Source organism: Syzygium oleosum, unplaced genomic scaffold (genome assembly GCF_021117445.2).
Source record: "Syzygium oleosum isolate NSW1041296 unplaced genomic scaffold, Sole_v2.1 Sole_v2.26, whole genome shotgun sequence".
In the NCBI taxonomy this organism is placed as follows: Eukaryota; Viridiplantae; Streptophyta; class Magnoliopsida; order Myrtales; family Myrtaceae; genus Syzygium; species Syzygium oleosum.
Window position 1 is genome coordinate 3,642,036 of NW_026607510.1, and position 127,668 is coordinate 3,769,703.

At 39.3% G+C, this 127,668-nt stretch overlaps 11 protein-coding genes and 2 pseudogenes across 15 annotated transcripts; 6 read left to right on the top strand and 7 right to left on the bottom strand.

Moving 5' to 3' along the window:
- The first annotated feature begins 2,442 nt into the window (after positions 1-2,442).
- LOC115665343 (actin-7) lies at positions 2,443-5,010 on the top strand. Of its 2 annotated transcripts, none has more exons than XM_056303187.1 (5): positions 2,443-2,599; positions 3,356-3,432; positions 3,531-3,924; positions 4,037-4,650; positions 4,780-5,010. In XM_056303187.1, the coding sequence occupies exons 2-5, from the start codon at positions 3,373-3,375 to the stop codon at positions 4,843-4,845; spliced, it is 1,134 nt and encodes a 377-aa protein (XP_056159162.1). In that variant the 5' UTR covers positions 2,443-2,599; positions 3,356-3,372; the 3' UTR covers positions 4,846-5,010. The 2 variants fall into 2 exon arrangements, with proteins under 2 accessions (XP_056159162.1, XP_056159163.1); XM_056303188.1 differs by having other exon boundaries at positions 2,456-2,599; positions 3,346-3,432.
- Positions 5,011-9,439: 4,429 nt separating this feature from the next.
- LOC115667148 (actin-7) lies at positions 9,440-12,709 on the top strand. Of its 2 annotated transcripts, none has more exons than XM_056303189.1 (5): positions 9,440-9,608; positions 10,776-10,862; positions 10,960-11,353; positions 11,461-12,074; positions 12,209-12,709. In XM_056303189.1, the coding sequence occupies exons 2-5, from the start codon at positions 10,803-10,805 to the stop codon at positions 12,272-12,274; spliced, it is 1,134 nt and encodes a 377-aa protein (XP_056159164.1). In that variant the 5' UTR covers positions 9,440-9,608; positions 10,776-10,802; the 3' UTR covers positions 12,275-12,709. The 2 variants fall into 2 exon arrangements, with proteins under 2 accessions (XP_056159164.1, XP_056159165.1); XM_056303190.1 differs by having other exon boundaries at positions 9,449-9,608; positions 10,786-10,862.
- A 1,852-nt stretch (positions 12,710-14,561) lies between these two features.
- LOC115681943 (carbamoyl-phosphate synthase small chain, chloroplastic) lies at positions 14,562-19,810 on the bottom strand. Its single transcript, XM_030606055.2, has 10 exons — positions 19,633-19,810; positions 19,321-19,453; positions 16,692-16,780; positions 16,559-16,619; positions 16,410-16,477; positions 16,170-16,298; positions 15,982-16,091; positions 15,541-15,888; positions 15,186-15,351; positions 14,562-14,952 (listed from the first exon to the last, which is right to left on the bottom strand). Exons 1-10 carry the CDS (start codon positions 19,757-19,759, stop codon positions 14,903-14,905), a joined length of 1,281 nt encoding a protein of 426 aa, XP_030461915.1. The 5' UTR covers positions 19,760-19,810; the 3' UTR covers positions 14,562-14,902.
- A 3,934-nt stretch (positions 19,811-23,744) lies between these two features.
- LOC115682008 (54S ribosomal protein L10, mitochondrial) lies at positions 23,745-27,605 on the top strand. Its single transcript, XM_030606133.2, has 4 exons — positions 23,745-24,306; positions 25,001-25,084; positions 25,168-25,257; positions 27,094-27,605. The coding sequence occupies exons 1-4, from the start codon at positions 23,806-23,808 to the stop codon at positions 27,352-27,354; spliced, it is 936 nt and encodes a 311-aa protein (XP_030461993.1). The 5' UTR covers positions 23,745-23,805; the 3' UTR covers positions 27,355-27,605.
- A 674-nt stretch (positions 27,606-28,279) lies between these two features.
- On the top strand, positions 28,280-32,562 carry LOC115682009 (fibrillin-5, chloroplastic). 2 transcript variants are annotated; one of them, XM_030606134.2, is made up of 9 exons: positions 28,282-28,555; positions 28,699-28,741; positions 30,624-30,802; positions 30,898-31,013; positions 31,104-31,226; positions 31,787-31,885; positions 31,984-32,028; positions 32,186-32,259; positions 32,359-32,562. In XM_030606134.2, exons 1-9 carry the CDS (start codon positions 28,363-28,365, stop codon positions 32,438-32,440), a joined length of 954 nt encoding a protein of 317 aa, XP_030461994.2. In that variant the 5' UTR covers positions 28,282-28,362; the 3' UTR covers positions 32,441-32,562. The 2 variants fall into 2 exon arrangements, with proteins under 2 accessions (XP_056159144.1, XP_030461994.2); XM_056303169.1 differs by lacking the exon at positions 32,359-32,562 and having other exon boundaries at positions 28,280-28,555; positions 31,965-32,028.
- Positions 32,563-34,223: 1,661 nt separating this feature from the next.
- LOC115682020 (protein BOLA2) lies at positions 34,224-36,593 on the bottom strand. The gene is made up of 3 exons (XM_030606148.2): positions 36,377-36,593; positions 34,650-34,672; positions 34,224-34,538 (listed from the first exon to the last, which is right to left on the bottom strand). The coding sequence occupies exons 1-3, from the start codon at positions 36,437-36,439 to the stop codon at positions 34,343-34,345; spliced, it is 282 nt and encodes a 93-aa protein (XP_030462008.1). The 5' UTR covers positions 36,440-36,593; the 3' UTR covers positions 34,224-34,342.
- A 1,592-nt stretch (positions 36,594-38,185) lies between these two features.
- On the top strand, positions 38,186-39,171 carry LOC130135010 (uncharacterized). Its single transcript, XM_056303240.1, has one exon. It carries the CDS (start codon positions 38,354-38,356, stop codon positions 38,975-38,977), a length of 624 nt encoding a protein of 207 aa, XP_056159215.1. The 5' UTR covers positions 38,186-38,353; the 3' UTR covers positions 38,978-39,171.
- Positions 39,172-40,347: 1,176 nt separating this feature from the next.
- Positions 40,348-42,793, bottom strand: LOC115681997 (uncharacterized; annotated as a pseudogene).
- A 3,557-nt stretch (positions 42,794-46,350) lies between these two features.
- LOC115681979 (WAT1-related protein At5g64700-like) lies at positions 46,351-55,093 on the bottom strand (annotated as a pseudogene).
- Positions 55,094-60,551: 5,458 nt separating this feature from the next.
- On the bottom strand, positions 60,552-65,178 carry LOC115681996 (uncharacterized). The gene is made up of 7 exons (XM_030606112.2): positions 64,798-65,178; positions 63,843-63,875; positions 62,759-62,857; positions 62,382-62,502; positions 61,360-61,669; positions 61,205-61,259; positions 60,552-60,896 (listed from the first exon to the last, which is right to left on the bottom strand). Exons 1-7 carry the CDS (start codon positions 64,930-64,932, stop codon positions 60,822-60,824), a joined length of 828 nt encoding a protein of 275 aa, XP_030461972.1. The 5' UTR covers positions 64,933-65,178; the 3' UTR covers positions 60,552-60,821.
- A 3,297-nt stretch (positions 65,179-68,475) lies between these two features.
- LOC115681995 (uncharacterized) lies at positions 68,476-76,402 on the top strand. Of its 2 annotated transcripts, XM_056303252.1 has the most exons (3): positions 68,476-68,863; positions 69,014-69,220; positions 75,986-76,402. In XM_056303252.1, exons 1-3 carry the CDS (start codon positions 68,549-68,551, stop codon positions 76,265-76,267), a joined length of 804 nt encoding a protein of 267 aa, XP_056159227.1. In that variant the 5' UTR covers positions 68,476-68,548; the 3' UTR covers positions 76,268-76,402. The 2 variants fall into 2 exon arrangements, with proteins under 2 accessions (XP_056159227.1, XP_030461967.1); XM_030606107.2 differs by having other exon boundaries at positions 68,476-69,220.
- Positions 76,403-80,956: 4,554 nt separating this feature from the next.
- LOC115681994 (WAT1-related protein At5g64700-like) lies at positions 80,957-85,746 on the bottom strand. Its single transcript, XM_030606106.2, has 7 exons — positions 85,559-85,746; positions 85,386-85,448; positions 85,127-85,243; positions 81,860-82,112; positions 81,550-81,708; positions 81,303-81,454; positions 80,957-81,197 (listed from the first exon to the last, which is right to left on the bottom strand). Exons 1-7 carry the CDS (start codon positions 85,744-85,746, stop codon positions 81,029-81,031), a joined length of 1,101 nt encoding a protein of 366 aa, XP_030461966.1. The 3' UTR covers positions 80,957-81,028.
- A 12,025-nt stretch (positions 85,747-97,771) lies between these two features.
- Positions 97,772-100,168, bottom strand: LOC115681992 (WAT1-related protein At5g64700-like). Its single transcript, XM_030606104.2, has 7 exons — positions 99,898-100,168; positions 99,689-99,751; positions 99,428-99,544; positions 98,697-98,949; positions 98,382-98,540; positions 98,135-98,286; positions 97,772-98,035 (listed from the first exon to the last, which is right to left on the bottom strand). Exons 1-7 carry the CDS (start codon positions 100,083-100,085, stop codon positions 97,867-97,869), a joined length of 1,101 nt encoding a protein of 366 aa, XP_030461964.1. The 5' UTR covers positions 100,086-100,168; the 3' UTR covers positions 97,772-97,866.
- Positions 100,169-127,668: the final 27,500 nt, after the last annotated feature.

The window sequence follows — 127,668 nt, forward strand, 5'->3', positions numbered from 1 at the left end:
TTTAGAACTAAATTGATTGTATTTAGAATTTTTCTAACACTTTTTCGTTTAAATGATTCTGTTCATATTTCGACTTTGATTTTCTACGGTCGTCTCATGGGGATTCGAATTTCAATCACCTGAAAAATCGAAATTACATTCATAACCTGTTGTTTAACATTTCTTCCCGTATTAGGCAGACTATACTCTTGACGATCAAATGAACTTTCAAGGCTGTATATAAGCCCGTGCAATAACTATATGTACATCAAATTCAACGAGTCCGAAAAAATTTCCCATCTGACATTATTATTTTTGGATCCTCTTTGAACCTAAGTTAATTTTTTCAGCACTAATCTTTTGACGAGTACGAAAGATACGTTTGTAACAAACTTTAGTTTATCAATATAATCATATAAAATTATTAGTCTATATCATCATTATAATGTTGAAGGCATAATTGCCCGACGGCCGGATTTTGCTTCATGTGATAGAAGACAAAAATTGCCGTCCCAAATAATTGAAACCCTAGCTTAGCTTGGAATCTACTTTTTCCCTTTACTGCGTTTTGTTTTTATTTTATTTTATTTTTACGTAATCATTACTATTTAGTTATTAAATGTATTCTTACAAAAATCATGCACAAAATAAATGATTTGAAAAATATTTTCCTAAAAATGATCAATTGTATCACTCGAAATAACTAATTTAAAAAAAATATGTTCATTATTGACAATAATTTTTCTTTAAATATTTTTGTAAACGATGAAAAAAATTTCGTTTATTTATTTTTGTAAGTGATATGAGCGATCATTTTCAAGAAAATATTTTTCAAATTATTTATTTTATACGAAACAAACAAAGCCATAGCATAGAAATTGACTCGATGGCAAACATGTGATTTAAGTGAAGAAAGGCATCCACGTTGTTGGACTCAAAACATAGTCGGACTAGTCAGCATTTTCATAATAACATAATCCTAGAAAAATATCGATACTATCGATTAATTATATTAAAAGGAAGAGAATCCGCTGTATATTCATTTTTCTATTGTCGATTTGACCGTGGTTTTCCCCATACAAAAGTGCGCATGGAACTTTTATATTAATTACATTTTCAATTCTGAAATTAGTGTTGATGTCTTATATAATTATACCACATCGACGTGCGCGCAACGAATATTGATTGTTATTTGAGAGGGTATTTCACGCCCGTTTAGAAGTGAAAAAAAAACTTCATTTATATCAAACTCACTCTTTGGAAAAAGGGAAAAATAAATTTGTTTTAAGTATCGAATATTATGAAATATTTAGGGTCAATATCGTTAAAATCTCAAACGGGCACTCGCGGCATATTTACTCCAAATTGATTTTTATCTCACGAGAAATTCCAAACCGGTATCTACACGACGTATTTACTTCGATTAATTTTCATCACGTGAAAAGTCCCAAACTGGTACCCCTGACCAAAATCTATCCCTCCACATCATATCCTAATTTGGATTAGGAGTACCAATTTGGAAATTTTTTTTCGGAAGTACCAATTTGGGATTTTTTTCCGAGACCAAAATTATCAAGGTAAATGTATCACGAGGTACCAATTCCGAAATTACAATGACATTAATTCAAAAAAATTGATATTTTAATACTGAGATGGGTTTTAGATGTTTTTTGAAGTTAACATGCACAAGTCACAAAATTCACGAAAATCATATTCTGCTCATGATTTTTTTTTTGGTCGGATTCTGCTCATGATTTTGGATTGTAATAGATTCGATGATTCTGGCCAATACTGCCTTTTTCGATTCACGGAACGTACTCATAATATTTAGATATTCTGATCTCCATTTTTTTTCTGTTAGGCTTTAATTATGGTGGATGTTGAACCATATAACATCGAGCAGCTCTAATTAATTTTAAAAAAGAACTAATTTACGAAAATCCGGTGGCATTAACTCAAAAGATTTGATATTCTAATATTTGGCTAGGTTTTAGATGTTTTGTGAAGTCAAACATGCGCAAGTCACAAAATCCACGAAAATTATATTGAGCACCTGATTCTGGTTATAAAATATTCAATAATTCCGGCCGATATTACTCTTTTCGATTCTCAGAACGTACTCGCAATTTTTTTGATTTTCGTGATCTCCAACTTTTTTTTTGTGCTAGGCTTTAATTTTTGTGGATGTGCAACTCCAATTAATTTAAAAAAAAAAACTGATTTCCGAATTTTCCGAATTAATTTTTTTTTTTTGGGTCGAATAAAAAAAATGGTTTTTTAGAATGCACAAATGCTGAGTGTGTGAGGGTGAGGGAAAGGCTGTCATCCAGGTCACCCTATCATTTCTCCTCAAATTTCAGCGGCTCTCTCTCTCTCTCTCTCTCTCTCGTTTCATTTCATTTGCATTTCGAATTCATTCCGAGCCCCTCTCTCTCTCTCTCTCCCTCTATATATATACGCACGCTCGCTTGCCACCTCCGTCTCTCTCTCTCTCCATCTCGATCGATTCTTGAAGCTCTCCGTCGCGTCGGGCCGTTGGACCAAGAGGGAAGCCGGAGCGCCGCCGTGTTCCGGAGGTGGGTCTTGGTCCTTCTCCGTCTCTCGGGCCTCCCCGATCCAGGTGAAGCCCCCGATCCCGGCGTTAAAAGTTCTCATCTTTTTTGTTGGGTTTGGCCTTAGATCTAGATGCCTGCGACCGTGGTTTGGTCCGTCCTTCTTCTGGTTTTTGTCTTTTCGTTGGTCGCCGGCGAGTTTTCCGTAGATCGGATCGGTTGTGGGAATGTTGCTGGGTTTCTGTTGGATTCCCAGACTTTGTTCGGCTGGTTTCTTGCTGTTTGCGGGCGTGGGTGTTGCCGATCTGTGCTCTGTAGCAATTTGTTTGAGTGAATCGAGGCTCAGCTCTATGGTTGACGGCAGATCTTGCTTCCCATTGAATATGTCTGGCTAATTGTCTCGTGCATGATTGGGTGCGTTGATCTGCCGGGTGTCGTTTTTACGTTTCTTGATCCGTGTGTGGTTTGATTGAGTGATCTGTTTGATTGTAGATAGATTCCATTCTTTCGGTTTAGAGAATTGTATTTTACTTGGAACTGTTGTTTGAATTTGTAAAGATGAACGGCGTCATCTTGAAGATACAGGACAATGAAAAAGAATTCTCCTTTTGGACCGGAAAGGAAAACGGATTCTTGATGCTTGCATTGTAAAAACGTTAATTTACTAAAGTGTCTGGAAGAAACCGAAAAATTATTGCTTTTGAATTCAGATCTTAGCAGTCAAGAGAAACATGTTGGAAATGTCGAGATGCTCTTGTTCATTTAGAGTGGCAAGTAATCTTTTGTGACTTGGTTGATCTCATTATTTGTGTAGCTATTTGCAGGTTAATATTTCTTAAAGATGGCCGATGCTGAAGATATTCAGCCCCTTGTTTGCGACAATGGGACTGGAATGGTGAAGGTTGGTCACTGCCATTATCTGCAAAAGCACATTAAGTTGATATTCCTGAATCTTGAAATATGGAGAGATAAATCGAGCTTGTTGTCGTATCTTTACAGGCTGGATTCGCTGGTGATGATGCACCTAGGGCAGTCTTCCCCAGTATTGTCGGTAGGCCCCGGCACACTGGTGTTATGGTTGGAATGGGTCAGAAGGATGCCTATGTTGGTGATGAAGCCCAATCTAAAAGAGGTATTCTTACCTTGAAATATCCGATTGAGCATGGTATTGTTAGCAACTGGGATGACATGGAGAAAATATGGCATCACACCTTCTACAATGAGCTCCGTGTTGCTCCGGAAGAGCATCCTGTCCTTTTAACTGAAGCACCTCTTAATCCGAAGGCAAACAGAGAGAAGATGACCCAAATCATGTTCGAAACTTTCAATGTGCCGGCCATGTATGTTGCCATTCAGGCTGTTCTGTCTCTTTATGCCAGTGGTCGTACAACTGGTGGGTAATTTTTCTCTTTTCCTCAATTTTGAGCCAGTTAGTCCTGCCTTTTTTTTTTATTTACTGAAGTCAAGTTTCCTATTTTTAAATATTCTTTATTTTATTGGAACAGGTATTGTGCTCGATTCTGGTGATGGTGTGAGTCACACTGTCCCAATCTATGAAGGTTATGCTCTTCCCCATGCCATTCTCCGTCTTGATCTTGCTGGTCGTGATCTCACCGATTCCTTGATGAAGATTCTCACTGAGAGAGGTTACATGTTCACCACCACTGCTGAACGGGAAATTGTCCGTGACATGAAGGAAAAACTGGCATATGTTGCCCTTGACTATGAGCAAGAGCTTGAAACAGCTAAGAGCAGCTCATCTGTCGAGAAAAACTATGAGCTGCCCGACGGACAAGTCATCACAATCGGGGCCGAGAGGTTCCGTTGTCCAGAAGTCCTCTTCCAGCCATCATTGATTGGAATGGAAGCTGCTGGAATTCATGAAACCACCTACAACTCCATCATGAAGTGTGATGTGGATATCAGGAAGGATCTGTATGGCAATATTGTTCTTAGTGGTGGTTCCACAATGTTCCCTGGTATTGCAGACAGGATGAGCAAGGAGATTACTGCTCTCGCACCAAGCAGCATGAAGATTAAGGTGGTGGCACCGCCAGAGAGGAAATACAGTGTCTGGATTGGAGGGTCAATCCTTGCATCTCTCAGTACCTTCCAGCAGGTAAATATTCGAATCTGTTCTAGTTCTTTTTACTTCATTCTTCTATGGTTCCTCGTTTAATTTATAATCATGTTGGCTTTTTGCTTGGCAATGAGTAATGACCAACTTGCTTTATGTTTAAATTTTCAGATGTGGATTTCCAAGGGCGAGTACGATGAATCTGGTCCTTCAATTGTCCACAGGAAGTGTTTCTAAATTCAATAAAGTCAAAGTCTTGGTGAGTCATTATGTTGGAGTTTCCTGTCGTTTCATGCGAACTCAAGCTTCATTACATAGAGATGGAATTGGTGGAGAGCATGTTGGGAGTTTTTTATGTACCATAGCTTTTCGAGAAGTATGATTCAGATTGTTATCGCCATGTCTGAGAAGCAAGGTTGTTGTAGTCCTCTCTGTATGTGGCGAGCAGAACATCGGTTTTGAAGTTGTTGCTAGTCGGCCAGTCTCTTTCTAGGATGTGTTAAGAGCTGGGAGTGTTGTTTTTTCTTTCTTACTTTGTTTGCTCATTTTGGTGATATATAAGTTTTTTTCCCCTGGAACAGTAATGTTAATATTGTGTGAGGAATATTGTATGCGGTTTGAGGTTGGGTACTCATCAAAGTTTCTCAGTAGAAATCTGTTTCTTTCTGTTATAATCTCCTCTCTTGTTTCAAATATTGCTGGCATTTTGGCCGAGACTTGCAGCGGATGTGTACTCAACATCTGCATGGAGATTCTTGATGTGATTTTCGCTCGAACTTGCTTTGTCTACATTGTCCATTAGAACCGAGAATTAAAAGAGTGCATCAGCCCGTCTGGGAAACGGAAGGAAATTTGATCGATTTGAGTTTGCTGTTATGCCTATGGTCATGTTAGGTCCCTCGTATGCATTGCCAGTGTCACAAGAGTATTGTGATGATGAATCAAAGCTCTCTCTTGGACTTATTTCTTACTAAATTTCCTGCTTCCCTTTCTTCTGCATTCTACAGATGTATTGTGAGGGTCATGGCAGGTTTGTAGAAAATTGTCCTTCAATTATGTGCATTAGAGATGCTATCATACAAGGAAAGTGTGTATGATCATGTACCTATTAGGGGTGAGCATGGTTTAGGTGGACAATTTCCATCTCAAAATCGGGAATCGCTCATTAAGGACTGATCCTGAAAAATTGAAACCGAGAACCGTCCGTTGGTTTCATGGATTCACCGGGAATCAGATCCCAAGTGGGTTCATGGAATCGATTCTAAATCCATACAAAATTGCATTCATTAATCAATACCATAATGAACCTAATTTCTATATGGGTATTTTTGCGGTTTCATCACGTAATTAATCAAGAAAGTACTGATTCTACACGAATACATTGAGACAAAGTTATTTTCAAGGGAAGCAAATCAGAAGCTATTCTCCAAAAAAACACATTTCATTACCCCATCTAATAATAGTTTGTCTTCTTAGCTTTCAAAATCATTGGAATTTGTGTAGGCATGTTACTTCCTGTGAAATCAAATAAGCAGATTTCACAATATAATTACAGTATGGAATTTTTAAAATATATATATACCGGTACGGTTCGAATGGCCTGGAACTAAGAATCGGACTGGTACTCACCAGTTCTTGTAAGTTGGAATTAAGAACCGTTGGTTTCGGGCCAGTCTAGTCCGATTCCAAGCGGTTCTCAATTCCCGGTTCTTTTGCACACCCTTAATACCTAATTTTAGCAAAAGCGAAAAAAATAAAAAAGTCACGGGTGCAAGCCGGCTGGCGAGCTCAGAACATTACTTGAGACTAAATTTCTTGTTTTGAAATTTTCAAAGTCACACACACACCACCCCCCCCCCCCCCCCCCCCCCAATTGCACAATTTTCAAGACAATCTTAAAAAGAATTCAATAACTCCCCCAAGAGATCCCACCGAATATTCAATTTGAATCCACAAATTTGAAAACCCTTGGCGCTTCGTGGTCTCTTGGACCACGTGGCGTTGCCCCTCGTTAGTGGCGCTCATATATTTGTTGATGTGGATGCGACTCCTCCTCATATATTTTTTTCCTTTCCTTCTTCTTTTTTAATATCTCTGTCTATTTTTCTCGTGCTATTTTGGTACAACTTTAAAAAAAAAAGGACAAAGTTACTAAAACAACTTTTAGAAAATCACGTATCCTTTGATTAACCACTAATTTAATTCGAATTTTAAAGTCTGAAGAATGTGTGCTTGCTCTTTTCTTTTTCTTCCAAGCTTGACCAAAAGAATTGGTTTTTTTTTAAAATATTTTTCGGTGTATTTTGTTATCCCCTCATGAGGAAAAGTTTCAAATAAAAATCCGAAGTGTTCTCATTTTATTAAAAGATGGCCCAAAGATGAACCTTGTGAAATCCCTTCATCGAGCATCATTACTTTTTGCAATTGCAATCTCGAATGGCGGGTTCCGAACACCGCCGCCTCACTTCGGGCAATCCCCCAAAGCCGTCGATGAGGTGGCCAACGTGCCATCTCTCTAGCATCCTGCTGCTTACGCTCTTCGCCATCACCCTCACGTTTCAGGCTGTGCTCCAACGCGGCTTCATCGGTTCATTTGAGCTCGAATATGTATGGGCCCACGTGACGACAGGTGCCGATCTTCAACTCCTCCATGCTCTGCTATGCGAAGATATATGGCGCAGGAGATGATGAACGATCGGTGAGCTGAGCTCTTATTTAAGAGTAAGTAGGTCACTTTAGAAACATTGGACCCTTTTGACAAAATAAGAGCACTTTGGGCTTCTATTTGAAATTTTTCTCCTTGGTATAAGTGTGGGAAATTCTAATGTTTTCTACAAAGAAAAATGGCTTTTTATTCGAATAGAAGATAATCGATTTTACTGTGAATCGGTTAATGATTATGAATAAACGAAAGTGCACATCGTTACCTTTGTCTTAATTTTGTTTTATCAAACTTAAGAATTTAGATTTTATTTAATTCCATTAGCCCCACACACATGCCTACGAAAGAGAATGTAAATGTAAATGAGGGTATTTTAATGGCCCTTTTCTCCAAGTGGGTTATAGAATTGATAGGCTATAGCTGTCGAGTGTTAAAAGGCTTCATCTCGTTGATAATCTTCTAAATACATGAAAGTGGGTTATATTGATTGAGTTGTTGACCGAGTATAAGGGAGAGTCCGTAGCTTTCAATGCTAATCTCATCTTCATTAGGGGCTTTTCCTTGGATCATCGGTATTTGGTTAATAGATAACCTCATCAAAGGAAAAGAATTTTCATTCCTACTAGGACCTCCGAGGCCTGTCCCCTATTTGTGGAGCCCGCTTCATAAGTGCGTTCCTTATTTTAATATGTCGGCATTTGCACGCTTCGCATTTCCAATTACCCTCGAATCTTTTTCTTTTCCGGAAAGAGGGAATACCTTCTTGAAGTTTTACATTCCGGTGATCCCGAGATCCAAACGAGAACCGAGATGAAACTTTTTAGGAATATGCTTAGATCCTACCTATGAAAGAGAAGGTAATTGTAAAGGAGGGTATTTCAATCGTCCTTTTCCATATAAGTTTACATAGAATTGATAGGCTATAGCTATGAAGTGTTAAAAGGCTTCATCTCATAGATAATCTTGGGTTATATTGATTGAGTTGCTGATCATATAAAAGGGAGAGTAGCTTTCAATGCTAATCTCACCTTCACCTACTTCCACTTGTTATTCCCTCTTTCATTTTTATTACTTATGTAGTTTTTCCCCTTAATTATATATTATGCGATTATTAAAAATATTTATTACTATGTTCTTGGCAATAATTTGACATAACAAAACATCTTATAGTGCACCATATGAGAATACAAGTTGATTTAAATGTAAAAGCAAATTTTGCATGCGCATACATTTAATTTAACTTTCATTTGATATGCATGAATTGTTGATTCATAACATGGAATGAAACAAGTGTCCTTCATGTAACATTATTGGTTACACTTAAAAATCGACAAAAAGGCCAATACCAATTTCCAGCCAAAACGGAAAAAACTATTTTAATATCCAAATTTTGTAAAATAATTTGAAATAAATTTTTAAAAAATTACATTTACAATTTTTTAAGATTTATAATAGTTGGATTTCAAAGCTTAAAACTCAATAAGATCAAAGTTCAATTCGCATGAGCATCTACTTAAAATTTTTTAAGGCGAAATTAATGAGATTTTAAGTTTTCCCGAGTAATATTTTAACATCGAAAGCATATACAAGATTTTAAAGAATCGAAGTGTTCGATCTAAGTATAAGTCAACTCGGTTAAAAAAGGTGATGAATATTATAAAGATTAATCATATTTGGCATACCGCAATTGATCCGGGTGGATAGGCGAGATATCGAGCAGGCTTCACTCGAAGCGGCTTTCAAAACCCTTTACTCGATCAGTCGATCCCGTTCCTAATCAGGTCAGAGGAAGGAATTGTAAGGATTGGAAAAAAATGGGAAAATAGCACAACATCCCTATCATGGTGTCACCAATCAATTTGGAAAAAGGGTGTTTCATTCCATCTTGTGTGTGATCTTTGGCCAATGGAATTAGTGCCTTATACATGTGAACTTGCCAAATCTTTTCCTTCTTTTCCTTATTACCTAATCAATGAGAAAAAGGTATTAACAAAATAAAATAAATAAATAAATAAAATAAGGGAAAAGAAAAGGGAAAAGGAAAGAAAAGGGTGTGTGTGTGTGTGTTGGTGAGGAGGTGGGGGTGAGGGTGAGCCAGGTCACGCTATCATTTCTCGTGGTGGGAATGATTCCTTCCGCTCTTAAATTCCCAAATTTGGCCCCCCCTCGTCCCCCTGTCTGCCCTCAGTTCATCTGCATTTCAAATCTCTCTCTCTCTCTTCCTCTCTCTCGGTCGCCGTCTCGCTCGCCTCGCTAGCTCCGGCCGAGAGGAAGCCAGGGCCGCCGTGATCGGGGTGGTCGTCGTCGGCTTCGGTTCTCCTCCGTCTCCCGCTCCCGCGTAAGCCCCCGATCCCCGCGCTGCGTTTCCCCGCTTCTCGATTCGGTTCCAGATCTGGAAAGTCGCGATCTTTTTTCGGGTTTCGACGCGGCGTTCTCTTTGGTTCGCGTTGTTTCTCGGGTAGATCTGTGTCGGTCCGATGCGGTTCGGAACGTTGTGTGTGTCCCTTCTGGGTGTTGGAAAGTTGCGGGCTTTTTGTCCGGTTTTGGGTTCTCTAGCTCCGTGCGGGGTGCGCTTGTGTTGCCGATCTACGGGCTTTTGTCCGTCTGCTGGAGCGAATTGAGGCTCAGCTGCGTGGTGGATGACGGATCCTTTGCTTGTCGTTGGAAATGGCTTGTTGAGTGTCTCATGCATGATTCGAGTGCGTGGATCGGTTGGGTCTGGTTGCTGTGTTTCTCGATCTGTATGTGTGGTTTGATTCTCTGATTTGGTTTAGTTCTGGGTTTCTTATCTCGTGGTGGGTTTGCCTTGGCTGGAGTTTTTGGGTAGTTTCCAACTTTTTTGACAGTTGGCTGTGCGTTGCGTTTTAATTTCTGCTCAGAGACTTTGATCTTTCCTTTCGTAAGACATGGTCTGCGTCAAAAGCTTCTCTTTTTCGTTTGATGATATGGGATGATTAACAGAAAGTGGTATGGATTTTGCTGGAATTGATTGTGGGCATGCGGCAACTCTAGCTTGTTCTTCTTTTATTTCTCATGATCCCCTCACTTGCGGTAAATTGCAATGTCATAGACACCCAATCCATCGTCCCCAATATTAGTTGTCCAACCCAACAATGCAAACGCTTGGATGTCTGCTTCATTATGTGGAAATAGAGGCTCTGCATGATTTGTAGTGATCTAGATGGGGTGAAATCCTGAGATGCTTCTTTTCAAATGCTGGCTGGTTTTGAAGTTTAAAGGTTTTGGTGTTACATATTGTTGTTTGCATTTGTGAAGATGGAATAGAAGTAGCTTGAAGCTGCAAGACAAGGAAAATGATTTCTTGAAGTTTGAATTGTTGGACTTATGGTTCTAGATTTGTTGAAAGGAGAAAAAACAGAAAAATCGATTTACAATTTACAGCTTCTTGCAATTGAGAAGAATAATTAGGAATGTTGAAGTATTTGTTCTGCACATTTGAAGTGGCGAGTAGTCTTGTGCCTTGATTAAGCTCCTTATTTTGTAGCTACTTGCAGATTAATACTTTTTGAAAATGGCCGATGCTGAGGATATTCAGCCCCTTGTCTGTGACAATGGGACCGGAATGGTCAAGGTTGGTTGCTGCCATTATCTGTGAAAATTTAGCGAGTTGATTTTCCTGGTTTTCGAAATATGACTAGCTAAATGGTCTCTTTATTATTTGTTTACAGGCTGGATTCGCCGGTGATGATGCACCTAGGGCAGTGTTTCCCAGTATTGTTGGTAGGCCCCGGCACACTGGTGTCATGGTTGGAATGGGTCAGAAGGATGCCTATGTTGGTGATGAAGCCCAATCTAAAAGAGGTATTCTTACCTTGAAATATCCCATTGAGCACGGTATTGTCAGCAACTGGGACGACATGGAGAAAATATGGCATCACACCTTCTACAACGAGCTCCGTGTTGCTCCGGAAGAGCATCCCGTCCTTCTAACTGAAGCGCCTCTCAATCCGAAGGCAAACAGAGAGAAGATGACTCAAATCATGTTCGAGACTTTCAACGTGCCGGCCATGTATGTTGCTATCCAGGCTGTTCTGTCTCTGTATGCCAGTGGTCGTACAACTGGTACGGAATATTTTCTTTTCCCTCATATTTCATATTTCTAATCTTGCCCTTTTTCGTTTCAAGTCAAGTTTTCCCTTGTTAAATATATATATTTTTCATTGAAACAGGTATTGTGCTTGATTCTGGTGATGGTGTGAGCCACACTGTCCCAATCTATGAAGGTTATGCTCTTCCCCATGCCATTCTCCGTCTTGATCTCGCTGGTCGTGATCTTACTGACTCACTAATGAAGATTCTCACCGAGAGGGGTTACATGTTCACCACCACTGCTGAACGGGAAATTGTCCGTGACATGAAGGAAAAGCTTGCATACGTTGCCCTTGACTACGAGCAAGAGCTGGAAACTGCTAAGAGCAGCTCCTCGGTCGAGAAGAACTATGAGCTTCCTGATGGACAAGTAATCACAATTGGGGCCGAGAGATTCCGCTGTCCAGAAGTCCTCTTCCAGCCATCATTGATTGGAATGGAAGCTGCCGGCATTCACGAGACAACCTATAACTCCATAATGAAGTGCGATGTTGATATCAGGAAGGATCTTTATGGAAATATTGTGCTCAGTGGTGGTTCTACTATGTTCCCGGGTATTGCAGACAGGATGAGCAAGGAGATTACTGCTCTTGCTCCGAGCAGCATGAAGATTAAGGTGGTGGCGCCGCCAGAGAGAAAGTATAGTGTCTGGATTGGAGGGTCAATCCTTGCATCTCTCAGTACCTTCCAGCAGGTAGAGATTGTTTCTCGCAATTTGCTTTGCTTTAGTTTTTTAAACTACGTAGCTATTTGGTCTTTGTGGTGGTTACAATCATGTTTGCTTTTTGGCTTGGTACTAACCCACTTGCTTTACTTTCAAATTACCAGATGTGGATTTCCAAGGGTGAGTATGATGAATCTGGTCCATCCATCGTCCACAGGAAGTGCTTCTAATCCCAGCAAGGTCTTTGTTGGTGAGCTATTTGTTGGCTTTTTTCTGTCATGTCTTGCGAACTCAAGTTTTATGAAGTAGCGATGGAGTTGGTGAAGGAGGGCATGGTGGGAGTTTCAATGTACTAAGCTGCTTCAAGTATATGATTCCTCATTGTGATCACCCATCTCTGAGAAGCTACTTTGCAACAGTCCTCTCTGTATGGAGCGAGCCAAAAGTTGGTATTGAAGTTCTTGCCAGTCATAGTCAGATTTTGTCTCTAGTATGTCTTTTAGAGGGATTGGGATTGTGGTGCATCTTCTTAATTGCTCATTTTGGTCGTATATTAAGGTGTTTTTTACCCTGGATATTAATGTCGATATTGTATGAGGATTATATTCGGTTTGAGGTTTGTTACTCTCCTATGAACTTTCTGATTGGAGATGTTTTTTCTTTTCCTTTTCTACTTCTCTACCATAAATCTACTTATCTTGTCCTAAACGTGCTGTGCCATGCTGCAAATACACTCTAGCTGTTACTCTGCAGAAGGTTGTTGATCTTTCTTTCTCCTGGAAGTACTTTGCTGAGTATTGTCTGTTGGAATTGAGAGAATCGAGAAAATGAGAGCAAGATCAAGGGCCGACGACATCCGAGCTAAGTTTCACAGGAAATTATCTTTGTGCAATTTTCCGCCCAAATACTGATGATTGTTTGCGATTAGCAATCGTTATCATCATTTATGTTTTCATGCTTCGATGAGTGGTGTCAGGTCGGTTCAGGTTTCATTTGGAAGTTGCCCGTCGTAGCCGTAACTAGTTCTCAAATTTTTAAAATCTAAAATAGACATTACATATTCTAAAATTTAGAATCTACCACGTCACAGATTTCAGGGTTGGTTTTAGGGTCTTTTCAAGTTTACTTGTATTCTTAATTGAATGATTGTAATGAACTATCACCTCTATTGACCATCATTTGCTGGTATAATTAATTAATCACAATTTATATTTAGACACATGAAGAATATGATACGTTAACAAAATGGAAGTCTCAGTCATGGATATTAAAATAGTGGTTTTAGATTACGCATTTATCATTGGACGCTATGGAATACCGTAGGGTTGCGTGAAAACAAATAACAAGAAAAACAGAGACTTGTTCCAAGTGCTTGTCAGAATCGATTTCCCAATTTTCAGAACCTAAAATCTATTTTGCATACTTTAGAATTTGGAACCCGGAACTGGAACCAGTTTCCTTCAGTCCGGTTCTCTGGTTCTATTATGAAACAATGCTCATCCTCACATTTAAAGAAAAAGCAAAGGAAGAGATGAGGGGATGCCTTAGCGAGCGCTATCCTTCTGTTACAGGGGCAAAGCGGAAGCGGCTCAGCTGCCATAGATTGTGGTTTCATGAAGTCCTTTCATAATCCGAGTAACCAATAATTGTCTCCAAGATTGCTTGCGGAATTTGAGTAACATAAGGCTGTGCCCTCCCCCGCGAATACCATCTTCTTAGCGAGCTTTGCACCACATGTTTTGATGGGATCGCTCAAAACCGTAACATGGCACTGAACATAAACGTTTGGTAATTCAATGATTGCTGTTTCGCTTGGAGTGTCAAATACGAATGGGCTGCTCTGACAACAAAGCTGAACCAACTCCGCCCAGATTTTTGAGTATTCCCTAAGCATAATTCAACCAGTCAGAACGAAGTTACCATACTCATACAGTGAACCCACTTGGAATTATGAGCAGCAGTGCCCTCCCAATTTCGATTGACGATCTTTGAAGCAAAGTTAAATCTAGGAAAGAAGCAAATACAGTTCCTTCAGGCTTCAACCATCCATAAATGTTAGTAGTAATTCTCAAAACAAAAGTACTCGGGATTTCGCCCGTATAATATGTGTACGTTTATGGGAAACACACTGTGGGTACGATTGATAGTAAATATCTGTTTTTCTGTATGTTCTGACTTGATGAATAAAGTGAGTTAAGACTCGTATCAAACGCATAATGGAGTGTACTCAGCTAAAAGTGCCTTAATTCTGCACTCATTACACACGTATTTTCCATTCACATGATCAACTACAGTGTCGATTAGCATTTATACAAAGAAAATCTGGTCGTATCAAATCAAATACGCATACATCATGATGACAGACCAGTCGAGAGATTGAGGGAGAGAGAGAGAGAGAGAGGAATCAGACATCTGAATGAAATAAAGAAGGAAATGGGTCCTAGCAGCACTTTCTGTTAGTCTGGGAGCGGAACACAATCGACAATGATGCAAAGCTTGGTAAAAAGTAGTAAGATATGCAACACTGAAGAACAGCACATTCCATTACATTAGATGAAGAGTGAGTACAGCAGACAACTGGCTATATAGACACCTCAGATCAGATGCAGACACAACTGGATTACTTAATAGCTCCGTCCACATGGTGACTAGCCTGATACTCGAGGGATCCGGAGGACTCCTACGAAAATCCTTCATTTTTATCTAATAGCTAAGAAAAGTAAATGGCAGATAGATAATTTCTAGTGACTAATCCTTTCAAAAATTGGACAGAAATTTATTGAGAATTCCCAAACCATCTTCATCAATCAGCACCAGATGCGTGCCATCACCCCAAAGTGAGATAAGGATGATATCACTCAAGCAGCCTGTTTGGGTTGTTTCATGAGCTGTATAAATTCCCCAAAAGCTGTGGCAACAACGATAACTTCTATTAACAAGCAGTAAGAGTTCCTACTAACTACCATATTGAGACCTTTTTGAGATAGTTATAGAACATGGACCATTATTTGTATAATAATTTTCCTCAGTACAAAATTAATAAAACTGTTACAAATTTTATTCTGTGCTTTGGCCAAGATTTAGATGACCAATTGACATGAAACATGAAAGCAAAAGTATCACAATCAGCGAGACACTTACAGGTATCAGAATCATGTGGTCCTGGGGATGCTTCAGGGTGGTACTGAAGAGACATTAGCTTTAATGCAGGAAAGGCCAGGCCAGCACAGCTCCCGTCATTAAGATTTATGTGAGTCACTTCCACACCCTCTGGCAGTGTAGCAGGGTCAACTGCATAATTGTGATTCTGCAATAATACAAGAAAAGAAATCAGTACTCTTTCTGCAACAGATGTGCTGGGCTCTTTCGCTCTCTACGCTTCTTCATCTATGTTCCTCAAATCTATGAACTAGTCTCGCCACTTCTCTGGGGCACATATGTCCATATATCACAAAGTACATAAACGAGATCACAAAGTTCGATGAGAAGCACACACCTGAGAACTAATCTCCACTCGGCTATTGCGAAGGTTCCGGACTGGATGATTCCCTCCATGATGACCAAATTTCATTTTAAATGTTTTGCCACCTAGGGCTTGGCCAAGCAACTGATGACCCATGCAAATTCCAAAAACAGGGACTTTGCCAATTATTTCTTTGACACTTTCAACAGCATAAGGAACAGCAGAAGGGTCTCCTGGGCCATTGCTGAATAGAACTCCATCGGGGTTCATTTTCAGAGTTTCTGATGCTGGCCATGTCGAGGGGACTACGGTAATTTTACAGCCGTAGGATGCTAACCGCCTCAATATGTTCTGCTTGATCCCGAAGTCATACGCAACGACCTTCAATTGATTAAGAAACATAACGATACATTTCAAATTTCAATCAAATTGTACAAAGAATCACTGGTTTAAGAGTTTGGATATGGCACTGACTCGAAGTTTATCTCCACCCCTGCCACCCGAGTTGAACTCCCAGTCTGAGTTTGTTTTATCAACCCATTCATAAGGAGCATCACATGTAACCCCACTGATCAAATCGACACCTAAAGACAAGATAAAACTCAGTATTTCAAACTTACGAAATTCACAAGCCATTTTTATCCATTTAACCAAATTCTCACCAACGATGTCCCATGAACGTGACATTTCCAAAAGTTCCTCATCTGTCTTTGATTGTTCTGTGCTCAATACACCAATAAGGCTTCCATCTTGCCTTAATCTGCGGGTGATTGCACGTGTGTCGACGTCATCTGCAACAGAAATAAAGGCAACAACATGAGTTCAATGAACTAGTACAAAGTAAACGACTATTGGTAATTTATCTTGATAATTTTCAAAGCATTACGCCAGCTATGACTCACATATTCCCATGATATTCCTTTCTGCCAAATAATCACCCAATGTTTTCGTGCATCTCCAATTTGATGTGCTGCACAATCCAGGGAACTAAATCATGTAAAGTTTGGAGTCTTATTTTCACAACACCACAGGAAATGGAGGAGAAACTTGCCTGATACTTAAACTTCGAATGACAAGGCCGGCAAGGAAGCATTGCCTCGATTCTTCATCATCTGACAAGGAGTCAAAGGCTCAGATATTAAGCTACCACCAGAACGAGAATGCTTGGAAATATCTTCACTTACCGAAATTAACCCCAGTATTGCCAATATGTGGGTTTGTCATCAGGACAAACTGTCCAGCATAACTTGGGTCTGTAAGAATTTCTTGATACCTGAAATTCAAGGAATGACAGATGTTGGACTTCACAAACAAAATGGGGCAGAAGAACATCTCCATCTTGTCTGATGACACAGGATGGGAAAACTTAATTTGAAGAACGCTGTTAACTCATGCATGAGATCTCCAGCTATAAGCACGAGAAACTACCTAAAAACCAAGTTGGCTTGCTGAACAACACTTTCCAAATACTACGAAAAGAGTATAATCAAGAAAAGTGTTCTCCAACCATTAGAAAGCAATCTTACCATCTTGATATGATGAATAACTACAGTAAAAAAATAACAACTGAACAAAAACAACAACAAAGAGTCCTCTCATCTCCTATAAATCACTCATTCTGCAAACAAATTGCTTGAGAAATGATAAACACGCCAACAGTGAAGTTGAAACAGAACCACCTAAAACTAATTTATGAAGGTGAGATGGCTATCCAACTTGACAGATCACATGTAAGTCATATTGTTTTTTGCCAAATTTTATTAGGTTCTCTTTTATCTCGTCTTTTAAAAGTGTCTCCTGACTTTTCAGGAAACATCATTTCACCTTGAATGCATAAGTTTTTTTAATTGGGTCAGTTTCCTTTGGAGATTGTCAACTCTTATTGATAAACCAAAATGATTTTGCTACAGACAATTGTTTATACTCATTCTGAGCAATCTTTATCTGTCTGACTTTTTCTTTTGTGTACTTCTGCAAGGTTGTCACTTCCTCGTTTCCTTAAATAAAGAAATTTTGACTTTAGCAGGCTAACAATTTATGTTTTGAAGTAAAGAAGAAGCATGCACAATGGCCACTCAACTGGTTTAAGAGAGGAAAAACACTAGTACGCAGGTCATCGGCAAGAGAAAGAATACAAACATTAATTTCTTGGGCTTTTGACACCTATATGAGGAGACAAATCTTTTTCTCCTTCTCTCATGAAAGTTAGATCAACATCAATTTGAATGTAAGTCACTCCACTAACTCCTAATTTCTGCTTAGGGTCTCCCTCATTGTTTAAATGTCCTTCTCTGATCTTCTTTCAGATTACTAGAAACTAACTTTCATAGCCTAGAAAAGAAGTATGTAGCTGAAGAAGTGAATTCTGACACCTTACCAAGCCCAAGTGGACACACATGAAGTTTGTTTTTGACATATGAAGAGGAGAGCCCCCTTGAATTAGCATCGATATCAGAGATTAATTAGTTTCGATCTTAGTTATTTATATTAATCTGGCTATTACAGAAAGTCAATGCCGAAGCAGAGAAGAGAGATCTCCAGTATTGTGCCAATGAACACATGCAAAATGATCTCCTTTTACACTTACATAGTCAAATCAAAGATAACATACTTCATCATGACTTTTCTCTAGAAGATACTAAAGCTCTCTCATTATCTTTGCAGTTTAAAATAATTTATATTATTGAATTGGGGTAGATGTACATATTTAGTCCTTTAAGTTTCACCATTTGTTGGCTATCTAGCTTTTATTTTGTTCAAAAAAATCCTCTGATTTTCTAGGTTTGTGCGATTTAGTCCTTTAAGTTTTATTTTGTGCAATCAAGTCCTCTAACTTTCTCAATTTGTGCAATCAACTCCTTAGGTCAACCACTCTACCAAACTGTCAAATTCATTAATGACGAGACATTGCTTATGTGACAAAAAATGATACATAATGCTAATTTGGTGCCGAAAGAGCAACAAAACAGACGGGAAAAACAAGTAAAATGAGATCCTAATTTGATAGTATTAGTTACAGTGGGTAAATAAAGTACTTGATTGCACAAATCAAGAAAGTTAAGGGGATTGATTGCAGAAAGGAAACTTAGAGGACCAACTCGCCCAAATCCAAAAATGTTAGACTTCCATCAAAGCTTTCATGTATCTTGATTTGTGCGCATGTCTAATTAAGTTATGTTATGAGATCTATTTGCGAACAATGACGACGACAACAAATCAAATGTTGTCCCACTTATTGGCTATGTGAATCTTTTTACACCATTGTGCTTGATTGCGAATAAAGATTTTTGAAATATGCACAATCCAAATCCTTCCTTGACATCTCTTCCACGTGTTTTTAGATGTTTCCATGCTCTTTTATATCTATTATCCATCGCTGAACATGTCTCCTCATTAGACCACCATAGTTCCATTTCAATGCGATTAAATCATCCCAGCCAAGCTTCTCTCATCTTATCCTTGAATGAGGTGGCACCTACTCTCCCTCTAATAAGGTCCTCTTCCATCACATTTTTTTCTCAAGTACCCACACATCCGAAGAAGCATTCTCATTTCACTACGCTAATTTTTTTGCACATGTTGATGTTTAACTGCCATAAAGCATCGCTACGTTATTTATACTGGGAAATGCGTACAACCAATATCATATACCGAGAATTTCAAGTAGAAAATAAAAATGTATAAGAGGAATCCTCTTGTCTTGTACGAGCAAAAACAAAACCATGCATCCAGACATTCTTTAACAAATGTGAGGAAATTCATGTAACACTTACATATGACTAAGGAAACAACTTATTAAAAACATCTTAGTACCCGGTCAAGGAGGTGTTGAAAACAACTTCACCAACTTGTGTTCCGGAAGCCCCAAACGACTTGGCCCTCCAAACAGAACCATCCGCCAGGACCAGCCTCGCATCAGCCAGCTTCCAGGGCCTTTCTTGAACAGCTGGGGCTCAAAAAAGAAAAACCGGTCATATCATATATTACAGAACGGCGCAGGCATATAAACAAACACGTTGTGGGCAATCCGAAACACCTTGGAAACAGAACAATTCAAAGAACAACCACCACCCACAAGAATCACCCAGATGAAGTCAATCAAGAAAAAGGGATTGGAGTGGATACCAGCGAAGGCGTCGTGAGAAGAGGAGAGAGGAACTGAACATCTGACGACGAAAGGCCTGGACTTTGATGGGTTTTTCGTAGATGGGTTCGTGACGAAGCACCTCACCGCATAGTTTACTGTCGCCATTGCTCAAGCTCTCTCTCTCTCTCTCTTTCTATCTCTCTCCCTCTGTCTGAAGTTCGTTCTACGTAGTTGCCGAAACAAGTAGGACAGAAACCCTAACGAGATTTATAAAAAAAAATTATTAACTACCAAACAAATCTTTTGGCTGTAAAAAAATGCTTTTGTTTTTTACAAATAAAGATCAGTCCGAACCTTTTTTTTTTTGTCTCTTATAAAAATTACAAACTTTAACTTAAATCTCAAATTTAACTCAAATAATTTAAAAATTTATATCAGGAGGGGCAAATTTAAGTGTGACATCCGGAAATTTCGTAATTATATGTTTGTGACGTTAGAAATTTCTATGTTTGAAAATGATACTTAGATTTAAAGCTAAGTATTATTTTCGAGTTAGTATTCGTGTGGACGCGTAGGAATTTTCGTTGGATCGTATTTCGCGAAGCGCGGATTCGGATACGTAATCGTACCGAGTCCGACGTGTTTCATATTTAGACGTTGTCGTGTGCGTTAATCGTAGTGCGGTATTAATTAGATTACCGTCGTCTTGGTAATTAGTGGGCATTATTATTATTATTATTGTTTTATCTTAGTTAAGTAAGGTTATTGCCGTAAGAAAAAGAGGGAAGAAATCTGCTCAAAAATATCCTCTGGACTCTTATTTCCCTCACGTGGCTGTTGAAGAAGAGTTGACCGAATGCCATTTGTCCCCTTGGGCTAGACACCTAAGCCTTGGGTAATCATTTCCCTTGGCCAATACTCCTACGATTAAGCTGCTGATTTCTTCCACCTGGCCTTGATGAAGAGATAAGATGCCACCTGTGAATACAATGAATTTACCCACCCCTTCGAATACCTCTCCGTTTTCACTTTCGCCTGGGTAATTACCGAAGATCATTTTCACCCAAACCCATACTCTCTCCTTCACTTTCTACTCTCGCCATCACCGATCCAAAATTTCCGGAAGAGTTTTAACCTTTGGGGTGTTCAGATTCTGTTCAAGGTAAGTGAAAATTCTAGGTTTAAGCTAAGTAAATCTACTTGGCACTTGCAACTTGGTTGCTTGAGAAAGGTTATTTTGAGGTGCAATAGTGAGGTTGTGATGATGGTTGAATCTGTTTTGCTGGTTCTGTGCAAGTTCAAATGGATGTGATTTGTTTCCTTAAAGTATGGCGATAATATCGGCAAGCGGAACGATTAAATCGGAATGAGTAAGTGTAAATTTTGAGGTGATTGTTGGATTCTTACTATTGGTTTATGTATGTTTAAAAAGGGTAGAAAATCGTTTTACTCAAAGTGATGATTATGTTTATTGTGATACTCAAAGTGCTGATGATGTTTATTTGATTCTCCAAGGGATGTTTTTTTGTTTATTTTTTAAACTGGGCAGATTTTTAATCCTCAAAATTTGGTTTTGTGTACCTTGAAACTGCTAAGACTTTGTTATCAAAATCTGGTTCTGTGTACTTTTGAACCTGCTCAGACTTTGCTATCAAAATCTGGTTCTGTCCACTTTTGAAAAATATTCAGATTTTACTTTCAGACTTTAACTTCATACTTTACCTTCAGACTTTACTTTCAGACTTTACCTTCAGATTTAACATCCAGATTTTGCAGTTCAGACTCTACTTTTAAAATTGCTTAGACTTTCTTTGCTCAGATTTTACCGTTCATACTTACTATTCAGATTTTCTTGTTCATCAGATTTTCTTGTTCGATTTACTATTCAGATTTTCTTGTTCATAATTCTTGTTTAGGTTCTTGTTCGGACTTACTTATAAAACTGATTCAGACTTTATTGTTCAGAACCTACTTTTGAGTCTGAATTAGGTTCTGAGTCTGAATTTACTTCTGAGTCTGAACCCGCCTCTGAGTTTGAATTTACTTTTGAGTCTGAATTAGGTTCTGAGTCTGAATTTACTTCTGAGTCTGAATCCGCTTCTGAGTCTGAATCTGTTCCTGAGTCTGAACTTGCTTCTGATGACTCGAATTTGCTTCTGAACCCCAAATTGCTTATGAGCTGAGTTGCTACTGAGTTTGAAATGTATTGTTTCATGTTTAAATTGCTCGGATGATGCATTTCATGGCTTTAAAGTACAAAAACCGTGATGGCTCGGTATGGGACGGGCCAAAGCGGACTTTTGCATACAAATACTTGGTTGTCATGACTTGCATGGGAATAATATTAATTCCGTCGCCCATTTAGTGGTGTGTGATGATGCCCCGTGTGTCGGGATGCCCCGTTGGTCGGGATGCCCCGGGGAGTGTTTCGGGATGCCTCGGGAGTCGAGATGCCTCGTTGGTCGGGATGCCCCGGGTGTGTGCCGGGATGCCTCGGAGTTGGGATGCCCCGTTGGTCGAGATGCCCCGGGAGTGTTCGGGAGGATGAAGTAATGAATCTAATCGAATGAGCATAAATGTTTTACATCATGCTTGCGGTAAGTGAAAATATCATGGTATGTTGCATTATTCAGATTTTGCGGCACATCCAGACGGAAAAGGTATAACTTGCATTCAAGTTCTATGCGTATCGTTTGCTATGCATGCGTATGTGTTCAGGCCAGGGGTAGTGGTAAGCTGATTTTCCTAACTTAAAACTAGAGATTTCATTTGCTGGGCTTCGGCTCATTCCATCATTTTTTCAGATATGTAGGATGGATGTTCCACAGCCCCTACGTTTTGGAGTTCCTGTTCATTTTGATGCTGTTTATGAGGATGTGTTTGCGCCGGAGCTTGACGCTGTATATACTAAGTGTAGTTCTACGATATGGGTTGATGTGGGGCTTCCGGAATGGGTTTCTTATCTTTTTGTTGCTTGGTATTTCAACTTGGAGGGCGAGTTGATTGGCCCGTTGAGGGGCTTTGACCTAGACGATGGTGGTTCCGCAGCGGAGGGTGAAGTGATCGACCCGTGACAGCTTCGGACTTTAGGCAGACTTTTGGATGAAGGTTCTAGTTGGAGATAGGCAACCCTGACCTACCCAGTTTTTGTTTTTTGTACTTGTTTAATGCTTTGTCTGAGTTGTAAATCTGACAAGGGTTTATTAATGAGAAGAAAAAAATATTTTGACTAAATTTATGTGATATTCATGTCTAGGCTTTGTTTTCTGCTGGTCAATTTATTAATAATACTAATTGGTACGTGTCGCGCGTGACGTTCTGGGGCGTCACATTAAGACTCGAGTAAAAGTTAGTTCTTTTTATTGAGAAAAAAAAAGTTCGGACCACGATTGTCGCTCGAGATAAAATTTGTATTTTTTTTTTAATTAGCCCAAGTCTACTTTTAATTTTATTTTATAAATATCATGATTAAGACTTGCTTTAGTGAATAAATAAATAGACATATTTGAATATGTTTTTGTATGATGATGTCTTGTGACCACAGAATTAAAACCGATATTTTTCAATACCCGATTCTTTAATAGATTAACATGCGATGAACAAGACTATAACCGATTAAATTATCAAAAACCATTACTGTGAAAAATTAAAAAAAAAACGCTAACAAATTTAAAAAAATAAATTCAACAGAGAAAGAAAACGTAAAGAGTCGCGTGGCGAATATATGTATAATCTGGAATACAAAATTATCTCATAAAAAGTCTTGAACAATTTCCCTCCGAAACATCGATACACACAACCCAAAAACACCTTCCTTTAAACTTTTGAGCATAATGTCCTCGAAAAATAAATATGATGCAATGACATCCATAGAGAACAACATGTAAACGAAACCGACATAATAATGGACACACAAGTTCGGGGATGCACATTTCCCAAACCCGATCTTTGCCACCGGCCACATGGACGGAAAGGTACTTTGGGGCTATCGGTACAAATTCCGGGTATCGATGAGATGAAAAAAAAAAAAAATCAATCTATTGGTGTCGAAATGGGGAAAAATTAGGATATATTTTTTTTGTTTACCTTGTATAATTATTTCACCAAAACAAAAAAAGAAAAGAAGAAGAAATTTTCTTTTTTCCATTTTTGACTTGCCAAAACCCTAACCATGGCCACTCTCAAAAGCCCCTCGCCATTTCTTGAACTCCATGACAGAGAAGAAGAAGAAGAAGAAGAAGCAAGAAGCAGCAGCGATGATCCGCAGAAGGCTCTCTTCTCTGCTCTCCTCTTCCCTCTCCAGACCCTCCTCCCTCCCTTCAAGACCTCCGCCGCCGCGACCCCCTCGGCCGCCGCCGCCGCCGCTCCCGTCCCCGCCGTCGCTCCGGTTTCGGTCCCCGCGGCATTTTCACCTGCTCCCGAGCCCTGCGCTCGCCGGCCCCGGGCAATGCGGCGGCGGCGGCGGCGGCGGCGGCGGCGTCAGGGCCTATAGCTTGCTGAGCTTGAACGACCTGAGGGACAAGCAGCCCAAGAAGCAGAAGAAGCGGAAGGGGCGCGGGATCGGGTCCGGGCTGGGGAAGACCGCGGGGAGGGGCCACAAGGGGCAGAAGGCGAGGGGGACCATGAAGTTCGGCTTCGAGGGCGGGCAGACCCCGCTCCGCCGCCGCGTGCCGAAGCGGGGTTTCAAGAACCCCTTCAGCCTCACTTTCCAGGTGCGAGCTTCGTGGGTCGATTTCAGCGCCTTCTGTTTTGTTCTCGTGGAGCGATTGGAGATGTGGTCATTGCTGTGTCGTGGGTCTGATCGTCGGCTCGAGTTGCTTGTGGATTGTGGGTGATGGCGCTGACATTTTGAGAGTGGAAATCGTTGTGACGATTATGGAGTGTGCTGCTTCTGCTTTTGGATGTTGTGCATTTGAATGTCGCACCATATGATTGGGCGGAAGTTTAATCCGACAATATCAATATGAATTGCTAGCATTTTTCTGGGACAGCTCACTGGTAGTGGTAGTAGTAGTGCTCTCAGAGGTAGTGAGCACAAGGTGTTAGCTTGACCATTGGGTTGTCACTGTTGGTCTGGGACAGCAAAAGCTGGGTAGATGTTGCTCATATAATGTCTGGCGGCAAAGAAACGTTGATTTAGTTGATCCTTCTAATGATTTTTTCCCCTAGATTACGGTTTACAGATATTACTAGATCGAATATCATAGCCATCTCTTTTACTTTCTACTGTTGTGATTGTGCTAGATGATGAGACTAATTAAGAATGCTTTATCTGCGCTATTTTTGACTGATTTTACTTCAGACAGTTATATCTATTTTCAGCCTTTTCGAAGGAGCAATTGTATTTTGTTTTTCCTGACTCCCTGCCCTCTTTGCTTGGTTGTTTACTCCTACCTGCTATGGCAGCCTGTTGGATTGGGAAAAATTGCAAAGCTCATAAATGCTGGGAAAATTGATTCCTCTGAGTTAATTACGATGAAAACTCTCAAGGTATTGCCATTACATATACTTGAATTTCAGCTATGTATATTATGAACATCGCTTCAAATTGGTTACTATTGTTCTTGTGATAGGATGTAGGGGCTATAGGGAAGCAGATTAAGGATGGAGTTAGATTGATGGGACGAGGTGCTGAGCAAATACAGTGGCCAATTCACCTGGAGGTAACTATGTTTCTAAAACTCTTGCTTTCTTACTGACCCTGGTTTTTGTGCTATGCAATCAACGAAAATGTCCTCATTTACTTTCGGTTCCTTTTTGTTAGACGCGATGAAATGTACTAATGGGGTCACAAACTCTTCTGGAAGTGAACTTAAGGTGTCGAACCTTGGGAAATGAGTCATACTAGGGGAAAACGATGACTCTTAGATTGAATACAATTCATTTTTACTCCGCTAAAAGTTCATGAGGTATAAGGAATTAATTCAGCAACAAAGTAGGTCTTCATTGTCCTTGAAGAAAATAAAAAATAAATTTTAAATCGAGGTCCTGTGGTTTCTCCTCCTCCACATATTCAAAAAGCATGAGTGGTATCAGTTTGTTCTTTTGTGTTCGCATGGGGTGCCCGACTCAGAGCCAGTCGACATGTATAGTTAGATCCATTTGTTCATCCAAAAACTTAAGTCAATGGGCTAGTTAGGATATATTAAGTATACTATATCCCCAATGTGGCGCTTCTTTTGCCTAACACTCTTACACGTGCACCTTAAAAAACTTCCCCCCTCATGTGTGTGCGCCTCTCGCGTTAGGCCTGCTCCCTGTTAATCTAGGTATCCTTCCACACCAACATTATCATCATTTGAGAATCTCCACTTTGGCCCATACCATTTTGGCAAGATATTCGTGAGCACAAAGTCTACCCTTCATACTCCGCCTCAATTGGCTTGGCCTAGCCTAGCTTAGCAAGAAGCCGGGGACACCATTCACCACCTCGATTAGGGAGTCATGTCCGAGATTTCCCTCTCTTGAGATATATACCAGACATCGATACCTTTTGTTGGTCGATGTAGTAGAGGCCTGACCTTTATAGGGGGAGATCACGAAAGCGGGAGCCCAATTCCGAGTCTGTCAATATATCTAGTTGGACCTTCACTCAAAAGCTTAACCTAATGAGTTATGAGCCAACAATGATATCTTAACTACGTCACATTACAACACATCCCCTATGTGGGATTTCTTTCACTTAATATGCACCTTAAGAAATGGATCCTCCAGGCAATTTAAAGGAAGAATTCAGCTTATTTACCTTCTCTAACAATGACGGCAACTGCCAGGGCCTCTTCAGATTTCTTTAACTTCTCCAAGACAAGTTCCTTGGCCATTTAAATAATTCCTGGGTGATAGAAGGCCTTACGACTCGTGATCTCTGATTTAGGATAGGTAAAGGATGCCTTATCATTGGCTTGAAAAGTTTTTAGTTTTAAAAATTCGCTTAAGTAAACTCATCATAATTGTTTGGTTATTTGAATTCCTTTTTCATAGGTGACAAATATAAGTTCTTTCTTCGTCTGACATTTGTTTACCTGCTTCTCAAGGTTCTTGATTGACTTTGTTGTGCTGGTGCGAGTCACCTTTCTTGGACGAACTTATTTTCTAATTGATGTTGACTATGTTTATTTCCTCTTGTATATTTGTGGTATTTATATGGTTAAATTATCTTTCTTGTTAAGTGCTTAATTTAGCAACATGTACTTGATTACCTTGTACATTTAAGTGCATAGCCCATATGTTATGTTGCCAAAGAGTAAGCTCAAAGCTCGCCTTTTCTCAAGGATTGTTCTACTGCAATTTATTTGTGGGTCCACAGGCCAAAAGCAACATGCTAACTGATGTTTCCTTAGTATGATAACGCCAATCGTTTTGACACTTTGAATAATCAAAAGCTCATAGCGCATGCTTAATGCTACACTTTGAATAATTACACTTTGAATAATTAAATGCTCATAGGGCATGCTTCATGCTCGTGAAAGAAAACTGACAATTTTTGATTGAGTTCCCAGGTGACAAGGGTTACTGTACGGGCGAAAGCAGCAGTAGAAGCTGCCGGCGGTTCCATAAGAAGAGTGTACTACAACAAGTTGGGCTTGCGGGCATTGGTTAAGCCAGAGTGGTTTGAGAAGAAAGGCAGGTTGCTGCCGAAACCAGCCAGGCCTCCTCCGAAACAGATGGACAAGGTCGATAGCATAGGCCGGTTGCCTGCCCCGACAAAACCCATTCCGTTCTTAACCGAGGAAAATGAGGCCGTGGCTACTCTGTCATGATGGTTGAACGAACGAATTGATGGCGATTCAAAGCGTCCTCAGTTTTTGTTTAATAAATTTGCAGGCTAGATTATGTAAGCTTTCTAGATATTTCTTCTTTTGGTGATTGTACGCAGATGGATGAAGGAAAAAAATGCTGGAACTCGGGTTCTACTCATCTTCATCTGCTTCCTCTTATGAGGACTGTAATTTCTCTCTACATGTTTCTGTTCATTCTTTTGAAGACTCTCGGAGTAGTTGTCCCGTGTTTTCACCCGATAGCGCGAATTTTTTCCTCCGGAAATCAATGGTTAATCGGGAGTAGAGCTTCGATTATTTCACAAAAAATAAATGATTTGTTCCTAAAAATGGTTGTTTATATTTCTTTAAATAATTAGTTGATTTTGACCAAAAAAAATAATTAGTTGATAAAAAATATTTTAATTATTGATAACAATCTATGTGAATATTTTTGCGGAAGATGAAAATATTTGTTCTCCATACATTTTTGTAAGTAATTTGAACGATTATCTTTTGAAAAGCGTTTTTCAAATTATTTATTTTTTGCGAAACAAATGCACTTTAAATTTTATGTCGCAATTATAACTTCTTGGCAATTGCATTTTTCGATTGGTAGGTATTTCGCGTTACGTGGTCAATTTATTAGTTGCATCACCAAATCCTAAAATTTGGGAGGATAAAACTTTCAATCACAAAAAACTTTCACAATTTTTTTTTGCCCCGAAATGTCATTGCACTCCCAACTTTTCTTATGTTTATTAAATTTTTTCTTTACTTTTACTTCTTTTCAAGAGAGAAAAAAGAAAACATTGATCCCCCAAAAAACAAGGAGAGAAAATAGGAAAACAAGAAAAGAAAGTGAATTGTGGAAAAATTTCAAGTGTAAATGGAACTTTACAATTTAAAACAGAGCATAAGTCCATGAAAGAAGAAGAAGGAAAGAAGAAGGAGACGAGACTTAAGAGTGAGCCGGTTTCAACCACAAAAGCAAAAAGCCACCGTAGCCCCATGCCCCATGAGATACCCGGCTCTTCTCTCCCTCTCCTGAAGCGTGTTCTAAAGAGAGAGATGACTGCAGGAGTCGTGGGTCTTGGACTGGGTGGGTTCGCCATCAAGAACTCTGCGTCGGGCAGCTCAAAGTCGAGGCCTTTCGCCGCCGCAAGTTCGGTCCCTCTCTCTCGCACCCACGTCGCTTCCGCAGGTGAAAGCCACTTCTTTTTCTTGTTTTTCCTGTTTCCATCTCATCCCCATCTCGTTTCTTGCCTGTTGATTTGAAATGGGTGCTTCTTGAATGGGTTTGGTTTAATGCTGGATGGATCTTTTTTGTGTTTTTTGGTGCTTCAGGAGCACAGGTTGGCGAAGGTGTTCTCAGCAGTCCCTTGCTTGGGTAAGAAGAGCTTATTTTGTGTTGTATGCGTTGCTTTTGTCGGTTATTTGCTCATCCTATCTTAGTTTATTTGATGCTGGTGTTAGTTCATGGTGTGTTATCTAGTTTGCGTTTGCCTGCCTTGAGTTGGAATACATAAAGAGCATCGACCCACATAGCAATGACAAGGTGTTACCCCATTAAGCGGGTTACTTTTTCGTCATTGCTCTGCTTTCTTCTACTCCCTCTTAGTTCTTCCCTACTCCTTTCAAGTTTCAATACGTGTATCCATCCTAGAGTTGCATACTTGGATTGGAGCATCCATTCGCTGGATGTGCATACTATATTGGGGCAACACCGCTTTTTCTATTAACATCATCATATCTTTTCCTGAAATGCCCGCACGTCCAATGAAGCATGCGCATCTTCGCTACGCTCATTTTGTGCACATATCAATGTTTGACCGCAAGTATTTTGTGGAGAGTCAGGCATCGTTGCATGTATCATCTAATCAAATCTGTGCTCAAGCTAATTCTTTCGACACTATATGTGTCTCTCCACCTCGTCCATGCTGCTTATGTTGGAGATTCACTGGTGATTTCTCTGTCGTTTTTCTAAATGGTTCCTAAATATCTCTCTCTGGAATCAAGAGAAGATAGAAGACCGAAATTTAGAATTGAAAAATACATCTTCTTGGAAGAGCACTAAAAGAAATTGATGCGTTAATGAAATGAATCAGACAGATTTTGGTCCATCTTCACCACAAATCTTAGTAAAAAAAAAGTTCAGATTCTACAAAAATCGACTTGTTTGATTTCTGCGGGCTGCATCATTGATGAATGTGGAGTATACTGAAACTGTCTTGAGAGCAGTTGCCAGCAAGGCAAAAGCTGCAGGAGCACTCATATGTTGTTTAGGATGTCCTAGAATAATTAATCTATACACCCCAGATGTAGAAAGACTTGGGAGGAGGTGATAATTGAGACAATATCTGCTCCTTAATGCAATATATGGTTTGTAGGCGCATAAAAGTATTTAGCATGCCATTTTGGAGGGTTGCAAGGGCAAGTCTAGAAATTGAGTATCCCGGCTCTTTTAATACAGGGTCACTAGCAAGGTATTTAAGGAAAATATTTGCTTGGTGGTGTTGTTTCTGTTTCCGGCAGTTCTTTTCCTTATTTCTTTGGGAGCTTTTAGGTTGATGGGTGCTGATTGTAAGTTATCAAACGAAATTTTGTGGAGATGAACGCAAAATGGAAAGCACGCTGGTTAAGGTGGAGCAAGTTTTGAGAGAAAGGAAGTAGTTCGCAAATTATAGTTGTTGAAGTAAGTACGATTTGATGATTAAAAAGTTGAACCTTATGAATTTTGAAACTGTGCACCGTGTGAGGATCTCAATTTTTTTCAGTCAGGATTTTGATACCGAGCCTTTGTGGTTTTCCGTTTTGCTATATGTCCTACTTCTATTGTTAAGGGGCATGTTTTGCTTCTTTACCTTTAGTACAAAGAGATGCTCTAATGTATGGTTATGATATTTATGCTTTCTCCCAAATGTGCATATTTTTACTGGCAAAATATTTGAGCTGGTGTCTTCATCTGAGGGTTAGTGTCTCAAGCCAATCAAAAGCTAGTCAGGGAGACAGGCTCACTGAATAGTTATTGGTTCTAATGGAGTTTGAATCACTCTTCAGAAATCAAGTTCATGTCTGCAAATGCTCGCTTGTTTTATGCACCGGCATCATGGGATAATAAGTCGAAATTTCTTGTGTACGGATACGAGATAGAATTGAACCAAGTCTGCAATTATACTGGTTATGCTGAACTAGTGCTTGGAGTTTGAAGTGCTTGCTGGATTGACATGATGGTAATTGACTTGAACCGACCCAATTTTCACAATGTGTAGCACAAGAAATGGAGCAAATCCTGAATATAGGTGGTTACGACCCACTTACATGGCCAAAGTTGCAAAAGGAAGTTCTGGCCTAGTTGGGGACAATGAGGGTGTAGCCAATGAGTTGGATTATGCAACAGAGTACAGTACAGTAGACCAAATCAAAGCTTGCCTTTACCAGGCTCTCAATGGTACGAGCCCACTGGCATTTTGTCCGGTTTATGCTATTCTGCTTCACTTATAATGTTTGCACTTAAAATTACTCTGTTGACCTACGAAAATATAGGATTAAATAGAGGAATTTTTGGTGTACCATCTGCAAAGAGGTCTGAGATTGAAGGTCTTGTTAGGCAGCTTGAGTCTCAAAATCCAACTCCAAATCCAACAGCGAATTTAGACAAGGTAAAGCCTTTTGAGGTAATTTATCTTAGTTTTTGCACAGCTTATTTCCTCAAGTATTTATGGCACTATCCCTTTGTCTGCAATTTCAAGGTGGGTGGATGCTGGAAGCTTGTATTCAGTACGATTACTATTCTCGGTTCGAAGAGAACAAAGCTAGGACTGCGAGATTTCATAAATTTAGGAGACTTTCTTCAGATTATATCTGTTGCTCAGGTAAAGAGACTATCAATACTACACTGACATAGCAAACTTATAGTGTTTTTTCCTTTTGAATTAGTTTGCGTAGAAATGACAGAAGTCAATGTATATGAAGCTTAAGCTATCTCCTTGTAGAAATTCTTTTCCCCTGATCAGTGAAAGGAAATACCATCAATAACTAATTCATACAAGAGGAGCTCTTGAAAACTAATGAAATAAAGTTGGTCATGGCACTTCATGGAAGCAATTGCTGCTAAAATCTAACTCCAGAAGGGAAACAAAATGATTCGGCTTTCTTAGACTGAATGAATCGGAAAAATCAGCTTTTTGCACAATCCCTGTAGCTTGGATTACTTTAAAGTAGAAGCAAATTGACTGTACTGTGAAAAATAAAAAATATTGAGGTATGGTCTTTTGATGGAACTTCAGATAGTCTATTCTTCATTGAGGAATGTTGCTCAATGTCCATTTTCATTTCACTAGCAGTAAAGTACTACCTCACAATTAGTTCATGATGTTTTGGTGATTTTGTTTGCTTTCACTAAGTTTCGACATTTGGTGATCCGAAATTGGAGGGCAAAGCAGTCAACGTGATCAAGTTCAACGCAAGGGGCTTGAACATGTTGAATGGGCAGTTGACGATTGATGCATTCTTCAGGGTTGCATCTGAATCAGTTAAACCTCTGTCACTTCTCTCGTTATTTTGTCCTTTGCTTCATGATTTGCTGCTAATCTATCATTCTGAGATATTAGACAATTTTTACTTTTACAGAGAGTTGACATTAGTTATGATAAATCAACTATCACTCCTGATCAGGTTTGTCAATATCCGCCCCTCTTTTTTCTCCCAGTGTAGGAAACCAGAACCATGAAACATTTTTTAATCTAAATGTCTCTTTTCTGGACATTTAGCCAGCTATTCTGCAGTTGAAATCTGATTTTTTTTTATGCGACCTTTTTTTGATTAACAACAGTTGATGAATGTATTTCGACAAAACTACGATCTCCTCCTACGCATCTTCAATCCTGAGGGGTGGCTTGAGATTACGTATCCTTTTGAGATGAGTTTTTTGTATAGAATATATTTGCTTGATGTAGTAAACTCTGAGCTCAAGGAGGCTTTAGTTCCTTGACTGAAGCGCCACAGATATGTTGATGACACCATGAGGATAGGAAGGGATGATAAAGGCAATGTCTTCATACTGGAAAGATCAGAAGAGGAGACATGAATATCATCAGAAGCTCAATTCCCAATTGCTCTTGTTGTTCTCTGTATTCATTTTCATTTTTCCGGAATTCTTTGTAGTTGGGTTCAACCTTCGTTATTCTAAAGAAATTTTTTTATTCTGCACGTTTATTCTAGTGAATAAAATTGAGTGCCATCACTTGGCCATGGTTCTTGTTTTTGTTTTCTGCATTTCTTAAGATTTCGGTTGAAAAAAACTCGGAAATAATCTAGGGTGTGAAATTTCTTGGAAGGAGTATCCCCATGTTCCTTGTTAAAGATTTTCACATAGATGTGCAGTGAGCACCCTCAGCTGACGCAAGCCCAAAATGAAGAAACACGCTAAGAAGTTACACCGTTATGTTTTACTTATTAAAGTTGGGAAAATTATCAAAATAGTTATAAATCTATTGCAATTGTGTCAATTCAGTCCTAAACCTGTTTTTGTGTCAATTCAGTCTTAAATCTTTTGCATTTGTGCCAATTCAGTCCATCTGGCTAATTTTGGCCGGCCGGCGCTGATGTGGACGTCGGCCGGTTGGCCAACGCTGACGTGGCAATTTTTAAAAAGTACTTTTAATTTTTTTCGAAATTCTTTTATATTTATATTTTTTTCCTTTCTCTATTTTTTTTTTGGCCTTTCCTTCTTCCCCTGGCCGGTGGTCGGACCGGCCAAAGGCCGACCTCACGGGCCACTGGGGAGGCTCGCCCTCGCCGACACTGGCGAGGGCGGAGCTCGCCATGGCTGGGTGAGGTCGACCTCGCCCACAGCCATGGCGAGGTCGAGCTCGGCCAACGGCGGCGAAGGCAAAGCTCGCCATGGCTGGGCGAGCTTAACCTCACCCAAATCTGGCGAGGTTGAGCCTCGCCATGGCTGTAGGCGAGGTCGAGCTCGCCCAGCCATGGCGAGCTCCTCGCCGGCAAGCCTCCCCCTAGCCGGACCAGCCAGGGGAAGAAGGAAAGGAAAAAAAAAAAAAAAAGAGGAAAAATATAAAAAAAATTTTGAAAAAAATTTAAAAATAATGTTTAAAAATTGCAACGTCAGCGTTGACTGGCCGGCTGACGTTCACGTTAGTGCCGGCCGGCCAAAATTGACCGAATGGATTGAATTAATACAAATACAAAATATTTATGACTGAATTGGCACAATTACAATATGTTTATGACTGTTTTGGTAATTTTTCCTATTTAAGTTCTACTATGTTTTCCACCAGGGAGAAGTCAAGACGGTTTGCCACGCCCAAGTATCAATTTTTTCTCTGGTTGCTGATGCGTTGGGCTCCACAGATTCTATTCATTAGCAGTTCCCTTGCTATTCTATTCTTGAAGAGTCACCGTGATGAATCTTTCAACTGATTTTGTTCAAATTGTTTGGATTTCAGACACTTTGCTCGTCTAAGTCGGGAAGGCATGCTACGAACGTATGGTCAGCGGGGTTCACTTCCGTACATAGGCACAAGCCGAAGCAACTGAATGAGTGCAAAGCACTTAAACCTAAGATACAACTGTTGATTGAGGCCAAACCAGAACTCAAACCACTAGATGGGGCCATAATCAAACGCAGCATTGATCCTTTCGTGGCTTTGACATCGCAGCGCTCTGAACCTTTCGTCAAATTCAACCAAAAAACATTGAGGATCTCTCAGTTAATCAGTCGTTATATCAGCTATTAACACCATATAAGTTCAGAGAGAGAGAGAGAGAGAGAGAGAGAGAGAGAGAGAGAGAGGTCATGACTTTGTGGTTGCGGTTGGTCAGCAGTCGAGATGTGAAGCTCAAACATTCAAGACCCAAAATCTAACGGAGTATTTAATCATAGGTAGATAAGTATCACTATTCAAACACATGATAACTTGGGATTCATTTCATACCACAAGTGCACCCCGGAACCATTTCAAAGCAAATTTTAAGCTTTGGACTTGGGTTCCGCAGATTCCTGCTGTTGCTTCCACTGCTCCGGCGTGATTGCTTTCTTGATAGAAAGGGCATGTATCTGTTTCATCTCCTCCTGAAGCGCAGCATTCACCAGGCGGTGCCTCTCCAGCAATCTCTTCCCTTCGAATTGCTCGGACACAATCTCTACCACAAAACTAGCACCGCACCTGATAACAGCATTGAAAAGCATTCAGGAGGAAAGCAAAGGAAAGGTTTGCAGAAGACAAGAACCTGGATCAAATTATCAACAAATAACTTGTTTTCGAGAGAATGATTACCCTCCAGATGTGTCAGTTACTTCCTGCAAGGAGAGAAATTCTAGTAAGTCCTAAAGCTGAAGAAAATAAAGTTACAAATGTATAAGCACAGTGAGCTAATGAGATCAAACTACAAGACGTCAATGTTCATAAACCTTCTAAGTACTCTATGATTGTTAGTTCTCAAAGCTGGTCTGATTATGCCTCTTAAGTAAATCTAAAAACTGAGTCATGATATTTTGCATTGAAAGGAAATAAAAAAAAAAAGTAAGTGGTATTTTGCACTAGATGCAGTTACATCGTGGCAATGTTCTGGTGATGAGAAACTTTTATGAACTTAGCACACAACGAGTGGCTCATGTGAAAAGAATGTCATTCTCCCAGAGCACCTCAATGTATCTCGGTGATGAGGTAGTCCAAACTACGTAAATATCTTAAACCCAAAAAACCTAAGAAATAAGGTTGCAAACATCCCATGATATTTGAAACACGAAACACAATCCATGTTAACAGAATTACATCAACCTCCCGCGCAGTTGGAAAAGAACAATATGTAAATCTTGCATCTCCATTATGAGAAGGCAATTAAATAAAAGGAGGAGGTCACATTAGAAGAAAGAAATGAGATGATATATAAGTAACACTGTGAGGAAGTATGAGAGGGACAATTTAGATCACTTCAATCCGTGTGAGGAAGCTTCTAAATAGAGCCAGAGCGAATAATTTCTCTGCATTCTAACAGGGACAATCTTAATCAACATATCAAGTTCCCAGCACCTTTGAGCAAATTTTCTATAAATGCGTAGCAAGTCAAGCATGATATTTCTGTAAGAGACATCACTAAATCCACCAAAGTGGCAGCATTTTATCATTACATATTTCAAATGCAATTCTACTAACCACCGTCGATTGTCACGTAATAGATCCTCACCAAATGATATACGTCCACGGCTAGTCTGATTAGCATTCTGAATAGATGTCATATCACTTGGCAACCCTTTTCATTCGGCAAGTCGACATTCCAATATTAGAGCATACCCTTCCCAAAAGTTCATCTCTTTATTCATTTGTTCACCCGCAGGCCAACAAAAAGGGTTCTCTTTCATTAGGAAAAGAATTTCTGGGTGCTATCACGAAACTAAATTTCACTCAGTCCATGCCACAATTTACTTGCCATACTTTTTGTTCTAGCCCTGAAACCTGATCCTCACGGTGCCTTCAGACCAATGGAATCAATACTCATTGCAGCTCATTCCTTCATTTTCCTTGCACACAACCATCTGAATCGAGTAAAAATTGCGCCTTTATCGCCCCTTTCCCCCCACAGAAAACGCACACAAAACCCATCCCTGACTATGAATTACAGCTACCAATTTGGGCTCCGAAGAAACTAAATTCTTCAATGTCTTCGACACACAGAAAAAAAACTTGCAAATTCCCAACGACCCAAAAACATCAAAACTCACATCATCAGACAAAGTTGCATCCTTAATCTTGGAACTTTACTTGCAAGACTCGGTGACAAAATTCGAATCTACATTCGTTTCAAGACAGAAACCCTGGACAACACCATCGTTGTTGGCAGCTAACGCATAGCAGCAGAAGCATAGACACAGAAAAAAGAAACCCACCCAGAAGAAAACAAAGAACTGGGTCATCTCCAGAACCAAAATTTGAGGCAGATACAACCGAAATTCGCGCACACGAGGAACGAAAAACAAGAAAAGAGAGACAATGACAACACTCACGAGATGCAAAGGTTTCAGCTTTGAAGTCAGCGATGATTCAACTTGCTCCTTCGTCACCCCCATCTCTCTCTCCGTGTGATTTTCTCTCTTCTTTTGCCTCGATTGCTGTGAGCCTGTGAGATGAGTTCTCTCTCTCCCTCTTTCTCCTCTTTGCACCACGCACGAGAGGAGAAAGGAAGGAAGGAAAGAAAGAAAGATGCGATTCGATTCGGGTGGACTGGCGATTATCTTTTATGAAATTTATAATTTTTTTTTCCTGATTTCGGAAAATTGCACCAAAAATGTGTGGAATCATAGGACAACGGCAGGAAGATAAAAAAAAAGACAAAAGAAAACGCACAAATTCAAGAGAGCTACGTGAAAAAGGGCAAGACCGAGGTGAAATTGTCACGCTCGAATCCGACAGTCGTCGTTGATAAGGTCTAGATTGGGCGATTATGAGAACACACGATCTAATTGTCGACATCGACAAGCTTAGATCTAACAGTTAATAAGACCATTGGAAACTTTCCCCGTGCATGAGATCATGAAAAGAGACTAGACCAAAATGGGGATGGTAGGTTGACGGGGCACGACGAGAAAGGGATTTATGTAGAGTGTGGATTGGGAATAATCACTTAGGATATGTGTCTGAATTCTTCGACTTTACATTGACAAAAGGAACTTGAGTTAAAGTGATAGCTGTGAAAGTAATTAGCGTTTGGCATTTAATATATGAAGTAGTCATTGTAAAACAACCTTACTAGATTATTCTAAGTAATTATCGATGAAATGACCTACCAGTTTTTCGTATGAAAAACAATAAGCTACGAAGCATTCCACATTTCGCCCTTCATGGTTATTGGACAACCTTACACAATTGTACCATACAAGAGTTGTGCAGCTGTGGCGAGGAGTCATCGGGGTCACGCAACCCCAGTCGAGGCACCGTTGCTCCGTCACACGCCGACCATCACTTCATATCCAGCTTCATCATGATGGGTATTGTATTCCAACTCTGATGAGAAAGGCGGGGGCGATGATTTGTCATTCATTCAAAAAGGGAAAATCGGCGGACAAATATTCAAAAAAGATAAGTTCTCCTCATATATCTTCCGATGCTCGTAAACATGAACAATCGAGATTAAATTTAATGAGATGAATAGTGCATTTGTAACCCTCCGGAAATTTTTTTTTCTCGAAGGGTTGCTTGGCAATTCATTGAATCAAAATAAGATATCGAATCAATAGAAATTCTATAATTTTTTTGCATGTCATAACATTATTTTTTTTCGGCGTAAAAGAACGATATAATTATAATGAATTGCGATCACAAGATGGGACTTAGAAGTACCCCTCAAATATAAGACATCCTCGAGATACAACAATGTATCATGTATACTATACTCTAGCGATGGAAATTCGTCAATTTAATGAGTTCTTGGTCAATCGGTTTTTATTCAAAGGTTGATTGTCAATGATGTTTTTGTACAACATTAACCCCTAAGATTGTCCAAGAGAACTATCTATCAAGTATCAAGGATGTCATGGGAACCGGACCGGCCGGTTCTCGTAGGAGCTCTAAATTTTTGGAATCGAGAATAATCGGTCAAGTTCTCAATTTCAGATGTGGAAACCAAACCACCCAAAGGAAATTACCAACACCCTAAATCGGATCAATCCAACTTAGGAACCTGACCCCGACCGACTGACCCAATCGCTGGTTATAGAGTGGAACCGGTCCCGACTCGAAACCGATCGCCCTAACACGCCATGGTCCTCATAAATGTGAGAAAGGGACGTGGGAAGGTTCCGACACAAAGTCATCGCTGCAGTCACATTCACCTGCCACTATATTACCGTTTGATTTCACTCTCCCTCTCATCACACCTGGAGATTCGAGCCTCCTTCTCTTGTCTGCCCTCCCATTGACCAGAGAAACCTCATCACATCTCTCTCTCTCTCTGCGTGCGCGCACCACCGTTGCAGACGGCGGCAATGGCGGACTACGAGAGCAGCCACCACCACCACCACCATCATCTGCAGCAGCAGCAAGCGAAGGAGACGGCCCTCCAGGCGCTGAACACCATAATCCAGCTCCACTTCGAGAAGACCCTGGAGAAGAAGCGCGCCATCGACCAGCAGAAGAAGGAGCTCCACCGCCTCTTCCTCCTCTTCTTCATCTTCCTCGCCCTCCTCTTCGGCGCCCTCTCCCAGCCCTCCTCCCGCCTCCAGTGCCGCCACTGCTGGGCCCCCATCTCCCTCCTCTCCCTCGCCCACCTCGTCTTCTACGTCTCCGTCGCCCAGACCCTCCGCACCGTCAACGGCTTCAAGTACCAGCGCCGCTGCCACAAGCTCACCCTCGGCCTCGCCACCGAGCGGCTCCGGGACCTCAAGATGAGGATGACCCTCGCGATGGCCCACAGCGACGGCGGCGGCGGGGGCGGCGGCCACCACCACCACGAGGTGGTGTTCGACGATGGGGACTTCGAGATCCAGTACCAGGAGCCGCCCGAGAGCTACCTGGGCAAATTCAAGCGGAACTGGGCTCTGCATTTCGGGTTCTTGATCTTGGTCTACGGCTTCATGGTCTCTTTCTCTGTTGTCATCCTCTGTTTCTAGGAACAGTTACTCTGCTTTTTTTGGTGGGTATTTGGCAAGCATTTGTTCTTCTCTTTTCATTCATTTGTCTAGAGGATTGATTTCCTGGGTTTGATCTGGGAAGAAGTTAAACTGCAATCAAAATCGATTCAAGAAAGTACTTCGAAAGAAATACGGAAATGGGAAAGATTCAGCGAGTCTTCATCGTTGAGGAATCTCTCTCTCTCTCTCGTGGGGCGTGCATTGTGCAGAACTTTGGATGCATTCATTGCCATGTACAATGATGGGCATGACGTCTATCGCCCCAAGAAAGGAGCCTTCAAAGCTACCCAAAGCAACCCCTCTGCTTTGGCTAAACCTCTCCTGGGAAATCACAGTCTGATTCTCTCTGTCCTGGTTTTAATATAGCTCCGTCAGTTCCTTTTTTGACTATGAGTTAATAATGTTCGACCATCTCCTTGTCAAGCATGTTAAATATAAAAAAATGATATAATTATCAAAATATCAGATTGAAAACATCGAATTTGATTATTTCACATGTGCTTTGATTGCTCTGATTAACTTAATTCTTAACAAAACATAATGACTCTGCATTGCCAGCTCATTTGATTAAAAAAATTAGAGTGATTCCACTTTTTTGGTGCTCTAAAACATTTTCTAATGGCGGATTGATGTCCAGATTTCAACCGCTCACCCTTCGGTGATCCGGCTGATGTTCGGAACGGTTCTTAAGGGGGCGCGATCAGCGGGCGAACGATGTTCCGGCAAGCAAAGTGCTTGCGTTAGAAAGGAAATTGACTAGCTAGGAGCAACAATGCCCAATTCAGTGAGACATGCTTAGACTGCTTGAAAAGAGTAATGCTGGAAAAGAATGGACTTTAAAGATGACATCTTTATGATGATTACTAATGCAAGGTTTCGGCAGCTGGAGAGGGTGGTTTCCGCAGTTCCGAATAAACCATGCTCAGGAGATTGAGAACTGTTAGATTAAATAAGACTAAATTTCACCTCTTGATAATTAACTAACTCCTTAAGTTTTCACATGTTTCGACAATTTATATGAGAGTTACGGCTCATAGATTCGGTTACAACAGGTAATGACTGGAGGATCGATCGCTTGACGGATCATAAAAGCCCCAATTAAAAGTGTGTGCATTTGGTTTGCAGTCAGCACGCATCTGGATACATATTCACCATTCAATCAGATGAGGTCAACAAGATTTAGATATGAAGCCCACAAAATCGACAAATGGATTCAACTGCATCCACCAAAACCTGTAATCATTTTCGCATTCATCGTGGGAATGTTCTAAAGCTTGCACAAAATAAAGCACATACTATAAACCAAGAAATGGCAGAACTGTTCTTATTGGGTATTAGAATGCTTGAAATTTGGAAAATGAAGTAGCATTCATCTTTTCTAATAATCTCTTAAAATCACAGGATGCCAACTACAGAGCAATGCTTATTATAATGACCTTTGGCCTTTGAACAGCTGATTATATTATTGGTTACGATGGGAGAAAAAACCTCAAGTTGCAATATAAAAATCTTCTGATAAGCAATTTAAACAATCAGGAAAAAAAATTTAGCACCGGGAAAAGTTTAGGACCATCTGATATGAACTTTGTAAGGATGATCAGTAGAAATGAATAAATTATGTCCCAATATCACTAAACCTTCTCTTGGAAAGAAAAGTTGCAAAGAGCTGAACCTGTCCGGACCAAAGCTTACAGTTTAAGCCGCTGAAAGAGCACTGCACAGCGACTTGTATGCGTCGACACATAACTTGAACTTCTCTTCGGCTATTGACTGCGGGAACATGAACGGCGAATAGTCATAAGAACGCAGAAAAGAGATTTTAACATCTGTAAGTTGATCAATGAACTGGTGAACACAGCTGTGTCACGATCGCTTCAAAGAAAAGGTATCGGAGACAAGATTGTTTTTTCTGTTCTGTTTCTTTGTTGGGGCTTTAGAAATAGATCAACAGGTCATTAGAGGTAGCTACATACATTTTCTCTAGACTATCTCATGGATGCTTTAAAATTGTCAACATTCAAGAGGAGCTTGGGAAGAATAAGACCCCAGACAGAGGTGTCATAGACTTAACTGTGCTGCGAAGGGCCTTGATGCTTATCGGGATGCCATTTCAGGGCTGATTGTTGAAATCTGCACATACAATGGCAAGTCAACAATTAGAATAGGCCAATGTGACAACTTCACCTAACATACAGAAAAGAAAGAAACAAGGAAAACAATACATGCTTATGCGTTTTTCACATCTTCTATCTTCGATGGGCCTGTTGTAGGCAAACCCAGCATTTTTCTATCAGACACAGCTCCTATTCTAATTGACTCGTCATCAGACTCCGTTTCACTTGCCGTTTCCCATTCTCTTGTCCTGTGGTTTCCACGATCGAAATCCTCTCCCCACTGATAAGTGATAACCAGATGATGCATTTTCGAAGGCAAAGGAGTGCCTTGAATTGAAAGACCAAGTGTACCACCTATTCCCGAATGTTGCTTGAAATACTTGTCTCAGGATGATCATCTAGGTCCTCACAGAAGCTCTCCCTCCTAAACTTTCCTGTAAAGGTAAAAACTTGCAAAGAATCAACTATTCGGCATTCAGACGGGGGATCAAAGCCTTCATTATTATTAATTGATAACAATATTAACTTCAATTGCTTTATCTCCATCACTTTCGATCCATATTGAATCAGAATAAATTGAGGATAATGAGTCAAAATGAAACAATATATTCTATAATCAAAGAGGAACTTGCCAGGAGGGAACACTAACCAATGGTGTCCTGAAAGAGTTTCTGAATTCAATGCAGAGTTCACTACTTTATTCTTTCCTTTGAGAAGACATGTTGATACAACTTCACGAGTTTCTACCCTTCTCCACTTAATTTATATTCATTGTTCTTTAATATTCTCATCTTATGGGACCAAAAGCGAACTTAACCCATATAAGTCATAAAAATTGGGTACAGGCTAACCCTGCAACCGTTCTTTTCCTTTTCTTTTCCTTTTTCAGGGGTAGATAACGAATTCAACATTCTTACTATTTGGTAGCATATAAAGAAACATATCAATAGCATAAATGTCTGATAAGCCTAGGAAGTGGGTATATAACCAGCCGTGTGCTCACACAAATTCAAAAGCTGTGTGCTTTCCTTCCTTCATTTAGTTAGAGGAACCCACAAAAGTACCTTACTTGACATCAGCAATAACTAATGAAATATCACTTAGATGAAGGGGGTAACAAGCTCAAGCTTCATTTTCTTTTGGTGGCTTTTCCCAGCATGCCGAGAAGATGGCTTTGATCTACCTCTATTACCATGAATATCTTACTGATTTTCTGTCTCATCAAAATTCCAGGCGGGGTCCTTGTCCTGTGCATATGTGCATAGCAATAAATAGAGATGCTCAAAGGACTAGACAATCAGAAAGATCTACATTGTATCTACAGTTGTGTAAGGATGGCCGCTCGAAAGTGATTTCATGAGAAGAGTTTTGGTAGAAGATAGCCACATGAAGTAAAATGGAGCACTAGCAGGGAACAAGTACAATAATGTCAAAGGATGTGGTAGACGAGTAATGAGAGATCTTGATTGTTCCACGCTTCGGGAAATGGTACAGCGAGGGGTTTTCACTGGAATGAAAATCTAGAGGACCCGCTCTTCAAGAGATCTTTCAGAGGCTTCTTTGCATCAGCACGCTTCTGACGTGTTGCCTATCTGATATAGTGTTGATTCAAAATACAGACGAGAGACACAGTTATCAACTTGAAACTTGAATCGTAACTATAAATCTTAATCACGTGCATTATATGTAATCAATGAAATCAATCAATTAGCCCAGATGTAAGTAGTCTGCCGCATATTTTTATGGGTCTCAATTAGGGGCGAGCATGGTTGGTCACTTGTCTAGTTTTAGGGTATGCATGGTAGGTTTTAAGGTTCAAAAAATGAGGAAAATATTTCAACGGATATGTTCCGAGTGAAATTTATACAAAACTTGAAATCGCTCACCCCTAGTCTCAATTTAAGATATATTCGGGATAAAAACACTGGGGTGTCATAACTTTTGTACGGCACTCACTTGAGTGCCATAACTTTTTTTTTTTCACTCACTTAAGTGCCACTTCCGATAAAAAAAGATCACTTGAGTGCCACTTCCGGCAAATCGTCCTACGTGGCTTTTTAAATTAATTTTCCATCAACAGTGGATTTTTTTAATGTTATTTTATTGATTTTTTTCGAATTTTTTTTCTTTTTTATTTTTTTCTTTCTTATTTTTCGTTTTTTTTTTCAAGGTTGACGAGGGTCGCCGGTGACCCTCGCCAGAGGCCTCACCCTCGGCCAAACTGGGCGAGGGCCACCTCGCCATCAGCTGGTATGGCCATGAAGGCCCTTGGCGAGGTCATCGCGGCCTCGCCGGCCGCGGGCGAGGCGGCGAAGACTCTCGCTAGATCTGGCGAGGCTGCGAAAGCCCACGGCGAGGCCATCGCGGCCTTGCCGACCACGGGTGAGGTCATCGCGGCCTCGCTGACTGCGGGCGAGACGGCCTCGCTCTGTCAGGCTCCTCTTCCTCCTCCTCCGGTTGAAGCCCTCCATTTTCTCTCCCCTCAGTTGGTCGAGGATGGTCGTCGACTGCCTCCCTCTAGGGCTTGGTTCCTGCAACATCACCACGAGTTTCTTTATCTTCCTCTTCCTCTTCTTCTTGTTCTTCTTCTTCTTCTCTTAGTTCTTGTTCTTCTTGTTTGGCAACAATGGCCAAGACCGGCTCTTGCCCAAACCCTCTAACTTATGTCGCCGCCAAGACCAACAAGTCCACCCTCTTCTACCTCATCGTCACCTCCTTCCTTTGGACCCTTTCCTACCTCGCCGCCCTCTGGCGGCCCCCTGCCGACCTCATCTTGGCTCACACCCAGAAGCCCAAAGACATTGCTGCTTCGCTAGCAATGGGCGAGGCAACACCTGCGGCAGCGAAGGCTCTTGCCAGATCTGGCGACACTTGCTTACGGCCGCCCAGATCTAGCAACGGCCTTCACGGCTTTGCCCGCCGCTGGTGAGGCCACGACGGCCTTGCCCAGGGCTTTCGCGGTCGAGGGCAAGGTGGCCCTCCCCCAATCTGGGCGAGGCCTTCGCAGCTGGCGAGGGTCGCCGGCATTAAAAAAAAATTTACAAAAAAAAGGAAAAATAAAAATAAAAATAAAAATAAAAAAATTCAAAAATATATGAAAATATTATCCACGTCAGCTCTGGCGAAGCCGCGTAGGACGATCAGTGTCCACGTCGGATTTTCCGGCTGCTAAATGGCCAATGGCACTCAAGTGATCTTTTTTTGCCAGAAGTGGCACTTAAGTAAGCCAAAAAAAAGTTATGACGCTCAAGTGAGTACCGTACGAAAGTTAAGGCACTCATGGTGTCCTTATACCGATATATTCTATCAAGATATTTGTACGGTATAGGGAAAATTCCAAATAAGGGCTCGAAGTGCTTTCATTTTTTCAAATAATGGCATGGAGCGGACTTTGTGTCAAATAAGTGCCTGAAGTACCCTCATTTTTTCCAAATAAGTGCTCGAAGTGCTTTCATTTTTTCAAATAAGGGCATGGAGTGGACTTTGTATCAAATAAGTGCCTGAAGTACCCTAATCTTTTCCAAATAAGGGCTCTAAGTGCTTTCATTTTTTCAAATAAGGGCATGGGGTGGACTTTGTGTCAAATAAGTGCATGAAGTACTCTAATTTTTTTTTTCAAATAAGGGCCTGAAGTGAACCTTATTTCAAATAAGGATATGAAACGGCCACGTTAGTCTCAACAAAGGATATGACCTCACCACAGTCAAGGGCATTTTTGTGCTTTATTTTTTTTTATTTTTTCCTTTTTTTTTCTTTTCTAGTTTTTTCTTTCCATAAAAAACAAATTTGAAAAAGAAAAAAAGCTAAAGTTTAAAAAGAAGAAGAAAAACAAGCAGGAAGACTGGGTCAGCCCTCCTCGCTTGTGGCCGCCGCTCCATCGCTGGTGGGGTAGCTGCGATGGCTGGCGGGGTCGTCGGCACCTTAGTGAGGGCTTGCTGGCCCTTGCCAGAATCGAGAGAGGTCCGTGATGACCCTCTCCTAGATCTGGGTGAGGGTGCCCAGCCCTTGCCCGGGTTTGGGGGAGGGCTGCCGGCCCTCGCCTAGGTCTTATGGCCCTCTCCTAGAACGGGCGAGATCAGGGCGAGGGCCGGTGATCGTTGTTTAGATCTGGGAAAGGGTCACCGCCTTATCCTGGTTCTAGTGGGGGTCGCCGGCCGTTGTTGCCGCCCCACCGGCGTTGGGGCAGTGGCCATAGGTGGGAGGGAGGGTTGCCAGCCACCTACCGCTTGTTTATTTCTTTTTTCTTTTTTAATTTTGGAATTTTTGATCAAAAGTTGACTTTTTCAGTGATTTAGTCTTAAAAACCAATTAATTAGTCAAACTTCGATTTTTTTAGAAATTGAAAGTGCAAAAGTGAAATCGACACTAATCTATATCGTTTTATGCCAAATGCCAAATTTTGACCTGGGATTAGACTTTTCAAAGAAAGTTTCACCAAGAAGTAAACTTTAAAGTCAAGCTTTCATTTTTTGAAATCAAAGTGCAAATGACATGTAAACGAATGGTTTATGGAAGAACAAATGTTAAATGACTTTGTTTTGGTTGAGAAATGGGTCCTATCGCGTCCAATATCTCAAGTTTTTACCTTAAAATGACTGATCGGCCAAAAAATCATGTGTTAACATACTTCTAATGAGGCTTTTTAATTATGAGCATGATTTCAATCAAAGAGACGGAGATAACCGACTGACAAGACATCCTGCATTTGTGCACTTCCGAAAGCTACTTATATGGCACAAAAAGAAACAAAATGATACCCTAAATTCGAAATCAGGCTCTAAAGTTCTAAACTTAATTAAAACACCTGCTATATAGAATGTATTTGAGTATAAACCATAACCCTGATAATTTTATTTACTGTCTGTCTCTCATCGTACAAAATAACCCCACCAAGAATACTGAAAGAAAGCCTACACATTTGGGACATTAATCACAGTCATCAATGAATTAAGTTAATAATGATACAGAAAATAAAAATATGGAATTTGTTTATATTTCGATATCTATATTAATAAAGAATACATCAGCCTATTTAAAGGTTTTATTAGATAATTATTCTGAAATAATATCTCAATTAAGATATGTACAATTAAAGAAATATACGTGCAATGTACGTGCAATATACGTGCAATCTTAAGAGATATGGATAATTTTAATTTACTGTCTGTCTTTCATCATGAAAAATAGAAAATAACGAAATGCTCTTGTGGATCTCATTGAGCCAATTTTCCCCCTTGTCTAGATAGGTATGTCTGCATGAGAAGAGGTCTCCTCTTGTATGACTGAGCATTCTTGGTCAACCCCCGGCTCGCGACTTCCCTGATCCTGCCCTTTCTCCCTGCTCTTCCCCCACAGGACACTGTATAGCCCTCCAACCAGCAAAACCCCACCAAGAATACTGAAGGAAAGCCCACACGATTTGAGACATTAATCACAATTATCAATGAATTCCACTTAAAAGAAGATAAATCTGGAACTGACGAAACTGGAATGAGAATCACCTTCCAAAAGTGAGGGTATCACACAGGAGAAATGAAGAAACGAGAACAATTAATGATTATGAGTGCCGGTGGCGTGGACATGGCTAAGAAAACTGGCCCCCTCTTCTCAATGACCCAAGTTTGTAGATAAAATGCCATCCCAGTTACCACTCTTCCCTGTTTGTCGTATCAAACAGTAGACAATTAACCAGGAGAAATAATCCAATCCATACGTATGGAGCAAAAGGGAGAGAGATCAGTGAGCTCACGCAATAAGCGACAGCGAGGAGGCGGATGTTCCAATCCAATTTCCACTCAGAAGGGTCTCTCACCAAAGAAAGGGCGACGATGAGTGTTTGGATTGAGCTCATGAAACACTGCAACAGTGTGAGCATCAACTTCGAGGGATAACTCGTCGTTATCCATCCGTAAAAAAACTTTATGTGAGTCATCGATCGAAAAGACATTCTAATTAGGTCCAAAAATTTAAGCCAGTGTGTATGCTCGATGAAGATGTTAGGGAGTTTTTGTTTTTTTGACCTGCGAAACGAGCCAGAACGACCAGCAGAAATTGGCAAGGAGGATGAAGAAGCAGCCCTTGACCCAACTCGTGCCCGATGTTGGATGGGATGGGCTCATGTTGTGATGCCTGTGAAGATGATGGCACTGGAGTTTGATTTGCGGACCCTTGTAAAAGGCCAAGGTTGCCGCTCCTCCGAGGCACACAACTATACCCGTAAGCTTGGACAACCCCGAGGTTGTCCTCAATTGCAACGTTTCCATCCTGCGAAACAACATTGTTTTTAGAGAAATGATTGGATAATTTAAGATAACAAAAAGTAAATAAAAAATAATTTTAAATTGTTGTGGGATCCACTTCTTAAATTTTTTTTGGCTCACAACATGCTGCTACTTTCAGAGTGGTGCAAAACCTGTTATGCTAACAAATGTAGAAGAATATTTTTCTCTATATTGAATCATACTGTACAGCATTACAATCTTTCTTATATACAATATAGGAGATAATTCTAGTATCTCAATAAATTAGGAAAAAAAACTGTAATAAAGGAAAAACAAAAAAATCCCTATTTTGTAGGAAATACAGCTCACGCCAACACTCCCCCTCAAGTGGGTGAGAAGATGTCTTCGATACCCATCTTGACAAGTGAGCTTTGAAACGCTCTACTTGACACAGCTTTGGTCAAAACGTCGGCCAATTGATCTTCAGATTTGACAAAAGGCAACTGAATTACTTTAGCATCCAATTCTCCTTGACAAAGTGTTCATCAACTTCAACATGTTTGGTTCGATCATGCTGAACCGGGTTGTGAGAGATAGCTATAACGGCTTTATTATCACAAAACTACTTCATCCCAGACTCTGGTGGATATCCAAGTTCAGACAACAGCTTTTTAAGCCATAATAACTCACACAACCCCTTCGCTACTTCTCTAAATTTTGCCTCGGCACTGGACAAGGCTACAACTTTTTGCTTCTTGCTCCTCCACATGACCAAGTTATCTCCTACAAATGTGAGATAACCTGACGTCGACCTTCTATCTGATGCGTTCCCTTCCCAGTTCGCATCCGTATATCCTTCCATTGCAAGGTGACCATTCTTTGCAAACAATATTTCTCTCCCTTGAGTCGATTTTAAATATCGAAGGATACGATATACTGCATTCATATGTTCTTCACTAGGAGCATGCATAAATTGACTCACAACACTTACTGCATAAGCAATGTCTGGGCGAGTGTGAGACAAATAAATTAATCTTCCTACTAACCTTTGATATCTCTCCTTATTAGTTGGTACTTGATCAGGATACTTCCCAAGTTTATGATTATGCACTATAGGAGTATCAGCGGGCTTACAGTCTAACACTCCCACTTCAACCAACAAATCAAGTATGTATTTTCTCTGTGATAAGAAAATTCCTTCCTTAGACCTAGCTACCTCAATACCCAAGAAATATTTTAGTCCTCCCAAGTTCTTCATCTCAAACTCTTCTGCCAACTTCTCTTGAAGCCTCGAAATTTCTTCAGTATCATCTCCTGTGATGATCATATCATCAACATATATGATCAGGGCAGTCACCTTACCTTGACTTTGCTTCAAAAATAAAGTGTGATCTGAATTGCTGTGGGAATAACTGTACTTTTTCATGGCTGAGCTGAACCGACCAAACCAAGCACGAGGTGACTGCTTCAACCATATAACGACCTCTTCAGTCTACAAACAATATTCGACTTACCAACACACCCATATCCAGGTGGAACCTCCATGTAAATCTCTTCCTCCAAATCTCCATGAAGAAATGTATTCTTTACATCAAACTGATGCAATGGCTAATCCATATTTGCGGCAAGTGACAACAAAACTCACACAGTATTCAATTTTGCAACCGGAGATAAAGTTTCCTGATAGTCTACACCATAAGTCTGTGTGTATCCTTTTGCGACCAATCGAGCCTTGTATCTCTCAATAGTACCATCTGCCTTGTGTTTAATGGTGAACACCCACGTACACCCCACGGCTTTCTTCCCTTCTGGCAACTCTACAAGTCTCCAAATCTGATTTTTTTCTAATGCTTCCATCTCCTCCTTCATAGCTTGGACCCATTTTGGATCCTTTAAGGCCTCTCCCACCCCATTCGGAATTCGAACAACTGATACATTTGACACAAAAGCCTTAGAAAATTCCGACAGCCTTCTTGTTGACACAAAATCGGCAATGGGATATTTAGACCTTCGTTCCTCGACATCCGGTGAGTACCGACTAGGAGGCTTGCCCCGGTTATGTCTGTCAGGGAGTTTATATTTAACAACCAAATTAGAATCATCAGAAACCTCAAGATCAGGAAGAGAGCTTACCTCAGAATCATTCTCAAGAGAGTGGTCGTGTACTGAAGAAAGGGCAATTTGCGAAGGAGCAGGCTGATCTTGCTCATTAGGTGTAGATATAGGCTGTTGCTCATCTCCACTTTCAGCTGAAAAAGATCACCCTCCCCCTCATCATCTGCCATCGCACCCTCCCCCTCATTGCCTGCCATCGAACCATGGCCTAGATCCTCATCAAACTGCACCTTTGAAACTTTTCGTGAGCTGGTTAATGGTCTAGCCCCACCCAGTCGCACCCCGGACTCCACATGTCCTCCTGACTCCGCACCCTCCATGCCAATGTCCCACCAATTTTTCTTTTCACTATAATTCTCCCCCTGAAAGGAACAATGAGGTGGAGAAAAATAGGACTCAGATTCCAGAAAAGTCACGTCCATGGTAACATGAGTCTTCTTGGTCGTCGGATCATAGCAGCGAAACCCCTATTGGTGAATCCCGTAACCAATAAATACACACCGTACCACACACGGTCAATTTTGGTGCGTTGGTTCTTGTGAAGATGCACAAAAGCCGCACACCCAAACACTTTAAGCGGTATTGTCAAGACTGAAGGAAGAAGCACAAACTGGGATAGAGCTTGTAATGGAGTTTGAAATTGCAACACACGAGAAGGCATATGATTCATCAAGTGAATGGCTGTGACCACCGCTGCATCCCAGAACCTTTTTGGAACATTGCCGCTGACTAGAAGAGCTATCGCCGTCTCTAGAATGTGGCGGTTCTTTCGGCCACACCATTCTGTTGAGGGGTTTGAGTGCAAGAGGTCTCATGGATGAGACCATGTTCCTTAAAATAAGAGGTAAGGTGTTGATTGATATATTCCCCACGATTGTCCGTGCAGAGAATCTGAATACGAGCTTCAAATTGGGTGGTAATCATTTTATGAAACATATGGAATATGTTAGGAGCCTCATCTTTATACTTCATTAGATACAACCATGTCATACGTGTGCAGTCATCAACAAAGGTTATAAACCATCTCGTTCCAGACATTGTAGTAATTGGAGATGCACCCCACACATCAGAATGAACCAAACAAAAAGGCTTGCTACTTTTATTAGAGCTCAAAGGAAAAGAAACACGATGACTCTTTGCTATAATGCATGTTTCACATTGAAAAGCAGAATCCGATAAACCACGAAACAACTCAGAAAACAAATATTTCAAATATCTAAATGATGGGTGCCCCAATCGACGATGCCACAACCAAACATCCTTCTCCTTACTAACAGACCGACCAAGAGTGTGATAGGCGCAGCCAGAGCTGAGATCATCCACAATGTATAGCCCCTCCTTCTTAGTACCACGCCTAATAATCTCCTTCGTGAGAATGTCCCGAAACAAACAGAAGTTTGGGTACATAAGAACACTGCTATTCAACTCATCAATAATCTATCCAAGAGACAATAAACGGTTGGACAAAGAGGGCACAAGTAATGTATTAGATAGAGAAAGAGATGGCGTGAGAGTTACACTCCCTGCCCCGGTGACCAGATGGCAATGTCCATTAGCATTATACACACTGTCTCGCCGCGGTGAGGTACGGTTGACTAGGTCATTGGGGTCAGGAATCATGTGATCGGTAGCGCCTGAGTCGATAATCCAGCCATTGTTTCCACCATGACGAGTAGTGACAAAAACATAATCACAATTACCTTCAGAAGGAAGGGTGGAAGAACACTGCTATTCAACTCATCAATAATCTATCCAAGAGACCATAAACGGTTGGACAAAGAGGGCACAAGTAATGTATTAGATAGAGAAAGAGATGGCGTGAGAGTTACACTCCCTGCCCCAGTGACCAGATGGCAATGTCCATTAGCATTATACACACTGTCTCGCCGCGGTGAGGTACGGTTGACTAGGTCATTGGGGTCAGGAATCATGTGATCGGTAGCGCCTGAGTCGATAATCCAGCCATTGTTTCCACCATGACGAGTAGTGACAAAAACATAATCACAATTACCTTCAGAAGGAAGGGTGGAAGAACACTGCTATTCAACTCATCAATAATCTATCCAAGAGACAATAAACGGTTGGACAAAGAGGGCACAAGTAATGTATTAGATAGAGAAAGAGATGGCATGAGAGTTACACTCCCTGCCCCGGTGACCAGATGGCAATGTCCATTAGCATTATACACACTGTCTCGCCGCGGTGAGGTACGGTTGACTAGGTCATTGGGGTAAGGCATCATGTGATCGGTAGCGCCTGAGTCGATAATCCAGCCATTGTTTCCACCATGACGAGTAGTGACAAAAACATAATCACAATTACCTTCAGAAGGAAGGGTGGAAGAATTAGCTGAAGGTACCATCGGGACCAAGGAAAGTGACGAACTCCTAGTCACCAAGGATGCCTGCCCTGCACTCTTGCCCAGTTCTGCTTCAGATTTCTTCTTCTTCGCTTGAAAATCGTCCCACCAATCTGGAAATCCATGCAGCTTAAAACAAGTGTCCCTAGTGTGTTTGGAATTGCCACAGTGAGAACAGCCGCCGGGCACCTGAGACTTGGCCTTGATAGCAGACCGAGAGCGCCCATCTCTACCCACCGAACTGCCTGCCATCAACTGCAGAGACGAGTCTCCTTGACTGCCCCGTGAGACCATTGCTGTACTCGTAGGAAAGCCATCGGCATTGGTTAGCATCACGGTTTGGCGCACATCTTTCCTACGGACGCGTGCGTAGGCTTCCTCAACTGTAGGGAAAGGCTGTATCTGCAAGACATCTGCACGAACCTTGTCGAGACGATCATCAAGTCCATCCAGAAAAAGGTAAACCCTATCCTCTTGAACAACATTATTGTAGCACTCAATATCTGTAGGACACACCATAAGAGTAGGTCTGCGGAAATCAATTTCACGCCAGAGTCCTTGAAGATCATTGTAGTATTTTTCGATTGATCCTCCAGCTTGCTTGAGTCGTGATACCTGGCGCTTTAAATCATACACCCGGGAAGTATCGGTGCCATCAAAGAAAGTGGTAGCTACGGAATCCCACATAGCTTTAGCGGTAGGGAATCTAATAAAATTGCCAATTAACGCCGAATCCATGGAATTGATGAGCCATCCTTTCACAGTCGAGTCCTCGGTTTTCCACTTCCGAAAAACAGGATCTGTAGGCCAAGGCTGAGGGAGGTCTCCATTGATATACCCCAGCTTGTCTTTGCCTGTGATGTACATCTTGACAACCTGAAACCATAAGCCATAGTTGGTTCCATCCAGTTTAATCGCAATCTGAGATGAAGCCGAATCATTCTGTGGTGTTGGTGCTGGAGGTGGAGGAGGAGGATTCTGATTTTGAGTCAGAATCTGAGTCAATCTGGTGGTCAGATTCTCCAAAAACGCTTCTGTGGTCGAATTCCCTCCTTGATTTTGGTGGGGAATCACTGCTCCTCCAGGGTTTTCATCCGCCATGGATCCAATGTCGAGCGTGATCGGGCGAGACGAAGTCGGCCGGCGCGAGACAACGGCGCAGTGAAGAAGTGAGACGAAGTCGGCCGGCATGAGCGGGACCGCCGTAATCGGGGATTAACGTACAATACTCACAAGGAGTGAACCCTAGGCTCTGATACCATGTAGAAGAATATTTTTCTCTATATTGAATCATACTGTACAACATTACAATCTTTCTTATATAGAATACAGGGAATAACCCTAGTATCTCAATAAATAAGGAAAAAAACTGTAATAAAGGAAAAACAAAAAAATCCCTATTTTGTACGAAATAGAGCTCACGCCAACAACAAATCCCTTGTTTTTAAACCCCGAAGTATTACTTTGCAAGGGGCATCTCTCTCTATCTCTCTTTCTACTCTATCCTCCAATTCTCTCGTTCCCTCGGGGCTATGGACCGATTGATAATCCATGGCGTCCAAGCTGGTCACTTCTGAGACGGAACTCGCGCTCCTCATATCAAGACCTTCGTTCAAGAACAAGAAAATATTGCATACGCCAGCCCCTCCACATCACCATGGGGCCGGGCCATTCAACAATCGACATGGGGCAGCGGTGGGTCCCACGAATGAAGCCTCCCTCTCTCTCTCTTGTTCGTCTTCCCCATTGACGTTTTAAAAAACTCTACGCGGCTTAATTGTCCATAAACTGAAGTAATGCAGATAATGGAATTTCGTAAATTCTCATTGAACAGACATTTCCAGTGAGCATCAATCACATACTTAAGCCCTACCCAACGACTTGTACCAAAATCAAACGCCGTCGCACCTAAAAGGATTACCGGCAAATAAAAAAAAAAACGCAATGCGTGTGGTAATTCGATCTACCTTGTCGGTGCCGGCGCCTTTGCACGACTTCCATTTGAGAAGAAGAAGAAAAGCAAACTCGAGAATTAATGTGTTGAATAAAGGACTGGGCGGCGGAGGCCGGAGAATTGAGAGGCGAGGGAAGTGGAAACTACCGCCATGGCCTGAGTGAAGGGTTCGAGGGTGGGAAAATGACACAAATGATTTATGAACTTTGGCCCGATGTGCAATGTGATCCATGAACTTTAGCTCAAAGTGCAGTGTCATCCCTGAACTTTCAATTTGTTCAATGTGGTTGATAAACTTTTAATACATGTTCAATCTAGTCCATGAACTATATGAAAATGTTCGATGTTGTTTCTAAACTTGAATTAATGGAAGGATAATATTGAATAAATTAAAAATTTAGAGACCAATTACACATTATGCTAAAATTTAATGACAACATTGAACAAATTAAAAGTTTATGAATCATATTACATATTGGATCAGAGTCCATAAATTATTTGTGTCATTGTCCAGCTTTCGTGTTTTTTGTGAGAGAGGGTTTAAGCTTCTGGGACCCACCCGTGCCACGTGTAGGCCGTAGAAGTGGTTTTGTATCGTTTTGAATTTTTTTTCACGCCAGCTGTGTATTTTCTCGAGGAGAATATTATAATCATAATGATATTTGTTGGCCGCGCCGATTCTTACACTAAGAACTCAGTTTATATAGTAAGAGTAAGTAAAACTCGCCTGAGCAAAACCGCCACGAAGAAGGTGATGGCAGTCAGACAGTACGCCGCCGCCGCCGCCAAAGTTGGTGACGTGTACAAAAGGGCTAGGCCGTAGGTTTCCAAGCTTGCAGTGATCCTGAAATTCTCAAGAAAGCTTCGATTGGCTCACTCACTCTATTTCATTTTATTCGCGAGAAAAGAAGGAAAATGTTTTCCCCATCATTGCATTCTTAAAGTCAAAATTTAATAGAGATTCGCATACGCTTTACCCGAATAAGGAAGTTAGACATATCTTGCAGCAAGTCACGAACGATAAGGAAGGCCTCGTCCTCCTGGAATCAAGAAAGTTAGCCAAAATCTTTGGATAGTGAATATAAAGCCATCATAAAAAGGCACTGAAAAGACAAATGAAATGCGAGAAAGAAGAAGAGGACCAGAGTCTGCTACTTACCATTCGAAATATAAGGCAAGAGGGACCAGGAAAACGGTGGCGGCGGCCTGTCTGTAGAAGACGAAGATGAAGTTGTTCAGGCTGCTGTCAAACGCGGCCTTCAAGAGCAGGAACATGCCCGCATAGATCACCTGGACCAGAGCGACCGCCATATATGGTTTCTTGCCGGCCATTTCCTTCCAGGAGTGAGTACTCGTATCAGGTGGACTGTGCTCCTGTGAAGCTTTCGTCTTCTCTGTTTCTTCCGAGAGCTTGTTCTGATTTATAAGGTCCTCAAGAGCATTTATAACTTTACCCGGGATGGACATCGAAGAAGTGAGACTGTCGTGTGGCATGACGTATTGGCAGCATAATATCATGTGAATGAGCATTGGCGAGATATGCCTGCCGTGTTATGGTAAAATTGAGCATTAACGTCCCATGCGTAAAACATCTATTATTACCATAAATATCAAAGGCAAATGAATCTACCCCAAGAAGGTAAGTCGAATGGGGATTTCTACCATAAACCTAGGCTTCTAAGGAACCTTTCCTTGGTTGACCGAGCCGCATAAAACCTTTATTCATTTTCTCTTTTCTTTATCTATTCCATCTTCGTATGAACTTGCTATATGGAATTAGAGCAAACAAGATCGACATCAAGCTCCTGCGCTCTTTGCTGCTTCTTTGGCTGTTGCATCTTGTCTTCATAATAAGTTAAGTTCTCTCGTTTTTGTTCATTTTGCACAACGGCCAGCACCTTTGTTGCCACCGATTTGGGTCATTCTGGCTTGAATGAAATGAGCACTTAACTCATCTCTACCCTTTTTAATGGTCGCACGAGATTTTATTTTACTGTCGTATGTTCATAAACTAATTAAAGAAGTCAAACACGTAAAGGGTATTTAGGTGCACGATCAGCATCCTGTGTATTTCATTTGAAATGGGTTCATCTTTGAATTTATAAGCAAAGCCCACGCGAATCTCTTGTGAAAAGATTTCTTGAACAAAAACTTGGTAATATGTTACAAAGGAGGAGGAAAAATCTATGTAACGAGGAGAAGTTGAGTGTGGTCAGCGTATTTAAATGTCTCAAATAGAAATAACACAAGCTAAGAGTTATCATTGCGCATAATTATCAAAACAAGAATCGTGTCATACTTTAAATATAGTAAAAGACAAACATTTAGCTTTTTCTAACATCGACATAAATAAAAATCAAGTAAAAGGAAATCTAAACCATTCACCGTCGATATATAAGAAAATTTTACACATTTGATCTCGATATGAGATTATAATCACCATATTTCCCCAATCAATTGTGTAGAAAGCCGCTTGTGTAATTCCTTTTTTTTAATATCGACGATGCTTGCTACAGTTATTCTAAATAAAATGTGTATTGGAAAAGAGATAAGTCACATTATATACATAATATCGAAGATGTAATAATCACTGTTGTATTAGTTCGAATTGAGATCTACCCTCAATTTCGAACGTTTGTTTCGATCTTATCATTGGAATCATTATTACATATCAATTTTGTTGCTAGACTATTCAAATCTCTGCCCATCAAAGCCAAGTGCTTCTTAGAGACAAAAAATGATATCAGAAAATTTCATATTGTCATCGTTAGCTGGATTTTCCACGGAAAAACACAACTTTTCTTGATTCCTCCTGATTTTTTCTGCATAAGAAACTGATCGAACAATATTGTGTAATTTTTTTATTATGGATAAATGTGATGGAGAGAATAAGTAGAATTTAAATTTATAAATAAATGTTCATCACTGGAGGTTTTAATGGAACCGGTAGGTAAAGATGTTCACCCATTCGTGGCTTATATGCCTTGATTTGTTTTGAGATTACGCTATTCGCATAGTATTATAACTGTCTAAAATGTTTATACCAAACGAGTAGAATACTCAACTTTATGAAACACACTAGGAGAGAGATTTTACTATGTTAGGTGCTTAATGACCATTGTTTTTTTTTGGGTCATCACTTCATGAGCACTTGTGAAGCTTCTAATTAAGAAAATGGATAATGACATAAATACTTCATGAACTTTTGCCCAATATACAATGTGATCTCTAAAATTTTAATTTGTTTAATGTGGTCCCCAAATTTTAGCTCAATGTGCAATGTGGTCCGTGAACTTATAATTTATTTAATATGATCCATGGATTTTTGATACATGTTCAACTTAGTCTTGAATTATAAGAAAATGTTCAGTGTTGTCATTCCATTAATTCAAGTTCAAGGGATAACATTGAACATTTTCATCTAGTTAGGGACTAAGTTGAACATCTATTAAAAGTCCAAGGACCACATTGAAAGTTGAGGGACAACAATGCACATTGGGTTACCGTTCAAAGACTATAATGAATAAATTAAAAGTTCAGGAACCACATTAAACGTTGGGCCAAAATTCAGAGATTATTTGTGTCATTTTTCCTTGAGAAAACCTTGTCATTTGGGAACCTATCAGTGCGATCACCCGTAGTGCAAGGTCAACTTGTCATGCAAAAGGCGATAAACATTAAATTTCTCGGACCTGCCGGTCATACCTTACCTCATCGACTTTTCTCACCCCATTTTGGTTTTGATTATCTCCTTCAACTTTAATAGAGAAAATGACACAAATGATTTATAAAATTTAGCATAATGTGTAATGTAGTCTCTCAATTTTTAATTTGTTCAACGTGACCCCTCAACTTTAGTTTAATGTGCAATGTGGTCCCTGAACTTTTAATTTGTTCAATATAATCCATGAATTTTTGGTACATGTTTAACTTAGTCCCTAAACTATATAAAAATGTTTAATGTGATCCTTCTATTAGTTCAAGTTTAGAGACAACATTGAACATTTTTATATAGATCACGGACTAAGTTGAATATGTATCAAAAGTCCAAGGACCACATGAAATAAATTTAAAGTTCATGGACCGCATTGCATATTGGGCTAAAGTTCAGGGACTGCATTAAACAAATTAAAAGTTTATCGACCCCATTGTATATTGGGCTAAAGTTTAAGGGCTATTTGTGTCATCACTTTAATAAAATATAGAAGGATTAGAGAGAATTACTGTGGGTATATTTTGTCTTCAAGGACGAATGCCGCCTATTCTTTATAGTAGAAAAAAGAGCACACTCGTACACATGTCGAAAGTAATTAAAACTTATGTACGGAGATAGAGAAATTGTTTTAAAATGTGGATTGATTTAGGAAAGAAATTCAAATAGTTGTTAGATGAGAGCTGCGAACACAATTTAGAAAGTAATATAGGATACTACTCCACAATCATATTTTGACCTCTGTTAGTAATATAACTGATGAAAATAATTCGATTTGACAAACAAAAATTGTATATTTTGTCATTTGTCTTACTATTACGTTAAAAAGGTTTGAGAGGAGTATATAAGACTCATTAGCAAAAGATGTGAGATAACATTTCAACAGGTATAATATGATCGTAAAAGTAAATTACCATGAGTTCATATAGTTTGTATTATATACAAGAAAAACACATATTGTCTGACTATCTAATTACAAGACATCATAGAAATACCTTATCTAATAATTGGGTTTCATTACAAATTCACGCTATCTACGACACATTATAATAATATTGTACTTATTTTGATCAATAAGAATACAAACAATCATGTTGATATGCGTAAATGATTCTTGAAATGTCACATGGTTAACTGACTAGAGAAAGGACATAAAATAATTTCAAAATTGAAGCTATTTTTAATCTAGTCTGGCAGAGCATGTTTTATATGTGCATAATTTGGTTTTTCGTAAATTCAGCAAACGTGTGAGAGACAAAAATTCCTCAAAAATTACACACATATAGATGTGTATTTTATGTAAAAGTACAAATAGCTTACTTATAGAGATTTCGACTATTTCAATTAAATTTTCATTTTATATCATTTTATTTTAATAAATCTCAGCAAACTTCATCTACGTGGGCATTTCAAGGAATTTATTTTTTCTAATTGTAAAAGCTTGAGGTCTAATGAACTGTTTTCGTGTTATTTGCATTTTTCACGCGAGTTTGGAGATGTTAGTAAGTTAAACCAGCTTTAAACAGCCTGTTACAACTGTAAATGACTCACGTAGTTGTTTCAACGTGCATAAAAACTATATAGTTGATACTTTATTTCAATCAATTAACATGCACATGTTTCAATATGCTTCTCTTAATTATTGTAATGGCATTGCAAGATAGATTAATTAGGGAAAAAGTGTCAGAAAAGTCCTAAACCTATTGTACTGGTACCAATTTAGTCCTAAACCTTTTAATTGTGCCAATTTAGTCTTAAACCTTTTGACCTAGTGCCCTGCCAGCCTAGCGCAAGGCCACCCTCTCAGCCATCCGGCTAGGGCGAGCCTTGTCAGTGGCTGGCGAGATCAACCTTGTCGGCCTTAGCCTTTGCCAAGGTCTGGTGACTGGCTGGAAGAAGGAAGGGAAGAAAAAAAAAATAAAGAAAAGAAAAAGAAAATAAAAATTCGAAAAAAATATGATTAAAAATTGTCCACGTTAGCGCTGGCGGTGCCATATAGGCCGGCCGGCGTCCATGTAAGCAATATTTGGCCAAAATTAGCTACAAGGATTGAAATGACACTACGTCAAAAGATTTAGGACTCAATTGGCACCAAAAAAAGTTTAGGAGTAGGAGTTTTCTAACACTTTTCCCAAATAAAATGACTCTGCATTGCCGGCTCAATTGATTAAAAATCGCAGAGTGTTTCCAGTTTTTGGTCCTCTGAACATTTTCTAGCGGTGGATTGATGTCCAGATCATAGTAATGAACCGTTTTCAACCGCGTACCCTTCAGCAGTCCGGCTGATGTTCAGAACGGTTCTTAAGGGGGGGCACGATCAGCGGGCGAACAATGTTCCAGCAAGCAAAGTGCTTGCGCGAGAAAGGAAATTGACTAGCTAGGAGCAACAATGCCCAATTCAGTGAAACATACCGAGTCTGCTTGAACAAGACTAATGCAGGAAAAGAATGGACTTTAAAGATGACATTTTTATGATGATTGCTAATGCAAGGTCTTGGCAGCCGAAGGGGGTGGTTTCTGCTGTCCCGAGTAACCATTCCTCAGGAGATTGATAACTGCTAGATTAAATAAGACTAAAAGTTCACCTCTTGATAGCAAACTTCTTAAATTTCCATTTTTGCGACAATTTATATAAGAGTTTCGACTCATACATGTGGTTGCAACAGGTAATGACTGGAGGATTGATCGCTTGACGGATCATAAAAGCCCCATAGCCAAAAGTGTGTGCATTTGGGGTGCAGTCAGCATGCATCTGGATACATGTTCACCGTTCAATCAGATTCGGTCAACAAGATTTAGCTATAAGCCCACAAAATCGACCAATGGATTCAACTGCATGCACCGGAACCTGTAATCATTTTCGCATTCATCGTGGGAATGTTCTAAAGCTTGCACAAAATAAAGCACAGGCTATAAAACAAGAAATGGCAGGACTTTTTTCATTGGGAATTAGGGCATGGAAATGGCTATTTAGACCTCAAAAACTGACATGGTATGCTTGAAATTTGGAAAATGAAGTAGCATTAATCATTTCTAATAATCTCTTAAAATCATAGAATGTCAACTACAGAGCAATACTTATTATAATGACCTTTGGCCATTGAACAGCTGATTATATTACTCATTACAATGGAAGAAAAACCCTCAAGTTGCAAAATAAAAATTTCTGATAAGCAATTTGAACAATCAAGAAAAAAATGTAGCACCAGGAAAAGTTTAGAACCATCTGATATGAACTTTGCAAGGATGATCAGTAGAAATAAATAAATGATGTCACAATATCACTAAGCCTACTCATGGAAAGAAAAGTTTCGAAGAGCTGAACCCGTCTGGGCCAAAGCTTACAGTTTAAGCCGCTGAAAGAGCACTGCACAGTGACTTGTATGCATCAACACATAACTTGAACTTCTCTTCAGCCATTGACTGCAGGAACATTGAACGGCGAATAGTTACAAGAACGCAGAAAAGTGATTTTAACGTCTGTAAGTCGATCAATGAACTGGTGAACACAGCTTTGTCAGGATCGCTTCCAAGAAAAAGTATCAGGGACAAGAATTTTTGTTTTGATTTCTGTTCTATTTCTTTGTTGGGGCTTTAGAAATAGATCTACAGGTCATTGGAGGTAGCTACATACATTTTCTCTAGACTATCTCATGGATGCATTAAAATTGTCAACATTCAAATGGAGCTTGTAAAGAATAAGACCCCAGACAGAAGTTTCATAGACTTACCTGTGAAGGGCCTTGATGCTTATCGGGATGCCATTTCAGGGCTGACAGTCGAAATCTGCACATACAATGACAAGTTAGCAATTACAATAGGCAAATGTGACAACTTCACCGAACATACAGAAAAGAAAGAAACAAGGAGAAAAATACATGCTTACGCGTTTTTCACATCTTCTATCTTCAAAGGACCTGTTATAGGCAAACCCAGCATTTTTCTATCGGACACTGATCCTATTCTAATTGACTCATCATCAGACTCTGTTTCACTTGCTGTTTCCCATTCTTTTGTTCTGCGGTTCCCCCAATTAATATCCTCTCTCCACTGAAAACCGGATGATGCATTTTCAAAGGCAGAAGAGTGCCTTAAATTGAAAGACCAAGTGTACCACCTATTCCTGAATGTTGCTTGAAATATCGTCTCAGGATGATCATCTAGGTCCTCACAGAAGCTCTCCCTCCTAAACTTTCCTGTAAAGGTAATAATTTGCAAAGAATTAACTATTCAACATTTTGGGAAATAAACTATTAAACATTCTGATGCGGGACCAAAGCCTTCATTTTTATTGACCGATAACAGTATAAACATCAATTGCTTTATCTCCATCACTTTCGATCCACATTGAATCAGAATAAATTGAGGATAATGAGTCAAAATGAAACACTATATTCTATAATCAAAGAGGAACTTGCCAAGTGGGAACACTAACCAATGGTGTCCTGAAAGAGTTTCTGTATTCAATGCAGAGTTCACTCCTTTATTCTTCCCTTTGAGAAGACATGTTAATACAACTTCACAAGTTTCCACCCTTCTCCACTTAATTTATATTCATTGCTCTTTAATATTATCATCTTATGGGACCAAAGCGAACTTTAACCCATATAAGTCATAAAAATGGGTACATGCTAATCCCAACCGTTCTTTTCTTTTTTTTTTTTCCTTTTTCAAGGGTAGATAACGAATTCAACATTCTTACTATTTGGTAGCCTATAAAGAAACATATCAATAGCATAAATGTCTGATAAGCCTAGGCAGTGGGTATATAACCAGCTGTGTGCTCATACAAATTCAAAAGCTGAGTGTTTTACCCCCTTCTTTTAGTTAGAGGAGCCCAAAATAGAACCAAACTGGACATAAACAACAACTAATGAAATATCACTTAGATGAAGGGTAAAAGCTCACGCTTCATTTTCTTTTGGTGGCTCTTCCCAGCACGCCGAGAAGATGGCTTTGATCTACCTCTATTACCACAATTATCTGACTGATTTTCTGTCTCATCAAAATTCCAGGCAGGGCTCTTGTCCTGTGCATATGTTATAGCAATAAATAGAGATGCTCAAAGGACCAGACAATCAGAAAGATCAACATGATATCTACAGTTGTGTAAGGATAGCCGCTCGAAAATGATTTCATGAGAAGAGTTTGGGGTAGAAGATAGCCCCACAAAGTAATAAGGAGCACTAGCATGGAACAAGTACAATTTCAAGGATGTGATATCCAAGTAATGAGAGATCTTAAATGTTCCACGCTTCAGGAAATGGTACTAGCGAGTAGTTAACCTGGAACGAAAATCTAGAGGACCCGCTGTTCAAGAGGAGATCTTTCAGAGCCTTCTTTGTATCAGCACGCTTCTGACGTGTTGCATATCTGACATAGTTCTGATTCAAAATACAGACAAGATATACAGTTATCAACTTGACACTTGAATGATAACTATAAATCTTAATCACGTGCATTGTATCTAATCAATGAAATCAATCGATTAGCCCTGATATAAGCAGTCGGCCACATATTTGTATGTGCCTCAATCTCTGATATATTCTATCAAGATGTTTGTACTGTACATTCCTCAAACTAAATTAAATATGCTCAAGTAAAGTACTCAGAATGTAATATTAGTGGTCACAGAAACTCACATTTATAGCTCTTTATTTTTATTGATCTTCTTTTTATGTATTTCAAGGGTGGGAACAGTGGGATGATACAGGAGCTTTGAAAGAAAAAAATATGTCAATGACTTGTTAGAGATTAACCTCTTAATAAAGCAGTCCAACAATATCCAGCATGTCTTCTAAAACTTGTATTCTTTATATGTCAATCTTAGTAATAGCACACTTGGAAGGGCTAGGGCACATCATACAGACATGTGTAAAAACTCAACTGGGTAGAAATTAAGCCAGCAACGTGTATAAGTGTGCTCAGAAAAGGTCGTAAAGCAGGGAAAAGTTGGGATCTAACTGACTAGAGCTAAAATCATCCTTCAGCCAATCTAGAGTCAGTAACCTTCATGTAATACTCACAGCAAGCACCAAGATTCTAGCTTTCTTTTCAACATAGGAAAATCCTAATTGATAGCAGGACGAGTGTCGTAATGAAGGTAACACAGGCCAACACGCAAAATTTAGCTTTGGTTGAAGTTTACTCAGCCTTCATCTTAAGGATCTCAATGCTACAATGTAACCAAGTATCTCATTGCTTTTTCTCACAGAAAGTAAAGGCATTATCCCAGAATAGCAACAATAATTCCTCAATGAGCAAAACTATATCAAGGTATATTAGTGAATATATCTTTGCACATGTGAGGATGTGATACAGAAAATAGGAAGCGAAATTAGTTCCCAACTTTAAGACAACGTTCTTTACCTTAGATGGCTGTTGACCACCTCTAGCAAAATCCTGCACAAAAAATTAAAAAGGCATTGTTAAATGACTTTGCTTGATGTGGAGCGTCACATGGGTAACTTGGGAACAATTTGAAAACTAGAGTCTTTCTGAGTTTTGGCCTCTCATTGAGATCATTGAAGAATAAGCTTATTTCTCCAGCCGGAGATAACTTTTTGGTTTACATACTTCTAATGAGGCTTCTATAAGCATGATTTCTATTAAAACGACGAAGACTGCCGACTGACCTAACGTCTTCCACCTGTGCACTTCTGAAAGCTACTTAATTGGGGCATAAAGGGACAAAATGATACCCTAAAACATGCAAACACATGGTTTGGAAGTAATTCAGATTATAACATACATCCAAGTGTTTTCCGCTCCACCATGGTTTTGCCGCAAAACCTCAATCACAAACAAGTGCGTGCAAAATACTGTACAAATTGGTTGGTGCCACTCAAGGCATATAAAGCAGCCAAAACAACAGAAAATTCTCTTTTACAATGTTTCGGGCGCCCCAATTCCTAAACAAATGAATCTCTTTCAAACTCCATGTACATTCCGGCACTCCGCAATACACAATGTAATTTTGAAATTCGAAATCAGGCTCTAAAGTTCTAAACTTAATCAAACCACATTAATTTACAGGACTCTGAAACATTCTCCGAAATAGGCATCCTCTGGAAAGTCAGAGAAAGCTACATTGAACACGGAAAATTTCCGGCAATTTCGAACCCTTCTTATGATCAAAAGTGAGCATTTTTTATAATCACATTGACTCAAAGCAATACATCAAACACTTCAGCCGCGAAATTGCACAAGACCAAGCAAATACCCTTCAATCAATCAATAAATCAACGTCAAGTACCACATTAGTAAATTCAATCCCGGATATTGCTAAGAGGGAAATGCAAAAAAAGAAAATAAGTTGACTTACAGAATCCCATTTATTCTTCCATTTCTCACAAGTGGCCGGAGTTGAGTGAAAACCAGCAGCACGAACCGTCCCAGATGTTGAAGCCATCAATGAATTCTTGATCACCACGAAGTTTCGCCATCTGGGTACTTGCATACCGATCAATTCAAACGAAAAAATTCACTCTTTCTTCAAAAATCTCTTGACCCGAGGACCCAATTGGTCTGCGCTTGCGCCAATCCAAGAAACGTTGTTCCAGTACGCAACAACACTTGCACGAGGTGTTGAGAATAGGATTGAGACCACATGGCCGTGACTTGCAGATGGGTGTTGCTTGTCCGCGGATTGAGCAAGGCCAAGAGAGTCCTCGCGACTCTCTCTCTCTCTCTTTCTTCCGAGCACGTTCGCCGAGCGGAGAAGACGGGTGAACAGAGAGAAAGCCTGGGCCTTTCAGAGCTTTATTGGGCTGAAGCCCAGTGAGGCAACTTTGGGCCCAAAATTTTGTGGGCCAAACCTGGTGAGAGGAAAGCTATATGATTTCGGGCTGGATTGATGGAATTATAGGGATGGGGAAATTTTCTTGCTCTGACTCCAGTATCGGTAAATCAAATCAATCATAGCCGTTGATCACGTGAGTCCTATCAAAATGGGGCTTACGAAATCAACAGCTACGACGGCATCGGATCCATACAAGAACTTTTTCCCGAAACCATGCCCGTTTGTGTGGCCCATAATCACACTCAAGAGACATGCCGGTTACTTTGTTCCGTCTGTCTCTCCATATATATATGTATGTATATCATATTCTTAAGCCCTAACTTTGATCTGAGAAGAATACCGTGTGTTGCGTGAGGCTCTTGTTTACTTATAAAACTATATGATTAATTTCCATTGTAAAAATTGTATGAACTTTTATTTACACGTTCCACATATCCCACCACTGAAATAAGTATTAAGGCTCTGTTTGTTTCATGGAAAATATGACAAATCTAGAAAATGTTTTCTAGAAACTCATTTTTCAAGAAAATGAGGGTCGCCTCACCAGCTGCCGGTGAGGGACGGCCTCGCCCCTTACCTATGGCTTTCGAGGGTGGCCTTGCCAGCAGCTAGCGAGGCGACCCTCGACAAGCCCTTCCCGGGCTTTGCCGGTGGCCAGCCATTGGAATCGGCCACCCATGAAGAACAAGAGAAAACCATAAAAAGAAAAAAACAGAAAGAAAAAAAGGAAAAAAGAAAGGAAAGGAAGAAACGAAAGAAAAAAAGGAAAAAAAATTCAAAAACAGTTAAAAGATGAAAATGCCTTTATCATCCGGAAAGTCAAGCCCTTATTTGAAATAGACATAGTCATTTCAGAGTTTTGTTTGAAACAAAATCCACTTCTGACCTTTATTTGAGAAAATGAGGGTATTTCGAGCCCTTATTTGACATAAAGTAAACTTCATGTCTTTATTTGATAAAATGAGGGTACTTCAGGAAGCGCTTATTTGAAATTTTCCCAAAAAATGACAGTATTTTCCGGTATTTGGCTGAAACCTGAAAAAGAACTAGAAATTTTTTTCTCTGTTTGGTATCCGATTTTATTTTTCTTGGGGAAAATTACCAAAAAATTCGAATTTTTTTAATTTTTTTCCTTTTCTCTCTTTTTATTTTTCATTCTTCCTCGGTTGGTCACCGACCACAAGCGAGGGATGAGCTCACCCTAGGCCGGTGAGCTGGGTGAGGCTTAAGCCTCATCGATCTCGGGCGAGGCTCAGCCTCGGGTGAGCTCAAGCCTCACCACATCCAGAGAGCTAGGCTAAGTTCGAGCCTCACCGGCCTAGGGCAAGCTCGTCCCTCGCCTATGGTCGGTTGCCGGCGGTTGCCTTGGCAGGGGACCAGCCAAGGAAGAAGGAAAAAGAAAAAGAAAAAAAGAAAAAAGAAAAAAGAAAAAAGAAAAATAGATTTTAAAATTTTTTTTTCATTAACTAAGGAGTCGAGCTTGAGTGCTGAGGACCCAAGCACGACCTTCGTGGACTTGGGCTTGAGCATCGGGAACAGAGATCAAGCATTGGGGACCTGAGCACGACCATTATGCAACCGAGCTCAAGTGCCAGGTCATTGGGCACGAGCACCAAGGCTCGAGATCGGCCTAGATGGACCAGGACGTGGGCACTTGGGGCCCAGGCCTGGCCTCAATGGACCCGGGCCTAGGCGTGGGACACCTCGTTGTGAGAGCCGGGGACTCGGGAACCATTGTTGGAGTTCCCGTGTCCAAGCGTAGTATTTCGGGTCCAAGTGCCGATACCTAGTTATATATTTGGAAAATGTTTTCCGACTTTTTTAAAAAGGAAATCATTTTTCTGACTTTAAGAAAAGTTTTCCGTTGACTAGGAAAACATTTTCTGTTGATTCATTTTTCTAAGCCAACCAAACGACGGAAAATAAGAAAAATGTTTTTCCAGAAAATGTTTTCCGTGAAACAAATGGAGCCTAAGGTAGTCGCTAAATTTTTTAAACAGAATTAATATAAACTGTGATAAATGAGAGATGGGTAAACTTTTGGGTTTGGTGCTAGCAACCCATGTTCATGTAGTAATAGTAGAATCGGCGTTTTCGAATCGGATGGAGTGCGTCTGAATAAAAAGAGAAGAAAAACTTGTCTTTATCCTATTGAAGTTATATGTGATTAGCATGCAACCACTATGCAAAATGTTTGTGATGATGTGAACTGCAAATGTCTATGATGTGATCAATAATATGACGATGACAACGTTATCTTAACAAATTAAAAAAAAAATATCATAGGACGACGACATAATTGCGTTCTATCTCACTAATGAGGTCGATAGAAGAAGGGGTAGAGGAAATTTTTGGAGTTACATTCGAGTCAAGCACTGAGCCACTCAACTGCATATTTCGAAGTTGGTGCTTTGTTAATTCTCAACGCGAGATTACTGTTTCCTCTCCTTGGGATTATTGTTTAATCGTAATTTATGTCTCCGTATGGTGTTTTAATCATCTCAAACGGATGATCAATGTATGTGGTTCGTTTTGAAATTTGTGACTGAATTTATCGACAGTCGACGTGGTTGGGACAACTATTGACTATTGAGACATAGTATGAGAAGAGTGGATCTTGGTCCCATTTGCTTAACCTATTTGTCGATTTGGTCCACCCAAATAAATGGCAGTTAAAGTAAACAAGTCATCATGGACCACACGTAATTTTCGAAAGGGTTTTCACTAGATTGATTAGCGGTGAAAAAATAAGTTTAGATGGTCTTCGCCTAATCAATAATATGTATACTTTGAGTTACTCAATCAGATTGTGATTAATATCAACCATTTAATAGTGAATGAATAAACTTCTTTTTAAGCTGTGAATGAACCATACAAAATTACAACTTTATTTATTTATTTTTTATAATCCGGATTCCCGCACCGGCCGCACTATAAGAGTCCGATTGGCCAGGCATTAACCGGGGGAGAGCTAGCCAAATCCACAGACTAACCTCCATATAAATCAAGGGTATAATAATGTGGAGGATAAAGGGACTCGAACTTGGGATCAATCACCCACAAGCCCAAAGCCCTTACCACTCCACCAACCCTTTGGAGGGTAAATTACAACTTTAATACATGCGGGTAAGTATCATCACCACCTGTGGACATAAATGAACCTTGCACTTGCAATGTTAAGTAAGAAAGGCCCACTTTCTTGCTTATAAAATCTCTCTCTTTCTCCCCAAGCATTAGGAAGAGCAAAACTTATCAATTGATAGACAGGGACAATATGGGAGGCTGTGCAACAAAGCCGAAGGTTTCAAAGACCGAAGTTGCCGAAAAGCTGGCCGACGAGCCGCCTCCCGAGGCGAAGAAAGAGGTAATGGTGGTGATGGAAGCTGCAGATTATAGTGAGAGAGTGAAGGAGATCGTTGGTGACGATGACGTCAACAACAAGGGCGATGAGCATAGCACTCTTAAACGTCGTTCCCTCAGTTTCTTGTTCGAAGAGGTAAAAGAGGAGGAGAAAGAGGTGACGGTGGAAGCTGGAGATTACAGTGAGAGAGTGAAGGAGATCGTCGGTGACGACAACGACAACGGCAAGGTCGATAAGCATGGCACTCTTAAACGTCGTTCCCTCAGTCTCTTGTTCGAAGAGGTAAAAGAGGCGAACAAAGAGGTGACTGTGGAAGCCGGAGATTACAGTGAGAGAGTGACGGAGATCATCGGCGATGACGACGACGACAGCGACAAGGTCGATAAGCATGGCATCCATAAACGTCGGTCCCTAAGTCTCTTGTTCGAAGAGGGAAAAGAGGCGAAGAAAGAGGTGGTGGTTATGGTGGAAGCTGGAGATTATGGTGAGAGAGTCAAGGAGATCATTGGTGACGACGACATCACCGACAAGATTGATGAGCATGGCATTCATAAACGCCGTTCCCTCAGTCTCTTGTTTGAAGAGGTAAAAGCTAAGACCTTTAGTAAAAATAGTAGAGAAAAATAATTTATGTGTTTTCAATTTGCCTAGACTCATCACTCGTGTCGGGTTTGTGGGTCTCAATATATATATGTACCGGAAAAAAGAAATAAAAGGAGAAAAAAATACGATTTTTCACCTACTATTATGGCTATTCCAATTCATGCAACTTTTGACCATGAATACTCAACCATAACATATAAATCAAAATTTCAACTCCTAAACACTCAGTATTACACAACAAATGACAAGTTATTTGGTTGAAAACTGAAAAATTTCTTATTTAATTGCTTACCAAGTATCTTGGGTCTCCTTAACTTAAATTTCTCTTGGTAGATGTTATTATGGAGCATATGCTGATTTTGAAATTGAATGTAGGGTTGAGTTTTTCACATCTTTGACTTGATCAAATAGTTTAATTCCATTGACTGATCTGCAGTTAGTTACATATACTATTCCAGCTGGAAGAAGCTAGTCAAAAGTTCAAAATACCACCTATGTAAATACTATGATTTTTTCAACCAAAAAAATACTATGATTTTTTTTTCTATTTATGGGTTTGCAATATGTTTCAAGTTTCATGGGAGAAGACCAAATTTTCTTTATGTTAGGGTTTCCTTCCACTTAGTTAGGTGGACTACTGTGGTCCAGATTCGCTTTATGGGGTTTAAACTTTGGAATAGGTTCCTAAAATCAGGTTATAACTCTAAGTAACTAAACATACAAATGCATGTACATAGTAAAAGATTTAGATACCATCAGATGCTACTACGCTGGTTAACATGATTTCTTTCTCGTATTCAATCTGTAGATTATGATTATATACTCAAAACATACAATCATGTAATGACGTTACTGTCTTTTTCAATAGGAAAATTTTGACGGTACGTGTGCGTTTAGTGTGTCATAATTCCTCATCAATTTTTTTTTACTAGACTAACATTGATATTCTAAATGAGGTATAAATCGATACTATTATGACGACAACTTTCAGATTTGGTGTTCACCCTCAAATATTATAATATCCTCAAGATTGGGAAAATTATCCAAAAAGTCATAAACCCATTGTACGACGGCCAATTCAGTTCTAAACCTTTCAATTGTTCCAATTTAGTCCTAAACTTTTTAATGATTTGTCAATTCAGTCCTTAACCTTTTAAATTGTGCAAATTTAGTTCTAAACCTTCTGACAGCTTGCCAATTTAGTCCTAAATCATTTGACGATTTGTCTATATAGTTCTTTCAGCCAATTATCGAAATAATATGTTTATGATTAAATTGGCAAGACTTCAAAATGTTTAGGATAAAATTGACACAATTGAAAGAGTTAGGACCAAATTGGCAAATCGTTAAAAGGTTCAAGATAAATTGGTAAAATTGAAAGGTTTATGACTAAATTGGCCGCCGTACAATAGGTTTATGATTTTTTGGACAATTCCCCAAGATTTATATGATTCTTATCACACAAAAATCGAAGAATGGTAATTTTATGCATTTCACTGGGTAGTTTTTCTGTTAATGTTGTGGTCACTTCCATATAGTGACTCATGCATCATCACATCTCTTGCAGTCACCCATTTCCTCGAAGTAACTACCAACTTTCTTTTTATCAACAAAAGCAAATTACCCACTTTCTTTTTATACATAACCACCGCACTACAGTCATGCAACTACAGTCGCACGCGTGGTGCATGCGTCGCCTCTAATTTTATTTGGATGAAAACTAACACAACAGGTTTGGGGGGGGTGGTGCTGGTGTGGTTGATCATGATAGAGTTACCCGATGGAATTGAGGTTTCCAGTACATATGCACAATTTATTTTTGATAATCCAGGGACATAGACCTCGAGATCCGGTTATAATGTAAAGTGTTATTCTTTTTATTTCTATATTCAAACATCCAATTATTGGCATTATATAATGCGATTGTTATAGTAACAAGTAACAATCAAACATAACTCCTCAATAATGTCAGGATTAGTACTATGTAAGTAACATCAATGTGTCTGAACCGAAAAAAAAAAATAACATCAATGTGGACATACATATCACTTTTAGCTTTGTATTACGTTTCAATCATTGACCAGCTTCTACACTTGAGCTTGGTCCATTCATTTTGGCCTGTGGTGGTCATGTCAAGATGCTCCTGACATAAATTTTGGGTGGAATCTCACCAATTGGAGGAATCTTAGGCGCTCTTCATTCCATGACAAACTAATGGGTCATCATCTTCGGGCCCCTACCATCTATTCTAGCCCTCGTTGCTTTCTTGTTTGTCCTCCAATGCTTCTATAAGCTTCGTAGATCCTCCTTAGATCTATCACCTAACTTAGTAGGTTTCATGAAAAGTAGAGAAAGAAGGAAAGAACGAAAGTTTAAAGAAAAACCTTTCAACTGTCTTTCCCACTCTTTCTCACAAAACTTTCAAAGTTTTCTCATATTTTTCTTCCAAACTTTCGTTCCTTCTCCTACGCTTGGCAAACATGGCTGGTCGGACTAGGCTGACGGATATAATGGGCCGTACTGGGCATGGCCTGCCCCAAGCCTAGCGACTATTGATTCAGTAGATGTTACAACCCATGACTAGGTCGACACGACTCACTAATAAATGGGCTATGCTTGGTGCAACTCATAGCAGGTCGAATCTATCCGAGCTCGGCCCCTTTGCCATCTTTACTCTTTACTCTCTAATTTTCCAAATTGAGTATTACAAAAATGCTACTTTTAAAATTTTATACTTTTCATAAGGTAATTTTATTTAACTCCAAGCATAATTAATCTTTTAGCATTCAAATATTTTTATTTAGAATCATAAGTAATTGTTCTCATAATGTCCTTTCACTTATAAATTTTGAGTGAAAAGTCATAAGTAGAAGCAAAAAGAGGTTTTTTGGGCCTCTCCTATAATCCTATTAGATTCTTGAAAGTCAAAAACAATATTTTCTTCCCAAGCCAAAATTTTATAACATTATCTAGATTTTAAAAAATTATGAAATTTTTTGTGTGAATCTATGTTTCAATTTCTATATTATGAAACTTTCAAGTGTTTAAAACTAACAAAAATCAAAGCGTGTGCTTCACAGAATTTAAAAAAATCAGTAAAAGTTAGTCCAAATAATCAAACAAACCTAAGTGAAGGGAGACGAGATAAGTAAAAAGGGCGGATATTTTAAGGGTGCATTTGTTTTGGTGAAAGTGTTTTCCGGACTTTCATCCATTTGATTGTTCGAAAATGATTTGGTCAACCGAAAATACTTTCCGGTCAAGGAAAATATTCATGTATAAATTTAGGAAAGTGAATTCCCTAATTTAAGAAGGTGAAAACACTTTTCGGAATTGATTATCTTAAATTTGTTAATATTTTATTTTTTCTTTTTCTTTCTTCCTCCCTCCGCTAGTTGCTAGCCTCCACGATGGCCAGCGACCGGCCACAGGCTCGGCTGATCCAAGTGAGTTGCGAGCTTATCAGCCCTAGCTCCATCAAGGTCGGCGAGCTCGGGCTCACTAGATCCAGGCGAGCTAAGCTCGGGCTCAGCGGAGGATGGCAAGCTGCGAGCTTGTCAGCCCAAGCTCCGTCGAGGCCGGCGAGCTGCAAGCTCGCCAGATCCAGGTGAGTCGAGCTTGGGCTCGACGGAGTCCGGCAAGCTGCCAGCTTGCCAGATCCAGGCGAGCCTGGGCTCGAGCAAGGCTGGCGAGCTCGGGCTCACCTGCGGCCATCGCCGGGCGAGCCTCGAGCTTGCCTGTGGTTGTCACCGGGCACGCCTCCAGCTCACCTATGACCGTCGCCGGCCGGTCGTGATGGAGGAAGAGGAAAAAAAAAGGAAAGAAAAGAAAAAGAAAAAGAAAAAGAAAAGAGAAAAAAAATAAAAAATTCGAATTTTTTAAAAAAGAAAAGAAAAAGAATTAAATTTCGATTTTTTAAAAAAAGAAAAGAAAATAAAAAATAATAAAAAATATAATTTTTTAAATAAAAAATAAAAAAATCAATTTTTTTTTGTCTGAAATAAAGTCATGAGATTAAAATCAATTTCCAAATAATATCCAAACCCCAGAAAATGTTTTCGATCATATATTATCAAACAAAGAAAAACAAACCATTTTCTTGGAAAATGATTTCCTGGAAAACCTTTTCCAAAAACGTTACGTTTTTTGTGAAATAAACGTACGCTAAATTTCGTCCGGTGAAAGCCACTAAGTCTTATTAAACCCACGATCAGTTTGTAAATTTTAAACATCCATACTATAACTAATATTGGGCATATATCAATATATGGGTGAGTATGGTGATAGGTAGAATATGGAACCTGAGAACTGGACCAGTGGGAACATGTCTGATTCCAAGTAGCGGTGTGCAAAAAAATCGGGAACCGCCCAAAATTAGATCGAAACCGGTGGTTCCTAAGGGAATCGGTCCGATTTCCGATCCCAATATTTTAGAATCGGTGGGTTCCGGTCTAGTTCCCGGCTCCAATTCTTTGGAACCGGTAGGTATTGGTCCGGTTCCCAGTTCTAGGTGTGGAACCACCCGCCCGCCCGCCCGGACCGGACCGGTAATATAATAATAAATACGATATATTTATTTAATTTTAATTTTTTTAAGAAAAGAAAAATCCTAAGTCCCTAAACTAAACTTAACTCGCTCGACGCTCACAACCTCACATTGAGCCGAGAAATACCTTCTTTCGCTTTCACCTCACGCTCACTCTCACTCTCTCATTCTTCTTGGTCGATGCTCATCTTACCGTCTCCGACTCTCCATCTCCGTCTCCGTCTTCGTCTTTCTGTCTTCATCCTTGGCTAGTGGGACCGGTTTCATGGGCGGTTCCCAAGTGGATCCATGGAACCAACGGGCGGTTCCTGATTCAAATTTTTCGGAACTGGTCCTTAGTGAGCGATTTCTGGTTCTAGGGTGGGAATCGCCCACCTGGACCATACTCACTCCTAGTTCTAAGGTATGCATGGTAGGTTCCAAGTTCCAAAAATTGGAGAATCTGTTTGGACGAGTAGGTTCCAGGTTGTAGGTAGGTAGAACTTGGAACCTGAAACTTAGAACCTGGAATAAGTTTTTGCGTTTTTTTTTGTGTGTGTCTTCGAGCGATCCTACGGTATTCCATGGCATCCAATGATGAGTGTATAATCTGGAACCACTAGTCTGAGCTTCGATTTTATGACTGAGATTTTTACTTTGTTAATGTTTCATATTTTTCGAGTGTCTAAATATAAGTTGTGGTCAGTTGATTGTAGTAGCAAGTGATGGTCATAAAAAAATGATGTTTAACTGCAATCATTCAATTAATAATATATATGGAACCTGGATAGACCTTCAAATCGACCCTGGGACCTGTGATAGGGTAAGTTCCTGGTTTCAGGGTATGCATAGTAGGTTTCAAGTTCTAAACAATGAGGAACCTATTCCAACGGATAGATTTCAGGTTCCAAGTGGAATCTATATGAACCTGGAATCTGTATAGAACTTGAAACCGCTCACCTCTATATCAATATACTATTAATTTGTCTGGGATAAAAGAGATGTTTCCTTTAAAAGATGAGATGGAAATAAACTTTTGCCCCTTAAAAGTCATGTATTACACATGCTAACGAAAATTATAACGAAGGGTTGACGGCTGTGAAAAATAAAAATAGAGGGTAACGTGTAATATATGAAAGTTTGAGTAGAATTTTTTTTAAAGGAAAGTAGTACTAAAACTAATTTTATTAAGTGGAGTTGTTTAATTTATTATATTCTCTATCTATAATAGAGGCGAAAGTATTTTAGGTAACGGATACACCATATGATAGTGATGATGTGGCGTAATCGACCCAGCCTAAGTACTATGAATCTCATTGTACTTGGCACCATGTGTGTATGTATCTTACTATTAATTAGTCGTTTACACCACGTGACATGGTATCTTTTGCACATAAGTTGTATTTGGTTGGGCTTTTGGGAAAAGCTTTTAGGGAAATGCAGAGAGGTTTAGGCTAAAGAGTTTTTTTTTTTTGGAAATGCAAATAGTATTTGGTCAAATATAATTTAAAAGTGAATTTTTTTAAAATTTAAATGCTATTTGTAACAAACTACACTTGAAAATGACTTTTGCTAATATTTTTTATAAAAAATATCTCAAACCCTTCGCCAGACGTCGGCGGTCATTGCCTGAGGTTGCATGACCTCAAGCAAGGCGGCCTTGGGGGTTGCGCGAGCCCCGAGCGACGACCCAGGGCCTCCTCGCTTGAGGCTTGCCGGTGACGTTGCGCTAGGTGAGGGTATGTCCAGAATTTTGAAAGTTTAGCGAGGACAAAACTAGAAAAGAAAAATGTATTAACATTCCGGAAATGCTCAAAGTCCAAAACTTCTACGGACTTACCTTGGGCTAAGGGATTTTAGAGGGTTATGCCAAAGCCTAGCCAAATATAGATGCTTTCTCGTGATAGACAAATTGAGCTAATTTTATATTACTATTTCTCCGCACATAAACCGTTTAATAAGTTCATTCAAGTTGAAAATATTTTTCTTCAAAAAGTGAAATCAAGTCATTTTGATAAATATTTTCTAAAATTACCTAAGTGACAAGAAAAAATTGCTTACAGGCAATCTTAAATGGAAATTTTATTACTGGGTTATCTTTTTTAAAAAGTCCTAATCTTGACCTACATTTTGTTAGCCGCCAAGATTCGAATTTGGCAACACCTGCTAGATGATGTTTTTGCAATGCCTTAAAATTAAAATCATGTGTGGTGCAAAATCAGGAGGGCAAGGAATCGGCTATAAAGGACAAGGCATCGACTGAGCTAGTGAAACAATCACGTAAAGGAGATATTCCAAACAGCAACTTGGCCAGTGAAGCCAAACAAAGTGGAAAATCAGGAGTTATAGTTGAAGAGCAACTTGCTTTTGCTGCTGGAGATGCTGTTCAAGAAGAGTCTGATGAAACACAGAAAATAGATGCGGCGACCCCGAAACTTGTCAGAAAGTCGAAGCAGATGGAGAAAATCGTGGAAAAAGCCGATGAGAACGTGGAAATAATGTGAGTAAGGCAGTTCCAGAGCTTATGGTTTGAGCTTAAAAGGAGTACTTTTCCATGGCAACACATGCCATGATTCTTGGCATTGTTCGCCGTTTGTGATCAGAAGTTCAGAACTTATAGTTTTGGCTTACTTTGATTATGCCTAATTTGAGTTCTAGCATGATGATGATGTTGCTGTTTTTGCTTACCTTTTGCTTGGATATCATTAAAAGTGAAACTTAATTGACTGATTTTTCCACTTCGATCCCTCAACACACTATAAGAGAGATTTTGCGAAGCTGCGTTGAAACACAGAATCAATCATGCCGAAAACAGTTTTGCTGCTAACAATTCACCTTCTTGCAATGGAATTTGGTTTTTGGCACATTAATGGCTGGCTTAACAACAAAATTGATATGCCTTCGCAATTGTCGACAAAATTGAGTTTGTTTAAAAGTTCTCTCTAGTTGTTTTTATCGTAGTGTAATTGACAATAGAAATATTGTCAAAACCACTCGATCTGAGGATCATTCCTTCCATCACCTGGTACATTTGAACAGACGGAAACAGCAATGCCGACGTGCTTCAATACACTACAGAATTCAAATATAGAACAATCATGGACAAAGGCAGATAGGGGAGGGCACCTTTTCCTCACAACTCGGAGTCTCAAGTACATATTTCTATTGCAAGTAACCAGACTACCTTAACTGTAATCTCTGCCTAATTCGAAACCTTTTTTCTCAGAGAGAGGAAGAGATTCAGACAAGTATGTCCACTGATATATGAGAAGCCTCCTCTTGTTTGACTTGTGAGCATTCTTGGTCAACCTCCGGAGGCTCGCAACTTCCCTGATCCAGGCTTTGTTCCCTGCTTTTCCTTCACAAAACACTACAGAGCCCTCCAACTTGCAAAACCCCACCAAGAATACTGAAGAAAGAAGCCCACATATTTGGGACACGAATCACAATCATCAATGGATTCCACAAAAAAAGAAACTAATTTGAATGGATGAATATGAATGATAACGTTAGTTACTACCTTCCAAAAGTGATGATCTCACACAGGAGAAATGAAGAAAAGAGAATGGTGATAACGAGAGCCAGTGGCGTGGACATGGCTAGGAAAACTGGCCCCCTTTTCTCAATGACCCAAGTTGTAGATAAAATGTCGGTAAAATTGTCCAAAAAGTCATAAACCTATTGCACTTTTGCCAATTCAGTCCTAAATCTTTCAAATTTTCCAATTGAGTCTATACTTTTTCACCTTTTTTTCAATTGAGTCCATTTGGCCGGAATTCGTTGACGTGAACTCTAGCCGTCCTATGTGGCACGGCAGACGCTGACGTAGATAAAATTTATTAATATTTTTTTGAATTTTTAATTTTTTAAAATTATTATTTATTATTTATTTCTTTTTTTCCCTCTTCTTCCTTTGCCGGTCACCCAGCTACCAGCCAAAGGCTATGACTGGTGAGGAGGTCGCCCTCGTAGGGATCTAGCGAAGACGACCTCATTGGCCTTGGTCAAGACTTGCTCTCGCCGGATCTGTCGAGGGCGAGCCTCGCTTGTGGCCGGTGAGGTCACCCTTGGCTTGCTTCAGGCGAGGTTGACCTTGCCCTCACTAGCCTTCGGCAAGGGCGACCCTCGCCAGCTTCTGGCGAGGGTCGATCTCCCCAAGGCCCACAAGGTCATCCCTCGCCTGAGGCTGGCGAGGTCGACCCTTGCCGGTCGTAGCCTCTAGCCGGTTGCAGGCCATCTCTGAGGCTGGACAACTAGCAAAGGAAGAAGAGCGAAAAAAAAAGAAAAAGATAAGGAAAAAGAAATAAAAAATATAAAAATAATTAAAATAATTTGAAAAAGTATTAAAAAATCAATAAAATTTGTCCACGTCACCGCCAGTTGTGCCACGTAGGACGGTTGGTGTCCACGTTAGAGAATTCTGGCAAAAAATTAACAGAAAGGACTTAAATAGCAAATGTGAAAATGTTTAGGATTTAATTGGTAAAATTGAAAGGTTTATGACTAAATTAGCAAAAGTGCGATAGTTTTAGGACTTTTTGGACAATTTTCCCATAAAATGTCAGCCTAGTTACCACTGTTCACTGTTTGCCGTATTATATAGGAAAAAATTCATTAAGTTAAATAATCAACGTGTTTCTGTTTTGGCAGTCATTCGATATATTAGGTCCCGCACATTTATGCACTTGGGAATTCATACAAAAGCTACTTCCTTTTGTTTCTGGCCCAAGAGGTCATACAGAGTAGAAACAAACATAGAATCTAAGATCTTAATTTTAGGTGAGAAGCCATGTGCTGTTGAGTGAGCCCCGCACTTGCTATTCTTCAAAATAGCAATTAAAAAATAGCTTTACTATTTATATAAAATATTTGGAGATAATAACACTACAAGTGTCATAACTTTCGTACAGCATTTATTTTTTTTTGTTCAGACACGGCGCTCACTTAAGTGCCACGACTTCTTAAAAAATATTCACTTGAGTGTCACAACTTTCAATCAATCACTTAAGTGCCAAATATTTTTAAAAATGTTCACTCAAGTGCCGAAAATCTGACATGGCATGGCACTTATGGTGAACGTTTATAAAAAGTTATGTCACTCAAGTGATTAATTGAAAAGTTAAATGACACTCAAGTGATCGGATAAATAGCTATGGCCCTTAAGTGAGCGCAGTACATTAATTATGACACTCAGGTGATCGAAATTTTTGTTATAACACTCAAGTAAGTGTTGTACGAAAATTGTGGCACGTACGGTATTCTTATCTCACAACATTTGCTTCAGATACATAGTTATTTTACACTCACTCCCACGCAAACCTCACATTTAATTCACTTCTCACACTTGGAGACCTAATGCTCACACCATATGTTTGCTTCAGTCTTACTAAATAAAATTGGAAGGGGGTCTTGCCTATTTATACTGGTGCTACGTCGGTGGAGGAAGTCTCCACACTCTTCTTTAGCAAGTTGTCAACTTTCCAACTTGCTCAAGTTGGTAGGAAAAATCTGGAAAAGGTGGCTTCTAGAAAGGGAGGAAAAATCCTGAGAGAAAAGAAAAACGAGAAAAGGGGAGAGAGAGAGAGGCGGCGCTTCTTCAATACTCCCCCTCCTTGGCTACTCTCTCTTAGCGTAGACCTTGCAATTATACCAAGTTGCCTTCGAAACTTTTCGAACTTAGCAGCTCCAAGTCCTTTGGTGTGCAACTTGATCACTTGTCTTGGCGTATCCCATCTTTATCTTCTCCAGTGATACTTCCTCTCGTAAGAAGTGACACTTTTACATGCTTAGTCCTTGCATGGAACATAGGATTCTTCCCAAGCTTATGGCTGGCAGATTGTCAAAATATAGCCATGTCGGGTAGTCGACCGGTTGATGGAATTCCTCTAGTAACTGTACTTGCCATGTACTCTGTTGAGCTACCATTACTACTTCTCTATTCTTAGCTTCCTAGCCATGTACCCTCTTTAGCTGCCATTACTCAGTTTCTACTGACACAATTGGCTATCTTTTACTATATCATGACACCACTACTGATCCAAGACTAAATATTTACCTGGTAGTTATTCGCCTCATGTCACGATCTCCAGCAAAGTTAGCATCATAAAACCCTACTACCTCATACAATGTTTCTTTCTTATACAAAAGCCCAAAATCAAATGTACCTTTGCATACCTTAGCGTACATCTAACTGCATCCAAGTGAGTCTCTCATGGTCTCTCCATGAACCGACTCCCTACTCCCATAACAAATGTCAGGCTGTGTTAGTTAGGTAGATAAGACTACCCACCAATTGTCAGTACATAGTTTAATTTTCCAATTGTCATCCTTCAACTTGACATAGCTTCATAAAAAAATGAGATGCAAATACATATTTACCCCCTAAAAGTCGAGTGGAAAATATAACAGCGGGTTAACAGCAGTATCAAAATGAAAATTTGGGGCGGGGGATAATGTGTACTGTTTAAATGTTTAGGGTCAAACTTCTATTAAGCCTAAAGTTCGGAGAAATTTATGCAACTTTCCCCTTTTTATGTGCTTTGATTTTTTTAGTAGGATTATATTTCAAAAGTACTAGTCAAATTAATTTATTAAGTGGAATCGTTTAATTTATTATGTTAATCTGTATAGACGAGAAAATATTTTATGTGATAAATATACCACGTGGTGGAGATGGTGTAGCGTGATAGACCAAGCCGGAGTGCTATGAATTTCGTCTTACGTGGCATTGTGTATGTATGTATTTTACTAATGATTGATCGGTTACATCACGAGAGAATGTATCCTTCACACATGACACTTTATTGAGATAGACAGATTGGACCAATTTTACATTTCCTATTTATTATCTAATAACCATTTTTTTTTTGGAAAATAAGTAGTCGAGGGTGTACATTGTGATTATCTTTGTAATATTTATAAAATAAAACATGCACTGGGATTCCCAAATTGTATGCATAGAGTCCTGTCTCGAGGAGGCTTGTATTAATTTTGCCCGATGTGGCTGAGGCTGTTTTTTTATAGATTTGTTTCGGTTTCGATTTATGTTTAAATTACGCATTTATTATTATTTGCATTTAGTGTTTGCGCACTTATGTATTGAGTATCTAATTCAAATTTAGAACAAGCAAGAATAAAGCCTGCTAGCAGAGGGCACACTTTCCTCAAAACTGTGAATCTCAACTGTATTTTTATTGCAATAATCAGACTACCTTAACTATAATCTCTGCCTAATTGGGAACTTTTTTTGTCCCAGAATGAGAGATTTAGACAAGTATGTCTGGTGATTTATGAGAAGCCTCCTCTTGTTTGAATTCTGAGCATTCTTGATCGACCTCAGGAGGCTTGCAATTTCCCTGGTCCAGCATTTGTTCCCTGCTTTTCCCCCACAAAACGCTGTACAGTCCTCCAACTAGCAAAACACCACCAAGAATACTGAAAGAAAGCCCACACATTTGGCACATTAATAACAGTCACCAAGGAATTCCACAAAAAGAAGAAAATAATTTGAATTGATGAATTGAATGGTAATGTTAGTACCTTCCAAAAGTGAGTTTCTCACACAGAACAAATGCAGAAAAGAGAATCGTGATGATGAGAGCCAGCGGTGTGGACATGGCTAGGAAAACTGGCCCCCTTTTCTCAATTACCCAAGCTTGTAGATAGTATGTCAGCCCAGTTACCACCATTCCCTGTTTGTCATATCAAATAGCAAACAAATTCATCTGGAGAAATAATCTATGGGGCTATGTATGGAGCAATTGATAGAAAAGATTAGTGAGCTCACACAATAAGCCACGGCGAGGAGGCGGATGTTCCAATCCAGTTTCCATTGAGTAGGGTCTCTCACCAAAGGAATGGCAATGACAAGCGATTGGATTGAGCTCATGAAACATTGCAGCGTTGTGAGCATCAGCTTCGAGGGGTAACTCTTTATTATCCGTCCCTAAAAAAGGCATATGTGAGTCATCAATCCAAAAGTCACTCCTTATGCAATCGCAAGGTCAATAACTGGGTCCTAAGCAACTCCACCGGGAACATGCAAAGACGGTATCACGTGTGTATGCTTGATGAAGATGTTATGGGGTTTTCTGTACCTGCAAAACAAGCCACAAAGACCAGCAGAAATTGGAAGAGAGCATGAGGAAGCAACCCTTGACCCAAATCATGCCCGAAGAAGGATGCGATGGTCTATTTATGTTGTGATGCCCATGAAGCAAAATATGATGGCACCAGAGTTTGATGTGTGGACCCTTGTAAAAGGCCAAGGTCGCTGCTCCTCCCAAGCACACAATCACACCCGCAAGCTTTGCCAACCCTGGGGTTGTCCTCAATCTCAACTTTTCCATCCTGAAAAAACATTGCTTTTGAAGCTCCGTTTCTTTTGTGAAAAATGCGACATTTCTGAAAATATGTTTTCCAGAAAATTACAATATTTTCCTGTGTTTGATTGAAACCTAAAAATGAAATGGAAAATATTTTCTATCGTTTGGTAAGGAAAATATGATTTGATTTTCCTAAGTAGTCCTACATTATTCGGGTGCTAGTGACTGTGCATGAATAGCCAAAAAACCAGGTACGGGCACTAGGGTCCTAGGTCCAGCCTCGATGGAACTTGACTCGGGCGTCGGGGACCTGGGCATGGCTACCTAGGTCTTGGGCATGAGCATGGGCACCAATCCCGAGTCCACAAAAGCCGGGCCTGAGAACTCGGCTCCTTGGCGCCCCGGCTCGAGTCCACAAAGGCCGGGGTCGAGGATTTGGTTCCCCTGCCCGGATCCTTGGCACCAGAGCTCGAGTCCATCGAGGCTGGGCTTGGGTCAACAAAGGCCAAGTGCGGGACCCCGGTGTTCGTGCTTGGGCCACTGGCATCCATCAAGGTTAGGCTTGGGCCAGGCACCGGGGTCTTAGGCTCGGCCTCGATGGACCTAGGCTCGATCTCGATGGACTTGGGTGCGAGCACTGGGGTTTCGAGCTCAGCCTTGATGGACTTGGGCGCCGGCGTCGATGACTTGAGCACGGGCACTGAGGGGTCCCAGGCCCAACCTCGACGGAGACTTGCTTGGGCCTAGCTCTGTAGGAACTGGTGTAGGTGTCGGGTTCCCGGGCTCGGCCTTGATGGACCGAGGTGTGAGCGCTGGGCTCTCGGGCCCGACCTTAATGAACCCGACGCAGTCATCGGGATCCCGAGTTTCGGCCTCGATAGACCCAGGCTCGGGCATGGGAGATCCGCCAAATTCTAGTCATATTTTAGTGATTTCCGGTTTGTTAAAGAGGAAATCATTTTCCTAAGTTGAAGTATAGATTTTCCGTTGACTCATTTTCCTAAGCGATCCAAACACTGAAAAATGAGGAAAATATTTTTCGCGAGATAAACGGAACCTAAAATTTCCATGTGCAGAAGGCGTCATTGGTCACGTGAGTAAGACGTGTCCTTTTTTTGTATTGTTCGGACTCTTTAACCTTATGTTTCATTCGATTACAAAATCTAATAAATACAACTGTTGCTTGGAATATGAACAAAACAATCATTCCTTTTTAAGTATGGGTCTTATTGGGGTCGACAAGATATAACACATGTGATGGCATTGTGGGACGGAGGACTTTAGAGGTTCACTTGTCAATGAGCATATTGATAATACTGTTGCTCCATTGAGGACCTCCTTAAACAGAGACAAGGCATCCGACATCATTGATTAGACTAAATGAAAAGACTCAAATACTATACCATTTTGGCAAAGGAATGATTGGGCTCAAGGGATCAAGGGATTACAGTAGTAGCCCAAATAGGTCGATGAGATAGTGGTGAGGGTCTGATCTAGATAATAAAGAAGTGTAGAGCTTCATTATTGCTTTGCACAATTCCCATACCTCACTTGATGTGAAAATAAAGGAGAGTTCGCATCAATCTAGAGTTTTTGTGCCTATGAGGTTATATCATCGGTTCCTTTCATGTTAGGAGAACAGAAGTGACCATGGCCGCAGATTTTCTAATCGTGTTGCAGTTCACTAGTAAGATTTCATGCATGCACATACATGAAAACGGCGAGTCCTTTAATATCTGTTGTCAAAATTTTTTGTAAAGTGACTTGCTAGACTCAAACAAATATCTGACAAAAAAAAAAAGACTAACAAATGATAAAGCTTCGCGCAAAGCGTTCTCTCTCTCAAGAAAGTATAGCAAACCTAGGTCATGATGTTCTATCAAGTAAAGTCGAGGTATTTCTTTGCAAGAGCATCTCTCCCTGTGTGGAGGGGAAAGTCTGGCATAAAGGCCTTAAAAGTGGCTTGAGTTGTTTCGAATCTTCTTTCACACCAAATGAGTCCTTGAGGAAGTAAAGGAGGGTGCAAAAGTTTGATTCATGGTCGAACGCATGTGATAATCTGCCAAACCAAACACCAAGTCCATTCAATCTAAGTTACTCTCTCTCTCTCTCTCTCTCTCTCTCTCACACACACACACACACACACACACACACACATAACAACCATACCGAAGGTGGTATGATAAGTTAGAAAAGCAAATGGATGTAACATCTGAGGGAATGGAAGATGACGTATTCACCTAAAAAATGGAAGCAATAAATGCTAAATCATGTTGACTTTTCCCACCAGACAGTACGATTTGTCATGCAGATAGACAGGCATGATCAATTCATTTTTCGCATATTCTGTGATTGCTCAATCGAACCCGCAAGAAGAAGTCGCTTCAGGTGTACATGATCCTCCATAAAAGAACTATACTGTGAACTTTAACTTCGAGACAACTCACTCATGCATATGGCTCTGACTGTGTCCAAGTCGCACGACTATCAATTGAACCTAATTTCGAGTTTCATAATGGTCGATTCTAAGGACTCTATAGTCTTATCTAAGATGTATACACAATTCATACACCTTGAGTTGATTTGCCTGCCTACAAACATATAAAACACAAGTTGGTACATACCCATATATCAGACTGGAGTTGTCAGAAATTTAAGTTCGAGCAATAATTGAGCTACTCAAACTGAGATATTCACGTGCTTTGTGCTAGTCGGCTTGAGCTATATCATGTCAAATACTTCATTGTTTAAGTTCAACTCAGGTTTTTGAGGCCAAGACTTCACTGGAGTTTAATCAAGCTAAGATTTTGCAAATAATTTTAGGTCCAATATAAGTTTGCAAGAGATTATTCCTCTCTCGCTTTTCATTAACTAATTATAATAATATTTCCTTCGTGTCTTCTCTCATCCCCCAAAAACACCAAATGGATAAAGAAAAAGAAAGAAAAGGGAAAGAAGAGGCTTCATCAGTGTTATAGTCATCTTATTAATACCTCCGTTATATATGCATAAATAAAGCTCACAAAATAAAAGTTTCACCTGAGCAAAACTGCCAAGAAGAAGGTTATGACAGGCAAACAGTTTGTGGTCGCAGCCGCCAAAGTTGCTGATGTGTACACGAGGGCTACGCCATAGATATCCAAGCACGCTGTGATCCTGAAATTCTCAAGAAAGCTCCAACGGACTCACTATATTACATTTGTGGAATAACAGAGAGATTATTCCTTTCTTTTGTAGTCCATGACATTGCATATTATTACGTTCTTAAGTCAGTCAAATAGAGATTCGCAATACTCACCCCAATAAGGATATTAGAAATATCTTGCATAAAGTCGCAAAAGATAAGGAAGGAGCAGTTTTCCTGGGATCAAGAAACCAAATCAGGAAAGTAGCCAAAATCTTGGGTGATGAATTTTAGACATCATAATTGAGAAAGAAGAAGAACAGAGTCTGCTAAGTTATTATCTTTACCATTCGAAATAGAAGGCAAGAGGGGCCAAGAAAATCGTGGCAGCAGCCTGTCTGTAGAAGACGAAGACGAAGTTGTTCATGCCGCTGTCGAACGCGGCTTTTGAGAGCAAGAACATGCCCGCGTAGATCGCTTGGACAATCACAACCACCGCATATGGTTTCTTGGTGTCCATTTCCTTCTTCCCCATGAAGTACTTTTATCAGAGATCCGAGTTTTTTTCTATGTTTGATGGACTGTGCTATATGCTTCTGCGATGCTTTCTTTCTCTATTTCTTTCAATAAGCTTGTTCTTATCATAAGGATGTTCAGAGCATTTATAAGTCCAGCATAGACGGGCATCAAAGTAGATGAGATAGTCGCATCACGCGACATATTGATATAATATCATGCGAACCAGCGTGTGAGTTTATTTGCAGTAATTTTTTGGACATGTAATAAAAATTATAATGTCATGCGTAGATCTATCAAACAGGTGGATTGGGTCATAAATGATCAGATCCAAATCAACCCATTTAACCCGTTTATGACCCTTTTATTGCAATGTAAATTTCTCGACTCATACTTGACCCAATCCATATTCGACCCGACTCATATTGCTAAAACACTTCCATATTTAACCCAATTTAGGAAAGCTTGTTTCGTATGATTTTTTATTTTAAATTGTATTGCCAAAACACTTTCATGCAATACAAATCTAATTGACAATTTTCTTTAAAAAATTTGAAAATTTGAAAATTTTATATTTTTGAATTTTATATTTTTCTTTTCTTTTTCTTCTAAGTCCGGCAAGGGTCTCTGGCTGACCCTCGTCGACCACTGGGCAAGGGTCGACGACCTACGCTAGCCACTGGGCGAGGGTTGCGAGGCCCTCATTGGTCGTGGGCGAGGGTCGCGAAGCCCTCACTGGCTGTAGGCAAGGGTTGCCGGCCCTCACCTGTGGTCGGGTTGACCCTCACTTGTGACCGGAGAGAGTTGGCTGACCACCCTTGCCAGACTGAGAAGAAAAAAAGAGAGGAAAAGATAGAAACAAAATAAAAAAGAAAAATAAATAAAATAAAAAAAATTATAGAAATTGGCTTGACATCTCCAACTCTACTTGATATGGTTTAGAAATGGGTTTGTTTTCTATTTTTCATATGGATCAGAACTTGGTTAGTTATCAACCCATTTAAGTTGTTAAGTGACCCATTTATAACTTGTTTGAGCCTGTTTTTAAAACTTAAGACAACCCATTTATGACATGCATTATTTAATATGAGTTAAAATATGGATTCTAGACCCATTTTGCCACCTCTAATATTACGTCAGCATGTCTATCAATGTCATGAGTGATGCGGTATAAAGTACTTTTTGTCGAAAAGAGACGGCAATGCAGCCTCTTTGTTGGGATATGCGTTTGGTAAGAATTGAAGGCTGCTTTTGCGGGGACCTTTCAAGTAGTAAAAAGGAGCAAAAATCCACATTTGAGTGACTTCAAATCACTTAAAGTTTCTCGAGAACTCAAATTACAACAGATGTATGTTCTTTAACTTATTAAAGAAGTCAAAGAAGTAAAGGGTGCTTAGGTGCATGATAATCATCACGTGTATTTCATTTGGAATGGGTTCATTATTTGAATTTATAAGCAAAGCCCGCGTGCTTCTCTTGTGAAAAGATTTCTTGGACAAATACTTGTTAACTGTTAAGAAGAGGAGGAAACATCTATGTGATGAGGAGAAGTAGAGCGTGTTCGGTGTAAGCAGAAGTCTCGAATAAAAAATAAAAAGTTAAGGTTCCATTTGTTTCGCTAAATATGGATGAATTGGAAAACATTTTCCTAATAATAATCGCTTGTATCGCTTACAAAAATAAATAAATAAAAAATATTTTCATCATCCATGAAAATATTTAGACATAAATTGTTGTCGACAATGAAAATATTTTCCATTGACTAGTTATTTTAAGCGACAAAAGTGATCATTTTTAGGAAAATATTTTTCAAATCATCCTTTTTCCACGAAACAAACGGAACCTTGTCTTGTGCATAATTATCAAGACAAGAAAATTGCATGCTAAAAAATATAGTAAAATGCATAAATTTAGCTTTTCCAAACATAGACATATATGTGAATCAAGTAAAAGGAAAAATAGAGCATACACCGTGAGTATAAATTACACAACCCGTCTCCTCCATCTTAATTTGAAGATTATAACGAGAAAGGACACAAAATGGAAGATCCCATTGTGAACTGATTCACTTTTCTTGTGTTCTCAATGTACATTTTGGTACACCATTCACAACTATATTTCCTAAATCTACTCCTACAGTTATGGTAAGTACAACTGAAAGATTGAATAAAATAATTAATGGGATAAGGATGCCATGGTGGCACATGATTACGCTAAGACTCATCCTCAAGTTGGCATGTGTAGGTTACAGACGCCCAACTTTCGAAAGTAGCCGCATGTACTGATCTCGGCCTGTTGGTTCGGTAAATGCGTCAGCTAATTGTGACTATGTACCAATCTTCAATGGAGCAATGAGGCCGGCTTATATCTTTTCATGAACAAGATAGCAATAATGTGTTTTGTTAGCTCGTGAAAAACTGGGTTGGGCAGCAATGTGGAGTGCAGCTTGGTTATCACAGTGTAAGGAACCGGGGCTTACAGAGGCATCGCAATGTCTCGTAAGAGGTATAATAACCGGGTAATTTCGCATGTAGTTATTGCCATTGCACGATATTCTGCTTCAGCAGAAGAGCGTGAGACCGTGCTTTATTTCTTGGTTTTCCAGAAATGGGGCTATCACCCAATAAAATGCAATACCCAATTGTTGAACGACGAGTCATGGGGCAACTAACCCAATCTGAGTCACAATAAGCCGTGAGTTGGAGTTCATTTTTAGTTTGGTAAAAGAGCCCTTAGCCTATAGTAGCCTTCAGATACCGTAGGAGATGGCGTGCTGCATCCAAATGTGGCTAGCGTGGTGCATGCATAAGTTGACTTAGAATGTTGACACTATGAGCAATGTCTGGTTTAGTACCAGTCAAATAAATGAACTAGCCAATCAAGCGTCGATAGAGAGACGGATCCTCCAATAGAGTGCCTGTATCAATGCTGAATTTTATATTCTGTTCCATGGGAGTATTAGTTGGCCGGGCTACACTAAAACCACAATCTTCTAGAATAGCCAAGATATATTTTCGCTGGCATAAATAAAGACCAGAGCGGTACCGAGCCACCTCAATAGCCAAAAAATATTATAGAGGCGCGAGGTCCTTAATGTGAAACTGATTGTGCAACATAGTCTTCACTGAATCGATCAAAGAAGCATTAGTACTAGTAATGACTAGATCATTGACATATAGTACCACAAAGACAGAGTCACTGCCATTGTGTAAGACAAAGAAGGAATGATAGGCTCGAGAATGAGTGAAACCGAAGTCACATAAGACAGTAGAAAACTTGGAATACCATTGACGAGATGCTTATTTCAAGCCATATAGAGATTTGTGAAATTGGCACACAAGATTCTCCCCCTTACGTCGAAAACCAGAGGGAGGTTTCATGTAGACTTCCCTATCCAAGTTGCCATGTATGAAGATCTTGTTAACGTCCATTTGTTCAGGAGGCCATCCCTTAGTTGTGGCAACGACCAATAGTACATGAACCACAACCAATTTGACAACATGTGGAAGTGATACGAGGGACCATGTGTGATTCTGAGAAAGAGCTTTGATCTCAGCTTGCATGGCGTCTCTCCATTCCTGATGCCGTATTGCCTCAATAAAGTGGATGGATCAGTGGTAGTAAACAAAGAAGTAAGAAATGCCAAATGGGGTGGTTTAAAATGAGTACATTGGAGAAAATTAGACATGGGGTAAAAGATACTTGGACCATTATCTTCGGCGGAACTTAGCGTTTGAGTAAGCAAACAACAATAGTCCTGGAGGTAATCGGGAGGTCGACGTATCCGTTGGGTCTGGTGAATTGTTCAGGTGATGGTGGTACGGGTGTTTGTGGTGGTGTGGCGATTGGGTGTGGTGGTGTGGGGTTTGTAGGTGGGGTTGGGTTATCTCGTCACATTGTGTGAAAGGTAACGGTAATACAAGCGACCCTAACAATGTAGGGTTGGGCAGTTTCGAGTAAGGAAAAATTGCTTCGTGAAACTTAACATCTTGACTCACAAATAGCTTTTTGGTGAGGAGATAAAAAATGTAATACCTATCAACAAAGCACAATTAATTTTTCGCCTCAAGGGCTATGAGCATGGCATGATGCCATGTTGGATAATTGTCTCCATCTAAATGAGGAGAGACTAGAGGGGTATTCGGATGGTCACTTGAGTGAAGAAAATATGGAGAAGTTACATTGATCTTGGGAGAGATAGTGGAAGTGTCTTGATCGGCCATGAAGAAGAAACTACATCGGGATCGATAATTGCTCTGATACCATGAGAAAGGACACAAAATGAAAGATCCCTCTGTGAACCGATTCACTTTTTTTGTATTCTAAATGTACATATTTATAAACCATTCACAACTATATTCCCAAATCTACTCTTACAGTTATGGTAAGTACAATCGAAAGATTGAATAAGACAATTCATGGGATAGGGATGCCATGGTGGCATATGATTACGCTAAGATATAACTACCACTTTCTCTAGTGAATGGTATATGAAGAGGCTCGTGTAATTTTTTATTTTTTTTAACGCCAAAGTAAAATATATATTGGAAAATAAATAAGTCATACAATATACATCATAAATATTTAATTCACACTATTATATTTGTTCGAATTGAGATCAATCCTTAATTTTGAATGTTTGTTTCAATCTTTTCAATGGAACCAATATTGCATATCAATTCTGTTCCGAGAGTATTCAGATCTCTCCTTTTTGAAAATGGGTGCTTTTTGGAGAAAAAAAGTCGTATGAGAAAATTTCATATTGTCATTGTTAGCCGGATCATGGAAAGCACAACTTTTCTTGATTCCTCCTGATTTGTTCTGCATAAGAAACTAAAACCCATGAGTGCAGAGGTTCCTGTCCGAGCATTTCTTACTTTGGAATTTGTTGCTTGGTCGAATCTTACTTTGGAATTTGGGATAAGTGGGAAAAATAGTTGTTTGGGTAGCACTTATAAAAGTGCGTGAAAGATACAAGAATATATATATTGATTTTATGTTGGATGTGATGAGTCAAGTGTGGAACTTACTATTTCTCGATAACTTTTCTTAAATTCCTTGCCCATCAATTCGTGGATTTTGCTTTGCCATACTCCCTCAGTTTCAACTACCTAGGAGTACATATGTGTCTTACTATAACTGTCTAAAATTTCTGCACTTACTAAGTAGCTCATTAAGAAAATTTTGTCATTTTCAAATACAACGAGTATACTTGTGATAAATAAGTGAGGCACACATTAATAATACCCTTTTTAAAACAAGGAGAGTGGTACGTAAATGAAAGGTGAGATCCTTTCTCTTCCTAGAGCTAAGTTTTGCTTTAATAATGGTGGATTGAGTCTAGTTGAGCTGAAAGTAGGCATAGGCGGAATATTTCTTCCTCTCTTTCAACCCAGTGGGGCCAGCGGATCGTGCGAGAGTGGCTTTTCATGCAGAAAGAGAACAACTTTAAATTTTCTTGGATCTGCTGAGTGCTAATGTCTCGTCAACTTTTGTCGCCCCATTTTGGTGTTGAATATCTCCATCAACTTGACCTATATATAGAGAGAACGATCAGAGAGGAGTACTATGGATATATTTTGTCTTCAATGACGAATACCTCCTAGTCATTATATTAGAAAAAGAGCAAACACGTACATATGTTGAGGATAGTTAGATTTATGTGTGGAGATAGAAAAATTGTTATAAAATGTGGACTAATTAGGAAAGAAATTTAAATAGTTGTAAAACGAAAGATGCAAATTTAATATCAGAAAGTAATATGTTTAGGAAATTACTTGACAGCTGTATTTTGACCTTTGTTGGTAATATACTGGGCAGTAATAATATGGTTTGGGAAATAAACATGTATATCTCGTCATTTAAGTTACTTAAAAAAGGTTCGACTTTAGCTTGAAAAAAAATCATCATGAGTTTATGAAAATCACATTTTATCATGTTACTATTTAAATTAAAATATATTATAGTAATAGCGTATCTTATAATTGAATTTTGTTACACATTTATGCTATCTAATCAGAAATTATAATAATATTATATTTAATTTCTGTCAATACGAAATACAAGCAATCATATTTTGGGCATATAAATGATTTTTGACAGGTTATATCATCAATTGACTAAGAAAAAGACTAAAATAAGTTCAAAATTGAAGTAAAAATCACTCCAAACGATCAAACAAGCCTAGGTGAAGGGGGACGACATAAGTAAAAAGGGCATATATATAAAATTTCCTCATGCGCTTTCTCTTCTCACTCACCTCTCACTAGTTCCTTTTTTATCTCTTCGACTCCAAGCTCCTTCGATTGAGAAATAACTCTCGGTTGAGGGAGGTTCCATCTTCTCAACTCGAATTGAGATTTTCTCTTCCCATATGATCTCGGAGGATTTTATTGTTTTTATTTAGTTTTTATTCTTTGCTCGTAGTTGATGCTTTTTTTTTTTGCTCGTTGGGCTTATTTTCTGCATCCATTGTTAGGAATCAACCCTCTACTTCATATCCTCCAAACTAAGAAGTCTGATAGAATCGAGGAGGAATATGATGAGTTCATATGGCATTGGAAGCGATTATACGACTTCTTCAAGTTTTGAAATCTCTCATCTTCCGATCTAGATTTAAATCTGGAGCTCTTCTCTCCCAATCTAGATTTAGATCTGGGAGTTCCTTAGAAGCGTTTCTATGCTCATTCAATCTTTCGCAATCTAGATCTAGATTTGGGAGCTTGTTTAACCTATTTTTGGTGTCTCCGTATGGTGATGGTGTTGAGAAAGCTAACCTAAGCATGCACCACCCACCAGGCACGCCGTAGCTATTGGAGAAGAAGATTACGGTGTGTATTCATCACTTATGATGATACAAGATTCGGTGATCGACCGCTATTCGTTCTATTTTAATGCTGAGACAGATCTATTACTGTGGGATGAGAGTATGCTTATCACGGCAATATGTGCTTTATTGTTCAACTTTACTGTTTGAGATTTGTTTGTTTTGAATCTCTCATGTATCATCCTGAGATCTTGAGATATGAATGAAACATTTTCTTTCGACAAAAAAAAGTCAATAATATTAAACCCACTGTCAATGTGTAAATTTTGAACATCCATACCATAACCATACATATATATATTACATATATATATGTATGTATATATATATATATATATATATATATATATATATATATATATATATATATGCGCAATAAGTTTTTTTTTCTTTTCTAAATATTCTCAATTGTTTACTTAACTAATATTGTACCCATCAACAAATGCGTAAATTAAACATTCTCTCTCTCTCCGTTTGAATTTTTTCTATCTTACAATGACATTCCTACAAAAAATTTAAATCTTAGAATATCTGTCTCTTTCCACAATATTTATACGATTTATTTATAAAATGTAATTTTATCATTTAGAGATTCAAATATGTCGTAATAAGATGATTTTTCTAAGTATTTCAAATGTCAATTTCTTAGGGAAAATTGCCAAAAAAGTCCTTAACGCAATTATGTTAATTCAATTCTAGCCTTTTTTGTTTTTCCAATTGAGTCATAAACCTTTTGCATTTGTACTAATTTAGTCCATCCGACCATTTTTGGTCGGAAATCGCTGACATGGACACCAACTATCCTATGTTGTATAGCCGGTACTAACGTGGACATTTTTAAATAATATTTTATTTATTTATTTATTTTCTTTCTCCTTTTTTTTTTCTCTTTCTTTTTTTTCCTTCCCTTCTTCCTCTAACCGGTTGCCGAGGTCCGGCGAGGGCAAGCCTCGCCCTTGCCGTCACTAGGTGAGGTCAGCCTCGCCTTGCTCATTGCCAGGCTGGCTCGCCCAGTGACGGCGAGGTATAGAACAAACCCAAATGCCCCAAAGAAGGCAATGAAATGGATAATCACTGAATAAAAGAGGGCTTCCTTGGAAAGAACATTAGCCAATTTGGTGTACAACAACATGAACCCGACAGCGATGGGAAAATTCACCCGAGTCTTGAGGAAAGGTATGATTTCTGCACTGCTCCCCTTGGCAGTCACCACCAACACATCCTTTGTGTCCCTGAGAATTGTGTAGTTGAAGAGAATGCAAAAGAACATCAACCCTAGATGGGCAATCTTCTTGAAGGTTTCAGGCTCTATGCCCAGAAACTTGGGATTCTCTGGCTCACCAAAAACAGGCTGACCATCAGCAACTGCAGCTGCTGCCTTAGCCTTGCAGATTTGAAAGGTCCCGTTTTTCTGGTAAATTTCACCAGCTCTTGAGATGACACCATTGAATTTCTGAAACCCATTTGTGGATAGAGGAAATGCAGAGAGATTGTTGGGTTTGATGGACAAAACTCTCGGCCTGAGGCTCTGAGATGGATCCAAAAACCTGTTTCTGGGATTTGATGGTTATGTTGAGACCAGTACTTACTGGTCGGACCTGAAATTTTCCCCACAACCGTCACATTGCTCCCTTGCCAAGCCCTCGTCGGCCGCGGGCGACCCTCACCCTGCCTTGCTGACGCGGGAGCATCGGGCTTTGTCAATCAATTCATGTTGAAGATGTCGATGTGCAAGAATAGTTGTCGATTAACCGGAAAAGTTATCGATTCGGTTGACAAGTTGTCGATTGACTATTCAGGCATCAATGCTCAAATTTGTTGTTGATTTCGAGACTCCCTTGACTACCTAATGACCGGAGGGTATTCTCATCAATTTCTATCGTTGTTTAGTGATTTCCTACGATGACTATTCGGCTCCCAAGATGACGAACGAATTTTGACTGTAATTTTAATTACTTTACGTCTATTCAAGTGTCATTAGTGAGTCTTAAGTGTATTGTAGGTTTCAAGAGTCAAAGTTTAGGTCTCTAGGTGTCTTAATATTTTCTAGTTCGTAGGTCTTTATGGTGTTTTCTAGTTCCCAAGTCATTGATGTTAGTTAGTTACCGTGTCTTCAATGCTTAGTCTATTTTCTAAGTAATCTCTCTATATAACAAGGCGAATTCTCAAATGTAAGTTAGTCAATTTTTGAATATTAAGAATATATAAGATTTTCCTCCGTGTGAGCGAATATCCTTGGAGAGTGGATAACTCCTATCCCGGCATTTGTATCCTTGTAAGGTGGATTCTTCCTCGGTGGTGAGCCAAATAAGCACTGTATCCTTGGCTGGTGATGTTTTGTAGGCCTTGGTGGTGAGCTTCTCCTATCCTGAAGTCCTGTATCCTCGGCTAGTGATTTTCTATAGGCTTTGGTGGTAAATTTTGTCAATCTCCATTGTGATCCTATATACCTTGGTTCTGGTCATATTTTATCCTACTTCTATCCCTTCATCCATCGACACCCATTCCCATACACTCCGAGACCATTGATAATCACTCAAACCGACATTCGCCTATCCCGCACCCACATCACTCACCCAAATCTAGGCGAGGCCAGCCTCACCAAGATCTGGGCAAGGCTGCTTCACCCGTGGTAGGCGAGGGCGTCACAGCTCTCACCTTGCCGGCCATAGTAAAAAAAAAAATTAAAGAAGGAAAAGAGAAGAAAAGAAAAAAACTCAATTGGCAAAACGTGAAAAGGTTTATGGCTCAATTGTCACGATTAAAATATTTAGGACTGAATTGGCAAAAGTACGGTTAGTTGAGGACTTTTTTGGTAGTTTTCTCCAATTTCTTACATACACGCAATCTTGTGGACACTGCTAGTTGATACTATACTAGATATTACTGAATCAACCTAAAGTTTAGCTTTTTTATCTAGAGAATATTATTGCGTCCATTGGCAGTGTAAAATATTTTTTACGAATATAGTGGGATGAAGATCTATGGATGAATGCGGTTACACAACTATCTCTAAGAATACACGTTACCCTTTCAGCGGTGAATATGCAAAATATTTGTTACACTAATAGTAAGCTGAAAAGAAATTTAGTAGGTAATGTGCCCATGAGCATATCAAATAACCGAGACATAGCAAGTAAACTAAAAACATAGAAAAACAAGAAGATACGCCACTATAATACTGAATCAAACCTTAATTTTCTTGATCTTAAAAAGTAATTCCAATTTCCATGAGATGTTTATTTTTTGTTTTCGTTAGGGGAAATTACACAAACACCCTGAACCTTGGGGGGAGTACACGTTGACTCGCGGACTTTCAACTGTTATACAAAATCCTCAGGACTTTCATTTTATTACAGTCATTAACTCTCCATTATCTTTTTCTATTAGAACGTTTAATGCACATGAGTTCTAAGGGTTACGAGTATATTTTCATCTCATTTTTTTTAACTAAAATCTCTCTTTTACCCTTAATTGATGTAGATAGTGAAGGAATATAGAAAATGAGAGAAAAAAATATTCACTAAAATACTAATAATAGAAATACTAATTATCAATAATAACATTAAAAATTGGTAAATAGTAGGCATTTTAATTGAACTAAGTAAGATATTTCAAGCAAAAGAATAAACACAAATTATATAATAAGAGAACGGACCTCAACGATAAAAGGTCAAATGAAAAAAAAAAGGGTTACATTCTAGGTGTATTTAAAGGGTGAATTTATGTAAAACTGATTGATTAATAAAGTACTTGAGTAAAATTATAAAGGAATGTTTGTTCTAACTCATAAAAGGAAACAAATAATATAAACCAAAAGTGATATTTTTAAATCTTTTCAAGTGATATTTTTAAATTTTTTTCTATTGATCAATTTTTTTGCGTTAATTATCCATTTAAAAGTACATATTAAGTATGTTATTTCTGTAATTGGTCCTTTTTGTTATTGAGGCATTTTTCTTGTTACTTAATTGTGTTTCTTTTTCTTGAAATATCTCACTGGCTCTATTAATATATTCATTAAATTTTAATAATTTTTTAAAATTACTTATTTTTATAATTTTAACATTTTAGTAGATTCAATGTTCTTCGTTTTCTTCATTTTATCATTTTTATGGTAAAATTTAAATGAGATGAATATACACATTTGCCCCCTAAAAGTCGAGTGAAAAATATAACAGAGGGTTACCGATAGTATCAAAATGAAAGTTTGGGGTGGTGGATAATGTGTAATGTTTGAATGTTTAGGGTTAAACTTGTATTAAGCCTAAAGTTCAGAGAAATTTATGTAACTTCCCCCTTTTTATGTGCTTTGATTTTTCTAGTAGGCTAATTTTTCAAAAGTACTAGTGAAATTAATTTATTAAGTGGAATCGTTTAATTTATTATGTTTTTAATCTGTAATAGACGAAAAAATATTTTATGTGACAAATATACCACGTGGTAGAGATGATGTAGCGTAATCGACCAAGTCCGAGTGCTATAAATTTCGTCTTCTGTGGCACTGTGTATGTATGTATCTTACTAATGATTGGTTGGTTACATCATGTGAGGATGTGTCCTTCACACAAAACGCTTTCTTGTGATTGACAGATGGACGAATTTTACATTTCCTATTTATTATCTAATAACTATTTGTTTTTGAAAAATAAGTAGTCGAGAGTGTACATTGTGATTATCTTTGTAATATTTATAAAAAAAAAAGCATGCGCTGGGAGTCCCAAATCGTATGCATGGAGTCTTGTCTCGAGGACGCTTGTATTAATTTTGCTCGATATTTTATTTATATTTTTTTTTGTCTGTCATACTCTAACTCTTAACTCACTCTCAGACTTTTGTCCTGCCTCTTACAGGACATGGAAGTCGAAATCCACATCTAAAACTACACGTTCCCACCCTAGCTCTCTTGAGAAGGTGAGGATTCGAACTCCTCACCTCCCCATTCCCAAGTAGGAAGGGTGGCTATTGGGGCAAACCCCAGTGGTTAATTTTGCCCGATATGGTTCAAGCTGTTTTTTTATTAAAAAAAGAAGAAGATATGGCTCAGGCTGTTTTTTTTTTTTTTATAGATTTGTTTCGGTTTTGATTTATGTTTAAATTATGCATTTATTATTATATGTATTTAGTGTTTGCGCACTTATGTATTGAGTATCTAATTCAAATTTAGAACAAGCAAGAATAAAGCCTGCTAGCAGAGGGCACACTGTCCTCAAAACTGTGAATCTCAACTGTGTATTTTTATTGCAATAATCAGACTAACTTAACTATAATCTCTGCCTAATTGGGAAATTTTTTTGTCCCAGAATGAGAGATTTAGACAAGTATGTCTGGTGATTTATGAGAAGCCTCCTCTTGTTTGAATTGTGAGCATTCTTGATCAACCTCAGGAGGCTTGCAATTTCCTTGGTCCAGCGTTTGTTCCCTGCTTTTCCCCCACAAAACGCTGTACAGTCCTCCAACTAGCAAAACCCCACCAAGAATACTGAAAGAAAGCCCACACATTTGGGACATTAATGACAATCATCAATGAATTCCACAAAAAGAAGAAAATAATTTGAATTGATGAATGGAATGTTAATACCTTCCAAAGGTGAGGGTCTCACACAGGACAAATGTAGAAAAGAGAATCGTGATGATGAGAGCCAGTGGTGTGGACATGGCTAGGAAAACTGGCCCCCTTTTCTCAATGATCCAAGCTTGTAGATAGTATGTCAGCCCAGTTACCACTATTCCCTGTTTGTCATATCAAATAGCAAACAAATTCATTGGGAGAAATAATCTATTGGGCTATGTGTGGAGCAACCGAGAGAAAAGATTGGTGAGCTCACACAATAAGCCACGGCGAGGAGGCGGACGTTCCAACCCAGTTTCCACTGAGTAGGGTCTCTCGCCAAAGGAATGGCAATGACAAGTGATTGGATTGAGCTCATGAAACATTGTAGCGTTGTGAGCATCAGTTTCGGGGGGTAACTCTTTATTATCCGTCCCTAAAAAAAGCATATGTGAGTCATCAATCCAAAAGTCATTCTTAATGCAATTGCAAGGTCATAGCTTCGTCCTAATTTAAGCAACTCCACGGCAAACATGCAAAGAGGGTATCACGTGTGTATGCTTGATGAAGATGTTATGTAGTTTTTCTCTACCTGCAAAACAAGCCACAAAGCCCAGCAGAAATTGGAAGAGAGCATGAGGAAGCAACCCTTGACCCAAATCATGCCCGAATAAGCATGGGATGGGCTATTTCTGTTGTGATGCCCATAAAGCACAAAATGATGGCACCAGAGTTTGATGTGTGGACCTTTGTAAAAGGCTAAGGTCGCTGCTCCTCCCAGGCACACAATCACACCCGCAAGCTTTGCCAACCCTGAGGTTGTCCTCAATCTCAACGTTTCCATCCTGCAAAATGAAACACTGTTTTTAAAATTGATTTATAAAATTGATTTGTAAAGTGATGTATCAGACTCTAATAAATGGTAAATTTCCCATAAAGCTCTCTATCCTGTCTCTCTAAAGAAAGTATAGTACACCGGTCATCTTCCATCAAGAAAAGCGGAGGTGTTACTTTGCAAGGGGCATCTCTCTCTCTCTCCCTGGAGGGGAAAGTATGGAATATAGGCCCTAAAAGTGGTTTGTATTGTTTTGAATCTTCCTTCACACCAGCTGTTTCTTGAGGAAGTCAAGGAAGGGAAAGTGAGGAATATTATTATGGTTATCATTAGAAAATCATAATAATATTTCTTTCGTGTGTTCTCTCGTCCCCCAAAAACACTAAAAGGAAAAAGAAAAAAAAAAGAATTGGGAAAGAAGAGGCTTCATTAATACCATACTCATCTTATACTAATAACTCAGTTACATAAGAATAACTAAAGCTCACCTGAGCAAAACTGCCAAGAAGAAGGTTATGGCAGGCAAACAGTTCGTTGTCGCAGCTGCCAAAGTTGCTGACGTGTACACAAGGCCTACGCCGTAGATGTCCAAGCTCGCAGTGATCCTGAAATTCTCAAGAAAGCTCCAACTGACTCGCTATAATTCATTTGTGGAAAAAGAAAGAAATCTTTTCCCTTCTTGCGTATAGCATGATTTTGCATATTATTGCGTTCTTAAGTCAGTTAAATAGAGATTTGCATATGCTTACCCGAATAAGGAAATTAGAAATATCTTGCAGAAAGTCACGAACGATAAGGAAGGAGCGGTTTTCCTGGAATCAAGAAACCAAATCAAGAAAGTAGCCAAGATCTTGGATAATGAATTTTAACCGTCATAAGCTTCGTATCAACTGGAACATAGAAGACAATGAGATGTAAGACAAAAGAAGAGCAGAGTCTGCTAAGTTGCTATCTTTACCATTCGAAATAGAAGGCAAGAGGGGCCAAGAAAATCGTGGCAGTGGCCTGTCTGTAGAAGACGAAGACAAAGTTGTTCATGCCACCATCGAACGCGGCTTTGGAGAGCAAGAACATGCCTGCATAGATCATTTGGACAAGCACAACCACCAAATAAGGTTTTTTGCTGTCCACTTCCTTCATCTCCATGAAGTACTCGTATCAGAAATCAGAGGATTTTTCTATTTTTTGATGGACTGTTATGCTTCTGTGATGCTTTTCTTTTTCTCTGTTTCTTTCAAGCTTGTTCTGATTATAAGGATCTTCAGAGCATTTATAAGTTCACCATGATGGGCATCAAAGCAGACCATTGAAATAGTCACGTCACGTGACACATGGCATAATATCATGCATTCACCAGCATGCGACTTTATTACCATATATGATAGAAATGAAATGATATTACATCAGCATGTGTGTCAGTGATGTGAGCCGTATCGTATAAAGTACTTTTGTCGAAAAGAGAAGGCTATGCAGCCTCGTTTGTTGGGACATGTGCGTGGTAAGAATTGGAGGATGCTTTTGTGGGGGACCTTTCGAGTTGTTTGATAGGAGCAAAGATCCACATTTGAGCGACTTCAAGTAATTTAAAATTTCTCGAAACCTCAAACTCATGGTATGCACAAGACTTTATCTTACTTTTTCTATTGCAAATTACAACAGTCGTATGTTCTTTAACTAATTAAAGAAGTCAAAAAAGTAAAAGCTATTTAGGCGCACGATTACCATCATGTGTATTTCATTTGAAATGGGTTCATATTTGAATTTATAAGCAAAACCCACGTGAATCTCTTGCGAAAAGATTTCTTGCAGAAAAACTTGGCAATATGTTCAAAGGAGGAGGAAACATCTATGTAACGAGGAGAAGTAGAGTGTGGTCAGTGTATTTGAAAGTCTCAAATAGAAATAACACAAGCTAAGAGTTATCATTTTGCATAATTATCAAGACAAGAATGTGAATCGTAATCTCATACCTTAAATATAGTAAAAAAATCTATAAATTTAGCTTTTTTCTAACATTGACATGTCTAAAATTCAAATAAAAGTCTAAAGAAAATTTTACACATACGATCTCTTCCACCTTTAACGTGAGATTATAATCACCATATTCTCTGGTAAATAGTGTATAAAGCCACTCGGGTACTTCTTTTTTTTTTTTAACATTGATGAGTGTTTGCTAAAGCCTACAATTATTCTAAATAAAATGTGTATTGGAAAAGAGATAAGTCGCACAATATATATCATTAATATGTAATTATCACTGTTGTATTAGTTCGAATTGAGAGCAATCCCAATGTTTCTTTCAATCTAATCATTGGAATCATTATTATATATCAATTTTGTTGCTACAATATTCAAATCTCTGCTCATCAAAACCAAGTGCTTTTGAAAGACAACAAATAGTATCAGAAAATTTCATATTGTCATCGTTAGCTGGATTTTCATGGAAAGCACAACTTTTATTGATTCCTCCTGATTTTTTCTGCCTGAGAAACTGTTATACTACCATGAGTGCAGAGGTGTCCTATCCAAGCATTTCTTACTTTCGAATTTGTGAAAAGTGGGGAAAAAATTTCGTGTGCACTGCACTTACAAAAGTGCGTGAAAGATAGAAGAATATTGTGTATATTGAATTATGAACAAATGTTCGACCAAAAAAATTATGAATAAATGTGATGGAGAGAATAATTAAAATGTAGATTATATATAAATGTTCATCATTCGAGTTTTTAAGGAACCGCTAGGTAAAGATGTGATCGCCTTTGGTAGTTAGGCTAAGGCGTCGACCCGTTTCACCAATGGTTTCTTAAATTCCTAGTCCACCCATTCATGGATTTTCCTTTGATATACTCCTTGATTTTACCCACTGCATATCAATTTGCACGTCTAGAGATTACGCTATTTGCATCGTATTATATCTGCCTGAAATGTTTATACTAAACGAGCATAATACTCAACTTTACTAACCGAGTGCCTCATGGGCACTTGTGAAACAACTAATTAAGAAAATTTTTCCATTTTCTAATGCACTAGTTCTTCTTGTGACATGCATAATCAGTGCTTTGAAAATTATATACTTTCCTATTGAGCATATTTAGGGTCTGTTTAGTAACGTTTCTATTTCTCTATTTTTCTGTTCTTTTATTCCCCGGAATAGAAAAAGAACATAAATCCGTTTAGTAACGTCAGTTAGTTTTTTTGTTTTCTGAAACAGAAAAGTGGTCAGGGAATAGATTTGGAACAGAAATAATAAGTAAAAAAAAATCTGCTTTTCTGTTTCTGGAACAAAAAGAAAAACAATAGAGAAACAATATCAGTTCTCTTTCTTTCACAAGATATTCTTGTACTAAACCTTAAACCCCAAATCTTAAACCCTAAAACCCTCAACCGTAACCCTCAAACCCTAAACCCCAAAACCCTCAACCGTAACCCTCAAACCCTAAACCCCAAAACCCTCAACCTTAACCCTCAAACCCTAAATCCCAAAACCTTAAACCTCAATATCCAAACCCTAAAACCCGTAACACTAAAATAAAAAACCTGAAACCCGAAACCCTAAACCCTAAAACCCCAAACCCCAAAACCCAAATCCCTAAAACCCTCAACCCAAACCCAAACCCAAACCCTAAACCATCTAAACCCCAAATCGTAAACCCAAAAACCCAAACCCTAAAATCTCAAACCTAAAATCCGAAACGCTAAACCCTAAACCTCAAAACTCCAAACCTGAAACCCTAAAACCTAAACCCTAAAATCATAATTCCAAACCCTAAATTCTAAAATGCTAAACCGCAAAACCCCAAATCCTAAACCATAATTCCTAAATCCTAAACTATAAACCCTAAACCCTGTACCCTAAATCCCAAACCCCAATACCTAAAACCCTATACCCTAAATCACTAAACCCCAAACCCGAAACCCGAAACACTAAACCCAAAACCCCAAATCCGAAACTTTAAAACCTAAACCCTAAAGCCTAAACCTCAAAACCGAAATCCTTAAACCCTAACCCCTTACACTTAACCCCAAATCCTAAAATCCTACACCCTAAATTGCAATTTCCTCAATCACCACCAATTATTTGCTTTGTCTATAAGGAGTAATTTCCTTTATGATTGTATTCTTATTCTATTTCTAATCCAATTTTATCCAAATATGAATTGTTAAGTCTCCACCGACAATTTTATAATGAAATGAAAAGATCGAGAGTAGAAATTTTTAGTGTCCTACCAAATACATTTATGTTCTTTTCTACTTTAAAAATAGAAATTTTGTACAGTTACTAAACGCGTTTTTTTTGCTCAAAAACTTGTCTAGGGAAATATAAATTAAAAAAAATTATTTTTTAATAAAAATTATTTCTGAGAACAAAAACGTTACTAAACATACCCTTAACAATTGCCTCTAGGGCATACGTTGACAAAGTCCTTTACTGAAAAAAAATTTATGGTATGCAGACAAAAGGTAAGATCCTTCATTATCCTAGAGGTATGTAAGGCTTCGCTTTAATAACGGTGGATACAGCCTGATACGTTCACAGCATAGGTGGAATATTTCCTCCTCTCTTTCCACCCTATAAGGCTAGCAGATGGTGCGAGGTCAGCTTTTCATGCATAAAGAAACAAACTTTAAATTTCTTGGATCTGATGCTCATATCCCATCGACTTTTCTCCCCACATTTTAGTTTTGAATATCTCCATCAACTTTGACTACATATAGAAGGAAAAGAGACAATTACTTTGGTTATATTTTGTGTTCAAGGACGAATGCCTCCTATTCTTTATATCTGAAAAAGAGCAGCCTCGTAAGCATGTCGAAAATATTTAATATTTAAGTACGAAGATAGAGAAATTGTTTTAAAATGTGGATTAGAAATTTAAATAGTTTTTAGATGAAAGATGTGAATTCTATATAGAAAGTAATATATCTAGCAATTTACTTGACAATCATTCTCGGACCTCCGTTAATAATATACTTGACGGAAATAATTCGATATAAGAAACAAACATGTATACTTTGTCATTTTTCTTACTATTACGTCAAAAAAGTGCAGCGTTGGTATAATAGGATCGTAAAGATAAAGTATCATGAGTTTATATAGTTGTATTATATACAAGATTTTTTTTTGTAAGAAATGATCCGAAATTACATCGTTACTCTTATAATAAATCATGATTCAATCTGATCCCCTGACAACAAAAGTAAACCTATTGGTGGTCTATTTAATACATGATTATCACTCGCATTTTTGGTTTGGATAATCCAATTTGCTAGCCAATCTACACATGCATTTCCCTCCCAAAAATTATGAAGAATCTTGACCTGTTGAAAATACTTGAGTATACTTCCAATTTGAGAAATGAGTTTGTCACCAAAATGAAGCGATGAAATTGATTTCTGAAGCAGAGAAATGGCTGCTTGCGAGTTTGTCTCCATAATAAGTTTGGTAATACCCAAAGAAATTCCCAATTTGAGGCCTATGAAAATGCCCCAGAGTTTTGCTTTGAGTGAAGAACACACTTATTTGCGCAAATCCAGCAAACCAATTGCCTGAGCCATCACGAATAAGTCTACCTACAAGAGTTGGACCCGGGTTGCCTTTTAAGTAGGTGTAACCATGGTTTGGGTTGGGCCGGTTCAATACCTAACCCAAGGACCAACCCGCACAGTGTTGGTCCCTAATGTTTGGGATCGAGAATTGACCCTGTTGAACCTGGGACCGAGGACTAGACCGGAAAGTTCCAGGGTCAACTTGGGACCAATCGATTATTTTTTTGTTTCATTTTTTGTATTTCTTAAAAGGACAAACATACTATTTCAAATTATATATTCATCAACAATGCGACATTGAGCAACCAAACTATAAACATCAGTACATATCAAACATATATATAAGATAAGGTAATAACATAAATTCCACACTTGCTAAAAGCAACAAACCATAAAAACAAGCATACGAAATACGATTAAACTACAAGAAGTTCAAAATATGTAATATAAACCATGAATTATACAACTTCATATCTTTTTTAAATCTTAAATGATCGTTTCAACTTCCGAACACCTAAAACCAAAACAAACAACACACATAATTAATACTTAACAAAGTATGTTTGTCCAACTGAGTTGGGCTCATGATGTGAGCAAGGAGAGGCCAAATGCAAGCGAGGCGAGTGAACAGAGGTAAGCGGCGAGGCGAGTGAACAGAGGTAAGCGGCGAGGCAAGTGAACAGAGGTAAGCGGCAAGGCGAGTGAGGCAAGAGAAGAGAGGCTGAGGTAGGTGAGCGAATAGAGTGAGGCGAGCAAAGAGGGTTTCTATTTTTGTTTTCAGTTTACAAGGCAAACTGAACTGCATAAGAAAAAAGAGAACATAAGAGGAGGCGCTAGGGTTTAGAGTAGACAAAAGCACATAATACGTAATATATATATAGAGTATATACATGGTTGGTCCGGGTTGAACCAACCTTAAACTCGCAAGACTGAGGACCAACCCGCATAGTGCACGGTCCAAGGTGCTCACCCCTACTTTTGAGGTCCCCTAGGAATTGAGTTTGACCTAACCATAAGGAGGGGGGGTCCAACCAATAAACTTATCTCTTTTCTCCCTTTTGGCAAACAATCTATTTTCTATTGAAGGGGAAGACAGAATATCGTTGGCATATCTTAAGATCAGATTTACCGGCGTACTTGGAAAGGAAAAGTCTAGTGGAATAATATTTATTCCTCAAATTCCACATATGCCAGCAAGTTATACCAAATACGAGTGGCTAGTCATATTCTTTTACCAGGATTGTTACAATAGACGGGTTTGCTAACAACCACTTATGCAAATCAAGAGTAAAGAAATGACACATTAAACCCATAGGTTTGCCATATATGACTATCTAATTACAAGACTTCATAGAAATATTTTATTTAGTGATTTATTTCCGTTACAAATTCATGCTATCTAATGATCAATTATAAGAATAGCATACTTATTTTTGTCATATATAAAATAGAAACTATTATATTTATATGCATAAATGACTCTTGAAGCTATTTTTAATCGAGTATAACCCGGCGTGTTTTGTACATGCATAACTTGGATTTTCCATAAATTCAGCAGACATGTGGGAGACGAAAATTTCCTGAAAATCACGTACATATGTATGTGTATTTTATGTAAAAGCACGAATAGCTTACTAATAGAGATTTTGAATATTTCAATTAAAATTTCATTAATTTTATTACACCATTTTATTTTAATAAATCTTAGCAAAATTCATCTACATGGGCATTTCATGTATTTTTTTTTCTAATTGTAAAAGATCCAGATCTAATGAATTGTTTTGGTTGATGACGTGTTATTTGCTTTTTTTCACGCCAATGTAGAATTGTTCGTAAGTTTAACCAACTTTAAACGACCTCTTTCAACTGTAAATGACTCACGTAGTTGTTTCGACTTGCATTAAAATATATAGGGTCGATACTTTATTTCAATCAATCCACGTGCAGATGTCTCAAGATGCTTCTCTAGATTGTTGAGAGGGCATTGTGGGTTGCCATTGTAGACCAAATAAATTAATTAGGTTAGGTTTTGGTGGTTTCTTCTTTAGTGGATTATTTTACTAGTAATATTTAAGGGGGCTTTGTCATGATAAAGATATAAAGACGAGTGCCTATAATTTGGTTCCCCATCATCCTTTCCCTTTAATCCTATCTTTGCATGCAATAGAACCACTTGCTGCTTTATTCACATGGACTCTTAATTAAAGAGATGTCAGTCAAACATCGAGTCATTTCAAATTATGTGAAGTTGTATAATAATGATAATAAAAGAATTATTATAAGCTACACCAATGAGCTATTGTGCTTTCTTCAAAGGATGGGTGCTTCCTAGCCCACCTCCTGGTCGTCATCGCTCGATCACTTCCTTTTCCACTCCAAGCCCACCTCCTGGTCGTCATTGCTCAATCACTTCCTTCTCCACTAAGCGATGGCTAAATATTTGTATCCATTCGAGTTCTATACAGTTGATGCTGGTGGCTTCCAAATACAATGTTCACAATACACCTTTTTTGCTGGGTAATTTCATAATGCAAGAGGTACACATTTAGAATTATATGTGCAAATTAAATTCTACACAGACTGTATATAAATGAAACGAGACCTAGGATTAATGGAAAGAAAAACTCCTTGATTGGAGAAAGAGTCGATGGTGCCCATGAAATCAATCTCAGTAAACCACAACATAAAAAAATTGTCCAAAAAGCCCTAAATATATTATTCGGTGGCCAATTTAGTTTTAAGCATTTCAATTGTGCCAATTTAGTGTTAAAAAAAAAATCGCCCAAATCTGGGCAAGGCGGCCTTGCCCGTGGCCGCGATGGTTTGGGTGAGGGCTGTGACCCTCCCCTACTGCCGGCGAGGGTTGCCAAACCCTCGCAGGCCACAGTAGAAAAAGAAGAAGGAAAATAGAAGAAAAGGAAAAAGAAAAGAAAAAATATAAAAATTAATAAAAAATTGAAAAAATATAAAATAAATTAATAAATTTGTCCACATTAGCGTCGGCTATGCCACATAGGACAACTGTCATCTACGTCATGATTTTCGATCAAGATTGGCCAGATGAACTCAATTGGCAAAATGTGGAAATGTTTATGACTAAAATAACAAAATTGAAAGGTTTATGACTTAAATGGTAAAAGTGCGATAGGTTTAAGATTTTTTGGACAAGTTTCTCCAAAAAATAGGTTTAGGAGCAAATTGACAAATTTTCTAAAGTTTTAGGACTAAATTGACACATTGAAAGGTTTAGGACTAAATTGATAAATCGTCAAAAGGTTTAGGACTAAATTGATACAATTGGAAGGTTTAAGACGAAATATGTTGTACAGTAGATTTATGACTTTTTGGACAATTATCCGCAATATTGTATAGAGGTACAAATGGTTAAATTTTATTATGTGCTCATCTCACTTGGACTACGATCCTTCGTCTTCTCTCTAGAAATGATTCCACAAGTCATTTTGATAAACGGTACTTAAAATTGCCTACGTGTCACTTCAAAATTGCCTGCATAACAGCCTAAATATTTACCTTTTTTACGTAAGTTTAGGACTTAGGTGCTACTTCAAGCAAAGATTTAAGATTGGATTGAACAAATCTAAAGGTTTAGAACTCGATTGCTTTTTTTTGGTAAATGTTTAGAAAATAATGGAATCAATTGAAAAGTTTAAAACAGAACTGCATTTTGTAAATAATGACTAGGGCTTGCGGTGGCAAACAAGGTCAGATAACAAATTTATTATGAACCAAGGTCTAACTCTAATTTTTGAAAATTTTAATCTATAGTGGCATCAATACATATTGTAACGTCAAAGAACGAAATTAGGTCGGAAGAAGAAGCTGTTGAAACTACCAACTAGAGAAGGCAAAAGCCCCAATATGGTAATTCAATTCGTGAAGTGACGCTTGACAAGGAAATGATAACTAAATATGATTATTTAACCAATGATTTTATTAAAATATATCTCGAATTTGAGCTAGTGAAATAAATAGCAAATTTAAAGCATGCAAATCTATCTCGATAAATAAAGACCAAGTTGTATTTTTATGATCGTCTACGATTTGGTTTAGCACGCCGGCCCTACTTCCTACGTTAAATGCTCGGCATACGAAAGGAAGAAAGAAGGCTGAAGACAAAGAAAGCGGCAAACTCACAAGCTAGCATTTAATGAAAAGGGTTTGTTTTCTTTTCCTTCACATTTAATGGAGCAAGTTGAACTTCATGAAAGCATGGGAGCTGGCGTGTATGAAGAAAAGTGCGGTGATGGTCTGTGTACGTTGATTTTCTTCTCTCCTTCATAAATCATGCCATGAAAATTGGAGGCCTCCGTTGCTGCTTCGGAGATGTGTCTTGCGGGCGCCGTTGTTGTCATTTAACGAGTAAATTTTTATTCTTGTTCTTTCTCTTATAAAAGAGAGAGACGTCCAACAAAGGATGCGCCATGTTCCATTATGTGGCCGAGAGAAGAGAGAGTTCTTCTCGTGAGAGCTTTTGTTATTGTAATTATATCATATAGTAATTTAGCTAGTTGAATTCTTGTGAGTAAAATTTATATAATTTCTTGAGTGAGACTTCGCTAGGAATTGTGAGGGGTTAAAGACAGAGTGAGTTATTGAGTGTAATTGAGAACTGTGAAATACTAAGAAAATGTTTGAGTGCTTGAGTGATTGTAATTTTCATTGTATCGCTTGTTTTTATAATGGAATTCTGTGCTGCTCGTTCGTGGACATAGGTTTCGATATTCGAACTGAACCACGTAAATCCGATGTTCGATTTCCTTTCCTTCCTTCCGACTATCTTATCTGATTCGCTTGGCCTCTTTATTAACAACAGGTTTCATTCCCAAGTACCAAACGCTCTAAAGACATTAGTGTTCTAGTTTATTAATGTGAATTTTACACTTCTTGAGTGGAACGACAAATTTATAGGACAAAGTCAGTTAGTAGACACGAAGGAATATTTCAAATGTATCGACCATCAAGAAGTTTCAGGTCATAGATGGTAAAGATTCATGTTATTCTTAATTCCATGAATCTGCTCCTAAGCCAACTAAAAGTGTAGACAGTTGATGGAGGAGTGATCCAACATTTGTACTTGAACGTATTCTCATGTTCCAATGACTCAGGCGACATCCACGACATGGATTCTGTACTCCGGCGAAGATGAAGGCAACCCCCACGTGGTGGCGAAAAGGTAGTCGGGCTTGGTTTGGCATAATCCAATGAACAGTGCTCATCATCTAAAGCTAAACGATTTTATTTTTCAAATCTCAAAATTTTTTTATTGATATTTTATATTTTGTCCAATTTTTGTCCCGAACATCAAGTATATTCCGGTGGATACTATATATACCTATATCCAGAGTTATATTCAATGATTTACCAAACAATGTAGACATAAGTTTTATAGCAAGAAAAGTGATATTTACATAATCGGTAACTTTTTGATGGTTGTCACCAATTGAGCTTTTAAAGTTTTATTCTGGTCAATTAAATCCTTAACATTTGAAAAATGTGCAATCATATCCTAAACTTACCGTCATGGGGTTTTTGACACTGAAAATCCGACTTGTCTTCAACGTAACCTTCTTTAAATGCCAAGTGGCCATGGACTTGAGAGCCACGTACGATTCCTAGCATAAAAAATCCATCTATGAAATGGCCTAAACGTTAAGAACTAATTCAACATGTATCCTGAAAAATATATGGGATGTAAGAAGTCTTATATGTCCTTATTCTATATGCTAGGACAACTGAATGCAGCGTAGGTTTGTCTTTTCAAGCTATACCCCATGGCAAGGTGATTTGCAATGTTAGTCCATTTTCCATTGAAGGGTTGGGGTCACGAAGAAGTTTCCCAATTGCTAAATGTGAGAATGGGTTTTAGGGTCTTACGGTGTTTAGAAAGATGATTCTACTATTTCATTCCAAAGAAATTTTTTTTTCTCATGTTGGGAAATTTTTAAAAGAGTTGGTTAGTGTAAAGGAACAATTGCTACAATAATCTCTTTAAAACTAGTTGGTCACTTATCAACACTTGCGTGAAAACATCGACTCTTTTTGAATATTTGCAAATTACCAACTTTTCTTATATTTTATCACTTTGATTTGCCAAATACCAGAAAGAGCACAACCTATTACCATTGTAAAAAATTTAACACGATTTTTCAAACTTATAAACAAAATGGATAACGTTTGGCCCGCGTACAAAAATAACATCTGTTAGTATTCCATCCGTAACTGAAAGTTAAGGGCCTTTATTCGATACGTCCTATTCTAGAAAAAAAAAATTCTCGGTACTTATTTTAGGGAGACAGAAATTTTTTATGCTTATTTAGAAAAGCTACTGTTGACACCTAAATTTTGGCAACCCAGTTAGTCGTTCATTGCATAAAAATTAGGGATCGATCTCGGTCCCTAGACAAAAAATTAGTTAAATCACATATAGATTATGAGCAATTGGATTAGTATTTAGGCCCATATAACTGCATTTGCATTGGATTGGCGGCAGATGGATTCGAGTCGATGGCTCTGAACTTAATGAATTATTCGGACTAAGCCCACAAGTGAAGCAAAATGTGGCCAAGCCCATGTACATCATAAGAGGCCAAAAATTGAAATGTCAAGTGGAAAATATTGAATAATTGAGTAATTTCATTTGATATTATCACAATTAGATTTGATAAGAGAAAAGTTTTCTTTTGGGTGGAATAGGGTGTATCTCTTAAGATCCTTGAAGATTGGAAAGTCAAAATCCTAATTGCACTCTATATAAAGGCTCGTATGTTCACGATCAACAGGGGGCCGCACAATTTCATACACGGCCACAAGAAAGCAAGAGAGAAAAATAGAGAGGAAGGTCTTGCATGAAAAAGCGACAATAGAGAAAGAAATCGCAAAGAGAGAGTGAGATGGGACCGCGGAGCCTCCCTTCCTGCCTATCGAAGCCACCTACTCCTTGATGACGACAAAGCAGTCACCGTGGAAGTCCCTGCCGTACCGATGACGACTTGCTGATCCGTGACCAAGAGATTGCTGTTTGCCATCCAATCCATTGCGAAGCAGGCGCGTTCCCTACTGTTGTGATCTCGAGTTCGTAGCTTCATCGACACGAACCCCCTTTGCCGAGTTGCCACCATCGTGCCTTGCTATGTGACTGCCGCCCTCATCAAGTTCTCTGGAGATATCCACAAGTTAGGCGAGTCCCCGGAAAGTTAATCGAGCATTCGCAGTCCCTCGACGATCCATGGCGAAGTATCCAATCGAAGGCATTCATAAGAGGCTCGGTCATTGAAGAATTCAGAAGGAGAGTATGCTCGGCTACATATACTCATGACGCCCCATCATCAATCTAGTGCCAAGTGGAGGCAGACTCAGTGGAGATCATAAATCGCAGGGGACAAGAACAAAAGCTACTGAAAAGAAGAAGACGAATCTACTTGGAAGAGCTAGTCTGACCCGAGAGTCCCTAACCGAAGCGTCACCGCGCCTCATTGACGTCCAGCGAGCTTTGCTCTTTTGCCGCTGTGATTAATCTTTCCATTGCAGATTCATGTGGAGCTTGCCACCCAAGATAGCCGAGGCCAAGCCCAACCGTTGGTCCGCCACCGTCGCCGTGATCCACAAACCCGATCCCGATTTGAGTTCAAATTTGGGAGTTATCTGCGAAATTAGGTTAAATTCTCATCCGATACTCTTAGAATATTTGATTTCCTTATTTTTCAGTGTTTGAATATTTCGTGATATCTTTGGTGAATTGCTAGATATTTTACGCAATATTAAAAAATACCCAAATTATGAAGTTTTCGTAATTTAGCAACTATCTTATCCGTAACCATTCGGATACGATAACGTATCTTATCTGCTTTCCAAATTCAAACGGTCGATTTTCCATCGATATCCATGATCCTATGGATATGATTGCTAGCCCAAACCATTTTCCTAATTTGAATATGCTAAAATGGATTTTGCGGATTGCGTGGATTGCTTGAGTGTGATTACTATCTTTGTTTGATTGCTTTCTTTTTAAAACAATGAAAATAAAAAAATATTAGTTAGATTTTAATTTAGAAATTTTGCATGTTTAGGAAATCCTGAATATATCTAGAAGATAGGATAATTGTTCAATTTAAATTGGGATTTAAGATGGTTAATTTCCTAGTTTGAATTAGGGGTTATTCTAGTCCTAATAGATTATTTAGGGTATTTTAGAATTCCGAATTTTCATAAAAATACCCCAAAAAAGAAGTTGTTTTAGAATAAATAAAATTGCTTTTTCTAGGGTAGATCACATGTTAATTTAGGCATTTTTTATTACGAATTTAAACAAAAAAAATACCAAAAATACATCATTTGCCCGTCATTAGAAATATGTCACATTGTCGCATGACATATAGTACACATGCTAGGTTTAATTAATCGCATGTTATATTTTGCACGTCATTGCACTTAGGCTAGTTTCATTAATATAAAGAGAAAATCCAAAAAATAATACACTGATTGAGATGCTTGTTAATTAGAAATCATATTAGGACTGTCTGTGTGATTTTCTAGCTAACAATGCAGATACTTACGTTGCTAAAAGGTACGTTATTCTCCTGAGCTAGTAATTTATTTACTGCTTTTTTTATTGGGTGTTAAATTGATGATTGCACACCCGCATGGTCACATCACATGTTAGCAACTAGGTAATAAAATGAATTCAAATTGCATGGTCAAACATTTTTATGAAAAGAAAAGGTACCGAAAGGGTGTTAGAGTAATCTAGCGTAACTAAGTCCCTATACTCATAATCTCTGGTTCGTAGGAATAAAGTATATCTCCTTTTACTTTATTTGGGTTTCTAATCGACCCACCGTAAATAGATTAGTAACAGCTCCGAAATGAAAATCATTTGCATGTTTAAAAACTTGGACCTTAAGTTGCAAATTAGTAGGGCTTGGGAGAGCCCGAGTTAGGCTTAGACTTAATTATCCATTAGCCGAACCCTTAAGTAGTACACCGCGGGAGGATAGGTCGCGACAACTACTCCAATTTCAGTATCAAGGAGACATAATGAAATCAATATTAAGATAAAAATGGACTGTATATGGGGGGATTGAGAATGTGATGGTACTAGCCATTACTTGCTATGTCAACGCAATTAGAGTCAGATGGGTTGGCAGGTGGACAAGATAAGGGCTAGAACGCACAAAATACTAGAAGGTGCTATTTTGGTAATAGTGATAAGAGATTGTGCATTTTTTACATATGTTTGAAAGGTCATATTAAATTTTTCAGAGTGACAAAATGATTATGCTTTTTAGTATGTTTGAAGGGCTGCGTTAAACATGTGGCAGTGCTAAAAGGTTGTGCCCTTTTTTTTTAATGATTTGGGCCACTTTTATTTGTCTTACTTTAAAGCCTTAATCTTACAAACTTTTATAGGAATTTACCAATTCTTATTTTATTTACGTACCAATTATTTCGGATTAAATTTCCATCTAATTTGGCGTTACTGATTCTCATTTGTGTTATTTAACAAATAACATAGATGGATGTAGAAACACTTCCTTGGAGGGGCATATGAATATAAACGGTACCTCAGAAGGATGCTTTTCGTGTAATGAGTGTTTTGATGCGGAAGACAATGCATCTACCTTTAAAACAGACAAGATCACCAGAAATGTAGTGTATGTTGATGCACGACCGGATCTTGAGGAATTTGGCGAAGCTCATACCTTGAGATAGACCTATACCAACAAATATAGGTTAGGGAATCTAGGTTTTTGACCGGGCCGTCCAATGCTTAAGTTAGCGAGATCGGAGTGTAGAAAAAGAGGAAGAAGAAACTTACTTGTGTTATTGAGCCTTTGTTAATGGTGAAGATGATTTAGGCGGTTGGCTGTTGGTCGACCGATGGTTATCTATTTATGACAAATGGCAATACGTCATCTTGACATGTGGTGGTTAAACCGTCTTTACTAGATATGTCAAAATTGATCATAGACAAATTTCTTAACCCATATTTGATGGATTGAGTTATTATATTTAGTAAATGGTTCATAAATGGGTTTAGAATGTTAAAGACCAAAATACTATAAGTGTTAAATGGATTCATAACTTACTTAGACCCAATACACCTCTATGACTCTCTCTTCACTTTCTATCGCCTTCACTCGATCTAGTACTTGCTCACACTGTGCTCTCATCTTAGTTTAGGTGTGAATTTTCTTAAATTTGATTAAATATGAAAGTGTTTTAGCAATATGGATTGGGTTGAGTTGAGTTTGGGTCAGTAGATTTATATTGCATGGAAATTGTTAAATTATGTCTTAAGTTTGAACTTATTTTGAAAACTCGATGCGATTGGAGGATAAGATCGGTTTGTTAAGCCAAATCTGTTAAAAAGAAAAGAAATCATAATGGATAACTTGCCTAATTTGAATTAGAAATCTTTTCTTGAACTCCCCACGCAAGTCCACGGAAAAGGTCTTTGTTATTGGAGGAAAAAATCAAGTTTGACCGGATATGGACGGATTCTTCAGAGACGTACAGTGGACGTCTCCTTTATTTCCTTTTGAGGGTTGAGCTAGAAATCTTCTTGGAGAGCCACAAAGAGAAAGTGAAAATTAAAAAGCTTTATTTTGCTTTTATTTTTCGCCTGCCGCAACCGTACCAAGAAAAAGAAGTGATCTTTCTTTGGGCTACACAGACGTATCTAAACACGAAGGATTTGTATTGGGAGTTTTATATCCAATTGAGTTGTTTATTAGTAAACATTTTAAGTTTGGGTGTAATCTAGATATGGGAAATGCTCAAAAGTGTGAGCGAGTGCAACTCTAATTCTTCGCTTATAGTATATTATTTATTGCTCGCTCTCCTCGTGTATATAGGTACCGATATTTGGATCGAACTACATAAATTTCTGATTTTCTTTATCGTTCATCTTTTGTTTCTTCAGTGATTTTGCAGTGACTTAAATTGCAAAATCCTGTCAATTTTCACGTTAATTTTACAACAATTGGTTTAAGAGTCTACGAGATAGAATTTTCTAGATTTTGATTTGGGGTTTTTGCTTGTTTGATTATTATTTGGTTGTTGCAATTATGTCTGGAGCGAAAGTATAAATTGATAAGTTTAACGGGAGGAAAAACTTTGGGTTATGGAGCTTTAAGATGGAGGCATTATTGACAACTTAAGGTTTGGCCGAAGCATTGGAGGGCATAGATGAGTTGCTCAAAACAATGATAGATGCCAAAAAGAACGAACAAATGAGAAAGGCAAGGAGTATAATCCTATTGAACATATCAAATGCGGTGTTAATAAAAGTGGTCGAGGACAAGGATGCCGCAGTGTTATGGGTAAAAGTTCACGCACTATATGTAACAAAGGGTTTGAACATTCGTTTATACACATTGAAGAGAATGTTTCAGTTTAGATACACTGAATATATAGTCTATTAGATCCCATCTAGATGAGTTTAAATAGACTCATGATGTATTTAAAGAACGTCGGTAAGATCCTAAATGATGAAAAACATGGCATGATGTTGTTAGCTTTTCTACTAGAGTCATGAGAGCACTTTATTGATTCACTGCTATAGAGGCGTACTACGATTATCTTGGAAGAGTTCAAGTCTGTGTTGTTCTTTAAGGAGTGTCAGAAAAAGTTGTGAGATGAAAATCTAGCACAAGATGTAGTGTGGTGACTAGTGATTCTAGGTAGTTTATAACATCAGAGGTCCAATAGTAACAGAAATAAAAGCATGTCGAAATCATGTAATAGAAAGTCCAAGGGACGCGTCAAGTGCTTTGAGCGTCACAAGGAGGGGCACATTAGTAGAGACTGTCTGAAGATGAGAAACAGAGTTAACAGGAGGAATGCCACAAGTAGTGTGGTGAACATTACCAAGGAGAGCACCAGTGATGTAGAGGTTATCTTGAGTGTGACTACTGGTTCTTCAGGAGACGAGTGGGTGCTATATTCGTGGTGTTGTTATCATATGATGCCTCATAAGAACTAATTTACTACTTACCAGACTACAGATGATGGTAAAGTTTTGGGGAATAACGCAACCTGCAAGGTTTTGAGGATAATGACACTAACAGACGTGAGGCATGTACCTGGCCCCAAGAAGAAACTTATTTTTCTAGGGACACTCGATGAGATTGGGTGTGAATACTGAAGGTGAAGTACTAATGATCTCTCGAGGTGCCATGACACTAATGAAAGGGAAGAAAGTAAATACTCTCTATCATTTACAATGAGAGACCGCAACCAGATGTGTTGCAGTTTTATCAAGTGAGTTAGATTCTGACTTGACTCAATTATGACATAACGGTTGGGGCACATGAGTGAGAAATGTATGATGATATCGAGAGAGAGTGGGTTGTTGAAGGGTAAAAAGACAGGGAAGTTGGACTTATGTGAGCACCACATCTTTGGGAAGCAACGCCGGATTAAGTTTACTAAAGTTATTCATTCGACCAAGCAACCGGTTGAGTACATTCATTCACATGTTTAAGGTCCATCTTCGGTTCCTTCGAGAGGAGGTGCTTAGTATATGCTAACATTTATTGATGACTATTCGAGGAAGGTATGGGTGTACTTTCTAAAGCACAAATTTGATGTATTTGATCGATTAGTTCACGAAATTTAAGATATTAATTGAGAAGCAGTTAGATAAACAAATCAAATGCCTGAAAACTGATAACGGCATAGAGTTTATGTGGTAAAGATTTTACAAAGTTCTGCGAGAGATAAAAGATTGTGAGACACCGCACGGTACCCGGAGCACTATAGTAGAATGACGTAGTAGAACGAAAGAACATAACCTTACTGAAGCGAGCTCGGCGCATGCTTTTGCATGTAGGACTAGGCAAGGAATTTTGGACCGAGCAGTAAACATAGCTTGTTACTTGGCAAAAGTACACCACAAGTGTCATAACTTGTGCACGTCAATCACTTTGGTGCCATAACTTTTTTTCGGATCACTTTGGTGCCAAGTCGGAGGAAAAGAGATCACTTTAGTGCCAATTTGGCCGGAAATCCGACGTGGTATTTTTTATTAATTTTTGACGTTGACGTGGCTCGTCGGAGGCTGAGTCAGCGTGTACAGTCAGCATTTTTTATTTTAAATAATTTTTTCCAGCGTGTACAGTCAGCATTTTTAATTTTAAATATTTTTTTTCTTCTTTTCTTTTCTTTTTTTTCTTTTCTCCCCTCGCCGACCGGCCACCGGCAAAGCCCGGGAAGGGCTGGGCGAGGGCGGCCTTGCCCATGGCCAGCGAGGGGCGGCCTCGCCAGATCTGGGTGAGGCGACCCTCGCCGGCCTAGGCGAGGGCTGCCCTCGCCGGATCTGGCGAGGGCGACCCACGCCCGGCGTCGGGCGAGGGTCGCCCTCAACCGAGTCGGGCGTAGGCGACCCTCGCCCGACGCCGGCGAGGGCGACCCTTGTCCGCCTAGGCGAGGGCTTCCCTCGCCCGACGCCGCGAGGTCGCCCTCGCCAGATCCGGCGAGGGAAGCCCTCGTCCGGGGCGGGCGAGGTCGCCCTCGCTGAGTCGGGCGTGGGTGACCCTCGCCCGACGTCGGCGAGGGTGACCCTCGCCCGCCCAGGCTAGGGCTTCCCTCCCCCGACGCCGGCGAGGGTCGCCCTCGCCAGATCTGGCGAGGGAAGCCCTCGCCTGGGTGGGCGAGGGCGACCCTCGCCCTACGCCGGCGAGGGTCGCCCTTACCGGATCTGGCGAGGGCGACCCTCGTCGGCGTTGGGCAAAGGAAGCCCTCGCCTGGGCGGGCGAGGGTTGCCCTCGCCTGAGTCGGGCGTGGGCGACCCTCGCCGAACGCCGGCGAGGGCAGCCCTTGCCTGGGCCGGCGAGGGGCGGCCTCGCCTGTCGCCGGCAAGGGTCGCCTCGTCCAGATCTGACGAGGCCGCCCCTCGCCGGCCATGGGCAAGGCCGCCCTCACCCAGCCCTTCCTGGGCTTCGCTGGTGGCCGGCCGGCGAGGGGAGAAAAGAAAAAAAAGAAAAGAAAAGAAAAAGGAAAGAAGAAAAAAAAAGGAAAAAAATATTTAAAATTAAAAATACTGACTGTACACGCTGGAAAAAATTATTTAAAATAAAAAATGCTAACTGTACACGCTGACTCAGCCTCCGGCGAGCCACGTCGGCGTAAAAAATTAATAAAAAATGCCACGTCGGATTTCCGGCCAAATTGACACTAAAGTGATCTCTTTTCCTCCGACTTGGCACCAAAGTGATCCGAAAAAAAGTTATGGCACCAAAGTGATCGCCGTACACAAGTTATGGTACTTGTGGTGTACTTTAGCCCTTGTTACTTGGTAAATTTCTCTTCATCATTTGCTATCGAGTTTAAGACTCATGAGGAAGTATGGTCGGGAAAACCTAGGATTATGAGTATTCGGATATCCTGCGTTTACTCATGCGAGCGATGGTAAGATGGAGCAGAGGGCAAGGAAGTGCATATTTTTGGGTTATGCACATGGGGTGAAAAGTTACTAGATGTGGTGCATTGATCCCATATCACTTGGTTTTCTAATCAGTAGGTCAAGACTGCAATGCTTCAAAGGAGGTGTCCTTAGACACTATCAGTAGAGCAAATGGATTGTGGTGTCAGTAGTGAGGTGGAGCTTTAGGTGAAGACTCGGGAGACCTCGGAGGTAATATAGTTAGTGACTGCAGATGAGGTCGCAGTTTCTGAAGTCGGTGATAGTGAACAACTAGCACAACTGTAACACACTATAGCTGCGGGTAGACAGAGAAGGCAAATCAAACCACGGGTACAATATGGTTATACAGATATTGCTTATGCATTGACTGTAGATGACGAGGTGGAGACGAATGAGCCTTTACCTTACTCTGAGGCGATGGCTAGTTCTGAGTCGTCACAGTGGTTAGGGTCTATGAGTGAAGAATCACTCAATCGAAATCAGGCATAGGAGCTGGTTAAATTGCCCAAGAGTCAAAAGATTGTCAGAAGCAAATGGGTCTACAAACGGAGTGAGGGCATTCCTAGTGTTGAGGCAGCAAGTATAGGACAAGACTTATTGCGAAGGAGTATACACAGCGGGAGAACATTGACTACAATGATATGTTCTCTCCTGTGGTAAGACATAATTCTATTCGTGTATTATTTGTCTTAGATGTTGCACAGGATCTCAAGCTGGAGCAGTTAGATGTGAAAACGGTGTTTCTTCGCAGTGAGTTGGAGTCGGATTTACATGAGGTAGCTAGAGAGATTTGCTATTCCGGGTAAGAAAGGTCATGTTTGATTACCAAAGAAATCTTTGTATATGTTGAAACAGTCTCCTAGGCAGTGGTATAAGCATTTTAGTGCTTTCATGACTAGTCAGGACTATTAGAAAAGTCATATGGATAGCAGTGTTTATTTTAGGAGATTGGAGGATGGGTCTTTAATTTACCTATTATTATATGTTGATGATATGTTGTTAGTAGCTAAGAATATGTCTGATATTGATGTGCCGAAGAGGCACTTGAGTGATGGATTTGAGATGAAAGATTTAGGTGCTGCAAATAAGATATTGGGTATGGAGATTTTGCGTGACAGGACTGCAAGAGTTTTATATCTCTCTCAAAAGAAATATATTGAAAAGATTCTGGCATGTTTTAATATGCAGTCAACGAAATCTATGAGTACATCATTAGTGAAGTATTTAAAACTTTCTGATAAGTTGTCACTGCAGACTAAAGAGGAGGAGGAGCGTATGTCCCATGTTTTTTATTCTAGTACAGTGCGTAGTATTATGTATGCTATGGTGCATCACTAGGCCTGACATTTCACAAGCTGTAAGCATAATTAACTGTTATTTGAAGCGTCCTAGTAAAGCTTATTGGAAAGTTGTGAACTAGATCCTTAGATATTCAAAGGGGACATCGGGCGTTGGTATAGTGTAATGAAGGGGTAGCAACGATAGTGAAAGTACTAGTTATGTGGATTCAAATCACGTAAGTGACTTGGATGATTGTAGGTCTTTAGCAGTGTATTTATTTACGCTAGCGGGTGATGCAGTGAGTATTAAGGCATCCTTATACGACCGCATTGCCTTGTCTTTGACCGAGGCAAAGTATATATCACTGACCTTTATAGTGAAGGAGGCGCTATCGCTAAAAGTTTCCTCTCGGGCTATGGGTTAGAATAGAAAGTGTTGATATACATTAGGATAACCATTGTGCGATATATCTGATATATAAGCCGGTTGATCACAAGCGAACAAAACATATCAACATCGGGTACCATTTTATCTATGATGTTTTAGCGAAGGATAAGGTTATTGTGAAAAAGATCACTACATACATGATGATTGAGCCTGTTTCTATGGCAAGACTTGACGTCTATAGAGAATGAGTGCCCGGGACGTTGTGAGAGCTAGCATAAATGATGAGCATGTTCTCATCTCTAGAGGTGGCCACGGTTCGGAACCGACCGGTTCCGATTCGGAACCGGCGGTTCCGGTTCGTGGCCAAGTGTGAACCGGAACCGAAACCGCCATTTCGGAACCGGTTCCGGGCCGGTTCCTATTTTTTTCTGTTTTTTTTCTTTTCCTTTTCCTTTTCTTTTTTTTTTCTTCCTCCGCGGCCGGCCATAGCCGGGGCCGGCGCGGAGGTCGCCGGCCTCTAGGCGGCGGCCCTCGCCGGCGTCGGGCGAGGCCGGCCTCGCTGGGCCGGGCGAGGCCGGCCTCGCCCGGACGCCGGCGAGGTCGAGCCTCGCCCGGAGGGCCGGCCTCGCCGACTTGGCGAGGTCGAGCCTCGCCCGGTTGCGGGCGAGGCCGAGCCTTGCCGGCGTCGGGCGAGGCCGGCCTCGCCCAGCCCGGGCGGGCCAGCCTTGCCGACGCCGGCGAGGTCGAGCCTCGCCGGTTAGTAGGCGAGGCCGAGCCTCGCCTCGCCGGCGTCGGGCGAGGGTCGCCCTTGCCCGACGCCGGCGAGGCCCCTCGCCCGGACGCCCGGCGACCTCCGCGTCGGCCCGGCCATGGCCGGCCGGCGGCCGCGGAGGAAGAAAAAAAAAAATATAAATTATAATTTTAAAAAGCAGAAACAAGGAAAAAAGACAAAAGAGAAAAAGGAAAAACAGAAAAGGAAAAGGAAAAGAAAAAGAAGAAAAACAGAAAAGGAAAAACAGAAATGAAAATAAAAAAAATTAAAAAAATACTATTCTTGTGATAGAACATTATTCAATATAAATTGTGATTAAAATGTAAATTGTACTCAAATTTGGGGACAAAAAGACAAGAGAGAAAGAGAGGGCTTCAACTTAATAAATTATCATTAAGCACATTACAATTCGTTACAACGATCTTAAAAAAAAAGGAGTACAATATATATACCCTAAAATTATCCCAAAACCTAAGCATTCCGTGCGCAGGGGACCAGAGGTCACATATCGTCGGATTATATTTCGGTTTCCCTAAGCTCACGTGGGCGTACCCGGTATGAGAAACAAGAGTTCCCGAAATATTTGCCAACTCCAATAGTTCTTTTACCCTCAATCGTCACTACCCGTTCCAGTACCGATAGTGGTAGCGGTAGTATCTCCGTCGTTAAAGAATTCGGATTCATTATTCCGATCTATCTCTTGTTGCCGGTATTGAGCCTTCGTCCAATCAGCAACACAAGCTTGCATCTCCACTGATTCTGGATCTAATCTTGAACGATGTTCGTTCAAAATATTACCTCCGGCACTGAATGCTTGTTCGACCGCAACTGTGGAACAAGGGGTTGAAAAAATCTGTTTTGCAATAAGAGAAAGGATTGGGTATTGGCTTGCGTGCCTCTTCCACCAATCCAAAATAAAAAAATCTGTACCACCTTCGGCTTTAGTAAACTCAAATAAAATGGTTATATAACTCTCTAATTCAGAAATATTTCCTATTACTCCCTTTTGTTTTTTTTGTCTATGTAATAAAAGTTGGTACCCTCTACTAATTTTACCTGTACTGTCATTTTGTATCTCCGTAGATTGAGAAGATCTAATATCACCTAAATTATATTTAGTATAAAATTCATTATATAATTCTATTACTACGTTTTTAACCTCACGTACTATGGTTGTAACATTTGTCACATCATAATGTAAACATTGATAATACGCACGCAAAAAATCATTTAAGCCATCCAATTTGCAACGCGGATAAAAAACACAAGCAACTAAATAAATCATGGGAATTTCACTATAATAATGAAGCCATTTCATTTTCATTGCAACTATAGTATGTTGTAATTCAACATCATTTTCATATTCATCAAAAGTTTCGACAATATTAGTACACTCTACTAAAAACAAATGTGTAGTAGGATAATAAACACCAGACAAAGTATAAGTTGCATCATTAAAAACCTTTAAAAGATCTAAAATTTTTTGGCAAATATGCCACTCTTGTGGGTATAAATTAATCTCAGGTATATTATTAGAAATGAATGCACATAATAAATCTTTGTATGCTAAAGATTCACTAAGCAAGTGGAAAGTAGAATTCCAACGAGTTGGAACATCTCTTGGAAATCTTTTTGGCTTTTTGCCATTATCTCTACAAAATCTACCCCATTCTTTCATTTTTTTGGGATGTTTCCATAAAAATTGAATCGCCGTTTTTATTGGTTGAAGAAAAATATCAAGAGTTTTCAAACCATCTTGTACACATAAATTTAAAACATGACAAGCACATCTAATGTGAAAAAATTTTCTGCCAAAAGCGGGTTTACAAATATTTTCTAACTCGGCAATTGAAGCGGTATTTGCTGCGGCATTATCAAAACCAATTGAAAAAATTTTGTTAAGCAAATAATATTCTTCTAAAACTTGCCTAATTAGTCTATAAATATTATTTGCCGTATGATGATCATTGAAAACTCTAAATGCAATAACTCTTTTTTGAATAGTCCACTCGTCATCTATCCAATGACATGTTATGCCCATGTAAGAATGATTTTGCCAATGATCACTCCAAATATCACTACCTATATGCACGCATCCATTAAATTGCATAAAAAAGTTTTGTAAATCATTTTTTCCATTTTTGTAAAGATCTTTAATTACTCGTTTAGTTGTATTTCTAGAAACACGTTTTGCTTGTGGAGCACATGCTTTTTGTACAAATTCATTAAAACCAAATCTTTCTCCAAAATTAAATGCTAAATGCTCAACGGAAATAAATTTGCCTAATTCTTCCTTATAAGTTTTTTCATTAAAACGAAATAAAGGGGAAGTGTTAGGATTGACGTACCCGGAAATTTATTGTTGCCCGATATCGATTCCCGTTTCGGTTGGATGTTTGCTCATAAGATGTCGTTTAAATGTTCCATATCCTTGTCCACCTGTATATTTATATATTTTTCCACAATATTTACAAATTATATCATACCTTTTTTGACCGATATCAAACCTTTCCATTTTCGTGAAGTGATTCCAAATGTCGGATGTAAATTCCCGTTCCGCTTCCTTTGTTGTAGATATTTCAGCAGGAGGATGAAAACTTTCTTGCGTCGGGACGCGCTCCACATCGTGAAAAATGTTGATTTGATCATCTTGAAAATCTGCATATTCACGAGAATCAAAAGAATGATGGGATTCCGTCGCGATATTCTTACCTTTGCCAGTTGGCACTCGACTTCCACTTGCCATTTTTCGAATGGATTGAGAGAATTGAGCGGATTAATTGGGAGAATTAAGAAAGAATTGCGTGGATTGAGAAAATTGAGAGAATTTCAGAGAATTTGAGAGAATTTCGAGTATTGAGAAAATTTGAGACTTGAGAGAAGAGAATTGGTGAGAATTTGAGAGAATTGTGTGTGTATTGTGAGAACTTGAGAGAATTTATAGGAAAAAAATAGAAGAAAATTTAGAATTAAAAAAAATAAAACATAACCGTTGCAAAATTGCAACGGTTATGTGTTTTTTTTTTATTATTATAAAAACGCCCGTTGGGGCGTAGCCGTTGCCCCAACGGGCCGCAAGGTGCTGCGGCGCAGCAGGGCCTGCACGTCTGCAGCCTGCTGCGAGATAAATTTTTTTTTTTTGGTTGGGCCGTTGGCCGTTCTCTGCAGCTGCTGCGTGTAGCTGCGCATGGCACTGCTTGGGCAGTGTCTTGTAGCTTTTTTTTAAAATTTTTTTTCGCAGAACCGGCGGTTCGGGCGGTTCAAATTTTTTGGAACGAGGCAGGACCGTATGCCACGGGCCGGTTCCGGTTCCGAACCGCGGGCCCGATCAACGGGCCGGGCCCGGGTTTGACCGGGCCGGTTCCGGGCCAAAACCGGCCCGTGGCCACCTCTACTCATCTCTCCATAGAAAAACATCTTGAATTATTTGGTTGAAGTTTCTAAAAACTAATCATGAATTTCCTGTACGGGCTAACTTTTCTTCTGAAGATAGTGTCAGCTTTTCTTTTGGCCAATTAGAGGATATATCAAGCCGCATGCAACGTGGTAGGAGTCAAATGATATTCCATCACATTGAACAGATGAGGAACAACACAAATGTGTGCGATGCTTGTTTTGCAAGCTTCTTGTAAAGGTTCTTTTAATAGGAACCAATACTTTTCAATAACCAGAACATCCTCGTTGCTTTGTCAAAAGGAATGCCCGTCGGATTCACTTCCGATGTATATTCGACGTCAACTTCATGAACATGTTCATCTGAATTCGATAATGGTGGTCAAGTCTCTCTCTAGGGTTAGCAAAAAAGCTTGGTCCTTTGGCAAACGCGCCGTAGTTTCAAAAGAATCCCGAAAGCGGCATAGCCTATAAACAAAAAAGCATCACTCGGTTTTTCGACGGGTAAACATCAAATGAAAGCTTAGCCTACAAAACACGCCTGAATAAAGAGCTAATCATCAAAAACTTTGTACCCAAAAGAATGTGGTTCATCAAAGCTTTCGAAATTAAGTGATAGATGATATAGAATTTTGAGCATGACTCGTGATTTTAAGGTTGATATCAACTCAAGTCACTTTCGAAAGACAACCAGGCAATCGGCCCGTTGTGAGACGAGGATCTTGGCCTGATTTGAACGTCTGGGCATGAAAAACGTTTCCAAATGAAAAGAAGTTCACTTTCAGAAGAATCATTGCAATAATTGTAGAGTAGATGCTCGTGTCAGGTTCTTGCTGATTCCATCGATCCTAGAGGTAGTCCCATCGCGGTTTGGGGAAGGTCAATCATGGGGATAATACACGTGTTTGCGAAAATTGTTGTAAATATACCAAGGAAAGATAAAGGATTTTTTGGGTCCTTTTATGTTGTGGAGAGTGGACCACACAGTCTATCACAATAACAAGATTAATGAAGAAATAAGTAAGAAATAGAGAAAACAACGCATTAGGATTTATATGGTTAGATCCGAATGTTAAAACTTTAGCAATAAATTCATTATGATTTACGAGAATTACAAGCTTAGGTCAAATGCTTTTCCACACTCAAGTTCCGGATTCCACATAATCAATCCTCATCTAGTGATTTACTCAAACTCTTAACCGTTTTCTACACAATCGATCATAATGACGAGATTAACAGAGACATAAGCGAGAAATAGAGAAACAACACACCAAAATTTATGTGGTTAGGTCTGTGTGTTGGAACCTCGGCGATAAATTTACATCCAAATCCTAGATCACACCCAATCAATTCTCATCTGGTGTTTGGATTATACCCAATCAATTCTGATCTAGTGTTTCATTCAATCTGGATATTAATTCCGTAAACCACATGTGGGTTGGAAACCACATGGCTGAAAAGTCATCACAAACAAATTACCTGAAGGACTTCGAAAGAATGAAAACACCTTTTCCGTTGCCAATGGAATGAAAAGAGGGTTACGGGATGAGCACGGATCACTCACTTATCCATTCTTTCGTTACTTTCTTCATTTTATATTGACAATTCACATAATCTTTCTTTTGGTTTATTTTTTTTATTTAGAATAGCAAATTAATTTCTTTTATCAACATATTACAAGTTACAATTCATATTGATAGCTATTATCATCTCCATTGGAACGGCAGGGGAGGCCCGGCCCGGCGACGCCCGCCGGCCCTTAATAGTAAAAAAAAGAAAAAATAAAATAAAATAAAATAATTAAAAATAAGAAAAATTGAAAAAAATTATCCACGTCAGCACCGGCCATATCATGTAGGACGGCGGGCATCCGCATCATCGATTTCAAGCCAAAATTGGCCGGAAGGACTACATTGGCAATTCGTCAAAAGATTTAGTATTAAATTGGCATAATTCAAAGGTTTATGACTGAATTGGCCGTTGTACAATAGGTTTAAGACTTTTTGGACAAATTTCCTAGATTTTGGGGTCCTTTTATGTTTTGTAAAGTGGAAGATGCAATCGATCATAGTAGTGAGATTAACGGAGAAATATAGAATTTTTTTTATGTATATTGCGGTTCTTTCTGATATGCATTATTTTCTGCTAATTTTTACCCTTTTTTATAAGTTAAGCCTGTTATGAACATAAAAATGCAACCACCTTTAAAGTTTTGTTCCAGTTGGAATATAAAAGCTTACATTAAGTATAAGTTGCTCACTTTTAGACTAAAATGAATAATAATAGATGCATTGTCATGCATGGTGCAGAAAGACTAGGTCTCGTGAGCTCAACTAATAACTCATGAGTGTACCATGACAAATCTCATTGAGGTACATTTTGTCGTTTAGTATCATATCCTTCAAATATTTGTGGGTGTCCTATTGAGATTTATAGACTACAATTAGGGCTGTCAAAATGGGTCAAAAACCCATATCTAACCCACATTTATTTAAATGGGTCATAAATGGTTACCTCAAACTTAAAGTATGAGTCATAATTGGTTTTAAAGTTAAATGCCTAAAACAGATGGGTTTTAGTGGGTTGGTTATAAACTCATACAATTAGACCCATCTGTTTGACGGGTCTAACTACAATGAAGAACAATAGATGCATTGTCATGCAAGATAAAGACACATTAGGTCTCTTGAGTTCATCTATGTGACTCATGAATTCACTATGACAAATAATATTAAGGTGCACTTTGCCCTTTAGTGTAAGAGACTCCAAATCTTTTACAAGGGTGTATTCTTGAGATTTATCATAGAAATAAATTGTCCCAAAAAAAGTGAAATGCTTATATTAAACAAAAGTTGTTTGGATAGGCGTGTTGTCATGCAAGATGCAAATACATTAGGTCTCTA

Excerpts from the sequence above, each read along its gene's own strand:
- LOC115665343 (XM_056303187.1), top strand. The coding sequence starts at position 3,373 with ATGGCCGATGCTGAAGATATTCAGCCCCTTGTTTGCGACAATGGGACT. Across the intron at positions 3,433-3,530 it reads ATGGGACTGGAATGGTGAAG|GCTGGATTCGCTGGTGATGA; the intron begins GTTGGTCACTGC and ends GTATCTTTACAG. Across the intron at positions 4,651-4,779 it reads CTCTCAGTACCTTCCAGCAG|ATGTGGATTTCCAAGGGCGA; the intron begins GTAAATATTCGA and ends TTAAATTTTCAG.
- LOC115667148 (XM_056303189.1), top strand. The coding sequence starts at position 10,803 with ATGGCCGATGCTGAGGATATTCAGCCCCTTGTCTGTGACAATGGGACC. Across the intron at positions 10,863-10,959 it reads ATGGGACCGGAATGGTCAAG|GCTGGATTCGCCGGTGATGA; the intron begins GTTGGTTGCTGC and ends ATTTGTTTACAG. Across the intron at positions 12,075-12,208 it reads CTCTCAGTACCTTCCAGCAG|ATGTGGATTTCCAAGGGTGA; the intron begins GTAGAGATTGTT and ends TCAAATTACCAG.
- LOC115681943 (XM_030606055.2), bottom strand. The coding sequence starts at position 19,759 with ATGGCGACAGTAAACTATGCGGTGAGGTGCTTCGTCACGAACCCATCT. Across the intron at positions 15,889-15,981 it reads GGGGTGGAGATAAACTTCGA|GTCGTTGCGTATGACTTCGG; the intron begins GTCAGTGCCATA and ends AATCAATTGAAG. Across the intron at positions 15,352-15,540 it reads GAGTGGAGATTAGTTCTCAG|AATCACAATTATGCAGTTGA; the intron begins GTGTGTGCTTCT and ends GTATTATTGCAG.
- LOC115682008 (XM_030606133.2), top strand. The coding sequence starts at position 23,806 with ATGACAGAGAAGAAGAAGAAGAAGAAGAAGCAAGAAGCAGCAGCGATG. Across the intron at positions 24,307-25,000 it reads CCTTCAGCCTCACTTTCCAG|CCTGTTGGATTGGGAAAAAT; the intron begins GTGCGAGCTTCG and ends CTGCTATGGCAG. Across the intron at positions 25,258-27,093 it reads AGTGGCCAATTCACCTGGAG|GTGACAAGGGTTACTGTACG; the intron begins GTAACTATGTTT and ends TTGAGTTCCCAG.
- LOC115682009 (XM_030606134.2), top strand. The coding sequence starts at position 28,363 with ATGCCCCATGAGATACCCGGCTCTTCTCTCCCTCTCCTGAAGCGTGTT. Across the intron at positions 28,556-28,698 it reads CACCCACGTCGCTTCCGCAG|GAGCACAGGTTGGCGAAGGT; the intron begins GTGAAAGCCACT and ends TTGGTGCTTCAG. Across the intron at positions 30,803-30,897 it reads CCTTTACCAGGCTCTCAATG|GATTAAATAGAGGAATTTTT; the intron begins GTACGAGCCCAC and ends ACGAAAATATAG.
- LOC115682020 (XM_030606148.2), bottom strand. The coding sequence starts at position 36,439 with ATGGGGGTGACGAAGGAGCAAGTTGAATCATCGCTGACTTCAAAGCTG. Across the intron at positions 34,673-36,376 it reads AGCTGAAACCTTTGCATCTC|GAAGTAACTGACACATCTGG; the intron begins GTGAGTGTTGTC and ends CTCTCCTTGCAG. Across the intron at positions 34,539-34,649 it reads GTAACTGACACATCTGGAGG|GTGCGGTGCTAGTTTTGTGG; the intron begins GTAATCATTCTC and ends TGCTGTTATCAG.
- LOC130135010 (XM_056303240.1), top strand. The coding sequence starts at position 38,354 with ATGGCGGACTACGAGAGCAGCCACCACCACCACCACCATCATCTGCAG.
- LOC115681996 (XM_030606112.2), bottom strand. The coding sequence starts at position 64,932 with ATGCAAGTACCCAGATGGCGAAACTTCGTGGTGATCAAGAATTCATTG. Across the intron at positions 63,876-64,797 it reads GGAAGAATAAATGGGATTCT|GATTTTGCTAGAGGTGGTCA; the intron begins GTAAGTCAACTT and ends TTTTTTGTGCAG. Across the intron at positions 61,670-62,381 it reads CCACCAAAAGAAAATGAAGC|GAAAGTTTAGGAGGGAGAGC; the intron begins GTGAGCTTTTAC and ends TTACCTTTACAG.
- LOC115681995 (XM_030606107.2), top strand. The coding sequence starts at position 68,549 with ATGGGAGGCTGTGCAACAAAGCCGAAGGTTTCAAAGACCGAAGTTGCC. Across the intron at positions 69,221-75,985 it reads TCAGTCTCTTGTTTGAAGAG|GAGGGCAAGGAATCGGCTAT; the intron begins GTAAAAGCTAAG and ends GTGCAAAATCAG.
- LOC115681994 (XM_030606106.2), bottom strand. The coding sequence starts at position 85,746 with ATGGGGAAGAAGGAAATGGACACCAAGAAACCATATGCGGTGGTTGTG. Across the intron at positions 85,244-85,385 it reads TTTCTAATATCCTTATTGGG|GATCACAGCGTGCTTGGATA; the intron begins GTGAGTATTGCG and ends TGAGAATTTCAG. Across the intron at positions 81,455-81,549 it reads TCCTCGCCGTGGCTTATTGT|GGAATGGTGGTAACTGGGCT; the intron begins GTGAGCTCACTA and ends TATGACAAACAG.
- LOC115681992 (XM_030606104.2), bottom strand. The coding sequence starts at position 100,085 with ATGGAGATGAAGGAAGTGGACAGCAAAAAACCTTATTTGGTGGTTGTG. Across the intron at positions 98,541-98,696 it reads CTTTGTGGCTTGTTTTGCAG|GGACGGATAATAAAGAGTTA; the intron begins GTAGAGAAAAAC and ends TGCTTTTTTTAG. Across the intron at positions 98,036-98,134 it reads GAGACCCTCACCTTTGGAAG|TATTCTTGGTGGGGTTTTGC; the intron begins GTATTAACATTC and ends GCTTTCTTTCAG.